At 43.9% G+C, this 111,328-nt stretch overlaps 1 protein-coding gene across 2 annotated transcripts; it reads left to right on the forward strand.

Annotated features, from left to right (window-relative positions):
• Positions 1-53,280: 53,280 nt before the first annotated feature.
• Positions 53,281-95,635, forward strand: HDC (histidine decarboxylase). 2 transcript variants are annotated; one of them, XM_088472986.1, is made up of 12 exons: positions 53,281-53,320; positions 56,101-56,273; positions 57,219-57,332; positions 59,607-59,729; positions 61,803-61,937; positions 70,725-70,868; positions 74,059-74,125; positions 74,246-74,408; positions 80,414-80,504; positions 82,038-82,136; positions 88,934-89,035; positions 94,176-95,635. In XM_088472986.1, exons 1-12 carry the CDS (start codon positions 53,281-53,283, stop codon positions 94,872-94,874), a joined length of 1,950 nt encoding a protein of 649 aa, XP_088329112.1. In that variant the 3' UTR covers positions 94,875-95,635. The 2 variants fall into 2 exon arrangements, with proteins under 2 accessions (XP_088329112.1, XP_088329113.1); XM_088472987.1 differs by lacking the exon at positions 82,038-82,136 and having other exon boundaries at positions 53,293-53,320.
• Positions 95,636-111,328: the final 15,693 nt, after the last annotated feature.

Below are 111,328 nucleotides of genomic sequence, written 5' to 3' on the forward strand. Positions count from 1 at the left end.
TTTTGTTTGTATTTTGTATGCCCATTTCTGCACATGTATCAGGCTTTGGTATCTTCAGGAACATACAGTTACCTATATATAGGTACCTAAATTGCCTGTATATGGATAATTGGCAGCGGTAATGTTTGCTATTTATGGCACACTCTTCCAGGCTCAAATGTGTGAGATTTGGGTGTCATTCATCTAAAAAACAGAGCATTTGAAATTCAAACTTCTGCTGTGCTTCTGTATATGTAAGACGCATAACATACTTTAGCCATTTTTTTTTAGTCACTTAGTAAGTTTAGTTTATAGTCCTGGCGCATCTATCTATGCACACATTGCAAACAAGATTTTATTTTATCAAGGATGCATATTTTCAGACTTCATTCCAAGAAATTGGAGTGTGAAAGATGATGAGTGATGTATTAACTATTATTACACAGAGAATTGTAATTTGTAAAATATAATTGTTACCTTTCTGTTAAACTTCAGTATGCAATCACTGTTTTTCTTTTCTTTCCCAAACTTCTAATTTGTCCATTTTATTTTTTTTCTCCATGAAAATATTGTGATGAAGTACAAAAGAATCACGATGTAGAAGGATTTTAATTATACACACAATTATTTCTTTCTGCAGTTATATATTACTCAGAAGGAATGAAGAGCCTGCAACCATGTTTTCATATTTGCAGGATATAGCACCCATGCCTATCGAGAAATTGTTAAAGTTTGTGCCTCAGTGTTGTTACAGGTTCCTAATGAATGGATAGGTTGAATATTGTCCCACAAAGTGACAGCCTCCACTGTGTGTTACACAACAGACACACTTAGGGGTATATTTACTAAAGGTCGATTTTAATCAATTTCAAATCATTTAACATTAATGTTGTGTTTCTGTGGCTAAATCACACATTTACTAACAGACAATTTTTTTTTTTTTTTTTTTTTTTTAGTACTAGTAAATGTGTGATTTAGCCCTCAAAACACAACATCAATGTTGATCAATTTAGTTTGATTTGATTAAAATTGACCCTTAGTAAATATACCCTGTAGTGCAGTGAATATTCAAATATGTGCACAGTGTGGTGTCTCTGTTGTGTAAAATTTGCATTTCTCTTCATAGGCATAATCAGACCAAATATATTAAAGAAATGTAATTTCCCTCAGGAAATCCAGAGATGTGCCACTATTTTTACTAAATAATAGTAACAATCTGTTTTTTTTTCTTTATATATACAAATTGTTTTCTGAAATAAGCTGTTCAATTGTTAATAGATCAGTTGTCATTATGTCTAAGAAAATTATTAAAGATCTTAAGTACAAGGGATTCTTCAGTCTTGGAAGCAGTGTGCTTGTGACTGTTTTTTGGTTTTGTTTTGTTTATATATATGGTAAAGGAATGGATGGCACTCCGGTATAACACCAATAAATCACACCACTCCGCGGTGGGTAGCCAACGTTTCAGAGGCTTAACCTCTTTTATCAAGACATCACAAATACATACACTGAACAAATTAAATATATAGTCACTCACCAACGTGCATCGCTGCGCCTCTCTCCCCGTCCATGCGCCAATGATGTCATCAAGCGTGTCACGGCAACCTGTGGGGGGCGTGGCTAGACCTACGTGCCCATCACCTAGACAACAAGAAACACAAACAGGACAAGAGGCCGGTATATAGGTATAGAGACATGCGCATGCATGTCATATGAAAACATGTATACTGATACATTTATTGCTTTATCAGGTTACTCTAATATAATTGATGCGACGTCAAGTCTAGCCGCACTGTGTAAACAAATGGATTCATGGACATCACTGAAGGAAAAGACTAATGAGCTATACAGGGGTCATGGGGCAAAACCGTGCCCTTCATTGAATGACCAAAAGTACTTACACATTAATAAAGGCTGTGGCCACTACAGGAAACATGATAATGAGAGCACCTCATTGAGGCCGGATGGATGCACCGTATTCAGAACGTGAATCCATTTTGCCTCTTTCTGCAAAATAATGCGACCCCTATCCCCACCCCTCAGGCTGGGGGGGACCCAATCTATCATTTTGTACCTTAAGGTACTCAAACCATGTTTGGCATCACGAAAGTGCTTAGCCACAGGTTGCTCAGAAGGTTTGCCGTCTATAGCTGCTCTAATACTAGATCTCGTGGTTTTACCTACATATAGGAGCCCACAAGGGCACCTAATGTAATAAACCACAAATTTACTTGAACATGTGAGAGGGAACCTTATCTGGAACTTTTTGCCTGATCTGGGGTGCACAAAGGTATCTCTAACTTCTAAATAGCTGTATGTAATGCAACCAATACAACGATTATTCCCCGCTTTGCGAGTAAGGAAATGACTGCTTTTGGGGGATTTGAAGGAGGAGATGTCGTTATGCACTACCAGATCTTTAATATTACTGCCACGTCTAAATGCTGGCATGATGGAAGTATTCTTCAGAACTTGTAAGGAGTCATCACCAGTCCCAATAGGCCAGAGTTCTTTGGCGGATTTCATCAACTTGCCACTTAGAGCCGTATAATCTTGTGCCCACACAATGCGCTGGTTCCTATTCTTCGTTTTGGTGGCAGGTTTCAATGCATCTATTCTGCCAACTGTCAAGGCTTTATTCATCGCTGATTTTAGGATTTTGGGGTGATAACCTCTAGCAAGGAATTTATTGGTCATCAGGTCCATCTGTGTGATAGCATCATCCCTGTTGCTGCAAATTCTTATAATCCGCAAAAATTGAAAAAATGGGAGGCCTTTTTTTGGACGCTAAAGGATGATAACTTGAAACATGTAGATATTTGTTCCTGTCAGTGCTCTTAGAATAGATTGAGGTTTCAATTTGAAAGTCATTATTAAGCCTGACCGCTACATCCAGGTAATGTACTTCCTTGAAACTGTAGTCAAATGTGAATTTAACTGCAGGATCTTTCTCATTGATGTTACTCATCATCTTGATGATTCTTCTCCATTAGACCACAGGATGAATATGTCGTCGATATAGCGACAAAAAAACTTAATGCACTGTCCAATTTGAGGGTCTGAAAAAAAGATATCCCTTTCCACTTGCACCATAAAGAGATTGGCGAAAGATGGAGCCACGCAAGATCCCATTGCGCATCCCGACCGTTGATTGTAGAATTTATTATCAAAAATAAAATAATTCCTAGCAAGAGTCAACTCCAAAAGAGTAATAAAAAAATCAATATCAGGACCTGTATAGGCTGTATTGTTACTCAAAATGCACTTGATGGATTCCAATCCTCTATTGTGTGGTATGCAGGTATATAGGACCTCATTCAGAGTCGGTCGAAGCGGCCGCACGGTCGTACGGAAAAAGGGGCCAGATATGCAAATGATTCCCTCGCAAGTTGCGTCCTTAAGTTCGGATCGGTAGTTGGCCGACCAAGGGGAGGAAGCGGTTGGATGACAAAAAAATACGCCCCCTTCTCGTACGCATTGCACATCAACTCCGGGCATATAAGGATTAATCGAGACCATCGGGAACCATCGGAACTGGTCGTAGAGTTTATGGTTGACTATACCCTCTCTTAAGCTCTACGATCATGTCAGTGTAAAAACCTCCCAGGTCACATGTGCAATGACGCTACTTTGTTAATTATGCACTCCCATAATCCGTATGCACTCCCATAAAACGCCATTCGCATAATTAGGCACGCCTGCGTTCGGATCTCCACTCCCCTGTTTTCAAGCACCTTCCCCTCTTACCACCCACAAACGCCTCCATCTGTCACTCAAACTACCGACCTGGCTGTGCTCAAGGAGAGAGAAATTTCTGATCGTAGCGGCTAGTTTGCGCACGCGCATTGCGAACTTTACGCATGCGCAGTATAGCGAACATCGGTGGCGTACGACCATGCGGCCGCAACGACCGACTCTGAATGAGGTCCATAAACCTACCACATCAATGGTGCACATCAGATGTTGTGCTGGCAAAGGGGACAAAGATTGTAATTTTAGGAAAAATGTGGTAGTGTCTTTCAGACAGGTGGATTCCTGCTGTACTACAGACTGAAGAAAAAAATCCAAAAATTGTGAAATAATATAGTATAATGAGTCCCTTGCCGCAATGATCGGCCTTCCAGGAGGATTAGAAGGATTTTTATGTCATTTCGGGATACAATACAATACCGGTGTTTTTGGAAAATCGATGACAAGGGAATCCTTAGTCTTCTGGGAGATGATACCATCCATGACAGCTTTATGCAAAATAGCGTCCAGCTCCACTTTGTATCTCATAGTAGGATCTGAGGAAAGTTCTTCGTATACATTGATGTCTGATAATTGTCCATAGATCTCATTTTTATAGGTATCCAGATACTGGATAACCACGCCACCACCTTTGTCGGCGGAGTGTATCACAATGTCTTGATAACTGGCTAGGTCTTTCAATGCTTTACGTTCAGATAGGGACAAATTCGAGATGCTGGGATTAAACTCTGCATGTAATTTGTCAATATTTTTGTCCATGCGAGTTTTGAAAAATGTAATGGCTTGATTTGTGGACGTCGGTTCGAAGGTGGAACGTTTAAAACAAGGTGAATCTTTGACACAAGGGCCATAGTTATTGCCAAAATGCTCTTTAAGTGTAATCCTACGATGAAATTTGTGTAGGTCCACTTTGGCAGTAAAAGCATCAGGACTATTAGTGGGGACAAAGGAAAGCCCCCTGTTTAGAACCCTTAGCTCATCTGATGTTAAATTGCGGGAAGAAAGATTGAACACTATATCCTCCCTTTGCGCCCTTTTCTTCCACGTCCTCGTCCATTGTCCACCCCTCCGGGTGCGTTTGTTTTTGGGGTCCCAACCTGGGCCCTGGTGGTTACTCCTAAAGGGGGCTTCTGTACAGCCATTTTTGGAATACCACCAGCACATTCTATGTCACTCGAAGATGCACCCCCACTGGAGGTTTCTGTTTCAAAGCGATATCTGTGATTAGATCTCAGACGTGGTTTTCTGCTGGGTTGCTGACCTCTGTTATTCACCCAGCTATAGACCTTACCCTCCGTGTAGTCCCTCTTGACCATATCCAGTTTAGATTTTTTGAATTTTATCAGATCGGCTCTGTATTTGTCTAATTGAGTTGATAGCTTATTCAGCCAATCGTTACTAGTATTCGCTTTGAACTGATCAATATATGTCCCTTCAAATAATGTGATCTTTTCCTTAACCACAGCAATCTCCCTAGAGGATTCAGAAATAACTAACAGCATTAGATCAAATGAGCATTTATTAAGTATTGCTGCCCATTTCTGGCAAAAATCTGGATTGTAACGGCCTATGGTAGGCACGTTTCTAATTCTGAATCCCCGAGGAATCTTTTTGTCCCTGAAGTAATCAGACAATGTGATCCCATGCAAATGAAAGTCAATATCACGTTTTTTAAAACGTAACCACTGTGCAAACAGCTGTTCCAATGTCTCTATGCCTGCAGTGCTTTGAAGATTCTCTTTAAATAGGATTTCTTCTGCATCAGATTCTGAATATGTGAATTGATCACCAATAGGTAAAGTGATATTTCTAAAGCCAGCAACTTCATCCTTGTCTAATGCAGTTGTCATAACAAAACAGGACTACTAAAATCCTGGAGCAAAAGTGTTCCCCAAGAATGACAAACTGGACATTGTGATACGCCCCGCCGACAAAGGTGGTGGCGTGGTTATCCAGGATCTGGATACCTATAAAAATGAGATCTATGGACAATTATCAGACATCAATGTATACGAAGAACTTTCCTCAGATCCTACCATGAGATACAAAGTGGAGCTGGACGCTATTTTGCATAAAGCTGTCATGGATGGTATCATCTCCCAGAAGACTAAGGATTCCCTTGTCATCGATTTTCCAAAAACACCGGTGTTGTATTGTATCCCGAAATGACATAAAAATCCTTCTAATCCTCCTGGAAGGCCGATCATTGCGGCAAGGGACTCATTATACTATATTATTTCACAATTTTTGGATTTTTTTCTTCAGTCTGTAGTACAGCAGGAATCCACCTGTCTGAAAGATACTACCACATTTTCCCTAAAATTACAATCTTTGTCCCCTTTGCCAGCACAACATCTGATGTGCACCATTGATGTGGTAGGTTTATATACCTGCATACCACACAATAGAGGATTGGAATCCATCAGACGCATTTTGAGTAACAATACAGCCTACACGGGTCCTGATATTGATTTTTTTATTACTCTTTTGGAGTTGACCCTTGCTAGGAATTATTTTATTTTTGATAATAAATTCTATAATCAACGGTCGGGATGCGCAATGGGATCTTGCGTGGCTCCATCTTTCGCCAATCTCTTTATGGTGCAAGTGGAAAGTTATATCTTTTTTTCAGACCCTCAAATTGGACGGTGCATTAAGTTTTTTTGTCGCTATATCGACGACATATTCATCCTGTGGTCTAATGGAGAAGAATCATCAAGATGATGAGTAACATCAATGAGAAAGATCCTGCAGTTAAATTCACATTTGACTACAGTTTCAAGGAAGTACATTACCTGGATGTAGCGGTCAGGCTTAATAATGACTTTGAAATTAAAACCTCAATCTATTCTAAGAGCACTGACAGGAACAAATATCCACATGCTTCAAGTTATCATCCTTTAGCATCCAAAAAAGGCCTCCCATTTTTTCAATTTTTGCGGATTATAAGAATTTGCAGCAACAGGGATGATGCTATCACACAGATGGACCTGATGACCAATTAATTCCTTGCTAGAGGTTATCACCCTAAAATCAGCGATGAATAAAGCCTTGACAGTTGGCAGAATAGATGCATTGAAACCTGCCACCAAAACGAAGAATAGGAACCAGCGCATTGTGTGGGCACAAGATTATACGGCTCTAAGTGGCAAGTTGATGAAATCCGCCAAAGAACTCTGGCCTATTGGGACTGGTGATGACTCCTTACAAGTTCTGAAGAGTACTTCCACCATGCCAGCATTTAGACGTGGCAGTAATATTAAAGATCTGGTAGTGCATAACGACATCTCCTCCTTCAAATCCCCCAAAAGCAGTCATTTCCTTACTCGCAAAGCGGGGAATAATCGTTGTATTGGTTGCATTACATGCAGCTATTTAGAAGTTGGAGATACCTTTGTGCACCCCAGATCAGGCAAAAAGTTCCAGATAAGGTTCCCTCTCACATGTTCAAGTAAATTTGTGGTTTATTACATTAGGTGCCCTTGTGGGCTCCTATATGTAGGTAAAACCACGAGACAATTAAAAGAACGCATGGCGCTCCACAGGTCTAGTATTAGAGCAGCTATAGATGGCAAACCTTCTGAGCAACCTGTGGCTATGCACTTTCGTGATGCCAAACATGGTTTGAGTACCTTAAGGTACAAAATGATAGATTGGGTCCCCCCCAGCCTGAGGGGTGGGGATAGGGGTCACATTCTTTTGCAGAAAGAGGCAAGATGGATTCACGTTCTGAATACGGTGCATCCATCCGGCCTCAATGAGGTGCTCTCATTATCATGTTTCTTGTAGTGGCCACAGCCTTTATTAATGTGTAAGTACTTTTGGTCGTTCAATGAAGGGCACGGTTTTGCCCCATGACCCCTGTATAGCTCATTAGTCTTTTCCTTCAGTGATGTCCATGAGTCCATTTGTTTACACAGTGCGGCTAGACTTGATGTTGCATCACTTATATTAGAGTAACCTGATAAAGCAATAAATGTATCAGTACACATGTTTTCATATGACATGCATGCGCATGTCTCTATACCTATATACCGGCCTCTTGTCCTGTTTGTGTTTCTTGTTGTCTGGGTGATGGGCACGTAGGTCTAGCCACGCCCCCCATAGGTTGCCGTGACGTCATTGGCACCTGGACGGGGAGTGAGGCGCAGCGATGCACGTTGGTGAGTGACTATATATTTCATTTGTTCAGTGTATGCATTTGTGATGTCTTGATAAAAGAGGTTAAGCCTCTGAAACGTTGGCTACCCACCGCGGAGTGGTGTGATTTATTGGTGTTATACCGGAGTGCCATCCATTCCTTTACCTCTATACCATACCTGTATCATTTGGACTACAGCAGGAGGGGCACCCAGACAGTTGAGTATACCTTTTGAGTGCCGGACAATCCAAGTAATATATATATATATTATTTTTATTTTTTTTGAACATAGAACTTTGTACGTGGTTGTATAATATAGTAAACGTTTATTAGAATTATAATTATTAGTATCCTGAAATGATTCGAAGTGCTCAAACATCCTCCCAAAGGAAACTTAATCTGACAATACACCAAACAAAGATTAGAAAAAAATATATTGTGGTAGTAATAATATTTGGCAACAAATGTATTTTAAAGATAGTTGCTTTTGGCACAAACCACTATAATATTAAAATGTAAAACTGCGTGTTGAGTAAAAGTTTCAATTGTTAAACCAGTCCCCATTTGTTCCATAATCCTCCATTCCAAAGGTAGTTGGGTAATAAAATAATTGGCATAAGAACAAACCTTAAACTTTAAGTTCCACTCTAGAATTTCAGCTTCATTAAACAGGATGATTATGTTGCAACTTATGCACTATTGCTTATTTTGTGCTATGAAAGTTTAAAACTGATGCTAGGGGGTAAATTTACTAAGAATCGAACTCTGGTGAGATTTCTCTCTTTTTACTGAAAAACTTGGGTGAGATTATAACCATCGGCCAAACTCGGAAGTACTTTTCATGAAAAAAATACAACTCTGGAATTTACTAATAAACGAGATTACAATCTCAGGTGTAATCGTTGCAAACTCACAGCTAAATTGAAGTTTCAAATAGACCACCTCCTGATCTGTGAGTTTGGCAGAAACATACACAGATCAGTGTGATTTGTGTATGCTTCTGCATGGTAACCTTCTCTAAAGGGTTCATTTAAGAAAAAAAAATACATAGGGTCCCCACCAAAAAAAGCATAACCAGTCCCGGGCGCCTTGGTCAAACCTGGTTCCAAAAAATACTGGGAAAAAATCATGTAGGGTTCCCCCGTATTTTAGGAACCAGCACCTGGCTGCTGACCAGTCCTGGTTTTAAAAAGAGGGGGGGAAAAAATTGTGTAGGGGTCCCCCTATTTTTAAAACCAGCACCGGACTCAAATCCAGCCGGGGTGTAATGCCACAGCCAGGGGACCCTATCACCGGCTCTCCCCGGCCAAAGCTTTATAACCCCAAGCTGGGGATTTCAGGGGAGGTGGGGACCCCCAATAAAGGGGTCCACCCTCTCCCAAGCCCCCCTGGCTAAGTCTGATGCCCGGGGCTCTTCCACGCACCCCTGGGCTGTGGGTATAGGGGTAATAGTAGTGTAAATAGTAAGAGACTATTGTTTTTTTACTGTGAAACTACAGGTGCCGGAATGCCTGCCCTTTGGCACTTGTGGAACTACACGTGCCAGCACTCGTGCCCCCGCTGTAGAAAAAATTGTTAAAAAACCACAACACACACCGTAGAAAGTATAACTTTATTACATACACCTACCTACCCCACTCACACATACTTACCTGCTGTTCAACAATCGGTCCCCTTCTCCAAGTAGGAATCCAATGGGAGTACCTGTGAAAAAAGATCCTATACTCACCTCCATCCTTCGCCGGTCTCCGTAGCATGCCCGGGTCTTGGCAAAAAACAAAAGAAAACCCGGCACCTGAACTATACACTTACATTAGCGATGTATACGTGTGACCACGCATACATCGGGTGGGAGGGGGGACCCCACGTCATATTTGTTTTTTTTTAATCAACACTTTTTTTTCTTTAGTTACAACACACAAGCAGCCTTCACATATCTCGCTGATATGTGCAGGCTGCTTGTTTGGGAGAGTTTGGTAGATAGAATATACTGCAGTATCGGGTGAGGGGATGCAGTCAGGAAGCCGACAGTCACAATGCAGACCGTCAGCTTCCCGACTGGAAAATCCCGGCAAGGTACTAATGACAGGTGTCGAAAATCCAACGCCTGTCATTAGACCGATGCCCGGCATAGCGAAGGCTGCGGGGACGGGGGGTTAGGTTTAGGCACCCCTAAAGGAGGGTTAGGGGGAGAATAGGGTTAGTTATACTTACCTTTTTAGCTGTCGAGATCTTCACCCCTGCCGGGCTTCCATGTGGCCAGTGGTATTACATACTACACTCCGTGTGAGTAATCTCACTTGCTACTCGGGGGAGATATCTCGATCTGCTTCACCATCGGCCAACTCGGTCACAGCTAAACTCACTTCTTAGTAAATTTGTGAGTTTCAGAAGCAACAAATCACCTGAGTTTCGGCGATGCAAATCAAGTTGGAGAAAAAAAAATCTAGATCAGACTCGAGTCTTAGTAAATGTAACCCCATGTGTTTATAGACGCTCTAGAAAAATTTTCTTTGCATACTGTGTCAGGAATGATTTGTCTCACATGCCGCAATTTGTTTTACTACAAACATTTTGTTTGATGGTGGTGTGTTGAAGGCATCTAACCTTGTTTCAAGAACTTTTGACTCTCTCAGAAGTACAGTACAGTAGTAAAACAAATAACTATACCACTACAAGCTCTTATAACAAAGTTGATGTAACAATAAACGATAAAGACATGGCAGCACAAATGTCTGTCTTCAGTATCTATTTGAGGACACCGGAAACGTGGAGTATAGAGAGACATGTAGGGACATGGGCACATTAGCAAAATTTTACTGAAATCTGAGCATGTTTTTTATGCTATTTTATTAATTTATTTTACCTTATCTGCAGCAACTGCTTGGAAAGATAAGCAAATGCTAAAGAGCACATTTGTAGTGCTGCCCATTCTTCCTACTATCGGACCTCCAGTAGGAAAGCCATTCACTGCCACCACAGGTAGTGACTGCAGACCACGGACCACACTTTTGAGGCATGGCAGTAAAGATTTGATCTGTTCTATCCCCACACTTGAGGAAAAGAGCATTATTGGACGGTGGAGCTGATTCAGACCTGCTCGCTAGGATGCGTTTGCTTGTAGCTGGCCGATTTTCGCAATCTGCGTATGCATTGCAGTGCGCGAACCAGTGCGAGATATCTGGAAGCAATCGCTCATCGCGAATAGACAGCTCAGCAGAGTGAGTGACCGCAGAGACCGTTTGCAGGTGGTGACGGGCAGACAGTGTCCTCCAGACAGTATCAATCCCACAGTCGTGTGTGCGCAGTCTTCTCTGCATGCAAACAGTGTCAGTATACTTGGCATTGCAGGTGCTGGGCTCCATGGTATCCACATTCGACATGGTGGCCTATGCCTAGTTCCACTCCAGGTCCCTGCAACAATGGATCCTGACTCATTGGGATGGTCAGTATCATCGGATAAACTCCCAGATGATTCGCATCTTGCCAGAGGCTCGGCTCTCCCTCGCCTGGTTGCTAGAGGCGACTCATTTAAACAAGGGTCGTCCGTTATGGGTACCAGAATGGGTACTTCTCACCACGGATGCAAGTCTGTGAGGATGGGGAGCAATGACCAGTCACCACACCTTTCATGGAAGGTGGCTGGTCCAGGAAAGTCACCTACCAATAAATATCTTAGAGATTCATGTAGTTCACAGAGTGCTCATACTGCTGCAGGAGCTCCTACAGGACAGTCCTGTCCAGGTTCAGTCTGACAAAGTGACAACAGTGGCCTACATCAATCATTAGGGAGGCACACAAAGTCTGGCTGCCATGAAGGAAGTGACGGAAATTCTGCTGTGGGCAGAATGCCATCTTCCAGCAATCTCTGCAATATTAATCTCAGGAGTTCTCAACTGAGAAGCAGACTTCCTAAGTCACCAGGACATACACGCCGGAGAATGGGCTCTTCATCCGGATGTCTTTCAACTCCTGGTGGGGAAAGTGGGGATTACCGGAGGTAGACCTCGTAGCATCATGTCACAACCACAAAGTCCCCAGGTACGGGTCCAGAACGAGGGACCCATCAGCCGCCTTCGTGGACACACTGGCAGTGAGACGGGACTTCAGGTTGGTATACCTGTTTCCTCCAATCTCCCTCCTCCCAAGAGTCATCAGAAAGTTCAAGCAGGAAGGATAATACTAATAGCCCCTGCCTGGCCTAGTAGGCATTGGTTCTTCGATCTGACATGTCTATCCATAGACAGTCCACTGCCTCTACGGCTGGATATGCTAGTACAGAGATCCTGCCTATATCTGGATTTTCCTCGGCTGGATTTGATGGCATGGTTCTTGAGTCTTCCGTCTTAAAGGCCAAGGGTTTTTCTGCCTCTGTGATCCAGACGATGCTGAAGGCAAGGAAGCCGGCTTCCACCCGCATCTATCACAGAATTTGGCATTCATATTGTCTTTGGTGCTCTCTCAGAAAACATGATCCGAAGGTTTTTAAGGTCTCAAGAGTACTTGCTTTTCTTCGGGCTGGATTAGACTTAGGTCTTCGCCTTGCAACCTTGAGAGTCCAGGTTTCTGCATTGTCAGTTTGGTTCCAGTGCAGAATTGCCCCTCTGCCGGATATTATAACATTCTTACAAGGGGTTCTTCATGGCAACCTCCATTTCTCCCTCCGGTGGCACAGTGGGATTTATCCTTGGTTCTTAGACCACTGCAAGCTCCTCCCTTTGAACCATTTGGATATGGTGGACTCGCGATGGCTGACAGCAAAGACACTTTTTCTCCTCACTATTTCTTCAGCTTGTAGAGTTTCTGACTTGGCAGCACTATCATGTCACTCTCCATATTTGATTTTTCATCAAAATAGAGCTGTCCTCCGTACTAAGGTGGGTTACCTCCCAGAGGTGTTTTCCTGTTTTCATATAAATTAGGAAATTGTAGTCCCGGCCTTTGTCTCAGATCTGTCTACAGGTGAAGCTTCCCTGGATGTGGTCCGAGCCCTTCGTATTTACGTGGATCGTACAACTCCATCAGGAAATCAGATTCGCTCTTTGTGTTATATGAGTGTCACAAACGAGGCTGACCAGAAAATAAACAGACTTTGGCTCGCTGGCTGCATATGACTATTTCTCAGGTCTCCTTGTCCCAAACAAGGTGACAGCACATTCCACTCGTTCTGTGGGACCATCGTGGGTGGTTAGACATGGTGCCTCGGCTGAACAGCTGTGCAAGGCAGCCACTTGGTCTTCCATCAATACTTTTATCAAATTCTATGCATTTGATACTTTTGCCTCCCAGGATGCGTCCTTTGGGCGGTGGATTCTTCTCTCTGCGCAGGAGCGTCCCCACCCTTAAGGAACTGCTTTAGGATGCCCCCAAGGTAGTTCCTGTGGACCCTGTGAAGAAGAAAATAAGAGTTATGGTATAACATACCTTTAACTGTTTTTCTTCGAGGCCCATAGGGTCCACAGGGCACCCAACCTGACGCACCTGGCCTAGTTGGGATTGGTTCTTTGGCCTTTTTGTTTAACTGATTCCCTCTTTGTATGTTGAGAGTGTTTCCTGTGTACATTGTACTTTCTTCTCCACTATCCATCTCTTGCCGTTCGGTGAGGGCGGGCTATATAGGGAGGAAGACCAGTGCATGCTGGGTGCTCCAAAGCTGTAGCTGTTTGGTGCATTGGATAGCTCCAACTACATACCCCAAGGTAGTTCCTGTGGACCCTATGGACCTCGAAGAAAAAGAGTTAACAAAGGTATGTTATACCATAATTCTTATTTGTCCATGCATGCTTCTTTTAACTTTTTTAGCTCTGAATCGGGCTCTAGGTCCATAGTCTCTGGAACCCGGTAAGGGTTCAAGTGAGGGTCTGTAGGAAAATGGATCCCTCACTGGACACTGTTGCGGCAAGACAGGGAGTCATTTATTGAATGACTGCAACCTAATCAGTGCTGGACCCAAGGAGGCTACTCCTGTCCCTAGACCATTCTGTTCCTTGAACCCATGGCTCATTTATATCCCCTAGCACAGGAAGGTAAGAGAGTATATTGCTGTCTTGCTTATAACCTATTTTACTTTGGGGTCTTGTCGTGTTGTAGATTCATTATCTTACTGATTGTGTACTGCATTATTATACCTTTCTTGCCCTTTCCTATTATGTCTAACAAAAGGAATAATTCCCAGTTTGTATCTGGTAGGATGACTTCTGTGGCACGTTTTTTTACATGTTCACTATTACATGGCAAATGACTTTGCGCAGAGTCCGGCAGACCTGTTTTGTGTGCCATGTTACACTTAGACCAAGACTTTATACAGCAGTAGGTTCTGCTGTTAACTCGGGTGTTCAACTCTAGTATAAGTCATTAGTTAATTCTATTGTATAGCTCATTTATCTTTTAAATCGATCTAAGGTACTCAGTGAGGAGAAAATTCCATCAGTAACTCCACCCTCTATTTTTCAGGTATAGAGCTGGGCCTGTTAGCTCATTTAGTCAGGCTTCCCATCCTATACACAGACTTTGGGCTGTGGGCCCAAAGTCTGGCCAGATCTTTTTTATTTTTTATTGGAGAGGTTATAAGAATCCTCTTCAGCTACACCAGGCAAATGCCATAGCTCCACTATGGTAGTCATGTGAAGATTCTGACTCTCAGGAGGAAGCTGAGGTAGTGGAGCAATCAAATCTAACAAGATTTTTGTATTTTCACAAGGATTTCTCTAAAAGTCGAGGGATTGATGATTTATTGTGTCTCACCCCCAATTTTCTGGACACCGACAAGTCTGTCTCTCCTGTCGTTTCTTTTGTTCAAGAGAAAAAAAATAAACCATTTCTTTTCGATCCTCTTCTCAACTTAATTTGTTGCTTGGTTTTAAGTCTCGCAGACACCTTGACTCAAGGCGTGGCTGGACCCAGAATCCAAGAAAACTATACTTATATCCCTTCCCAGGAGATGATAGGGAAACATTTTAGTATTTGCCAAAAGTGGATGCCCCTAAAGAGCAGTTATCAAAGACCACAAGCATTCCATTCGAAGGTGGGTCAGCTAGAACCTGAAGCCATTTCAATTTCATTTATATCGATACTGGTGCCTCCCTGAGCCCCCTTCTGGCTGCAGCCTATATTAACAAAGCAATTGTAGACTTTCAGATGTTTTTCTGACCTCATACCAGTTGGTCAAACCAAGCTCAGAATTAACTACTTCAGTTGAACATATATGAAAAGTAATGGCGTGTCTCATTGATGTGTCCTTGGATGCTGAGTTTATTGTAGCCAGAATTTCTGCCTCCATTGTGGGAGCATGACACAGTGGCTCATCAAATGGGAGGCTGACATAGAATCTAAAAGAGCTCTGGATCCTGTCTATTTCCAAGTAATGTTCTCTTTGATCCTGAGCTGGATAAAATCAGGATACAGAAGGAAGGAGCCATTTCCTCCCTGTTAATACTTCCAAATCGAAGGGTCCAAGGTTTTAGTAATTCAACATTCGGGAAGAGCAAAAGAGACTTATTATAGGGGGCAATACTCCACTCCCCATGCAGGGCAGCCCCAAACCTACAGATAAACAATCTGCGTAACGAGCACTGTACTCACCCAGGATTTCCCAAGCAGCCCATTGTCTTCTCTACGGAGATGAGTGGTTCACTTTCACATCTGATACTAGGCTGAGGAATAATAGACTGGGGCTACATCTTGATCTAATCTGCTGAAACCTCATAGCAGATGCTTTTTCGATACAGGTCCTACTAGTGACCATTCAACTTTTAGTATTCTCACAGGTGACAAAAATCCAGCCTAGTTCCTGCCAACCAGATGGATTTTCTAGGACTTCTGTCCTACACAATACAGCAGAGAGTATTTTAACCAAACATTTACATTCATTATTGGGACTAATAAGATCTCTATTAATGTTCAGACAGATATCTGTTTTTCTTCTTCAGGGTCCATAGGGATCCACAGGGATACCATGGGGTTCGAGAGATCCAGGCACCAAACAGTTAAAGCTTTCAGCTCCCAGGATGCCTCTGGTCCTCCATATATACCCCGCCCCCAGCCACAGGCCTTCAGTTGTTCGTTTGGTGCGGCATGATTCAGATGCACCTTTGTAACGAAACTGCTCAGGCAGTCCTAAGCTTTTATTTTAAGCTTTATTTTATTTTCTATGTTTTTGGGTTGACAGTACATGCTTCTGAATTAAGACGCATGTACTGCGACTCCGTCCTTTGCCGGGCCGCAACACCAGTAACAGGGCTGGTGATTTCTGTGGGTCTCGGCTGAGCTTGCTTGCAGCGATGCTGGTACCTGGACAGCAACCGGACGCATGGACAAGGTGATTCCTCACTTATGGGGAATTGCGCGCAGCAATCCTTGCTTCCAGTGCAGGAGACGCGTCGGAAGCCGCTGCAGTCAGGGCCCGGAGTGTCCGCGTCCTCCCTAGACCACTGGGGCCTTATCATCTGACGCAGGGGATCGGTAGCAGATGCTTCTTCTGCCACAAGGCCAGCGTACCTGGCCGGTTGATGCAGCTTAGGGGAGGTAGGCGCTCCCCCGCCAGCTCCACCCATGACCCAAACGCAATCCCTTCAAAGGTTTTCGCGCATTTGGGACGCTCCTATCTGCCTCGTGTATATGAGATGCTCACAGTCCACTATTTGTGCACTGCTGTAGCTGTTGGTCTCAGGAGGTTTTGGGTTAGTCTCCCTGTATACCTGTCCCATGGGCGAGGTATATAGTGCTCTATATCCTACCAAGCATTGTGTTCTGAGTAGTTGATTCAGAGCCCAGTGCAACAAAATATGCATGTGCATTATATGTGACTGTTTGCTAGCTGCTGTGATAATACTGCATTTTTTTCTGACTGTCAGTTATAACTATGACTGTTTTTCTCCTCATCCCTCTGTTGCAGGTTTGTGGGGTTTCTTTTATACAGTATTTCACATTTCCTTCCATCCTGGCTCTCGCAACTGTAAGACAGATGCCTTATCTCGTTCCATGAACCCCAAGGACGAAGCAGAAGCTCCTGAACAATATGCAATGTTAAACCCTACTGTCTGTGCTGCTACTGATGTGGTTACACCTCCTCTAGGGAAAACTTTTGTGTCAACTGAACCTCGTAAACAACTACTACTATGGGCTCATGCTGCCAAGTTCTCCGGCCATACAGGTGTCAAAAAGACTCTGGAACTGATCAAAATATCCTATGGTGCCTTCTATGGGATCTGATGTACAAGAGTTTGTATCCTCATGCTCTCAGTGTGCCCAGCATAGATTTCTCGCCAGCTGCCTGTTGGACCATTACAGCCTCTGCCCATCCCACTACAACCATGGACCCATATATCCATGGATTTTATTACCGATCTTCCGGTCTCCAAGGGATTTACCACCATTTGAGTTGTGGTCAACAGGTTTTCGAAGATGGCACACTTCATACCTCTATCAGGATTACCATCTGCTCCATGTCTCTCTCAGCTCTTCATTGCCGAACTATTTTGTCTCCATGGTCTACCTAAAAGAAATAGTTTCGGACAGGGGGTTACAGTTCATTGTTAGTTTCTGGCGAGCTCTCTGTTCTTCCTCACAGATTCAACTAAAGTTTTCCACAGCGTACCACTCGCAGTCCAATGGGCAAACTGAGAGGGTCAACCAGGATCTCGAGCCCTTCCTCCGTATGTATATTACTTCCACTCAGGATGATTGGATTGATTTTCTGCCATGGGCTGAATTCGCCCATAACAACTCATACCACACTTCATCTGGAACCGCGCCATTCCTAACAGTCTATGGGCAACATCCTCATATCCCTGAGTTTGTCTCTTCTGACATTTGATGTACCAGTGGCCAAAGCATCTCTACAATATTTTTCAAACATCTGGAAGGAAGTTCATGCCACTTTGAAAAAATCTTCAGCTTGTTACAAAATCTTTGCTGACATAAAAAGGAGGGCCATTCCATATCTTAAAGTGGGCGATTGTGTCTGGCTATCCACACATAACCTCAGACTTTGAGTTCCATCTATGAAGTTCGCTCCTCCTTTTATCGGTCCATTCCCTATTATCAAGATCAGCAATCCAGTGGCGTACCATTTACAGCTTCCTCCATCACTCAAGATCCCCAATTCCTTTCATGTGTCTCTCCTCAAACCTCTTATTCTTAACAGGTTCCAATCTTCTCCACCAAAACCTCTACCAGTCAAGATCCAGCGAGGGGTTGAATATGAGATTGAGAACATTGTCGACGCTTGATGTCATTATGGGAAACTCTAATATCTGGTCCATTGGAAAGGATATGGTCCTGAGGAGAGATCCTGGGTGAGTTCTGAAGATGTTAATGCTCCTCGTCTTGTTTCCAGCTTTCACGCTAAGTTTCCTGGGAAGCCAAAGAGATGTCCTAAGGCCACTCCTCAAGGAGGGGGTACTGTCACAACCCGGGTCTGTTTCCCCTGCCGCCAGGTCACTTATCGATTCTGCCAGCATTCTCTCACATCCCACATGCACAGGCTTCAGTGTTTCTTGGCCTGCTAGGCCTCAAGCAAGATCTAAGCCTGCTACAGAGTATTGCAGTGACAAGTCCCGATCACCTGTCTGCAACAGCCAATCAAGTGATAGCCTGAGCCTCACTGTACCACCTTTCTCTGCTCAGCCTATCCCAGGTAACCCAGGGGTATATATCCCAGCTGCTGACTCTACCTAATTGCCAGTACAATGTCTAATCTCAGTTCCTACTGAGTGAGCTATACTGAGCTCCTGTTGCTTACTTGGATCCTGTTTGTGCAGTTTTGCTTCCTTCTGCTACACGGGCTCCTGCAAGTGATCTACACCTGGGGCAGCTATTCCACTGGCTGCACAGAGATTCTCAGCCTGTTCCTGATATCCAAACCTGCCATTCGCCTGTGTATACCATTCTCATTGTACGGTAAGCGTATCCGGTTCCTGCACCACTGATTCAGTCCCTGGTATCGTCATCCACTATCCATTCCAGTGTCTGATCTGAATCCGGTTCTGTCTATGCCTGAGGCAGCTATCCCACTAGTTGCACAGTGAATACCTACCTGATCCTATACTCAATGCTTAGTGAGTGTTCCTAGTTCCTGCTCCATTTGATGCCGTTCCTGGTATCATTACCTACTACTCATTCCGGTGTTTTGTCAGCATCCAGTCCTGCTACCATCTGAGTGCTCCTGGATCCTGGACTGCAGCGACAACCCAGTTTCAGCCTGGTCAATACGTTGCCAAGATCTACCACTCCAGCATTCTGGTTACAGTAAGAAGAGGTTTTTTTATTATTTATTTACAGTACTAATCCAGTATCAGCCTGGTCAATTTACTGCCTCACTCTCCTCTGATTGCACATAACAACTTGTCTTCAACCCCGACGTCCCTGGTGGTCTAGTGGGTACAATCCAGCTTCTTTCCGCCGAGACCCGGTATCGATTCCCGGTCAGGGAAGGGTTTTTCACTACATGCCAGGAGGTCTCCTTAGGCCTGCCAGCTTTCTGTAAATGCTTCCAAACACGAACACAGACAAATATCAGACACCGGATTCACAAACAAAATACTAGTCTGACACACAGTCTGCAGGTCTGCCATCTACGGGTACAATAAAATCTAGGCAGTTTTCTTTCTGGTCCTTTCATCCACAGGGATGAGCAAAGGAGCAATCTTCCTCCAAGCTGTCTAGTTTTTGCAGGACATCCAGGCAACAAACTAAGAGGCCTGGGCTGGCCAGATGTCTAGCTTCTAAGTTGGACGACAAATCCTCGGCCTGATGGGTCGGGCCTCCTCCTGGGTGATCCCAGGGTGGGAGGTCAACTTCTTCAATTTGCGGATTACTGGCATCAAACAACAACAGATGCCTGGGTCCGAGAAGTGGTCTCTTGGGTATGCCATCACTTTCCAGAGTCATCCTTCCCAGAAGTTTTTTTGCACAGATCCTCCATCAGGTGTGATCAAAGCCTTGGCCCGTCAGGAGGCAATTCACTCCCTGCTGCAGCCAGGGGTAATAATCCTTGTTCCTGTGTTGCAACAAGGAAGGGGTTATTATTCCAATCTATTTTTGGTTCAGAAACCAAATGGGTCTCATCACCCTGTTCTAAATCTAAAAACCCTCAACAGGTTTATCCATGTATCCAAGTCTCTGGTCAATTATTTTGACAATGTAGCCTGGGCATTTTATGGTTTCTCTGGACATTCAGGATGCATATCTGCATGTTCCTGTTAAGCCATCAAAACAACAACTTCTATGGTTTGCTGTCCTACAACAACATTACCAATTTCAGGCACTGCCCTTTGGCCTATCTACGGCCCCTGGGTATTTTCCAAGATAATGGCAGTCATGACAGCCTATGTCAGGCGTTAGGGAATCAGAATACTACCATATCTGGATGACCTACTGATATTTGCACAAACTCCAGTTGTTTTACAACACCATCTTCAACTGACCATAGCCTGCTTACAAAAGCACGGCTGGATCATCAATTGGAAGAAATTCTCTCTTTCTCCAACACAGCAGATGATGCATTTGGGAGCACTTTTGGATTCTCAGGTACAAAGTGTGTTTCTACCAAAGGACAAGATTGCGGCCCTATCATTGCAAGTATGCAAACTGCTACACAAGTGAAGTGTATCCATTCTATCAGCGAAGCAGATCCTGGGATCAATGGTATCCACCTTCTACATGGTGGGGTATGCTTCCAGGCCTCTGCAAAGATTGATTCTCTCCAGGTGGAACGGATAGTATCAGCTAATAAGGTCCAAGAGGATCCTTCTCACTCAAGAGATTTGTTACTCCCTCCTGTGGTGGCTTAAAAAGGATCATCTGGGCAAAGGGTGCCCATTCTAGATTCCAAATTGGGTGCTTCTCACCACGGATGTCAGTCTCCGCGGATGGGGGACAGTGACAGGTTATCACACCTTTCAGGGAAGATGGACAAATCAGGAAAGTCATCTGCCAATAAACATTCTGGAACTTCGAGCAGTATACAAAGCACTTATTATGGCACAGGACCTGCTCCAAGGCAAGCCGGTCCAAATCCAGTCTGACAACGCGACTACAGTGGCCTATCTCAATCATAAGGGAGGCACGCGAAGTCATGCAGCCATGAAGGAAGTGACAAAGGTTCTGATTTGGGCAGAATGTCATCTTCTGGCCATTTCAGCAATATTCATACTGAGAGTCCTCAATTGGGAAGCAGACTTCCTAAGTCATCAGGACATAAACGCCGGACATATCTCTCCACCTGGGAATGTTTCAGCTCTTGATGAACAAATGGGGTCTACCAGACATAGACCTCATGACATCACGTCACAACCACAAGGTCCCCAGGTACAGGTCCAGATCTGTTAATGCAGGGTCCCTTCCTGCATCCGGATTTACCTAGTCTGGCTTTGATGGCGTGGCTCTTGAATCTTCCATCTTAAGAGCCAAAGTGTTAGGTTCTGAATTTGTTGTGGACCCGGGGTGGTGATAGAAGCAGACACAGGAGCAGACTTAAATGAAAAAGTGGGGTTTTTAATAAGAAACTGAGAAGACATGGGAGTGGCAAACAAAAGTCCAGGTATAGCACTAAAGTGCACTTGATAACTGTTGTGAGGGTTAATGAACAAATGTCCAGGTAGTGACAGGCAGAACAGTCCAGTATAGGTATGGTGAGCTAAAACAGAATGCAGGCTTGATGAGCTGTAAGTGAATGCAGGTTTGGTGAGCTGTAGCTGATGCAGACAGAGGTAGTGAAGTCCAGCTGGGAATGAAATGAAACAAGGTGCAGGGAAACAGCAGGTTCAGGTACTCAGGCAGGCAGAAAGGTATATGGAGGAGGTAGGGGAATCCAGCAGGGTTTGGAGCAGGTTAGGAAAAGCAGGCTTAGGCAATGAATCCAATAGACAGGTTTAAGCACAGGAACACTCTCAGCTCTCGCAGAGAAACACGTTGCACTGGCAATGCAAGGGAGCTCTGAACTCCCTTAAATCCTCAGTGCTCAGCCGTGAATGGTCAGAGAGGAGCATGTGACACAGCAGGATAGGGCAACTAGGTCACCTGACCAGAGACAAGATGGCGGCACCCATGCCAGAACGGAATGGAAGCACCCCCAGGCCTAACCAGACCAGAGTGACAGTATGCCCCCACAGAACCACGCACAGCCAATGCTCTTCGCCAGGCACCACCGCCAGACGCCCCTCGCCATAGCGTCCTCACAGGATGGGAGACCCTGGTCGTGACAGTACCCCCCCCTTTATGGGTGGCCTCAGGACACCTAGGCTTTTCAGGATGAGCCAAGTGGACTTTGTTGACAGGACTGGAAACGTGGATATCCTCAGCTTTGACCCGCCAGAAACAGGAACTAGAAACTGAAAACCCCTCCTGGGGTACGAGACTTGAGGCCCCTTTCTGGGGTGCTAGATCTGAAATCCCCTCCTGGGGAACAAAACTTGAAACATCCTCTTGAGGTATGGGGCTGAAAACCCCATCCTGGGGCTGGACACTCAGAAATCCCTTAAGGGGCTGAGGCTCTGGAGACCTCCTTTGATGTTGAGACCTTAGAGACATCCTCTGGGGTTGAGGCTTTGGAGGCACCCCTCCTGGGGCTACAAAGGACTTCCCAACAGGTGGTTGTAGTTGTATAGCTGTCAAAACTTTTGCCCCAAGCATGGGTGTATTCCGTAGTGTTTCTAGACCACTATCAGGGGATGATGTGTTTCTAGACCACTATCAGGGGATGATGACCGTGACAAGGCGTCGGTCTTCGGAAGGCAAGACACTTGACATTCCACACTCCATGACTGAACCTGCATAGTGTTCCAATCAATTCTGGGGTTGTGCTTACACAGCCACGGGTATCCGAGTATAACTTCATGGGAAGTCTTGGGTATAATGAAAAAACTGATATGTTCAACATGGAGGGTTCCAACACGAACTAAAACAGGTTGAGTTCTCTTAGACACAGTTCCATTACGCAGAGATTTACCATCAATAGAGGTCCATGAGACAGAATGATCCAAGGTGCTGCAGGGAATTTGTAATTTATCTACCAACCGAGACGACATGAAATTCCCCTCTGCCCCGGAGTCCAAAAGGGCAGACACAAACACAGGGCTAGAATTAATGTCTAAGGCTATGGACAACACAGAGTCAATATGTTTAGAGGATGGAAGAATTGCTCCTAGCTGACTGCACCCAGAATTAGCTAGAAACGGGACACTCCCCGGCTTGCGGGTACAGGAAGCCACCAGGTGACCCGAGTCTCCACAGTATAGACAAAGGTTCTCTTTAAAGCGTCTCTGTCGTTCTTCGTTAGAGAGACGGGTATGATTTACCTGCATGGGTTCTTCCTCGGAAAGGGAGGGAGTGGGACGGGTAGGGGAAGGGAAACGCTTAGCTCTGTGTTTTTCATCTTGGCGCTCTCTAAAGCGTATATCAACTTTATTACAAAGGGAAATGAGATCACTAAGACTAGAGGGTAATTCGCGAGTCACTAGATCATCCTTTAAACGATCTGATAGACCTTGCCAAAAGGCCAATGTCAAGGCTTCTTCATTCCACTTGAGTTCAGATGACAAAGTCTGAAACTGAATGACGTACTGGCTGACAGGACGGGTCCCTTGTTTTAACTTCATAATACTGGAGGAAGCAGAGGAAGTTCTTCCAGGCTCATCGAAAATCCTCCTGAATGTTGCTAGGAACTCTGGGTAATTGTCCAGAAGCGGATCTGAACGCTCCCAGAGCGGAGAAACCCATTCTAGGGCAGAGCCGGATAACAAGAACACAATGTAAGCCACTTTGGTTCTAGGAGCAGGAAAGTTAGAGGGTTGCAAAGTAAAGTGCACATCGCACTGATTGAGAAATCCACGACACAGTTTTGGAGTACCATCAAACTTATCAGGTGTGGGAAGATGCAAACGAGGAGTAGATACAGATGAAGAAATCACAGGAGTGGGGACAGGAGTAGCTGCAAGCACACTAGGAGCCGTTGAAGTAGCTTGTACAGTATCCAGACGGCGTGCAATGTCTTGCACAAACTGTGCCATCTGTCGCTGTATAGTCTCCACACTCTCCAAGCGAGTTGCTATGCTCTGAATTAAATCCTGTTGTTTAGTTATTTCTTGCAGGAACTGAGCCACTTGGTGCTGCATAGCTTGTAGGTTTTCCAAACGGCCAGCAATACTACGGAAAAAATCCGCTCCAGACTCCTGTTCCGTGGCCGGATCCATGGGGCCAGTGCAAACTGTTAGGTTCTGAATTTGTTGTGGACCTGGGGTGGTGATAGAAGCAGACACAGGAGCAGACTTAAATGAAAAAGTGGGGTTTTTAATAAGGGACTGAGAAGACATGGGAGTGGCAAACAAAAGTCCAGGTATAGCACTAAAGTGCACTTGATAACTGTTGTGAGGGTTAATGAACAAATGTCCAGGTAGTGACAGGCAGAACAGTCCAGTATAGGTATGGTGAGCTAAAACAGAATGCAGGCTTGATGAGCTGTAAGTGAATGCAGGTTTGGTGAGCTGTAGCTGATGCAGACAGAGGTAGTGAAGTCCAGCTGGGAATGAAATGAAACAAGGTGCAGGGAAACAGCAGGTTCAGGTACTCAGGCAGGCAGAAAGGTATATGGAGGAGGTAGGGGAATCCAGCAAGGTTTGGAGCAGGTTAGGAAAAGCAGGCTTAGGCAATGAATCCAATAGACAGGTTTAAGCACAGGAACACTCTCTCTCAGCTCTCGCAGAGAAACACGTTGCACTGGCAATGCAAGGGAGCTCTGAACTCCCTTAAATCCCCAGTGCTCAGCCGTGAATGGTCAGAGAGCAGCATGTGACACAACAGGATAGGGCAACTAGGTCACCTGACCAGAGACAAGATGGCGGCGCCCATGCCAGAACGGAATGTAAGCACCCCCAGGCCTAACCAGACCAGAGTGACAGTATGCCCCCACAGAACCACGCACAGCCAATGCTCTTCACCAGGCGCCACCGCCAGACGCCCCTCGCCATAGCGTCCTCACAGGTATTAACCGTCGACTACCATGCCGAGAGACCCTGGTCGTGACTCAAAGTTTTCTCCAGCTCTGTGATTCAAATGATGCTTAGAGCACGGAAGCCTGCCTCTGCCTGCATCTACCACAGGGTTTGGTATTCTTTTCATCAATGGTGTTCCCACAGAAAGTATGACCCTAAGGTGTTTAGGGTTTCCAGGGTACTGGCTTTTCTCTAGGCTGGGTTAGACCTTGGTCTCTGCCTGGCCAATTTGAGAGTGCAGGTTTCTGCATTGTCAGTCTGATTCCAGAAAAAGATTGCTTCATTACCAGATGTTAGATTTTTTTTTTTCAGGGAATTTTGCAAGTTCAGCCTACTTATGTCCCACCTGTAGCACCGTGGGATCTGTCTTTGGTTCTTAAGGGGTTACAAGCTCCCCCATTTCAACCTCTGGACTCTGTACACTTGAAATGGTTGACAGCGAAGACACTTTTCTTCCTCTCTATCTCTTCTGCACGCAGAGTCTCTGATTTGGCAGCGCTTTCTTGTCGCTCCCCATTTTTTATTTTTCACCAGGATAGAGCCCTCTGTACAAGGGAGGGTTACCTTCCTAAGGCAGTGTCCCATTTTCATGTGAATGAATAAATTGTAGTTCCAGCTTTTCAGGCTCCAGACCTCTCAGTAAGTGAAGCCTACCTGGATGTAGTTCGTGCTCTCCGTATCTATGTGGAGCGTACAAACTCTGGGCCTGATTCAGAGGCGCTCTCAAAAAGCGAGCGCTCGCTCTGAATCAGGGCGGGCGCTGGTTTTTTTTAGGAGCGGCCTCCTGGCCGCCCGCATAGCTGTGGGTCACCACCTACAGCTATAGCGAGCAGCCATGATGATGGTCGCGATGGTCAAGACCATCGCGACCATCGGGCTTGCGACGAGACCCTTGTGGTAGGGTCTCATGGCCGCAAGCCCCAGAGAGCTTCTGGCTCAAATAGAGCCGGAAGCTCTCCTACTGACATCACTGGTGATGTCAGTGGGGCCTCCCACATATGGCAGGCATTAGCCTCCGTTTGTGAAGCCACTCCCTTACCACGCCAACAAAATGGGGCGAGCTGTCAATCAACATCACCAGCCGCCCCTTTTGTAGAGAGTCCCGGAGCGAGTGCTTTTTGCGCTCGCTCTGGGGGTCGTGCGTGCTCACTGGGCCACCATCGGCCCACTTGTGAGCGGGTCTGAATCAGGCCCTCTGTTAGAAAATCAGATGCTCTTTTTGTACTATATGGTTTTCACAAGCGAAGATGGCCAGCTAACAAGCAGACCTTGGCTCGATGGATACATATGACTATCAAACATGGTGACAGCACATTCTACTCTGTCTATAGGACCATCGTGGGCATTTAGTCGTGGTGCCTCTGCTGAACAATTGTGCAAGGCAGCCACGTGGTCTTCTGTCCACACTTTTCTTAGGTTCTACGCCTTTGATACTTTTGACTCTCAGGATGTTTCCTTTGGGCGATGAGTTCTCCTTTCTGCACAGGAGCGGGTGTAGTATGTATTACCACGTGGCTGGCGGTTCAAATCCCGACAGCAGAAGCCCAGCAGAGGTGAAGATCCCGATCGCTAATAAGGTAAGTATAACTGACCCTATTTTCCCCAATAACCCTAAACCTCCCTTAGGGGTGCCTAACCCTAACCTCCCACCAAGTGCCTAAATCTAACCCCTCCCTTCCCCACAGCCTAACCCTAAGTCTCCCGGGGGGGTTCCTAACCCTAACCTCTCCCCGGGGGAGCCTAACCCCCTCCCCTTCCCCTAGCCTCAATCTAACCCTCCCGGGGGGGTGCCTATCCCTAAGTCCCCCCGGGAGCCCTAAAACCTAACCCTCCCCCCACGGCTGCACGCGCCCGGCACCCAGCTTACCTTCGTTCAGTATGCCGGGCATGGGGCTCCCGGCGTAGGTCTAATGACCCGCTTGTCATTAGTACCTTGCCAGGATTAGACAGTCGGGAAGCCGGTGGTCGGTATTTAGACTGTCGGCTTCATGACTACATCCCACAGGAGCGATCCCCCACCCTTAGGGGAACTGCTTTAGGACATCTCCATGGTATCCCCGTGGATCCCTTTGGACCCTGAAGAAGAAAAAAGAGTTATGGTAGACTTACCACTGATCACTCTTTTTCTTTTAGGTCCATAGGGCCCACAGGGCACCCAACGTGACGCACCTGGCTGCATTGGGTATTTTTTCTTTCGTTCACTGATTCCTCATCTTGTGTGAGAGTGTCTCTGGTGTACGATTGTTCTTCCTTCTCCTCTTTCCTTCTCCTGTCTGGAGGCTTGTTTAAATAACTGAAGGCCTGTGGCTGGGGATGGGGTATATATGGAGGAGGACCCGAGGCATCCTGGGAGCTGAAAGCTTTAACTGTTTTATGCCTGGAACTCTCAAACCACATTACCCCATGGTATCCCTGTGGACCTTATGGACCTCGAAGAAAAAGAGTTATCAATGGTAAGGCTACCATAACTCTTATTATTTAGCCATGAAAAACCTAGGGAAGATGGCCTCAACCAAGTCAAATTCCACTGAACAGATTTTTTGGAAATAGAACAAACCATCACTCTTCATGTTGTTTTCAAAGACGGACAACCTTCAGGACTGAGAGGTGGTGACTACTAATTGCTTCATAAAGATGTGTTCACATAGATCTATCCTCTATGCAGTACAAGTAGCGTTACACATAACGCATGAACACCAAGGGCCAAATGTAATAGAGTGCGAATTTGTAAAAAATGCAAGTTTAGCGCTAAACTCATATTTTTTTTTTACTTACTTGCAAATGTAATACTATATTAAAACCATACTTGCCTACTCTCTCGGAACTGTCAGGAGCCTCCCAAAAATCGGGTGCCACTCCCGACAACCGGCAAGACTAGGCAAGTCCCCCGGAATAGCCGCCGGCACCCTGCAAACCCCCATGCCCACCGCAAAAATGGGCGGTCTGGGGGTGCGATGATGTGATTCGTGCTGAATCGCGTCATCATAGCCCCGCCCCCCTGCCTTATAATGCCAGTAATATAGGCATTATAAAGTGGGGAGTGGGGCCACTATGACATGATTACGGTGGCATGCCCCCGCTCCGCCTACTTGAACACGCCCCCGCCCTCTCTGCTGGACTGACCTGCCAGCCCCCTCCCAGATCCCCCTGCACAAATGTTGGCAAGTATGAGTAAAACTCACATTTTTCGGGCTTTACAAAAAATATTTTGCATTTCACATCCACATGTTTTCCCATTCTTAAGATAGAATTTGGGCAATGTAATACAGTGCGAGTGCTTCACCTGCACATAGTACTGCCTGAGAAATCGCAAAAACAATAGACCATCTTCAGGATAGCAAGTTTATCCTGAGCAGGTCAGAGTAACACAGAAACATGCACATATCCATGAGATATGTGCATGTTTCTGTGTGTACAAGCATAACCAGCACTGGGCTATGTAAAGCCTGTCCTGGTACTAAAGATACAGGGGGATAAAACTCATAGGGGTCCCCCGTATTTTATAAGTACAAACACAGGGCTTTTCTGAGCTGGTCCTGGTTGTAGATATACAGGGGACAAAATGTTCCCTGTATTTTCCTTAACCAGCACTGGGCTATTTCTAGCGGGGGTATAAAGTCTTTCACCGGGTCCCCCGGCCACAGCATTAAACCTGACCACTAGTCAGTCCAGGTCAGGTTTCCCAGAGGAGGTGGGGACCCCCCAAATAAAGGGACCCCACTCTCTAGGCAGTGGCAGATCCAGGGGGGAGGCGATCAGGGCGATCACTCCCTGTACACACAGCCCCGATTCCCAGAAGCTCCACCCACTTATTTACAATGAGCCTCACAGGCTCAGCCGGGCAGTGCAGCTGCTGCATGCAGGTCAATGACTAGGGTAGGGCGGCCGGCCCACCAGCGATCACCCCCTCTCATCTGCCTTCTGCTGCAATGTATAATAGTAGTGGTGTGCCTGGCTCCTTCTCTGCCGGGTGCACCGCTACCAATACAAATGACAGCGGGCAGTGCTGCAGCAGCTGCTTGCCCGTGTGGTCCGCCCCCTCCACTCCTCTGTTGTGTTTTCGCAAGTACCAGCATGCGGGGGAGGCTTGTTGGGACCCATAGTTCTACTGCAAAAGACAATATTTTTACTTCTATTTTTCACTTCACCTTTACACAATGAACCCAACACCCACCGCCCAGGGGTGTCGGGGATAGCCATGGGCTATCAGCCCAGGTCTGGGGTGCCCTGGAGAGAGGGACCCCTTTATTTACCCACCTCCCCCTGGGGTGACTAGTGGTCAGGTTTAAAGCTTTTGCCGGGGTGACCCGGTGAAAGGGTTCCCCTGGCTGTGGCATTATACCCCCACTAGGACCCCTACTCATTTTGTCCCCTGTATTTCTACAACCAGGACGGCTCAGAAAATCCCTGCGCTGGTACTTATAAAATACAGGGGACCCCCTATGCATTTTGTCCCGTATGTTTAGAACCAGGACAGGCTTTACGGTGCTGGTTATGCTTCTGGTGGAGGGGGCACGTAATTATTTTCTTTAATGTTAAGGTGCATACACACATAACGTTTTTTTGAACGATTTGTCGTTAACAACGTCGCTATCCTTCAATCGTTCCAAAAATTGTCCAGTTTCTGAGTTATAAAGATTAACGATAATCGTTCAAGCATGCTCCCGTTTGTAGTTTGTAGTTCATCGTCCACTTCAGACTGTCCAACATAACGATTTTCATTAAAGGAAGGAACATTTTTTGTTCAGCGTTGTAAAAATCGTTCATTACACTTCAAAAAATCGTTCACTCTTTCAAGGGAAAATCTCACAGAAAATCTGACAGATAATCTGACAGATATGCCCGAATTCAATTTGAAGCAAAATGTCGGTGACGTCATTTTCGCAGATTTGAAATATCCCCGTATTTAATTACATTGACTTTTCACCGGGCGAAAAGTCAATGCAAAAAAACGGGGATGGTTTTTCGCCAGCCTTTGGCAAGCGAAAAAAAAAGCAAAATTTGGGTTTAGTGGTGCAGGCTTTATAAAAATAGCCTGCACCCTTTGGAATGCCCCCTTAACATAAGCAAAAAAAAGTAAAAGCAAAAAAATTCTTTAAAATTTTGGGTAGAAAAAAAAATAGGGGAACATTGTTTAAAAATAGTGAGATGGGTTCAGGGGTAGTCTGTAAGTATGCGGCAGGTGTTTTCTAGAATAGGCTATTAGCGGCAGGTGCATTTTTGCAGAATTTTAAAAAAAATTAGTTTAGGGACTTAAAAATATGCTAGTACCCATTTTCATGTACCCCAAATTTGATGGGACCACTTTTAAAAATGAAAAAAAAAAGCTAAGTGCTCTTCTGCATCACTTCTTCAATGTCGGAAAAAAACACCTGCGGTGGCTATTTAAAAACCTGACTTTCTTCTGCAAGCAAAAGCGGGGGTACTCATAGTGATCCCCCAGGTCTGGATATCTTTTGGGGGGTCCTACAAGTATTTCCCGAAATCTCCGGATTTTTTCGCCGATCAACGCTTCGCTGGTTCCCGATTTCACCTACTTTGGATTTGAATACGGGGAAAAGCAGGCACGCGCCCGATACTTTACCACCTGGAAAACAGACGAAAAGTCTGGACTTTTCGCCTCAAATTGAATAGGGCCTTAATCTGAGAGAAAATTGTTGGTTACAAAATCGTTACGTGTGCATGCACCTTTAGTGTCACTTCTTATTTTTAACACATAGAAGCCTTCACGGATCTCACTGATCTGTGAAGGCTTCTGTATAACTCGTACGAGTGTGAGTTTACATAGGAAATACTCGCACACATTCGCATAGTGTAGTAGCCTCAAGCTCAAAAGTTCGCAGGCTATTACATTTGCGAGTCCCTGCACCAACGTGCACCTTCAAAAAAGGCAAGCAGGTGCGAGTTGAATTTTTAACTAAAATTCGCACTGTATTACATATGGCCCCAAGCATCTTCTCGTGCAACTTTTTCCTTAAATTGCATCTTATTCACAAAGCAATGTGAATAGGACGCACAAGCAGCTTCTGATTAAAATGAAATACGGCATGCCTTTATTCTGTGTGCGATTCCTGTTATATCGTCATGCGAACGTTACAGTGTCAGTGCCTGTGACTGTAAAGTAGCATTTCGCATGCAGCTACAGCCGCAGTTACACACAAAATATAGACATGCCGCATATCATATTCACTTTCCGAATAAGACACATTTTAAGGGAAAAATTTGCACGAAAATACGCTCATCACTACCAAGTCGCGCCACGGCATGGCACGACTAGAAGGGCTATTTAACACACAAGGAGGCTAAATGTATGTGTACACATCTGTACAAGGAGTATGGTCTAGAAAATAATTCTGATTACTAATCAATGATCTGAAATTAAGAACTGTCCTTAAACACTCTTGTAAGAGCACATCCTCTCCTATCAGAAAAGCCAGTAAAAATTCAGTCATAAAAGGCCACCTCTGTGGCATACATCAACCATCAGTGAAGAACGAAGAGCTCCTGGGGATGAAGCAAATCAATGTGCTCATACGCTGGCAGAAACTAATCGTTCCAGCAATCTTTGGTGGAGAATTAGTAAGCAGACTTTCTTAGCAGGGATATTCTACCTTCTAGATCATAGTACTTTCATGCAAAGGTTTCTCTTGAGACAGTTGAGAAGTGGGGTCAACCTGGTGTTTACTCAGTGGCATCTTGGTTGAACTACTCAGTAGACCACTATTGTCTAAAGTAGTTTCTAGTAGTCATTATATCACTGGAATTTCTTACCTGTTTACATATTCCTTCCAATACCTATGATACTGAGAATTCACAAAAAGTTGAAATAGGAAGTAGGTGAAGTGATTCTTGTGCTGTATTGGCCAAGAAGATCGTGGAAGACAGTTTTCCTCTTGGTCCCCTGTGATGAACACAAAAGAAGTTGGCATACAACTAGGCAGATAATGTGGATTACCTTTGTAATTCAGCAGGTGTATAGTAGAGCAAGGTAAACTGGTTTCTTAGAATGTGAGAGCACATTCCATCAGGTCGGTAAATGCATCTTGGGTGGCAGGGCATGGGGCCCCGGTGAAACAGCCGTTTCATGTGGTCACCTGACTTTCTGTCCATACAATCATATTTCTACAATTGTATCATTGTCATGTCCAAAGATGCTAATTTTATACAGAAGGTTTTGCACAGGAACTTCAAAGCATTCCCTCTCTCAAATGTCACTGTGGTTCAAGTGTCACCCAATGGATGCATGTGATGAAGGGATTTTTGTACTTGTTAATTATTTTCTCTAAGTCTGTTGACGAAAACAGGACAACCACCCATGTTATGCTATAGTCCAGGCCTGATAAACATGTGACTCACCAGCTGTTGTGAAACTAAGTCCCAGCTGATTTGTGGGAGGGTGTGCTGGTATTTGTAGTTTTACAACAGCTGGAGAATTTCTGGTTGTCAAGGCATTCTTTAGTCTGTCTTTTGTTTGATTCAGCTGTCTGTTGTAGGTCAGTGTCCTATTTGTATTTTTTCTTCCTCTTTATTTCCTTTTCATTCTTTCTCCTGACTTAGGGCCTGATTCAGCAAGGAATGCACGCTAGCAGATGCATGCACCCGTCCGATGCGAGAATATGCTATTCCATGCATACGCACGGAGATCGCAGCACAAGATGCAGACGTCCAGCCTTATATTAAGCCGCCCATCTCCCTTTGCTCACAGCCTGATCAGTATGCAAGATAGTGTAAACATCGGTAACATCGAGAACCATCGGACCCATACACACAATAGTGGTTGACCTGACCTGCCGCAGGATTTTGGCCGCTTCCTGTGTACAGCTTACGGTATGGCTGTGTATGTCATCGCACTGCCTTAATTATGCACGCCCCTATAACGGTGTTATAACACCTGTGTTCACCTGATTACCCCCCGTCACCACCCACAAACGGCACTTCCTGTCAATCAATATCGGAGGGGTCTACGTACACACTGCGTGTAGTCTGTGTACCATAACCCGATCGCACTGACTAGTTCACGCACGTGCAATGCGATGCATGCGCAGTGCAAAAACATCATCCGAGTGCGTGCGTTCTCTCCTTTGCGTTCCTTGCTGAATCAGGTCCTTAATCCCAGCTAGGGGATGTAAACAGTGGGCTTTATTTACGAAGCAGCGAACGATAGAGAGGAGAGAAGGGGAAAGGTCAGGGGAGGAGAGGTAGATCTGAGTGCATCAGCATAGAAATTAAATTGGAGGTCAAAAGAGCTCATGAGTGTGGTGTATATAGTTCTCATTGCTTTGTATGTATTCTGGTGGAAGTTTACAACGGATCTTATTATTTGTTTGTATTAGTTGGCGTATGAATCTCTAGTCTGTGTCTTGTAATCTGGTTAATACTCTTTCCAAATTACTTAAATGGTCCACGTCATCTTTGCCTGTTACAATTATGTCATCCAGGTAACATTGCGTACCTGGTATTCCTTGTAGGACTTGGTCCATTGCTCTCTGCCAAAGTGCTGGGGCGGAAGTTAGTCCAAACACAAGATGATTATATTGCAATAAGCCTTTGTGTGTATTGATGGTTAGTTATTTATTGGTTGCGTCCTCTATTTCCATCTGTAAGTACGCTTGAGCTAGATCAATTTTGGAAAAGCGTTCGCCCCCTGAAATAGCTGCAAAGATATCCTCTATTTTAGGCAAAGGATACTGTACAGTACGTAGTACTAGATTTATTGTCATTTTGAAATCTCCGCAAATTCGGATACTTCCCGCTTTGTCCTTCTTTACTACCGGAACTATAGGCTTAGCCCATTCACTCCATTCTACAGGGGAGAGTATACCAGAGTCTTCTAGTTTCCGTAATTCCTCCTCAACCCCTGGTCGGATAGCATATGGTACTGTACGAGCTTTATGAAACTTTGGAACGGCATGTGGATCCAACTCTATACTGGCCTTAATGCCCTTTAGTGTGCCTATCCCTTGTTGGAAAATGGGTTGTGCAGCAGATAACAATTTTGAAACTCCTTTAGTAGCTGCGTCACTTTTGGATACATTAGATGCGGTAGGCTGAATCATGTGAATGGACTACCAATCAATTTGAATTTTCCTTATACATTCTTGGGCCAGTAGTGGTGGTCCACCCTGTGGAAGTACGTATAAATACAGCTTATGGGTATTGCCTTTGTATTTCACAAATACTTTTATTTTTCCCAATGGAGACACAGGTTCACCTGTATATGTGTGGAGTGCAGGCACAGAAACAGACAAATCTCAGGTGCACAACTCCAAATTATTAATATATATAAATGCAATTAAATTTTGCAATCAATAGAGGTTTTTAGCATAATCATGGCCAAGGTTATGGGCCTACCCACCATATCCAGGTAACCTCTTTCGGGTAGGTCCCTAACATACTAGGGTTCAAATCCAGAGCGCAGGACCCCCCAAAACTGTCCCAGCCAAGCTGCCCCAGGGCACCACCATAGTAAGAAAAGTGCAGTGTAAAGAGATAGTTAGGAGCAGCCACAGCTGCATATAAAGAATGAAAATAAAAAAGTGAAGTACATATATATTAAACACACAGTGAAGGGTTAAAATGTGTTATAAAGGAAAATGTGTTATAATGCGGTGCCCTGAGACAGATCAACCAATGCAATTTAGGGGGACCCACGCCCCAAAAATGAACCAAAGTTGCACTACAGTATATAACTTGTAGGACTTACCTAAAATTGTGCCTAATACAGTGTGCATATACATTACCATACTCCATGCTTTTAAACCACTTGTCATCCCACAAGCTAAACAGTCTCTTAGGGCATCTAGTAACCCTACTCGAAACTCACAGTTTTCAGATAACTTTCTCAGTTCAGCAATGAACTCAGATATACTTTCACTTTTAGTTTGATCCCTTCTATGAAACCTGAATCTTTCAGCAATCACTAATGGTTTAGGATTTAAATGCTTTTTTAAAATATTTATCTGGGTGTCATGATCACTAATGTAGCAAAATGTATTATCCATGTCCTGGTCCTGTATTGTATTGTTCTGTAAGTCGCTTGTCTACAACTTGTTTATGTGCTTTGTAAGGCGCTGCGGAACATTTGTGGCGCCATATAAATAAATGATAATAATAATAATAAAATAACTATGTCAGTGAATGACTTGCTAGCTGGCTTTTCAGGTGTTATTAAACTCCTTAGCAAACTGTGGACCTCATTCAGAGCCGCTCGCAAAGAGCGAGCGCTCACTCTGAATGAGGGTGGGCGCTTTTTTTTTTGTAAGCCGGCCTCCTCTCCGCTCGCTAAGCTGTGGGTGACCACCCACAGCTTTTGCGAGCGGCCAGGTGATGGTCGCAACCATCAGGCTTGCGACGAGACCCTTTTGGTAGGGTCTCGTCTGCCGCAAGCCCCAGTGAGCTTCCGGCTCTAATAGAGCAGGAAGTTCACTACTGACATCACTGGTGATGTCAATAGGGCCGCCCACAAACGGCAGGCGTTCCTTCTCACTCGCTCTGCGGCTTGCGCACGCACATTGTGCACGCCACACGTGTGCAATGCCCCACCATCGACCCGCTTGCGAGCGGGTCTGAATCAGGCCCTGTATGTTTTGGTACCCATTACACTGAGTAGGACTGCTACTATCTTGTCTTCCTGCACAGAATTAGCATGACAGTATAATTCCACTCTCAATCTATGTAGCCCAGTCCTCTATAGTACTATCAAAAGCGGCTATTGTGCCGATAAATCCTGACATTTTGCTTTATGTCCTTTTTCCTCCATTCCTTAGAGAAAGACTTGTATAACACACGTGCCCCTTTATTCAGGCTAGGTGATGCTGGCAGTCTGCATGTGCTGCTCCTCTTGCACCTCCAATTGTGCTGTGTCAGTCCACTGGTGCTCCACTGATCACTGGAGCAATACTGAAGAAGATTTGAATCCTCATCGCCAGTGTAGTCTGTGACTTATACTTCAATAAGGGTTTCTTAATAACTTGGACACAGTGAGTGTTGCATGCTTCTTTACTGTAAACAGCAGAAAAATCAAAGACACAGACTAGAGATTCATACGCCAACTAATACAAACAAATAATAAGATCCTTTGTAACCTTCCACCAGAATTGTGAGAAAGCATTTTCAGAAACAAACAAAAATTATTACATCTGATAAAGTCATTACTCATTTTGATCCAAATTTGCACATCAGACTGGCATGTGATGCCTCACCATATGGCATTGGAGCAGTGTTGTCACATCAACTGAGATATGGAAGCGAGAAACCAATAGCATTTGCTTCACGGTCCTTGACAGTGGCAGAGAAAAATTATGCTCAAATTGATCGAGAGGCCTTAAGTCTAGTATGGGGAGTAAAGAAATGTCATCAATATTTGTATGGACAAAGGTTTACATTAATAACTGATCATCAACCATTGGTATCGATTTTTAACCCCCAAGAGGGAGTCCCAGCCATGACTTCTGCTTGTCTTCAACGTTTTCATTATTCCTGGGTACACACACATATGACATTGAGTTTAAAGGAACAAAACTGCATGGCAATGCTGATGGTCTATCGCGTTCCCCTCTGTCCCAAAGTGAGGAGGACAATGGTAGAGACCCACTGGAACTGTATCACAATATGTTAATAGAACAGCTACCTATTACCAATGACATGATCAATCGTAAACAAGGAAAGACCTGGTGTTATCTAAAGTAATGGACTTAACTATCAAAGGTTGGCCTAACATGGCAATGCTCAATATTATGGATTTTCGGCCAGGAGAAATCAACTTTGTGTCTATCAAGGAACTCTAATGTGTGGGTCCAGAGTGGTAATACCACCTAAACTACGAAATAGAGATTTGGAAATCTCTATTTCCAAATCTCACCTGGGGTCAGTGAAAATGAAGAGTCTTGCTAGAAGCTACGTGTGGTGGCCAGGAATCGATGGTCAAATTGAAACATTGACAAAAAGATGTGAAAGAGTTAAAAATTCACCGCCCTTAGTCCCGTTACACCCCTGGGAATGGCCATCATCTCCATGGCAGCGGGTACATATTGACTTTGCTGGTCCATTCATGGATTGTATGTTTTGTGATAGAAGCACTGGAGAAGTCTGGAATGGCATATATGTGTGTCCCAGATTCCTATCATATGTGTTTTAAAAACCCCAGGAAAAGTCTGTTATGCCAAACAGACCAGAAGTGTCAGCTTTTGGTAAAAGCCGGATAATGAGTCCTAGGGGTGTGGATGTGAGAAAAGAAGGGAGGGCTCCATCCACAGGCCATTCCAGGTGTTGGGCCTTTCAGTCTGAGAGCAGGCTGATTAGTAGTTGCACCTGGAAGTGGCTCAGATAAATGTTAGGTTTTGGTTGGATGTCTCACATACCCTGGGGAGAACAGACACTGAGGTTTGTTCAGAGGCACTGTGATATTTGAAAGTGCTGTGTTTGTGTTTGTGGTAAGGTAGTAGGCCTTGCCACTTGTAGAGAGGGAATTACCTGTCTAGTTAGTGCCCAGACGGGCTAGGATTTATTGTTATGTTTTGTTATTTTGTTGTTTATATTGCACAATAAAACTGGTTTCCGACCAGCTTGCACAAAATCCCTGGACTGGTGTGCTGTTTCCTGGCTGCTGTGTGTAAGGAGGTGTCCATCTACCCCAGGAGAGGGACCCCCTACCCTGACTATATCACAGTTTCTTATTGCAGTGGATGCTCATTCAAAATGGCCAGAGGTAATAAAGATGAAATCCACTACATCTGAGAAAACAATGGCTGTTCTGCGAACCATCTTTGCCAGAAATGGTCTACCAGAGCAAGTATGCAGTGACAATGGGCCACAATTTGTGTCCACGGAATTCAAAAAGTTCATGCGAGACAATGGCATTAAACATTTTACATCAGCTCCACACCATCCAGCTACTAACGGTTTGGCTGAGAGATTTGTACAAACATTCAAAAGAGCTATCACGTCCATGTACAATGAACATCTGCCTTTGCAACACAAGATTGACAACTTCCTGTTCATATATCGTAGAACTGAGCACTCCACTACCGTTCAGCCACCTGCTGTGCTCGTTATGTAACGGAACTTGAGGTCTCAGTGGGACAAAACCTACTCGGTCCTTTGACATTGGCCAGCAGGTGCTTGTCCATGATTACAGAGGAGACAAATGACAACCAGGAATAGTTTCTTCCAAATGCAGACCTCTGATGTACGTGATTGAAGTGGGAGGAGAATTGTGGTGACGCCACATTGATCAAATAATTGAGGCCAAGGGGCAAACAGACTGTACATCAACACCTGGACATAGCCAAGCAAGTGATTTGGAAGTTTATGTATACCCTTCTGGGTGTGTTACAAAGACTGTTCCTGGCACTGTAGAGAATGTATACCCCTCTGGGTCTGCTACAGAGACTGTTCTCAAGCCTGTTACGGAGTGACCTGAGCATGAGGTTCCCTTAGTGACAACAACTGATCCTGAACCTTCTAGTGTGATTTTGGTGGAGCAGCCTGTCATTCTGGAACCTAAACATCATTATCCAGACAGAGTTCGTAAGGCACCCCAAAGGCTTGATTTGTAGCATTCTGGGGTAACATATACATTGTGTAATGCTAACCACTTTCTATGTCTGAATTTATCTAAGTTGGGAGGAGTGTGGTGTATATAGTTCTCATTGCTTTGTATGTATTCTGGTGGAAGGTTACAACGGAACTTATTATTTGTTTGTATTAGTTGGCGTATGAATCTCTAGTCTGTGTCTTTGTTTTTCCTGCTGTTTTACAGTAAAGAAGCATGCTCACTCACTGTGTCCAAGTTATTAAGAAACCCTTATTGAAGTATAAGTCACAGACTTAACAATTAGTTATCCAAAAGAGGATGTACAGTATAAAGGGAGAATAGAAGAGGTTCAAGAACAGAACCTTAGGGGACATCTACTGGTAGATGAAATGAGGTACAAGTGACAACATGAAAAGAGACAAAGAAATAATGGTCAAAGGTAGGAAGACAGCAATAGATGAGAGTGGTCCACAGTGTCAAAAGCATCAAAGAGATTGAGCAGAGAGTAGTGGCCTTGAATTTGTCAGCAAGGAGGTCATTGGTGACTTTAGTGAAAGCAGTTTCTGTGGAATGGAGAGGCCAAAAAGCCAGTCTGAAATAGGTGAAGCCGGGAGTGGGAGGAAAGAAAGGCAGTAAGGCGGCTGTAGACAATCCGCTCAAGAAGTTGGAGGCAAAGGGGAGGAGAGAGATGTGGGGGATCAGCATCAATTAGAGTATCAGCATCAAAGGTGAGTTTTTTGTGAATGGGGAGACATGCTTGAATGCAAAGGAGACAGTGCCTGATTAGACGTAGAGATGGGCAAGGGAGAAACAGGCAACAGAAGAGAGGGAGCAGATGAGGCAGGAGGGGGTAGAGTCAAGGGGAAGGACTGAATTAGTGCCTTAATCTCCAGTTACTAGGGAGAATGATGTCACAATTGGTAAAATGGATGGTGTGACACAGTTAGGTTAGGGGGTCCCTCTCCTGGGTAGAGGACTCCTTCCTTACACACACACACAGCAGCAGGGAAGCAGCACACCAGTCTGGATGCAAGTACAAGCTGGTCGGCGCCAGTCTTTATTGTACAATGTCAGAAACATAAAGAAAACATAAATATAAATCCTAGCCCTGTCGGGGCACTAACTTCACAGGTAGTTCCCTCACTACCAGAACCTGGCAGGGCCTAATGCCCTCGCCAGCAACAAAAGCACAGCACAACACTCAAAGTTAGGTATCCAAGTGTCTCTGAGCAAACTCTCTGTCTGCTCTCCCAGGTGAGACAATCAGCCCTAAACACACTAGGCTTATATTGGCCACTCTCAGGTGAAAAACTAACAAGCCTGTACCAGGCTGCAAGAACCAAAACCTGGAGTGGCCGTGGGTGGAGCCCTCCCTCTCCTCTCACCCACAACCCCCAGGTCCCAAACCGGCTTTTCAAAAAGCCGAAACTCAAGCCTGCTACACTGCAGACTTTCTCCTGGGGGTTTAAAACACAAAAGACAGGAATCTGGGACAAATGTACCTGCCACAGACCACTTTACCAGTGATCCTATCACATATCCCCCCTTTGTTTCGACCTGTGGGGCGGAACAACTGAAGCCCCCAAACAATGAACGCGTGACAACGCGTCAGCATTGGCCAGCTGGCTTCCTGGCCTGTGTTCCACTGAAAATTTAAAAGTTTGTAACGCCAAGAACCATCTTGTAATTCTCGCATTACTGTCCTTATTTTCAGACATCCACTTCAGAGGGGCATGGTCAGTGATCAATTTGAACTTTCTTCCGACCAAGTAGTACCTGAGAGCCTCTAACGCCCACTTTATGGCCAACGCCTCCTTCTCCACTGTGGCATAGTTTCTCTCATGTACATTCAACTTTCTGCTAAGATAGAAAATAGGGTGTTCCTCACCCTCCTTGTTCTGGGACAGGACCGCTCCTATACCAACTTCTGATGCATCGGTTTGTACTATGAATTCCCTTTCAAAATTAGGAGTCATCAGGACTGGTTGGGAACACAACGCTACTTTCAACTCCTGAAAAGCTTTCTCTGCCTCAGGACTCCATTCTACCATGACTTTTTGTTTGCCTTTGGTCAGGTCAGTCAGTGGGACTGCCATGGTGGCAAAGTTGGGTATAAACCTCCTGTAGTACCCCGTAATTCCCAAGAAGGCTCTCACCTGCTTCTTATTCAGAGGCCGTGGCCAGTTTTGTATGGCATCAACTTTATTGAGCTGAGGCTTTATCAGGCCTCTGCCAATGGTGTATCCCAGATATTTTACTTCCTCCATGCCTAGACAACACTTTCTTGGGTTGGCTGTCAAACCTGCCTTATAGATGGAGTCCAACACTGCTTGTACCCTGGGTAAGTGAGACTGCCAATTAGGACTATGAACGACCACGTCATCCAGATAAGCAGCCGCATACCGTCTATGGGGCCTTAGAATCCTGTCCATCATTCTTTGGAAGGTAGCAGGTGCCCCATGTAGCCCGAAGGGCAACATCTTGTACTGAAACAAGCCCTCTGGCGCTGAAAAAGCTGTCTTTTGTTTGGCGCTCTCGGTTAACGGTACTTGCCAATACCCTTTGGTTAGGTCAAGAGTGCTTAAATACCTTGCCGTCCCTAGTCTCTCAATCAGTTCATCCACTCTTGGCATCGGGTAGGCATCGAATTTTGAAACACTGTTCAACTTTCGGAAGTCATTGCAGAAACGCACACTCCCGTCGGGCTTTGGAATCAACACAATGGGACTTGACCATTCACTATGTGATTCTTCAATAACCCCTAACTCTAGCATATTTTTAATTTCTTTCGACACCGATTCTCTTTGTGCTTCTGGTAACCTATAAGGCTTTAGATTAACTTTAACCCCTGGGTCAGTGATGATGTCATGTTTAATGACCGAGGTTTTCCCAGGTACGTCAGAGAACAGCACCCTATTTCTAATCAGAAACTCCTTGACCTCTTGTTGTTGAATTGCCGACAGGGTTTTTGCCACTGTCACTTCGGGAACTAAGGGCCCTGGACTTACTGGAGGGTCTCGGACGGCCGACAGTACCGTTCTATCTTTCCAGGGCTTTAACAGATTTATATGGTATATCTGTTCCGGCTTTCTTTTCCCCGGCTGGTAAACTTTGTAATTGACCTGCCCCACTCTTTCTAAGATTTCAAAGGGCCCTTGCCATTTAGCCAAAAGTTTATTTTCCACAGTGGGAACCAATACTAACACTCTGTCCCCAGGAGCAAAGCTGCGTAACCGAGCATTGCGGTTGTATACCCTCTGCTGTGCCTGTTGTGCCTGTTCCAGGTGCTCTCTCACTATCGGCACTACCGCAGCAATTCTCTTCTGCATTTGAGAAACATACTCAATCACCGTTTTGTAAGGACTAGACTGCCCTTCCCATGTCTCTTTGGCAATGTCTAGTAACCCCCTTGGGTGTCTCCCATACAACAAGTCGAAGGGTGAAAACCCGGTGGAGGACTGGGGAACTTCTCTTATGGCCAACAATAAATACGGCAATAAGTAGTCCCAATCCCTACCATCCTTGTCGACCACTTTCCTAAGCATGTGTTTTAACGTCTTGTTAAACCTCTCGACCAGCCCATCGGTTTGGGGGTGATAAACCGAAGTTCTTAACTGTTCGATTTTGAACAGGCGGCATAACTCTTTCATGACTTTGGACATAAACGGTGTACCCTGGTCAGTTAGTATCTCCTTAGGTATACCCAGCCTGCTAAAGACATGAACTAGCTCTCTGGCAATGGTCTTGGTTGACGTATTGCGCAACGGGATCGCTTCCGGGTACCTGGTAGCGTAATCCATTATGACCAGAATATACTGGTGTCCCCTGGCAGACTTCATTAAGGGTCCAACCAAATCCATCGCTATTCTTTCAAACGGCACCTCTATGATAGGCAATGGAACTAGTGGACCCTTAAAATGTGGCCTGGGAGCATGATACTGACACTCAGGGCAGGATGCGCAAAAGTCAGATACCTCTTTATGAAGCCCGGGCCAGAAAAACCTCTGCATTATTCGCTCAGTGGTTTTCTCTACCCCTAGATGGCCTGCCGTTATATGACCATGGGCCAGATCCAACACTGTTCTTCTGTAGGCTTTGGGAACTATTAGTTGTTCCACAACATCTTCCCCCTTCTTAGTCACCTGATATAACAAATCCTGCCACATTGCCATGTGGGGATAGGACAAAGAACTATCAGGGTCTACGGGTTTACCATCAACTACTTTTACATTCTCCCTGGGTTTTACCAAAGTAGGGTCATTCAACTGCTCCACGGCAAAGACCTCTCTTCTGACCTCTAAATCAGGCAGACAATCACCTGGCCCAACAACACTTCCCACCTCAATGGGAGGCACATCAGTTGGCGGGCCACTGTCACGCTCCGCATTCTCTAGTTCGCCAATCATAGTAGAAAAAGTGAATAACTCTGACTCAGAAGAAACTCCCTCCTCCACTACATCGACAACCTTCTCAAATGGATTGGGGTTGTTCACCTCTGGAACAAAACGGCTTTCCCACAACTTCCAGAAGTGAGCAAAGTCTCTCCCCAATATTGCATCGTACATCAGGCCATGTACCAAACCTACAGAAACTATAGCAGAACCACATGGTGTCTCGATGTTCACCTCGGCAGTAACATAATATCGAGTATCCCCATGTATGCAGGTCACACCAACAGTTTTCCACTCACGCCGCAAGGGGTTCACCAGCTCAGCTTTTATAAGTGTCACCAAGCTACCAGAGTCTAACAGTGCCTCTACTCAGTTGCCATCTACAGTGAGTACACACATGTGCTTATTAGTCTCAGCCTGCCGGTCAGCCGTACAGGCTGTCTGTGCAAAGGAAGACCCCCTGCGGTAGACATGAGCAGTATCACATTGCATAGGTTCAGTTGTAAGTGCACAATTAGCGGCAATATGGCCGAAGCCACCACATCGGAAACACTGAGTCATATTAATGTCTAGTCGTTTACGGGGCAAGAACCTTCCCGGCCTGGCAGGCCTGTCTCCAGGTTCTACACCCTCAGTCTTAGGTACATTCCACCGCCCAGCACCCTTCTCCCCTGGAACAGTCTTACCAGTGTCTGTGGGAGTTTGCCGGTGCGCCATCGGGGCTCGGTGGGGCATACTCATCAGCTCCTCAGCCGCCACGTACCTCTCCACCAGCTCGACCAACTGGTCCGCGGACTTAGGGTCTGCATGGCTCACCCACTTGTGCAGAGTCGCAGGTAATGATCGCAGGTACCGGTCCATCACGACCCTTTCCACGATCTGTGGTCCCGTCAGCGTCTCGGGCTGTAGCCATTTTGAGGACAGATGGACGAAGTCATGCATCTGTGAACGTGGAGGCTTGTCCATATGGAACTCCCAGCGGTGGACCCGTTGGGCACGAACAAAGGTGGTGACTCCCAAGCGAGTTAGGATCTCCTGTTTTAGTTTTTTATAGTCCTTGGCATCAGCCAGGCATAAGTCAAAATAGGCCTTTTGTGGCTCCCCAGACAAAAAAAGTGCCACCAGACTTGCCCACTGCTCCTTGGGCCAACTCTCTCTTTCGGACGTTCTTTCAAATGCGGCGAGATAGGCCTCCACATCATCGCCCGAAGTCATCTTCTGGAGGAAGTGACTGGCTCGTACGGAGTGAGTGGTGGTGGGAGGACCAGTACCAACATCTCTGGGCCGGGCGATCAGGTGCTGTACCACCTCTTTTATGGCCTGGCTGTTTTCCGCTAAGGCCCGGCGGGTTTCCTCGATGGCAACCTGTTGTTGCCCCTGGGCTGTCTCCAAGGCCGACAGTTGCACCCTGGTGGATTCCTGCAGAGCCCTGGTAGATTCCTGCTGAGCTCTGGTAGATTCCTGCTGAGCTGCTGTAGCTTGGAGCAGGGCTTTAATAATGTCCTCCATTTTGTCCTGGGGTGTAGGTTGGAAGCTGAACCTTGCCTCTCTGAGCATGGGCTGACGCCTCCTCTATGGGACTCCAAGGACACAGCGTTATTTCCACACTCACAAATTGGGTGTCTGTCCCTTTAATTTTTAAACGGAAAGTTTTCCTCTTGCTGCAACTTCAGTGTGTGTGGGTGCCCGCATTCTCCACCATATTGTGACACAGTTAGGTTAGGGGGTCCCTCTCCTGGGTAGAGGACTCCTTCCTTACACACACACACAGCAGCAGGGAAGCAGCACACCAGTCTGGATGCAAGTACAAGCTGGTCGGCGCCAGTCTTTATTGTACAATGTCAGAAACATAAAGAAAACATAAATATAAATCCTAGCCCTGTCGGGGCACTAACTTCACAGGTAGTTCCCTCACTACCAGAACCTGGCAGGGCCTAATGCCCTCGCCAGCAACAAGAGCACAGCACAACACTCACAGTTAGGTATCCAAGTGTCTCTGAGCAAACTCCCTGTCTGCTCTCCCAGGTGAGACAATCAGCCCTAAACACACTAGGCTTATATTGGCCACTCTCAGGTGAAAAACTAACAAGCCTGTACCAGGCTGCGAGAACCAAAACCTGGAGTGGCCGTGGGTGGAGCCCTCCCTCTCCTCTCACCCACAACCCCCAGGTCCCAAACCGGCTTTTCAAAAAGCCGAAACTCAAGCCTGCTATACTGCAGACTTTCTCCTGGGGGTTTAAAACACAAAAGACAGGAATCTGGGACAAATGTACCTGCCACAGACCACTTTACCAGTGATCCTATCACAATGGGGAGAGGTGGGCTGGAAAACAAGGGGATGGAGTGACAAGGACTGGAATTGGATGTCCTGATGTATGGATTCAATTTTAAATGTGAAGTGCGTGGCGAAGTCAAGGGCAGAGAGTGAGAAGAAGGGGGCAGGGGAGTGAGTTGAAAGTGGTGAAGAGACGATGGGGTAGGAGGACTGCGAGACAAGTCTTTAGAGAGAGAAAGGGCATCACTGTAGGTTTGAGAGCATACATTTGCTTTGGAGGTATTTCGCATTGAAGCGTGATTTCCTCCACTGTCGCTTGGTGGTTCGTGAACACTTTGCAGGTACCTGGTGCATTTGGAACGCCAAGTTTGAAGTTAAGATCTGCGTAGGTGAGCAGTGTCCACAGTGTTGGAGAAGGAGCAAGGGATAAGTATAAAGAAAAATGATGATGGTCAGAGAGAGGGAATGGTGAATTGATTAAATCAAAAATATCACAACGGTGAGTGAAGGCCAGATAAATTGAGTATCCACTTGTATGGGAGGATGAGGAGGTCCTTTGAGAGAGACCAAATGATGATGATATATCAGTTTTGCTCTCGTCCTTAAGTCAGATAATACAGAGAGTTTTTACAGAAATCATGACAGTGATGATGATCAGAAGCGTCACTGACTTGAACAACTGTTTAATCAAGGCAGAGTCCTTGATTCTACTCCAGGCCCAAATGTAAATTATGGCCCAGACCTTTAGAGTCTCACAGGTGACTCATCAACTACCAAAAATCCAGACTAGTGGATTTGACAGCATACAACAGAAAGTGACCTTAGCAGAGGATTTGATTCTTTCATTGAAAAGATTAATGAAGTCTATTGGATCTGTTTGATTAAGCATGAGCGACCTTGGAAAGCTTGTCTTAAGCCGCATACATACTACACAATGTGTTTATGTGGCGATATCATCATCAGTGGGTCCGTCGGGGGTGCCGGCATTGGCAAGTATACACACTTTACTGCGCATGTGTCACAGCCGCAATGCGCATGCACAGTGATTGAATTGCGAATACGCTAGTCCAAAGGCTTTAATTGCAAGTAATTGATAGGCAACAGCCATTTTGTTGGAAGTAACTGGGAGTATGGAGAAAAGGCGACTGTTTTTGGGGAGTGTACCAGCCGCCTGCTGCGATCCTGTACGCAGGAAACATGACTCTGGCGTCTCAGGGCCTGATTCACAGATAGGCGCAATGGTGATTTTTAAGCAGAATGAGCGATTGCATGCCATTGCGAAAGTGTATAAGCCACACTGCACCCACGCAGCAATCATACTGCCATTTCAGATGCACAGAGGAATCCACTGCAAAGTGGGTGACAGGCTGTCAGCGTTTGGGGGTGGTAACGGGGGAGGTCAGAATAATGCAGGTGTGTCTGAGCGATTAAATGCCTTTTCATGGGCGTGCATAAATTAGCCTCTGCGACTGCATACGCAGCATGAGAGTCCTCTGTGTGTCAGGAGAGCTGCCGAGTCTGCGGCTGATCACACCTTTCGCAATGTTTAAGATGGCTGCTCGATGTACGTTGATGTTACCGATCATTATGCAGGTAAGTGACGTCGTACGCAGATTAGAAGGCAGCAGTGGGCGTCCCAGTGCTCTGGTGATCTTTGGAACCATTAGCACATTTTCGGAGCTGTGCTCCGTATGAAATTGCAGCTGCAATCACATTAGCGTCCATCTCTGAATCAGCCCCTCAGTTACAGAGGCCATTCTGTATTACTATAGACTCACTCAGGAAGTCGATGTTTGCATGGTCTGTGCCCGATGCTGTGCATGTGTACGCGGACAGCTGCGATGGCTCAGGTGGGTGTCTCAGCACAAGTCTCGGCCACTGTTGCACTGGCATATATTCGCACATCCACAACTGCAAAGATCGCAGCAGCGTCAGCACTCTGAATAAGGCTCTTAAGCTTTTGGGATGAAATGAGGATTCCATTGAACGTAAAGTGAAATTACCAAACTCCTTCCCTGCCACACTCACCTCCTGGACTCCCGAGAGAGCAGGCAGTTCTTCTATAAGAGGTGACTTGCTGTGTTATAGCAAATTGCATTATAAGCCTGTCATGCTCTGCCTTGCCGCACCCACTTACCGGTAATGGCAGTAAGTTGCACCTACCTCGTTTCATAAATCGCCTCCGTATCTCTTGATGAGTAGGAGAGAAAATGATGCAAGCATGTTTACATTATGTAGAACGTGTATGCACTAACAGACACATTTTACATAAACGTTTCTAGCAGGCCACAACATTAGATTTCTTTTCATGTGTTTGATTTGATTATCTGTTCATGATATTGAAACTCATCTGCACTTTTTCCCACGGCCAATGCAAGTGCCAGGCAAATAGAGGAAAGAAGAACACGGCTTTGGGTAAACACTCAGCTTGAACAATACTAGGATTTGTAAATGTCACTGTACCTGGCCTATCCTAGACCATATTTCACACATGCTTTCGTTTCATATGATGAGTACTTTCTAAAGCAAATGTGCTTAGGGTTTTATTCATTTCAACAAATAGCAATAAACATACAATATGAATGTGATATTAGAAATTTTAAATCAATGATAAACTTGAATCCCTGCCTATTCGGCCAAGGTCCAGTCTCTCAGTTGGTAGCACACATGCACACTTAAGGGCTTATTAATTAACATTATTTTTACTAAAATAATGTGAAACTTGGTGATTTCAGGCAGTGGTCAGAGAAGCCGGCAGTGGGCGTCTTTTCGCGTAAGATGCCTCCTGCGGCATTAGCATATTTTCGCACAGCCACTGCACACAAAGACACTGCGGTGGCAACATCAAGCACCAAGCTGTCAGAGGTCCAGTAGGAGTACAGGTCTGGTCCAGAGGGAGTAGAATTCCAGGCGAGATGGAGTCTTGAACCATTCTTATTGATTGCAGAATTCCTTGATCTGTTTCAGTTGTTCCAGGTGCCTGCTGTTACCGCTACTTCTGCATTAGGGCCAATTGATTTTAGGCATTGGAGATGCATCCAGGCCTTTGACCTGTACTTCAAAAGCCAACCAGGCTTCGGACACTGGCTAGTGTCCATGTCCGAGGCTAGTGTGACTAACTTGCAATATACTGTACTGTACCTCACCCTACTGCCACACACACTGCCAGGAAATACTCCTCAACGTATATTTTGCTGATATCTGTGTTTATTGTTGTTCAAGGCTTTACAACCTACATCACTGTCTTCATCCTTATAGTTGTTAGTAATATTAGGACTACAACCCAACCACCACTTCACTCCTCAAAGTGAGAGACTTATTCTCCTTTGTCTTTACTACAAATGAGCTCATTTATTCTTCATTATTGCTTTCCCAATATACATCCCAATATAGCTATTATAAAGCCTTTCAACACTATGGGGTCTATTTACTAAGCTCTGTTAGGAGATAAAGTGAACGGTGATAAGGTACCAGCCAATCAGCTCCTAACTGCCATTTTTGAAACACAGCCTGTGACATGGCAGTTAGGAGCCGATTGGCTGGTACCTTATCACCGTTCATTTTATCTCCTAACACAGTTTAGTAAATAGACCCCTGAATGTTGCTACCTCATCATTTATAGTGAGCCAGGCTGGGGTTTCCCAGTTAGTACCTGGTAGAACTTTCCTAGATCCGCAAACCCCCCCACCTCAGAAAGAGGAGAAACCTTGGCTTGAGGCATTGCATTTGAGAAAAGCTGATATCAACCTGCTGTGAAAATGAATACCACTAGCCTCCAAGTATGCTGGTATACCCAATGAATATCAAATACATGATATAGATGGAGCAAATTAATTGAAACAAATAGACCAATACGGTACATGATGGTTTGTATAAAAATGTGCTTTATTGATACTGCCCATGGAATAGCGTGCATGTGGGTGTGGCAGGCCTCAGAGGACTTGGCAATAAGCTATTTGTCTGAAATAAGTTAGCTTCATCTGTATATTAATAGACTCTTGTAGGGGCAGTTTAAGGGAGGAGGAGGCCAGTGTGCAGTCTCCGTGCAGGTCTCCCCCCCCACACACACTCTCCGTGACGCAGTTGCAGGTAGACTCTGGCACAATACATGCATGGGTCTGTGGGAACTTTCCTCCTTATATAAACAGGCTGCTGACACTTTACCACCTCATAGGGACTGGGACTGTCCCATCGATATTATTCCAGGGAAAACTCCACCTCAAGGAAGAGTTTATCCTCTCTCTGTACCTGAAACACAATCTGTGTCCGAATATATTATGGAGAACCTGGACAGAGGCTTCATCCACCGATCTTCTTCACCTGCTCTTGCAGTGTTCTTTTTTGTGAAAAAAAAAGGTAGAATTGCGCTCCTGTATCAACTATCGGGTCTCAATGACATCACAGTCAAAAATAGATATCTAAACTATTTGACAGGGTAAAAGGAGCTACCATACTCACCAAGTTAGATCTCAGAGGGACCTACAGTCTGATTAGAATTAAGAAAGGTGATGAGAGGATAACAGCTTTCAATACCCAGGACGGGCATTATAAATATTTAGTGATGGCAGTCTGAGCAATGTCTCAGCTGTATTCCAGAACTTTGTTAACGAGATTTTCTGAGACCTGCTTTACATCAATGTTGTAGTCTATTTAGATGACATCCAGATTCACAGCTGTCATGTCAAAGTGGTTCTCCGATGGCTCAGAAACAACAAGTTTTATTGTAACTGGAAAAGCGTGTCTTTGAGGTGGATACCATTCCTTTCCTTGGATACATCATCTCTGGATCAGGGTTGCAAATGGATCTGGATAAAGTTCAAGCCATTCTCAACTGACCTCATCCCTCCACCTTAAAGGAAGCCCAATGATTCTTATGTCTCTCCAATTATTATTGTAAATGTATTCAGGGGTACTCCACAGTGGTTGCAGCAATCACTGCCCTTACAAAGAAAGGGGACATTCCAGCTAAATGGTCTACTTAAGCAAAAGCCCAAACTGCCTTACAGCAACTGAAAGAGGCTTACATTTCAGCTCCTATGCTCAATCAGCCACATATTGCCACTCCATTCTTTTTGGAGGTATACGCCTCCTCAGTGGGGGTAGTTGCTGTACTCTCTCAAAGAGCACCAGACAAGCAGGTGTATGCCTGTATTCCTCAGAAATTTCTGCCTGCAGAGAAAAATGTTCCCATCAGAGACAAAGAATTGCTTACTATGAAATTGGCACTCAAAGATTTGGAGGCATTTGCAGGAAAGCGCACGTTATCCAGTGAACATTTACACAGAACCTGTCAATTTACTCTATCTGAATCTGTGTCAGGTCCGATGGTCATTATTCTTGTCACAATTTAACATCCAAATTAAATTCCATCCAGGTTTCAAGAATCGAAAAGCTGATGTCTATCATGTTCTGTGTTGGAGGATGACAATTCTGCAGCATTCAAGCAACATCTCATCATCAATACTTTATCTATTGCTGCTACTTCCTCGGTCATCATCCTTCCTCAGGGGAAAACATTAATTCCTGAGATTATGTGCAAAAAGTTATTTCAGTAGGCTCATTGTTCTAGATTTGCTGGGCACGCAGGAGTTTGGAAAAGGCAAATATTTATTATCTGAAATTACTGGTGGCCCATACGTCTTCAAGATGTAAAACAATTTGTTAACGTATGCTCTAATTGTGCTCACCACAAAAACTCCAGAGAAGCTCCAGCATGTCAACTTCTGTCACTGCCAGTTCCAAGTACCTTCCGGTATCATATCTTGATGGATTTTGAGATTGACTTATCTGCCTCTAGTAAATTTACCACCACATAATGGGTCAATTTTCAAAGATGGCCCACTTTGTTCCTCTTCATAGTCTTCTGTCAGCTCCAGTATTAACCCAACTCTTTATTAAATCAACTCTTTGCAAAGGAAATATTCCACCTTAATGGGTGTCCAAAAGAAATTGTATATGTTTGAGGTGTCCAGTTTGTAGCCATATTTTGATGATCATTATGTAAAGCTCTGCAGATTAAACTAAACTTCTTTTTGGCCTATCGCCCACAGTCCAATGCCCAGACAGAATGAGTTAATCAAGTTTTTGAGACCTTCCTCCAATCTTCCACCGGTTGTATGTCTCTTCATCTCAGGATGACTGGTCAGAGTTTACCAACCATTATCACTGTCTCTGCTTCAACTTCATTTCACATTGTGTAAGGTCTACATCCCAAGGTACCAGATATCACTCCATTGCCGGCAACATTGGTTCCAGCTTCCAATTCAGCTCTCAAAGACTTTGCAAAAAAATGGCAACAAGTACGAACTTCACTTGTGAAAGCATTACACCAGGAGTCTGGCAGTCTACTCATAGTCTACGAATCAGAGAACTAACCAAAAAGTTTGCATCCTGCTTCATTGGGCTACTCAGTATCATTGAAGCCATCAACCCAGTATCTTATAAGTTACAGCTGCCTCCATATGTCCAGGCACTTAATTTATCTCACATTTCTCTTATAAAACCCTTGGTTCTGAACTGTTTCTGTTCTCCAAATTACGATTCTGCAAAGGTGCAGACCCAACACGGAGAAGAATATTAAGTCAAGGATATTTTAGACACGGTCATCTCCAGTATTTCGTTGAATGGAAGGGCTACTGTCCAGATGAGTGGTCCTGGATCAATGCCTCTGATGTTCATCCCCCAAGGTTGATTCAAATATTTCTTCAGATGTTTTCAGCTAAACCTCTCCCTAGGTTTTCGATGGCCACATATAAGAGGGGAAGTAATGTCACACATATGGGTTTTAGCCAGCTACCGGGTCTGGCAGTGTCAAGTCACTGCCCTCAGTGCCCTCTTCGGTTGCTTTTGGCATTCCTGAGACCTGAGCTGGCACTACTGCTGCGTGCCTGGCATTTAGCCTCCTGTCAGTTCCCTGGGTGATAGAGCATGGGCACAGCCATCTTGGATTTATCCATATGACTACAATCTGCAACTGGATTCCAGCAGCTGCACTTAAATTACCTGCTGGGCCAATAAGCACTGAGCGTGTCCTATTTAATCTGTCTAATATGTCCAGTTTATTACCAGAACAGCTCTCTTCGTCCTGAGAACAGTCTCATGACTCCTGGCTGCAGTGGCTTTGAGCACTGTTCCAGTATCTGCATTAGACTCAGCTTCCAGTGTCCTGACTTAAAAAGTGCATCTGCAGTTGAAGCAGCTTCCAGTATCCTGCATTTACATAGCGCATCTGTATTTAACTCAACTTCCAGTGTCCTGATTTACAAAGTGCATCTGCATCTGACTCAGCTTCCAGCATTTGTCCTGCATTCTAGTGCATACTGACTCTAGCACCAGCTATCTGCATATAAGTGCTTTCTGCATCCATTCAGTCCACATACATCCCAAGCATCTACCATATGGGCCTTCTGTGCTTCACACCCATTCCAGGAAGTATTCCACTACACGCTAGTGCAAAAGAGGCTCATAATGAACTCAGAGCCCCATGTACAGCCCTTTTCCTCAATACAGGAACTCATCCATTCACCTGAATCGTAGAGCTATCTATTTGCTAAATATGAAGGTGCCAGCCCTTTATAGACATGAATATCAATCATAACTTAAGCTTGTTCAAATCTTGCAAATTGTAAACTAAGGGGTGGATTTAGAATCTGTCGGCTTTGACTGATAGTTTTAAAACAGCAATACGAGTTAATGCTAAATCAGGCTTATTCAGCATTAATTCCTATTGTCATTTTTATCAGCCAAAGCCACCGATGATTGAATGCTTTTAAAATCTGCTCATTAGTAAATCTACCTCGAAGTGCCCTGCTTAGCCCCCTCTATTAAGACCCATGAATTTGTCTCTTGTACAGTGTCTTCAATGGTGGTAAACTTATTAGGTAGAAAGTAGAAACATACATAATAACAGCTGGTTATATGTGTTTTCCAGCAGAGAATATTGCTCCTTGAGCATCCAGTGCTCTGAATGGAACTGGCTGTGTAGATACAGCTGAAGACATCAAAGATAACAGAGAGAGCAAACAGTGCTTGAGAGTTTATTTTATTCCATATAAACACAATGGAGTGGCATCTGAAATAAATGGAATAAGATAAACTGTTTGTGTAGACAGGAATAAATGTAAGTGACGTATGACTGAGAGATAACAGGGGTATAAAATATTAGGCATGAGAGGGAGGATCATACAGACAACTCTTACCAAAGCCGGGTCTCACATCCTGATATGCAATCTGCCATGGAATCAGAAGAATACAGAAGGAGAGGTATGTTACATCATGGAATCTATGGATGTCAGATATACATCACTTTGCGAAGACTAGGGTAGTCAAACACTCTCTTTGGTACTTAAACTATATGTTTTACATATTATATGTAGTTTTATTAAATAAACTATAATGTACAGTAAGTACACTGAAATAGGTTTTACATGAATCTATAGAATGTGGTTATGTGCAGTAAAGGTGACATCCAGTTTCAGGGGACACTTTGCTGAATGACAAAATACAAGTCGTTAATCTATGTGCTATCGGGAAGTGTCTCCTCAAACTAGCAGCAAAGCACCTAGGTGTGCTGGGAGGCAGTAACATCGGGAAAGGTGCACTCTGCAAAATGTACATGTGACATTAAAGTGCAACTTCCCTCTCAAATGTCAGCTTTTTTGCTAACATAGTGCTTGGTTTAATCTCATAAGTCTCCCATATCCAAAATGCTTGGGACCAGGGTTATTTTGGATATCGGAATATTCCGTATTTTGGAATATTTACATAAAATAATGAAATATCTTGGGAATGGGACCCAAATCTAAACACAGAATGCATTTATGTTTTATATACTCCTTATACACACAGCCTGCAGGTAATTTTATACTATATTTTTCATAATTTTGTGCATCAAAAAAAGTTTGTGTACATACATGAAATTCATTTATGTTTCATATGCAACTTATACACACAGCCTGAATGTTATTTTATACTATATTTTAAATAATTTGTGCTTTAAACAAAGTTTGTGTACATTGAACCATTAGAAAGCAAAGGTTTCACTAAGTCAGTCATGCTGAAAATATTCTGTAGTTCGGAATATTTTGTATTTCGGAATATTTGGCTATGGGAGACTCAACCTGTAATAATGAAAGTGAGGAAATATCAGGACTGCCTTTTGTGTGTGTGTGAAGCTTTGTTTGCACTTGGCAAAGTGCATATATAAATACACTTCTCCCACAAAGCACTTCTCATTAACAATATAGGATGGTACCTAATCTCTGGCAACACAGCAAAGGATGTATAGAAATAGCGCCCTCACCTCCACTTCCCCTCACTTCCCCCACCATCTCCTCCACTTCCCCTCACTTCCCCCACCATCTCCTCCACTTCCCCTCACTTCTTTCCCTACTTCACTCCCCCTCCATACACATACACTTCCCATCACTCATCCCCCTTCATCTCTAGTCTTCTACCAAACTTCCCTCCCCTTCTCCTCCACTTCAGACACTTTCTCCCTAAATTCCTCTAATTTCTCCCACACCTACCCCTCCCTCTCCCCCACTCCCTTTCCTCTTTATCTCTTCTTGCATAGTTTCCTCCCCTTCTTCTCCACTTCTGTCTCCCTCCTCCACACTGATCACTTATCCCGCACTTCCCCTCACTTCATCTCATTGCAATAATCTTGTTCAGCAAGGTGTGATATTATTTTTCACAGCTCCCCAAAATGAAGTGCACTGGCCTCATTGCTCTGTAATGTATTTGTTGTGTCAGAAACTGGGCAACAGAGGCACATCTGGGCCTTTGTTCTTTGTAAAAGATCTTCTATGTTTTTATCACAAATGTCTTTAATATAACATTTTAACCTGAGCAATGTTCATTATCATAGAATGAAGTAGAAAAGCTGTGGATGATAGTGATGGGTAGAACAAGTGTTGTTTTAAATTGTGGAGTTTATACAAATGCAGAATGTACTGTACATACAATAGAACATGTGGTTGGATAAAACTTGAAGCAAATTCTAACTAGCATTTAAAAGAGTATGGAGTAGCAAAAATATATTCACATTATCCTTATATATATATATATATAAATAAATAACACAAAAAAAAGCTTAGTCTGAAAAGAAAATAATTGTCTTGTCTGATACCCTAACTAATAACCGTTATTATCAGTTTAAGTTGAATTGTAAGTGTTAAATTATGTTCTCTAATGTATAAATTACTCCTGGTTATAAAATGGTTTTAGACATTTAGATAAGTGGTTCGTGGACATCATTTTTTATGGAGCACCTTCAGAGCAAATCTAATTTTTCCTAAAATCATTATTTTTAGGAAAAATTGTCAGGACTTGATTCAGTACCCCTCCTAGTGACCAATTAAGCAATTAGAAGTTTCCAATTCGCTTAATTAGTGTAATAATTACATGTCAATATTGGTTGTTAAAACCAATAATGACTTCAAATTCCCCCCCCCAAAAAATCAACATTTTCCTTAATTTATGCACCCATAATTTAAATAAAGCAATTATTTTTAATTCTTAAAATTATCCCAAATTTTTTTATTCACTTTTCATTTTTTTGTTTGAAACTAAATGCAAAAAAAAAATTTTTTTTATCATTTCTTTACATTTAATTTTTTTTTTGTTTTCTGTTGACCTAAAATTATCCCCAAATTAATTTTTTACTAATTTGTTTTTTTTCTTTTTTTGCATTTATTCATACAAAATTATACTAGAAATGTTTGTTTATTTTTTATCATATTTTATGTTTATGGGGGTATGCTGATTTCCCCATTTGTTTTCTTATTTTTGCGCTGGTATTTAGTTATTTTCAATTTGCACCCGATTTGTTTCTATTGGATACTGCAGTAATCTGGAGCACACATACCCATGGTAAGAGAAAATAGGTCACGATGCCTGCAGGTAAAACCTCACAACCAATTGTATATGCCCCATAGACAGTCTATTTTATATTTGTATGTAGCTCAGGTGTATTTCCCCTGTATTCAGATTCTAGTCAAAGCTACAGTCTCTGATAGTATAAACCTTATCTGCTCACCCAGGTAAAGAGTTGGTGGATTATATCTGTCAGTACCTCAGCACAGTGAGAGACAGGCGGGTAATTCCAGAAGTGCAGCCGGGGTATATGAGAGCTCTACTGCCTGACAGTGCCCCCGTGGAATCGGAGAGTTGGGACAACATCTTCAGGGACATTGAGGACATCATCATGCCTGGGGTAAATGGATATATACCTATGTATAAGAAACCTATAAAATGGTAAATATCACCTACCTAAAATGTAGATTTAGGACTTACATTTGGCACCTGTCACTAATTAGAAAAACAGTAACATAAAAAAAAATGAAACATTTCCATCAGTGCTGAAACAATAGCTGATGTAGCATTGGCTGCCAGGTTCAGGGGTCCTATGGGACCAGCTGCTCCCCCTACATGCTATGCAGGCTCACAGAAGGCATGACGGGTCAGGTAAGAAATAAAGGGTTACAAGCATTAAAAGGGGCAACCCATAGAACCTCAGGAAGTGATGTCTGATTTGTGTGTGTGTGCATCTGTGTGTGGGTGCGATTAATGGTGGGGGTTGTGAATAGGTGCCCAGAATCTTACTCACAGGCTTCAAAGGCTGTCACATTTTATGGGAATCCAGTATTCTGCAACTTCTTGTGGGTAGCTGGACAGTAGCTGGATTAATTTAAAACACGTGTTTTGTTGAAGTTCAAGTATAAGAGGAACCTTTTTTTTCACACGCAAAGACAAACTGCATAGCAACATGATAACAGGAAGCACACACACCAAAGACCATTAACACCACACCCTTTTGTCAGGCTTCTAACAGAACAAGAACGTCTTTCTCTCCATATCCATCAACCTTCCTGAGTTGTAAATGCACAACAAATTAGTCCATGCTAATGTTTGCACCCAGTACTGCCATTTTGCTCTGCCTCTTCTGGCCATGAAAGGTTTGGACTGTGGCAAGCTATGTCTATTTATGTGTTGTCTGTCTGTCTATCTATCTATCTATCTATCTATCTATCTATCTATCTATCTATCTATCTATCACATCTGAAAATATAGGAATTCCCAGCATTTTGCAATGTGCCAATCCTATATGTAATTCCGTGTATAGCACAAAATGTACCACCATTGTTATTTGTTATTGCAGGTTGTCCACTGGCAGAGTCCTCATATGCATGCATACTTCCCAGCACTAACCTCCTGGCCTTCCTTACTTGGGGACATGCTCGCAGATGCTATAAACTGCCTTGGATTTACATGGGTATGTTGAACCTGTCCAATGCTACATTAGCTGAATGCCTGATTTTTTTTCTTGATTGTTACACTTATGTGAGAAAAGCATTGTCATTGCTGTCTAATATTTTGGTAATAGAGCACTTTAACATTTTTGTTCTAAATGCTTATGGCTGCTCTGCCACCTATGTAAAACATTTTAGTAGGGTGCCACTACCTCTAGCCAGAGCCTGGGGCTGCCACCTGCAGTCATTTTTCCCGGGCCTCTGTCTGGCTAGGCACAGGGGCACTTAAGTAAAATCTTTCACTAGCTGGTAGTACAGTTATAAGAAATACTGGAAGACACTTATGAAGATTGTACAAGAAACTCAACAAAACATGGTGTTGCCCTCAGCAAGCAATTATTTGTTATAATGTTTTAATATGTACTAGACAATTGGTTTTTAATTGACTGCTCTGGGAAAGATTTTTTTCTCTGTGAAGCAGTTTAGTTAATGTCCCCTACATACCATAGACTTACTGTATGTTATTCACAACATAATATTACAAATATAGCATATGAAGTATGAACAATAAATATAGGTAAATAATGAGATGACATCACTGACATTTCTTAAATACAGTACAAATTAATTGCAATAGAAATAAATTTGAAATGTATTCCCTGCTGTAATCTCTAAGATTATTATAAAATATAAGTCACAGAGGTGTTCTTTGACATGTGAGGACACCAGATCACAAGCTTAGAGCCTCCACACCACATCTGTAATGGGTAGCCCCTTTCAAAGACCAATATATGTACCTGTCCCTCCTTCCTTCCTCTGTATCTGGTGCATAGATCCAGGGCCGTAACTAGGGTAGTGTGACCGCCGGACAGGGGGCCCTGTTTGGACCTATCAATTTTCCTGTTTACTATCATTCTCACTTGTAGCTTCCTCTTCTTTTATCCCCAGCATCTCCTGGCCTCTCCTATCTCTTCCATGGCCCTTCCCCATGAAGCCATGGCCCTATTTCAGGTCCACTATCTTATGTCCCTATTTAAAAAAAAGGGGGGGGGGGCGCCAATGCTCTTTCTGGCACAGGGCACCAAAAAGTCTAGTGACGGCTCTGCATAAATAAACTATTCAAAGTGTCTTTTTAATTGCATATACTACACACCCTACTTTCTGTAGTATGAGCTCTGTAACCTTTACATTATCATGAGATCAATAGTTAGTGTTGTTTATTGACTCTGTATAGTAATGTTTTAAAGAAATGATAATTTGTGTCTCAGGGGCAGGCACAGAGTTCAACGCAAATTGACCAGAATTTCTCCCACATTGTGTGAAGATCAACTAAATGAGTACATTTGCCCTTATGCAGAGTTACATATACGGTTATATGGCTGGACAGTCCCTATCCATGTGCTTGGTTTTATAACTGTCATCATTATTAACGCACACTGGCACCAGCCCTATCTAGGACACGCCTTCTCTGACCATTCGCCTACATGCGAAAACCTCCTTACAACCAGTCATTGGTGAATATATTATATATTAAACAAAATAAAATAAAACCACCATTTAAACAACTTTATCTGGTACAGTTATAAAAAAGTGGGTGGCACAGGCAGCCGCTGATGCAGTTGCAGCACCGTGATTCCGCTCCCCCCTCCCTCATTTTACATTTTATTTTTCAATGGCGGTAATTGCGGCATTGTATAGTTGGGGCATGGCTGCGATGACACCATGACACCACGCCTCAGATTCTGCCAATCTTCGCCGCACCCTCCCACAGTGCTGACCCAACCAAAAGGTTGACAAATATGCTGGGAGGTGACAGGGAGGCGGCTAAGCAGACACACAGAGATAATCCTTCTTATGGGTGTGCTATGGGAGGGTCATGGGCGTGTCCCTGTAGTGCTGCGAAGTCAGACGCAGATATAAATGGTGCTGCATGCGATTCAGAATCAGGTGCAAACTGTTTAGGTAAAGCTACAAATGCTGAAATACCTATCTTGTGTCCTCTGGGACCTGCAGTACCTCATAGCTGTAAAATCTTTTATTCTAAATAAATACTCTCACAATTCCCCATTCCTCCTTTTATTAGGTACCTAATTCCAAAGGGGTCATCTTCATTCTTATTTTCCTTGTAATTCAAAGAATGAAGAAAAAAAAAAATCACTGAGGGCTCATCCATAAATACCTAATCCGGAACCTTGGTGAGAGAATGAGAAAGCCTCCCTGATAGGTTATTTGCATCTAGACCCCATGTGGAAATACATATTCTAGTAATGACTCCAGTTTATTTCTTTCTTCTCTAGGCTTCCAGTCCGGCATGCACTGAATTAGAAATGAATGTGATGGATTGGTTAGCTAAAATGTTGGGACTTCCGTGTCACTTTCTTCATCATTACCCAGAAAGCAAAGGAGGAGGGGTGCTACAAGTAAGTTATTTTAACTTGTTATGAAATATATTTAATGCACAATTACAAAGTGCAGAGTACAAATGATACATTGGGCAAGCTATATAACTTGCTGATTTATTAACTAACTATACAAAGTAAACATTGCAATGAAAAATAAACTTAGGAAATCTGAGAAAGAAATATTGCTCAACTTCCCTGCTGGAGAATAACAAACAGTTAATGGTACTCCTTTATCATGGCTACATATATAGCAGAGCCGTAACAAGGGGTGTGCGACCAATGTGGCCGCAAAGAGCCCAGGCATCGATGCGGCCGCAAAGAATAGAAGTCTATGGGCTTCTTATCGGGACGATCCCTCCCATCACTCCCCCTACCCGTGGCCCGCGGCCTTCTGCGTATGCGCAGAAGGACGCCAGAGGGACTTCTGAGTGTTAAACCCAGAAGTCCCTCTGTCCGAAGCCATCGAAAAGGACAGCTCTTATTGGGAGAGCTGTCCTTTGCGATATTCTTGGTACATAACGCGTTAATGATCTGCGGCATGTACCCAAAGAAAGGCGGAATGTACCGCATTGCTAATGCCATGCTTAGTACATCCCGCCCTTAGACTTACAGTAGCTGTGATCAAATCGTTGGCCCCCTTAGTCAGTGCAGTGTCTGTGTAGTGTTAGGGATGGAAGCCAGGCTTAAGTGGGTCCAATAATGTATAAATATATAACACGCTATGAGATGTTGATACACAGACTATATTTTATACCAGATAGACACCATAACATATGCTCCTCTATTTCCACTTTATGTTGGAGGAAATACGGTCATGTGGGAAACATATACCACTTTGGAGGGACACCACCACTTGAATTTAATATGCCATTGGCACGGCAATAACTTAGCAACCAGAAATTGCGTTATAGCAATTCTAACCTGTCTCTCATAAAGATAGATATGATAAAAGATATACTGTATATTAATTGCCACTAAAGCAGCTATTGCCCAATGTTGGCATTCACCCATGCCACCTAGTATCGCTGATGTTAAGGCAAAAACTAATAGACATTATGAGATGGAAGCATCTGGTTTAGAACGCTCTACCTTCATATATTCATATTGGATGAAATGGTCTGAGAGGCATAGACAGCACCCTGATATTAGGACTGTTAGCCTGGGGATGCCTTTTGTGTTTTTAGCTCTCCCTTCCTCCTACTTCCCGATATATGTTCTTTCTTAAATGGAAACTAATTATATATGTGCTTTTAAATTGATTATAAATAGTTGTCTAACCATATGTACATTCCATTACCCTTTGTAATTTTTTGCTGTACTCCAATTATATTTGAAAATAAATAAAGTAGTAATTGTTAAAAAAAAAAATAATAAAGCCAAATAAAAAGATCTAGGGAAACAAGGTAATTGGGGTGAGAAGATAGATTAGAAGTAAGTTTGTCAGTGTTCAGAACCTTTGGATAGGAGTAGTAGATAGCTTTATATTTGAGGAAGTCATTAGGAATACGAGAATTATCAAATGGTGTGCTACTTTATGAGAACATTTTTGTAAATGTTGTATTACTTTAGATTGCCATGGCTGATGTCCAGGAGAACTGAGTGTACATATTGGTGAGAGACATTGCGACAGATAGGTGGAGAGTTGTCAATATTTCTGCAGGTTGCAAGAGGCTTTGCAGAGTCCAATAACAAATAGCTCGAAGTCATTGATAAGAGAGCTTGCAGGCGGTAAGGTTGTGATCTGAGAGAGGTAAAGGACTGTTACGGAAATCAGATAGCAAGCTTAATCTAGTGAATACAAGATCAAGGCAGTGGCCATCCCGAAGAGCCAGCCCATTGGGAGAGTCCAATAGAGGAGGTTAGAGAGAGTAGTTTGGAGGCACAAGAACAATGTGGACTATATCGATAGGGATGTTGAGGTCACCCATGATGATTGTGGGGATGTCAGAGGATAAGAAATGAGGGAGTGAAGCCAATAAATATTCAAGCAATTGTTGGTGTGGTCCAGGGGGATGATAGATGACTGCGACATGTATGGACAATCCTGATAACATGTACTTAATATAATAGAATATTTTTCTTTATTTGCAGAGTACTGTGAGTGAGTCAACACTGATAGCTTTACTGGCTGCCAGGAAGGACAAAATACTGAAAATGAAACTCTCTGAACCTGATTCAGATGATTCAAACTTGAATTCCCGACTCATTGCTTATGCATCTAATCAGGTACAGCCAATAACGATCATACATTTCATCTCTACAGACAATATAAAACAATGTGGAGATATAATTCAGTCCTGGTTTGTCACTGCATTACAACTGCCACATGTTACTTTAGTGCTTCACATGTTTACATAAAAGGAAAAGAGGAATCTGAAAACTGTCAGACTTTGCTCCAATATATATTATTTTATTACTGGGTCACAGCATGCCTTGAAAATATAGATGACATTATTTCCCACCCAATATTGCTATGTACAGCAGGACCTCAGAGATAAATATCTGCTTTATTGATATTCACAAGAACAGGCAAGTACAATTGGGCCAAACAGAAATTATAATGCCAAGAAACAGTGCAAAGTTCTAGGCACAAGAGCTGGCACTCAAAGATCATTTTACTGATCAGTCATATTGCTTATGCAAAACATACATTTTTTGCCCTCTCTTTCTCCTACATTGTGTGACTTCTGAGAAACCACAAACTGAAATCCTTGTTGATAAGCTAATTGCTCCACAGATTCATTGATTCTAGTTACCTAAACAATTCTCCATACAATGGAATTCTACTTCACACTGTTTATAACAAATCATCAGTCTAACATGGCTCATCCATTTTTTTCTCTTCTCTACTCCAAGCTTCTATTATGCTGTATATATACTTTAATGTATAATAATTATGTGTGGGTGAGTGTATCTTCATTATGTCTGTGGCTTACATAATAAAATTAGCATCCATGCATAACTACAATGTGAGTATGCATGTGCCACAATGATCTAAAACAGGTTTTATTTTTGTATTTGGGAACATATAGTATAAAATGTATTACACACTGTAACGGCTTCTTAATATTCCAAATTCAAAAAAATTCCCCTTATGTCCCTGCAACTACTACCTATGTTTTCCTTAACTAAATAGGCATGTACAAATGTTAATGGTGCTATGTTGGGTTTAGTTGGGGATAGTAGATGCTGGATTGGGAAGGGATGGGGTGGGTAACGTGACATGTGTTGCTGTATTTTATAATATTTTTTGTGGCTTTTATGTATTTATTATGTATTCTTGCAAGTCTTTTTATATAAAACAAAGCCTATGCTGGACTGCAATCCTGTGAATGGTCCTACACAGCGCCTGCACATGAAGGTGTGTCACTGTGTACCACACTGTGGACCTCATTCAGAGCCGCTTGCAAAATGCGAGCGCTCGCTCTGAATGAGGGCGGCCGCTTCTCTGTAAAGCGCCGGCCTCCTGGCCGCTTGCTAAGCTGTGGGTGACCACCCACAGCTTTAGCAAGCGGCCAGGATGATGGTCGCGATGGTCTTGACCATCAGGGCTTGCGACGAGACCGTTGCTTGTAGTGAGCCCCAGAGCGAGAGAATTTCTCTCTCGCTCCAGGGCTTGTGCACGTGCAGTGCGGCCGCTGCACGTCGCAGGCCCTCAACATCGACCCGCTTGCGAGCGCTCTGCTTAATATGCATAATAATTAGGGGTGAGCGGGTTCGGATTTCTGAAATCCGAACCCCCCCGAGCCCCCCCGATCCGAGTCCGATCCGAATCAGGCTCGACTTTTCCCGCCTGACTCGGATCTGAAATCGAGGCAAAACGTCATCATCCCGCCTTCCGAGTCTCGCGGGTTTTGGATCCTATATAAGGTACCCACGTCGGCGCCATTTTCTCACTTGGCTGTGGACAGTGAAGAGGGAGGGTGGGAGTTAGGGCTGTGTAGTGTAGTGTAGTGTAGTGCTGCTGTTGTCCACTACTTCAAAGTCCATAGGGGCTGGCTGTGTTGTGCTGTGCTGCTGTTGTTAATAGGGGCTGTGTCCACTACTTCAAAGTCCATAGGGGCTGGCTGGACTGTGTTGTGCAGTCAGTTCTCCATAGGGGCTGTGTCCACTCCAAAGTCCTGTGCAGTGTCCCAGTCCTAAAGAGGTGCTGTAGTGTTGTCCAGGGGGTGCTCTGTCCATCAGGGGTGCTCCCCCCAAGTGCTAAAAAAATAATATATTTTCTGTGTTTGTGAATTGTGTGTGCAGTAGCCGCACGTGCATCAACAAAGTAGTGCCAAGCGTGCGCCTGTGTCATAAGTAAAGGGCCGGCTGGCTTGACCGTTAAAGGGTGCTGTAACCCCCGAAAGTACACTCCAGTCCAAACCAAAAAAAAATTATTTTCTGTGTTTGTGAATTGTGTGCGCAGTAGCCGCACGTGCATCAACAAAGTAGTGCCAAGCGTGCGCCTGTATCATAAGTAAAGGGCCGGCTGGCTTGACCGTTAAGGGTGCTGTAACCCCCGAAAGTACACTCCAGTCCAAACCAAAAAAAAATTTATTTTCTGTGTTTGTGAATTGTGTGCGCAGTAGCCGCACGTGCATCAACAAAGTAGTGCCAAGCGTGCGCCTGTGTCATAAGTAAAGGGCCGGCTGGCTTGACCGTTAAGGGTGCTGTAACCCCCGAAAGTACACTCCAGTCCAAACCAAAAAAAAAATTATTTTCTGTGTTTGTGAATTGTGTGCGCAGTAGCCGCACGTGCATCAACAAAGTAGTGCCAAGCGTGTGCCTGTGTCATAAGTAAAGGGCCGGCTGGCTTGACCATTAAGGGTGCTGTAACCCCCGAAAGTACACTCCAGTCCAAACCAAAAAAAAAATTATTTTCTGTGTTTGTGAATTGTGTGCGCAGTAGCCGCACGTGCATCAACAAAGTAGTGCCAAGCGTGCGCCTGTGTCATAAGTAAAGGGCCGGCTGGCTTGACCGTTAAAGGGTGCTGTAACCCCCAAAGTACACTCCAGTCCAAACCAAAAAAAATTTTATTTTCTGTGTTTGTGAATTGTGTGCGCAGTAGCCGCACGTGCATCAACAAAGTAGTGCCAAGCGTGCGCCTGTGTCATAAGTAAAGGGCCGGCTGGCTTGACCGTTAAAGGGTGCTGTAACCCCCAAAGTACACTCCAGTCCAAACCAAAAAAAATTTTATTTTCTGTGTTTGTGAATTGTGTGCGCAGTAGCCGCACGTGCATCAACAAAGTAGTGCCAAGCGTGCGCCTGTGTCATAAGTAAAGGGCCGGCTGGCTTGACCGTTAAAGGGTGCTGTAACCCCCAAAGTACACTCCAGTCCAAACCAAAAAAAAATTATTTTCTGTGTTTGTGAATTGTGTGCGCAGTAGCCGCACGTGCATCAACAAAGTAGTGCCAAGCGTGCGCCTGTGTCATAAGTAAAGGGCCGGCTGGCTTGACCGTTAAAGGGTGCTGTAACCCCCGAAAGTACACTCCAGTCCAAACCAAAAAAAAATTTATTTTCTGTGTTTGTGAATTGTGTGCGCAGTAGCCGCACGTGCATCAACAAAGTAGTGCCAAGCGTGCGCCTGTGTCATAAGTAAAGGGCCGGCTGGCTTGACCGTTAAAGGGTGCTGTAACCCCCAAAGTACACTCCAGTCCAAACCGAAAAAAAATTATTTTCTGTGTTTGTGAATTGTGTGCGCAGTAGCCGCACGTGCATCAACAAAGTAGTGCCAAGTGTGCGCCTGTGTCATAAGTAAAGGGCCGGCTGGCTTGACCGTTAAAGGGTGCTGTAACCCCCGAAAGTACACTCCAGTCCAAACCAAAAAAAAAATTATTTTCTGTGTTTGTGAATTGTGTGCGCAGTAGCCGCACGTGCATCAACAAAGTAGTGCCAAGCGTGCGCCTGTGTCATAAGTAAAGGGCCGGCTGGCTTGACCGTTAAAGGGTGCTGTAACCCCCAAAGTACACTCCAGTCCAAACCCAAAAATTTTTTATTTTCTGTGTTTGTGAATTGTGTGCGCAGTAGCCGCACGTGCATCAACAAAGTAGTGCCAAGCGTGCGCCTGTGTCATAAGTAAAGGGCCGGCTGGCTTGACCGTTAAAGGGTGCTGTAACCCCCAAAGTACACTCCAGTCCAAACCAAAAAAAAATTTATTTTCTGTGTTTGTGAATTGTGTGCGCAGTAGCCGCACGTGCATCAACAAAGTAGTGCCAAGCGTGCGCCTGTGTCATAAGTAAAGGGCCGGCTGGCTTGACCGTTAAAGGGTGCTGTAACCCCCGAAAGTACACTCCAGTCCAAACCAAAAAAAAAATTATTTTCTGTGTTTGTGAATTGTGTGCGCAGTAGCCGCACGTGCATCAACAAAGTAGTGCCAAGCGTGCGCCTGTGTCATAAGTAAAGGGCCGGCTGGCTTGACCGTTAAAGGGTTCTGTAACCCCCAAAGTACACTCCAAACCAAAAAAATATATATTTTCTGTGTTTGTGACTTGTGTGCACTGTGGCTGCACGTGCATCAACAAAGGAGCAGCGCCAAGCATGCGCCTGTGTCCCATAAGTAAAGAGCCGGCTGGCTCATTTCTTAAAGGGTGGTGTAACCCACAAAGTGCACTACTCTCCAGCAAAAATAAAAAAATATTTTCTGTGTTTGTGTGCGCTTTAGCCGCACGTATATATATCAATATAACATAAATGGAGGACCAAACTTTCTCCGATAAAAATAAAATAGGGAAAGATCAAGAACCACTTCCTCCTAGTGCTGTTGCTGCTGCTGGGAGTTGTTCATCATCCCAGAGAGGAAGTAGGAACATCACTACTTTTACTAAACAATTGACCCTCCAACAGTCCCTAGCGATGAGGATGAAGTACGACAGCAGTCATCCTGAAGCAAAACGTATAACTGAGGCCTTGACTGCTATGTTGGTGTTAGACGTGCGTCCGGTATCCGACATTAGTGCAGTGGGATTTAGACAATTGATGGAGGTAGTGTGTCCTCAGTTCCAAATCCCGTCTAGATTCCACCTGCATCCTCAAAGCAGCAGCGACAAGCGTGCGTCTGTCTGTTAAAGGGTGGTGACACCCTCAAAGTGTGCTACACAAACAATTAAAATATTCTTCTTCTTTTTTCTGTCTTTGTGAATTGTGTGGGCTGTAGCCGCACCTGCATCCTTAAAGCAGCAGCGACAAGCGTGCGTCTGTCTGTTAAAGGGTGGTGACACCTCAAAGTGTTCTACACAAACAATTAAAATATTGTTCTTTTTTTTTCGGTCTTTGTGAAATGTGTGGGCTGTAGCCGCACCTGCATCCTTAAAGCAGCAGCGACAAGCGTGCGTCTGTCTGTTAAAGGGTGGTGTAACTCTCAAAGTGCTCCAAAAAATAAAAAACTATTTTTTTAATGTGTTTGTGACTTGTGTGCGATGTAGCCGCACTTGCATCCTCAAAGCAGCAGCGACAAGCGTGCGTCTGTCTGTTAAAGGGTGGTGACACCCTCAAAGTGTGCTACACAAACAATAAAAATATTCTTCTTTTTTCTGTCTTTGTGAATTGTGTGGGCTGTAGCCGCACCTGCATCCTTAAAGCAGCAGCGACAAGCGTGCGTCTGTCTGTTAAAGGGTGGTGACACCCTCAAAGTGTGCTACACAAACAATTAAAATATTGTTCTTTTTTTTTCGGTCTTTGTGAAATGTGTGGGCTGTAGCCGCACCTGCATCCTTAAAGCAGCAGCGACAAGCGTGCGTCTGTCTGTTAAAGGGTGGTGACACCCTCAAAGTGTGCTACACAAACAATAAAAATATTCTTCTTCTTTTTTCTGTCTTTGTGAATTGTGTGGGCTGTAGCCGCACCTGCATCCTTAAAGCAGCAGCGACAAGCGTGCGTCTGTCTGTTAAAGGGTGGTGACACCCTCAAAGTGTGCTACACAAACAATTAAAATATTCTTCTTTTTTCTGTCTTTGTGAATTGTGTGGGCTGTAGCCGCACCTGCATCCTTAAAGCAGCAGCGACAAGCGTGCATCTGTCTGTTAAAGGGTGGTGACACCCTCAAAGTGTGCTACACAAACAATTAAAATATTCTTCTTTTTTTTTCGGTCTTTGTGAAATGTGTGGGCTGTAGCCGCACCTGCATCCTTAAAGCAGCAGCGACAAGCGTGCGTCTGTCTGTTAAAGGGTGGTGACACCCTCAAAGTGTGCTACACAAATAATTAAAATATTGTTCTTTTTTTTTCGGTCTTTGTGAAATGTGTGGGCTGTAGCCGCACCTGCATCCTTAAAGCAGCAGCGACAAGCGTGCGTCTGTCTGTTAAAGGGTGGTGACACCCTCAAAGTGTGCTACACAAACAATAAAAATATTCTTCTTCTTTTTTCTGTCTTTGTGAATTGTGTGGGCTGTAGCCGCACCTGCATCCTTAAAGCAGCAGCGACAAGCGTGCGTCTGTCTGTTAAAGGGTGGTGACACCCTCAAAGTGTGCTACACAAACAATAAAAATATTCTTCTTTTTTCTGTCTTTGTGAATTGTGTGGGCTGTAGCCGCACCTGCATCCTTAAAGCAGCAGCGACAAGCGTGCGTCTGTCTGTTAAAGGGTGGTGACACCCTCAAAGTGTGCTACACAAACAATTAAAATATTCTTCTTTTTTTTTCGGTCTTTGTGAAATGTGTGGGCTGTAGCCGCACCTGCATCCTTAAAGCAGCAGCGACAAGCGTGCGTCTGTCTGTTAAAGGGTGGTGACACCCTCAAAGTGTGCTACACAAACAATAAAAATATTCTTCTTCTTTTTTCTGTCTTTGTGAATTGTGTGGGCTGTAGCCGCACTTGCATCCTCAAAGCAGCAGCGACAAGCGTGCGTCTGTCTGTTAAAGGGTGGTGTAACCCTCAAAGTGTGCTCCACAAACAATAAAAATATTCTTTTTTTTTTTCTGTCTTTGTGAATTGTGTGGGCTGTAGCCGCACTTGAATCCTCAAAGCAGCAGCGACAAGCGTGCGTCTGTCTGTTAAAGGATTACATCGGTGACAGCATCCAAGTAGGCATGTCAGACAGTCCGTACCTGTACTGGCAGGAAAAAGAAGCAATTTGGAGGTCCCTGTACAAACTGGCTCTATTTTACCTGAGTTGCCCCCCCTCCAGTGTGTACTCCGAAAGAGTGTTTAGTGCAGCCGGGAACCTTGTCAGCGAAAGGCGTAGGAGGTTGCTTCCACAAAATGTGGAGAAGATGATGTTCATAAAATGAATTATCAACTCTTCCAGGGAGACCAGCCTCCAGAACGTACAGAGGGACCTGTGGTTCCAGCAGGGACGAATTAATACTCTGTGAGGATGAGGATGTACACACTGAAGAGGGTGAGGAATCGGTGGATGAGGAGGATGAGGATGACATCTTGCCTCCGTAGAGCCAGTTTGTGCAGGGACAGATAAATTGCCAGCTTGTTTTGTGGGGGCCCAAACGAACCAATCATTTCAGCCACAGTTGTGTGGCAGACCCTGGCGCTGAAATGATTGGTTTGTTAAAGTGTGCATGTCCTGTTTATACAACATAAGGGTGGGTGGGAGGGCCCAAGGACAATTCCATCTTGCACCTCTTTTTTTCCTTTGCATTATGTACAGTTTGGGGCCTAGTTTTTCAATGCCATCCTGTCTGCCACTGCAGTTTCACGCCTAGATGGGTCACGTGTTTGTGCCGCCCACTCGTGTCGCTTAGCATAGTCATCCAGCTACCTCGGTGCAACCTTTTGGACATAAAAACACTATTGTGAGGTGTGAGGTATTCAGAATAGACTGGAAATGAGTGGAAATTAAGGTTATTGAGGTTAATAATAGCATAGGAGCAGAAAAACCTACAAATTCTGTGATTTTAGCTGTTTTTGTGCTTTTTTTCAAAAAAATACAGATCCAAAACACAAAACCCAGAACCCAAAACACGGAAGGGTGGTTTTGGCAAAACCAATCCAGATCCAAAACACGAAGAAAGATCCAGATCCAAAACCAAAACACAAAACACGAAAGTGGCCGGTGCACACCCCTAATAATAATGCATAATAATGTGTAAACAAAATATATAGCTTCATACTTCTAGGCTGAGAGCAGCCATATACATGTAACTAGCAGCCTGGTCAACTTTCAGTTACGTTTTCTTTGACCCATATTAAAGTGAAAACTCTTGTGTGACTTTAATCAATGTGTCTATAGGGGGTCAATGATCTTTATTGTCACCTTTAGTTGACTGATACTGGAAAACGTAGGTGCGCACTGCTGGCAACCTATCATGTGTGAAGTAGACCATTATGTACTCACATTACATCTTTTGATGGACAGCAGTGTATTAAGAGGATTCAGTTTGTAAAGACTCAGGGCCTGATTCAGAGCCGCTCGTAAGCGGCCGCTCGTTCGCTCCGAGCGATGTTTGCCCAACTGCGCATGCGTACGGATTTTAATACGCATGCGCGAACCAGTCAGTGCGGCCGAAAATCGTTTGTTCTCTAAATAGCGAATGCCTGCTATTTTGAGTGACAGAATGAGGCGTATGTGGGTGGTAACAGGGGAAGGTGCTTGAAAACGGGGAGTGGAGATCCGAACGCAGGCGTGCTTAAAGGTCAAAACGGGCGTTTTAAGGGTGTGCATAATTAATACAGCAGCGTCATTGACCACGTGACTGGGTTATTTTATAGCCAGAACTGCTCGTAAGATTGTGGTAGCAAAAACCAACCACAAGAATAGCGAGCAGTTCATACGCTGGTCGATGTACTCGATTAATCTAATAAATAGCGGACATGACGTAGGATACGAGCGGCCAGGGGGCGTATTTTTCCAAAAAACGACCGCAAGTTTTGTTCGCTCGTTCAGACATAGAGGCCGTGAACAGACCGCAAAGAGCGAACGGTTCATTTGAATAGCCACCCCTATTTTCTGGACGAACGACCGCAAATAGCGTCCGGCTCTGAATCAGGCCCTCAGGCTGAATTCTCACTTGAAACATGTTTGCTTAGTTACTAAGCCATAGCAGCATCTAATACATAGCTGATGCTCTTATTTGCACAGGCTCATTCTTCAGTGGAAAAGGCCGGTCTAATTTCTCTGGTAAAAGTCCGGTTTTTGCCAGTGGATGAAAATTTCTCTCTTCGAGGAGAGACACTAAGAGCTGCCGTGGAAGAAGATACAAAACGTGGGCTTGTTCCTGTCTTTGTGAGTGGTACAATTTATGTGTTGTAAACAATTTTCTAATTATTGGATAGAACAGAGGTTCCCAAACACTGTCCTCAAGACACCCTAACAGTCCAGGTTTTAAGGATGGCCATGCTTGGGCACAGGTGACTTGATTAGTACCTCAGTCTTTTGATTTAACCATTTGTGCTCAAACATGTATATCCTTAAAACCTGGAGGTAGCCGATTTGACGTTATGATTCGGATCAAAATGACTAATCGTCCAATATATTGTCTAGTGTGTACCCAGCTTAAGAGTCACCACCACACATGATCGCTTATACAACCGGTGTGCAAGCTCTACACCCACATGTGTAGCTAAATTGTACTGTTATGTTATATGGTGCTGAATAACAAGGTAATGTTGCAGGCATGAGCTATAACACTTCCATGTTGAATAATAATAGCTCCCATGATCTATAATATTGATTTTTCTTTGAAGATTATAAGACTACCATGGTTACAACAGATGGTCAATTTGGTCTATATGGCCAACTTAAACAAGACTTAAACCTACTTAAACAAGACTTAAACCTAGATTTAGACCAATCTGCAACAAACTGTTGGGTGCAAAGACAAATTGCAATACTGACCAACATCTGGTCATATATCAAGTGACATAGGGGCCTATTCATCAACACTAAAATAAAGTTTTTAAGGACATTTTCCTTAATTACCATTATTTTAGTATTCATGAAGGCACTTAATACAGGAGATATCATTGATATCTCCTGGTTAAGTCCCCCTGCATTAATTTCTACACTCCCCATACATTAGTATGGGGACATGGAAATTATGCTATTCATCAAATTCCGAAAATTATGTGGATGGAGTTAAAACTGTACTGTGGTCTGCTGGGAGAACACGTGTCAGAGCAGACACCGGAGCCGGAGGAGCTGCAGTGGGCAGGTAAGTGCGGGACAGGGGGGGAGGTATGCGGAGGGCGCAGGGGGGAGGGAGGGCTGTGGCACACACAAAAAATTACTAGCTGTAGGAAGTGATGCGCATGCGCTGGTTTTACTAATGCAACAGCGCATGCGCAGCACAGATTACAGCTGCGGTAAGGTAGTGTAGAGAGGGATAACTATCTATTTCCAGAAAAGCTGTAATCACAAAAATGACAGCTTTTTGAAATAGATAGTTATGGGGAACAGGAATGATGAATTCCTTCGGTAATTAGGTAGAATTCCAATCGAGCTCTAAACCTAATTACCTCCATCGAATTTTAAGTTATGATGAATAGGCCCCATAATCAGAAAATCTAGTTATCTAATTGCTAATATACAGTATGCCAGCATATGTGATCATCAGAAGGTCATTACCATATACAGCCACACATAGGCCCTCATTCAGACCCGCTCGTAAGCGCTATGCGCTTGCAAGCGGGTCAAAGGTGAGGACCTGCGAACGCGCAGCGCTCGCAGTGCGCATGCGCAAGCCTCGGAGCGAGTGACAAATTCACTCGTTCCGAGGCTTACTACAACAGGGCAGCTGTCGATGTTGATCGACAGCTCGCCCCGTTTTGTAGGCAGGGTGGGGGGGATGGCCGGACAAATGGAGGAGTTCCTGAAGGAACGCCTGCCGTTTGTAGGCAGCCCTACTGACGTCACCAGTGATGTCAGTAGGGAGCTTCCTGCTCTGTTAGAGCAGGAAGCTACCTGGGGGCTTGCGGTAGACGAGACCCTACCGCAAGGGTCTCGTCGCAAGCCCTGATGGTGACCATCGCGACCATCACCTGGTCACTCGCTAAAGCTGTGGGTGGTCACCCACAGCTTAGCGAGCGGCCAGGAGGCCGACTTTTAAAACAAAAGCGGCCGCCCTCATTCAGAGAGAGCGAGCGGCTCTGAATGAGGGCCATAGTGTTGAAGACAGAAGCTTACGCATCTGTTTTTATTTTACAGCCTAGAAATCTAGGGATAGAGGGCCTAATTCAGACCCACTCGTGAGCGCTGAGCGCTCGCAAGCAGGTCGATGTTAGCCAAGTGCGCATGCGCACGATGGAGGCGGCTCCGTCATGGGCATGCGCGAGACCCGAATAACGACGGCCAAGCCGTCGTTATGGGTCTCGCACCAAAGGGGGCGTGCTGTCGATGGTGAGTGACAGCACGCCCCCTTTGGTGGGCGGGCCCGGGGGCGTGGCTGTCCAGGCGGAGGCATTCCCATGGGAACGCCTACCATCTGGGGCCGGCCCCACTGACATCACATGTGATGTCACATGTGATGTCAGTGGGAGTGCTTTTGGCTCTGATAGAGCCAAAAGCACTCCAGGGCTTGCGGCAACGAGACCCTACCGCAAGGGTCTCGTCGCAAGCCCGATGGTCATCATTTTGGCTGCTCGCTATAGCTGTGGGTGGTCACCCACAGCTATGCGAGCGGCCAGGAGGCCGCTGTTAAATACAGAGGGACGGCCCTGATTCAGAGCGATCGCTCTGTCAGAGCGTCCAGCTCTGAATCAGGGCCGAGAACACAGGCTAAAAGCCAAATAATGGAAATGGAAATTCATAATTCTGGGATATTTGAGATTTATTTATACACTGCTAAATCAAAAGTGATGGTAACTGGTTGATTTTATGGAAAAGATGGGCAAACGGTATCCTCTCAATAACTATGCAATCTTATGATCAGATCTTTGTTCTATATATGGTACAAAGCGTTATGGAGAAACTAACTGCATTTTTGTCTCAATAGTTATTCTTTGATTTTGGCACATACACACTTATGCTTGCATCAGAAGTACAAAAAAATATACAGTAAGAAGCCTTTTCTAAATCCTACACCTCATAGTGAAACAATTCCGTATGTGTTAAGCTGCATACACACACAACGATTTAGTAAATGAACGATTTTAGTAAACGATTTTCTTTCATTTTTTCAAAAGAAAAATTAACGAAAATCGTTTACTAAAATCGTTTATTTACTAAATGTAATGAACGATTTTTTTGAACTACAAATGATTTTTGCATATTCCCTTAATGAAAATCGTTGAGTTGACAAGTCTGACTGAACTACAAACTACAAACGTGAACGCGCATGAACGATTATCGTTCATCGTTTGACTCAGAAAGTGAACGATTTTTTCAAACGATTATCGTTAAACGATATCGTTTAACGATGATTGTTCAAAAAATCATTGTGTGTGTATGCAGCTTAAGTATTACTTTCTTGTTACAGGTTTGTGCGACTCTGGGTACAACAGGAGTGTGTGCCTTTGATAACCTTGCAGAGTTGGGGCCAATATGTAAGTAGGATCATCAATGCTAATTATTCAGTAATGATTATTTATGTGACTCTGCATGTTTTTATTGCTAATCTTCATTAATTTCTAAACCTACTTTGTGACTGTGACCCTAATGTCTAGGTGCCAAAGAAGGACTGTGGCTCCACATTGATGCAGCGTATGCTGGCACTGCCTTTCTGTGTCCTGAGTTCAGATCATTGCTCAGTGGAGTGGAGTTTGCTGATTCTTTCACATTTAACCCATCAAAGTGGATGATGGTTCATTTTGACTGCACTGCTTTCTGGTGAGCCCCGACATTGTGTTAAGTCTGTCATTAGGTAGAAGCAGATGCCTTCACTCATCATTCCCAGCATATCTCTAGGCAGCAAGGTCTGAAGAATGAAAATGAAGGGGAAAGGCTTGCAATTCAGGGGTATCATTTTATATTGCTTGCTCCCTCCATCAAATAGCAAAGTTGAAAAAAAACTAATTCTCTAAAGGGGAGATGTATCTAGCCTTGGAGAGAGATAAAGGCCCGTATTCAATTTGAGGCGAAAGTCCAGACTTTTCGCATGCTGGACTTTTTACCTCCTTTGACTGTTTTCCAGGCGGAAAAGTATCGCGCGCGTGCCTGCTATTCCCCGTATTCAATTCCAAAGTAGGCAAAAAACGTGAACAGGCGAAAAAATACGGGAATTTTCAGGAAATAATTGTAGGACCCCCCTAAAGATGTCCAGACCTGGGAGATCATTACGGGTACCCCCGTTTTTGCCTGAAAAAGAAAGTTGGGTTTTTAAATAGCCGCGGCTGTTTTTTTTCCCCCCGACTTTGAAGAAGTGATGCAGAAGAGCACTTAGCGTTTTTAAAAGTGTTCCCATCAAATTTGGGGTCCATGAAAATGGGTACTAGCATATTTTTAAGTCCCTAAACTAATTTTTTTAAAATTCTGCAAAACTGTACCTGCCGCTTGTCCCCGCTATGAAGAAAACACCCGCCGCATACATGGAGACCCGACCTGAATTAATTTAGATAGTTTGGCACTTTGTTCCCCTATTTATTTATTTTTAACCCCCAAAATTAAACTTAATTTTTTTGGGGTGTCCCGATTATTTTTAAACTTTTTTTGATGCAGTTTTTTTTTAATAACACTCCCAGGGGTGCAGGCTATTTTTTGTAAGCCTGCACCCCTAAACCCCAATTCTGCACCTTTTTTCGCCAGCAAAAAGCTGGTGAAAACTTATCCCCGTTTTTTTATCATTGACTTTTCGCATCGGCGAAAAGTCAATGTAATTGAATACAGGGTTAATTCAAATAGGCGAAAATTATGTCATCGGCGATAAATTATCGCCGATTCCGACATTTCGCCTCAAATTGAATACGGCCAAAAGTGTAGATGTTCAACTTGCCCAAAGCAACCAATCAGCTTCTATAATTTATTCATTTATCTAGCACAATCTATGAAATGACAGTTAGGAGCTGATTGGTTGCTTTGGGCAACTTCTCCGCTTTATCTCTATCCAAAGCTTGATAAACATAAATATGTAATATGTGGGATGACTAAAAAGGAAGTAATGTGAACTTAAATGTTTAACTTAGTGGAAATGTAAAGGTCACACTGACACTTAGGGGTATATTTACTAAAGTGCCGGTTTTTAGAAGTGGAGATGTTGCCCATAGTAACCAATCATATTCTACTTATCATTTATCTAGCACCTTCTAGAAGATAATAGTACATATTTCTATTTTGGGACCTGCGTGTCATAGGAAGCACCCTGAAGATGTCTTCACTTTGTTGAGAGTGCAGGACTTTTGGCGACACACACATATATATATAATATATATATATATATATATATATATATAGAGAGAGAGAGAGAGAGAGAGAGAGAGAGAGAGAGATATCCCTTAGCGGCAAATTAAAGATACAACGGTGAATTTGTCCATAACAACCAACCAGCTTCTGTCATTTATAGACTGTGGGGCAGATGTATCAAATCTCGAGGATAGATAAATGCAGAGAGATAAAGAACCAACCAATCAGCTCCTAGCTGTCAATTTTCAAACACAGTCTGTAAAGTGACAGTTAGCAGCTGATTGGTTGGTACTTTATCTCCATCCACTTAATCTCTCTCCAAGGCTTAGTACATAGGCCCTTAATCTCTCTCCACTTTATCTTTCTCCAAGGTTTGATACATTTTTCCCTGCCTGGGAGAGATTTATCAAATCTTGGAGAGAGATAAAGTACCAGCCAGTCAGCATCTAACTGTCAGTTTCCTGGCTGTGTATGAAAAATGACAGTTAGGAGCTGATTGGTTGGTACTTTACCTCTCTCCACTATATCTCTCTTCAAGCTTTGCAAAATATTCTCCCTTGTTCCTGTCACCCAAGCACTGGACAGTTCTACAGACACTGCCCAAGGACGGGATGTGTCAGTAATTCTATGGGGCTTCAACGTGTACATATGCAGGAAGCTCTATAGATGCCTTTGCCTATAGAATCCTATGAGCTTCTTTTTGTGACTCTTCCCCGCTGTTTGGGCATGCGCAGGCCAATGAAAATAGATAGGTGGAGCGCTTATTTGAAATAGTGATAAAAGATGATAATATAATGTAAGTTTTAATAAATTATTGCAACAATAATACAGAATAAAATAATGTTAAAGGCATAAAAAATAAAATCATATGTATATTCAATGGCAAACACTCATGACACTGCAATGATAATAAATAATCCTTATAGGTGAACGTACTGATGCATTAGGAGAAAGGGCCTGATTCAGAGATATACGAAATGGCGATATTTACACAGATTGAGCGATTGTTAGCCATTGCGCATGCATGTAAGCCGCACTGCACACGCGCAGTGATAAAATTGTGAATACGCTCACACAGAGGATTCACTCCCAAAGTGAGTGGCAGGTAGTCAGTGTTTGGGGTAGGTAACTGGAGGTAGCTAGAGAAATGCAGGCGTATAGTAATATTTAAACACTGTTTTCTGGGTGTCCATAAATTAGCCATTGTGTTCTTGCTCGCAGCAGTAGAGTGCTCTTTGTGTCTTGAGACCCACTATGTCTGTGACAGCTTAAACTTAATCAGAAGGCTGATGGCCGCTTGATTTTTCCAGTTTTGTGTGTGACAGGCAGATATGAGACGTTTTCAGCGGGCGTCTCAAAGGGGTTGGGTATGAGATCCCGGCTGTCGGGATACCGCTGCTCAGAATACCGACAGCGGCATCCCGACAGTCAGAATCCTGACACCCATAAGGAAATAAGGTAATACTAACCCTTAACCCTAACCCTCCTTTCCTGTGCCTATCCCTAACCTCCTCTCCTAGTGCCTAAACCTAACCTCCCCTCTCTACACCCTAAACCTAACCTTCCCTCCCTGGTGCCTAAAACTAACCTCCCCCCCTAGTGCCTAAACCTAACTACCCCCTCCCCGAGGAATCGGTATGTAATACCGAAAGATGGGAACCAGGCGGTCAGAATACCGACGTCTGGATCCTGACAGGGTTAACATACCGACTCATGGTGGTCGGTATGCTAACCATCCCCCTCTCCCTACCCTAGCCTTCCCTCCCTGGTGCCTGACCTAAACTCCCCCCCTAGTGCCAAAACCTAACTTCCCCCCTCCCCGCACCCTAAACCTAACCTCCCCCCTTAGCAGGGCTGTGACTAGGGTAGTGCGACCAGTGCCGTGGCACAGGGCACCGCAGGGCAGGTGGCGCTGTTTGGGCCTGTCAATTTTCAGTTTATTATCATTCTCACTTGTAGCTTCCTCTTCTTTTATTCCCATCTCCTGGCCTCCCCTATCATTTCCCTGGCCCTTCCCCATGAGGCTATGGCCCTTTTTCAGGTGCACTATCTATTGTCCCTAATTGAAAAATGTGGGGGGGGCACCAATGCTTCACTCTGGCACAGGCACCAAAAAGTCTAGTTACGGCTCTGCCCCTTAGTGCCTAACCCTCCCCCTAGTGCCTAACCCCTAAACCTAGCCCTCCCCCCACCACGCTACTTACCTTTGACATCCCGGTGGTCGGGAGTCTGACCAGTGTCAGTATTCTGGCGCCGGTAAGGTAAGCGTCGGCATCCAGACCACCGTGATACCGAATGCATACCCTCCCCGCACCCTAAGTCTAACCCTTTCCCCTAATGCCTAACCCTAACCCTCCCCTTAATGCTTAACCCTAACTCCACAACCTAACCTTAATCCTCCCCCTAATGCCCGATATCTACCTTCGGGATGCCGGCGGTCGGGATTCTGGTGCTGGGATTTCGCCACCAGCATATCGTCTGAAAGCACTGTACAGTACACACCGTATCTATAGAATATAGTGCAATTGTTAACGGTACTGAAACTTGCAGGTACTTAGTTGTGTTTCTCCGGGTATATACACTCATCAGAAGGCTGCACATGCAAATAGGACTCTCGGGTAATAAACCCAGAAGTCCTCTCATTGCAAGGGACAGATTTTATCGGAAGAGCTATCCTGGGTGGTAAGTATTCATGCATACAGACATTATTAATCCCTGTATGTATACAACAGGGGGCGGGATGTATAGCATAGTATTTGCGATACATAGGGGTCTATTTACTAAGCCTTGGATGGTTATAAAGTGGACGAAGATAAAGTACCAGCCAACCAGCTCCTAACTGTGATTTTTCAAACACAGCCTGTGACATGGCAGTTAGGAGCTGATTGGCTGGTACTTTATTTCCATTCACTTTATCTCCATCCACGGCTTGGTAAATAGATCCCAAAGTGTTGATTTTGTCTTTAAAGTAAGGTCAAAGTAATGAGCGATGAGGGAAAAGGGGGCAGCTAGTGGGCAAGAAGAGAGAAGTTCTTCTCCACACTTTGGTGGCTTTGACTGATGGTTTTAAAACAGCTACAGGAATCCATGCTAAATCAGGTATGTTTAGTATTGATTCCTGTTGCCGTTTTAAAAGTCACTGATGATTGGCGGCTTAGACAAACCACCAGTGTGTAAATACACCAGGATGTGAGGAAGACTTGTTCGGCGTGAGAGAGCAGGTTGTATAGTAGGAGGAAAGGATCAGTCTGAGATGGCTGATTCAGAGTTGTACATAAACCCAGTGGTTCGCATACAAATGTTTGAAGATCTGGAATGATGTGTACAGCAAATGTGCAAATCTTCTTCTGCTTGTTCACTTACAGTGCCTGGACTCCGGCTGTTTGGGAACAGAATGGGGGCGGCATCAGGCAGCGTCACAGAAAATGGGGGCGCATTGGCCCTGTGTTCTGGGCGTGCTAAAGCCAGTGGTTGCGTCCTTGTACATGGCTTCACTGGCTTCAGCTGAGTGAAAACATCGGTCATTCTGAGCAAGCTGTACATTACTCAGATGACCGATGGTCACACAGAGTGATCCGATGCTGCGGCCTTGGTCAGAGAAGCCGGCAGGAGGGGTCTATTTACACAAGAAGCCTACTGCGGCATTAGCATATTTTAGCATTGCTGCTGTGTCCAAAGACACCGCAGCAATGCTAGAAGCATACAACTCTGAATCAGGCCCATAGTCATGACTATGGGCCTATGCTCAGTAGACAGTAGTCTGTTTTGAGTGCCAGGATTGGGTTTGGGATGTTGGAGATGATGGGGAAGGGCGGGGGGCTCAGGAGCAACTTCGCTGTGGGCAGTGGAAGTTATGAAATTGTAGAGCGAGGCAGCAGCATTAGTGCATGAGAGGGAAGAACATGGGGGGAGGCTGAATCGAGAGAGGATGAGAAGAAGATAGGTTCACAGTCATTAAGGTGCCCCTAGCTTAGGCAGTGAGTAGGTAAGTAGGATATACTGTATGTAAAGGTAGAAAGAAAGAGATTATGGTCAGAGAGATGAAATGCTGACTGAAGTTAGCCATTTCGCAAAGATGGCTGAACATGAGGTCCAAGGAGTGACCATTAATGGGTGGGAGATGGAGTTCACTGGAAGATGTCACAGGAGGAGGTGAGCATGAAGTGTTCGGAGGCAGCTCCAATAAGGATGTCAGTTGTCATGATAAATTCCCTGAGAATAAGAGTGAGTAGATCAGTGGAAAAGAAGTGGGAAAGTCAGCATGTTTACCGATCCTCCTTACCTCTATTGGTAATACAGCCATTTACCAGTACTACTACTGCAGGCTTGGTCCAAGGCAGCATTGCCACTTGCTACACCTTGGCATGGGTGCCTCTTATTTCTGTTTCAAAATGATGGGAGCTCTGTGATTCAGACCAAAGCAGGATAAAACCGTGCATTTACAAAATAAAAACAAAACAAAAAAAATGACCCTGAAATCTGCTTTATTTCCATAGGGTGAAAGATAAATACAAGCTGCAGCAAACATTCACTGTCAACCCTATCTACCTCCGGCATGCCAACAGTGGAGCTGCAACTGACTTCATGGTAAGCTTTTATGCAATGCATGAAAGGACAACTGCACATCGAGGACACACATTATAATGGCTAAATAGAACTTAAGCTAAAACTGAGCAAAATCATTCAAGTGGATTTAGCATGTCCTATTTATTTAAAAAACAAAACAAAAAACCTTACCCTTATATAGTAGTTGGTGCTCTAGGGGCGATAGCTTATTAACAAGGACAGCTGTCATATAGCAGTAAAGGAAAAAAATAGTTATTACTAAAATAAAATATTCTTTTACTTTGATAAATAAAGAAATAGATTTTTTAATAATGTATAAAGACTTCCAGGGCAGTGCGCATAAGCCCAGGTTATGTGTGTGCAGAGGGGACCTGGACGGGACGTCAAAGCAGCAAAAGTACTCTTACCTCTGCCAGCCAGTAACGCAAATTTTAGGGCTAAATTGGGTGGGAAAATATTTGCTATCACTGTAAGCATCAATAGAAATTGATAAATAGAACCCTATGGCTTTATAGCAGAACAGCAACAACACAGGGATGGAGGGAGGCTTTATAGCTAATTAATGCCCCTTTCACATTGCCAGCAATAACCCCGGTTATTGCATATGAATGCGCAGCAACCCGGGTTACTGTGCAGTGTGAAAGGACCCAGTTGAAGTAACCCGGGTTGAGCGACCCGGCATTTCAACCTGGGTAACGAGCAGTGGTGTCCCTACCTCTCTTTGCACGCAATGCGGGCAGTGGCGGGAAGCTTGTACTGCGCGCGATGGTGCCACGCCTGCAAATAAGGGAACGTGGCCTCGTGGGTGGGGGCATGGCCTCGCGGCCCGAACCCCCGTTTTTTGTCACCGGGGACCAGCCTGTGTGAACTGCCGGCTCCCTCACTGTGCTAGGAGCAGAGTGCTGCACGTAATGCAGCACCTGGCTCCTGTCACTGAGGGGGAGCCAGCACTTTGGTGTCAACCCTCAGCTGATGACACCCGGGAGTGGCCCACACCCCCCGCACTCTCCTTGTGACGCCAATGGTAACGAGCAGGATTCAACCCGACTCGCGGTGCAGTGTGAACGAGTAACCCTGGTCAATGGGACCTGGGTTCCGTTCACAGCATAGGAAGTGCTGGTGCTTGGAGATTATCTCATCTCCAAGTGCCGGCTCGGCATGTGAAGGCGGTGACATCATCGACTTGGCAATAAACCGTGTCGGGCCGCCAATCTGAAAGGAGTCTCAGCTGGGTCGCATCCAGGATGGACACGTGTACAAAATCCTGGGTGCGACCCGGGATTGCGATGTAAAAGGGGTATAAATAAGAAACGTGTGTGTTAATAACTGAACAAAACAATTAGTCTTTTCCTCAAAGTGTGCAATTATTATTAGATATTTAATTGCTGTACAACATGACAAGAATACTGTACAGGTTCGTACTGTGTAATCTTGGCTAATCCATCACATCTAAAGTGATAGTCAATATTCTTATTTGTGTTGGGCTTGTTTTGATTGAAGTTTGAATGCCTCTTAAAGACATGACACCTCAGAAATAAGTATTTTTAATTGTAGCACTGGCAAATTCCTTTGAGTCGCCGATTCCGCTCCCTCAAACTCTGGTTTGTTATTCGATCCTTTGGAATTAAAAATCTTCAGGCACACATCAGACACGTGAGTATTTATCAGCATATCTGTGCTGTGGTACATACAGTAATGAGTCATTTACAGTAGAACATAAAAGATGTCTGTTTATGTGCAAGTACTGTACACTTATTTTCCTCATCTGTGTCTTGAGTTATACATTAAGGGACCTATGTATCAGGAAATGTCGCAGACATCTCAGCAAAGTGCTAATTAGCACTGCAGATCGCAGTCCCCATTATTGTTATTAATGGGGACTACAATCTGACCCCTATGTACCAAACTTCAAAAAGCAAAGATTTTCAGAGTTTGGCCCCTGTCATTTACTCCATCTTCAGCTGGTGTAAACTGCTTTAAGCCTATGAAGGCTATTGAGCAGGAGAGAGATCTTGCGATATCCCTCGCAGCCTCCGGTCGGCAGCCCCTGACCCTCTGTACATACTATAGCGGGGATATTTTCATTAAAAATGAAAATATCTTCTGCGATATGGATACATAATAATCATGTCAGTTCCGCGATTATTAGTACATAGACCCCTAAATCCAGTGCCGTTTCTAGACAGGAGGGGGCCCGTGTGCAGTCTCCGACACGGGCCCCCTCCTCTCTGCCCGGCGGCTGGCAGCACACTTAGCTGTGCGCGGCCAGCGCCGGAGTTATAGACACTGGGCACTAGAGTATGCCCAGTGTCCAAAATGTATGCACAGGTCACAGGGAAAATGGCCACGGCGGCCATTATCCCTGTACTGCGCATGCGCAAACGACGGGAAAATGGCAGCTGTGACCATTTTCCAGTCGTTTTATCGTGCCGGACCCCGCGCCGACGTGGGACTCGGGAGAGGTAAGTAATATTATGGGTGCAGGGTGTCTGGTGCGGGGCCCCCCTGGACCTAGGGGCCCATGTTCCCCGCACACCCTGCACCCATTATAGATACGTCCCTGCCTAAATCTATAATATATTTGTATCCAGAGAAAATATAAGGCAATCATCTTCCTCAGGTCACTGGGTGTATGCAGCCAACTTTCATGGTATTCAATTCAAATCACTGATTTCCTCACAGCGGAGTTGGCCATAGACAGAAGCCTAAGCACTAGATAAAGTTTATAAATGATTATGGGGCATATGCACTAAACACTGGCCATTCAAAGCTGCAGAATTATAAAAGACAATAATATTAAATACAAAACAAGCCTATTAAATATCAAATGCAAAACCTTTACTACCTGTGAATTCTCACTGGGAGTTAGTTACCAAGAAGCACAGATTCAGATGCACAGTCTCTGGAATGTATTGCGCGTTCCTGGGCGGTGACTGGGGCGGTTAGTCAGACGCGTGGAGATGCTGCAACCTATGGGAGTGTCACGGGTGTACCAGTGAAAGTGGTTGCGTACACAGGCGCTTATTCACTCACATTGGAGGCCATACTCGGCTAGAGAATCTAAATCTAATATGAGACCAGTGCAATTTTCGATGGTGAGACCAAAGGTGGCATCTAAAGGCACACCAAGCATTATTTCCACATTGGGATGCTTGTCTATATATCAGGGTAGGGCATTGTAGTGGCATTAGATGCGACAGCAGCAGAACACTCACACATGGATGCAGCTGCGTCAGGCCCCTAGTGTGTGCTGCACTGTGAGAATTTCATGTAATTTGTACACCTTGTTATCACCAACAGTCATACATACACAATAGCACTTTTTTATTGTGTTATAATTCATTAATTCATGAATCGAGCAGCTATCTCATACACACATTAGTATCCTGCAGTATTTACTGTCCCATTCCCGCCACATGTTATTATTCCCAAACTTAATTCTGTTTCTCAGGTATGCCAATCAGGACTATGCATAGGGGGCAGTAGCGGCCTGTGACAGGGCTCCGTGGTTGTTACTACAATCTTTTTGCACTGCCAATGTCACAGACTGTGGTAATTGCAACAGCTTCAATTTAAACATAGTGTCTGGCAGTCAGAGCCAGATTAAATATGGGGCAGATGGATCTACTGTACAGTTCCAGGCCTCACATGAAAATAGGCCTATCACCATGACAGCATGACGATGACCAGCCACCAGTTGGCCAAACAGTCGGCCATAAATCAGAAGCATTTATTGTATTTCTATTGTCCCCACAAAATTATGCAATTTTTATAGTTTTACATATTTAGGGACACATTGGAGCCCACACGGCACTGGTCACACCCACACAGTACTGGCCACACCCACACAGCACTGGTCACACCCACACAGCACTGGTCACAGATCCTCCTCTTCTCACAATAGTCCCTTCAAGGATTTTAGCCCCAGACCCATGTGGCCCTTAGGGGTCTATTCACTAAGCCTTGGAGAGAGATAAACTGGAGAAATATAAGTCCCAGCCAATCAGCTGCTGTCATTTTTCAAACACAGCCTGTAAACTGATAGTTAGCAGCTGATTGGCTGGGAATTATCTTTCTCCATTTTATCTCTCTCCAAAGCTTAGTGAATAGATCTGTTAATCTGGCCCTGCTGACAGTATCCACTACACACTGCTGAACATCATAAATAATGCGTGAGACTGATCTATATAGCTATTAATCCACTGCCCATATCCACTGTCCATAGACTAAAGACAGCGCTGGAACCATTTCCCCATCTCTATGGCGCTATTAGCCAGTCAGGAATGGGAATTGCAGCCTGGTTGCTATGGCTGTAACTCATACTTGCCAACATTTTAATTATCCTCTCCAGGAGATACCCAGAGAGAAGTAGCTGATCATTTAGGGGGCGGGGCCAGACTCTTTACGTCATTAGGCCCGTTCGCATCATTTTAGCCCTGCCCCTCCATGTGTGATTCCCGGTAATTATCTCCCCATCTTGCAACTTTCACTAGGCAGTCGGTGGGTGAGAGATCCACCCATTCTCCCAGTGGTTCAGAAACTACGAAAATCGTGAGTATCCCGCAACTTCCGGAAGAGTAGGTAAGTATGCTTTAACTGGGATGTGGCCAGTTCATGGTAACTCCATGGTAAATATGGGAGAGATTTATCAAAGCATCGAGAGAGATAGAGTACCAACTAATCAGCTTCTGCTACTTTACAGGCTGTATTTGAAAAATGACAGTTAGGAGCTGATTGGTTATTATTACTTTATCTCTCTCCACTTTATCTCCATTTAAGGCTTAGCAAGTAGACCCCTTTACCTCTCTCAACTTCATCTCTCTCCAAACTTTGATAAACTCCCCCCCCTCCCCTTCTCTGTCACCAACTGCAGTGTTGTGGCTATCTCTCCAGGTAGAGAAGAGCCCAGGTGGAGGACTGTCCCCCTAAACCCCTTACTAGCTCCAAGTAACATTTGTCAAAATAATTGTCAATCAGAAATACAGTTCCCCCTATTGATTCCATTCCCGGAACATACTTTCCACCTGGTATATTTTAACTAGTTACATTACAGGGCCGGTTCAGTGAGCCACAAGGTGAAAACCTATATTGTGGGATTTTAGGGTACAAAACCTTGCTTAGGTGCAAGCACAAGGTTTTATTCTACATAATAAGCGGAATTGCACAAGGTTCTGATGGAACCTAGTGGCTCACTGAATCTGCCCCTATATGTTAGCTGCCCTAGCTATAACACCAGTTTTAGCCTATTTATTTTCATTTGTAATTATGTCAGTATCCACTAGATGGTGGCAGAACAATTTTGTTAGCAAGACAACCTTTAGATAACTAAATTAACCAGTACAAATGTAACAATTTAACGTATCTGGATGAACATACAGTACTTGCATACTTGCCAACATTTGTACTTTGTTGCAGGGGAAATACATCAAGAAATAACATATGCAGGGCCCCATTAAATAAGGAGAGATAGGCTTGTTATCACACCTTACTGATATTAAATGGTGCTCCAACCAATCAGCTCCTAAATGTAATTTTACAGGCTGTGTTTGAAGAATGACAGTTAGGAGCTGATTGGTTGGAGCAGCATTTAATATTAGTAACGAGTGATAACAAACATATAACTCGTAATAAAATGGGGCCCACAGTGTGGTGCACTGACTGCACTCACACTGGCATTTCTGAAAAGATAAAACAAGTTTACAAAATAGGGAGATTGTCAGAAACAAACATTTCATTATCATCACAATTTGCCAAGAGGAACAGAACGTGCTGCCCTCAACTCCCGCCTGCTATGATGAAGTAGAAAGTTCCCCTGAGGACAGCTGAAAGCTAAAACACAATAATCATAATTGCCTCCTTTTTATTACTGCCCTTTGAGATCTCCCACTCTCTCTTCATGTCATTTTGGCTTTGCCCCTGCTACAAATGCAGTAATGCATGGCATTGCACAGCATAGGGAGGGACCACACAGCGAATCATATTATTATGGTCTCACCCACTTCACTGGGGAAATAGACGGGATCCGGAAGGGTGATGTATACTTGGAAATCCATGATATTCTGGTAGAGCAAGCAAATAGGCATATACATATAAGGCTATTCTTATGTTGCCTCATAGGCAGTAAGAAAAGCACCTGCCAATCATATTTATTAATATAAAGTGAAACTGTAAAGGTATACACAAAATCTACATTACAGAGAGTATCACCATTACCATTGGTTACATGCAGAGGTGTCACAAGGTCTAGTGACACCCGGTATGCACTCTGGATACCCCCCATGCGTCGGAGGCGCGCCAGACAAGAAGGGGGCATAGCCTAAATAAAGGGGCATGGCCTCACAGGGGATCCACGATAACATCACTCTGGGGCCAGACCAGCATCACTGGGCTGTCCCCGGAGACTGGGCTGTCAATACTGTTGGCTCCTCTTCTATGACAGGAGCTGGGTGCTGCAGGAGTATGTCACACTGCAGCACCCAGCTCCTGTCACTGCAGAGGAGCCAGCATTTTGGTGCCGATTTTTATGTCACCCCCTCCGAAGGTGACACCCGGGTGCGGCCCGCACCCCCGTCATGACGCCACTGGTTAGATGTAAGGTGCCACCAAATTTTGCAGCACCAGTTACTGTTACAAGTCGTAGAATATATAAATCACACATAAAGGTCCTGACGCAGAGGCGCATGTACTGTCAATGCCGGACGCTAGCGATGATGTATTCAGTGTACACATGCATCTCAGCTGCACTGCGCATGCATCCCAATGGTTGCTGCCTAAAGCCACTGAACAAAATTGTACGCACTGAGAGACAAATCCAGTGGGCGTTTCCTGGGTGGTAGCAGGGGTGTGGCTAGCGTCTTTTACTGCAGTCGCACTGATTCCGGTGGCCATATTCAGACAGACGGTGATTCTGCTGATCCATATGACTAGTGCCGTGTTCGATGGTGTGACTGCTGAGCAGCCAGTGGTGCGTCTTAATGTGCACAGCGGCGGATTAGCGCCGCAGTGGGTGGAATCTCTATATGTATCCCATCGGCTGTGGTATTAGCATAAAGACGCAGTCGCAGCAGAATTAGCGGGCACCTCTGAATGAGGCCCAAAGGCAGGACTGTCACAGCCTGCAACAGCCCTGGTACAATCTCCTGACAAATGTGAAGTTTGCCATCAAGGCCTATCACTATTATAATCATCTTGGACCAGATCAGGGTTGGATGTATGTCTCATGTGTATGTTGCTCCAAAACTGCGTGCACAGAAAATAAAGGTGTAAGGTTTGTGTAGAGTGGTATGCGTCTCGTGTAAGTCTGATTTGCTGCTGTTCATCATCATCAGTGCACAGTACTTACCCTATATTAGGTGGAAAGGGTGCACATGGAAACAGGTTCAATGCTGTGTAGCTCTCACTGAATTAAGCCTCACTGAATTAAGCCTCGTAGCAACACACTACATAAGTGGAGATGCTATTGAAAAGCATCAGACTCCACATCACCGGTACTTGTGTGCGCTCAATTCCAAAGTTCCTGTTACTTCCCTGACTACCTGGTTTGCCAGATCGTGATTACAGCCTGCTCCCAATCATTCATTATTTATACCACTTTGAGCACCATACCATACATTTTACTGATAGGAGTTATCATGATTTTTGGTGCCAGTTACCAAACACCAACTTCATTATGGACAAATACAATTTACAGCAACCGAGCTGGGAGGCCTTTCTGTGTGGGTGCATTACACAGTGTTTACCTTCATCCTCTGTATTGGAAACAGCCACTAGGGTCCACTGCCCAGAGCATTACCTGCACAGCATCTGCAAACTACTATACAATGGACTAGCATGTATGATGTAGACAAGGAGATGGAGATGTTAGACAGAGGGTAGAGAGGGCCCTGCCCGTGGGGAGTCTGGAGGAAGAGGGCAATGATGAGATAAAACTAATGGGATTCCGAGAGGAGATGAGACTGTAGCTGGTAGAACATGCTGAGGAAGTAGTATAAGATGGAGTTGGACAGACTATAATGAAGAGGTGGGTTTTGAGAGAAAGCTCTTGAAAGAGCCATAAGTAGGTGGCAAGGTGGCAGCACCAGCACAGGAGGTGCGAGTGAGATGAGCATTTAGGATGGATTGTAGTGGAGAAAGATGGGTTGGATGAAGGCCAGATAGCTGGAGTTTGCTGTAATCAAGGCAGGAGATAGTAAAAAAAATGGATAAGGGTTTGGAAACATCCCGTGTGAGAAAGTGACCTGATTCTGAGAGAGGGAGAGGGTTATGAGGCACCATAAGGAACAGGATGTGTTGAGTGACAATGATGGGAGAGTTAAGGATGACATCATGGCAGTGCGGTTAGGAAACGAGGAAGAGTGTGATGTTGTCAACCATGAGGGAAACTAGAGGGGAAGTAGTAAAGGAGTGGAAAATGGTATTTATTAATTATTCCTATGTCTTCAAAATTTCAGGGCACAGAACTGGCTCAGTATTTTGAGTCTTTGGTTAAAGCGGACCAGCTCTTTGAAGTTCCTGCCAAGCGACACCTGGGACTGGTTGTGTTCCGTCTACAGGTAAAGTGGGGGATTTTGTGTTTTCAAGTATCATCTCTGCTTTTGCCACTAAATTTTTCTTTTATTTTGGAGTTTTAGTTCTCCCAGAATTAAGATATGTCTGATAGACTCAGTACATGAGTGATAATGGGAGCAAATTAATATAGTAAATTATTACATTTAATAACTTATTAGAATAATGTGCTATAATTCAACCAATGTCCCTGTAATTGGATAACCAGACCAATGATGGTGCTTTAAAAGGGCCTTTTCCCTACTTTGCAGCAGGAATTGTCATAGAATCTGTCATGACACCAAGCCACTAGTGATTACTGAGCCATAACTAGTTGGCTGGAGGGGGGCGACATCCTGGCCATATGCAAAACTATAGCAGTCCTGCCTGACAATCAATGGGACTCCTCTCAAAGTAGTCACAATGCTATCCCATCCAGGATTATAAATGATGAAGGTCATGGTCCCGTCTGTTGGCCCACCTCTCCCTCCTCCTTCACTGGTCTGCATGGCGATAACAAGATGTCACAGAAAAAGTGACAAGCAAGGAGTCAGGACGTCAGCTGCTGCAGTGTTCATAGAAGCTTAGTGGGGATCAGAAAGTTAGAATAAAACATTATATGGGGGGCAGTGCGGCATATAATTTAAATGAAATACACAATGCGGTGAGGTCAAGGGCTGGGGAGGCACACATGGGGGTGGGTGTGAGTGCTGGGAGCCTCTCTAACCCCTACTCACTGTAATCCTCAGCTCATTACACTAAGCTTCAGTGTCTATTGATTTTCCGACCTGCATCACAACTGGGTCTCGTCTCTTCCTCCCCCTGCTGCTGTTGCTGACTGAGCTCTGATGGGAATCTGAGCAGTGCACCTCCTGGTCACATGGCACATCCAAGGTGTCCGTCAGTGCTCAAGGCATTCCCCCCACAGAGAGGCACGCCATAAGTTTCACCACCCAAAGGCAGGAGAAAAGATGTGCAAAATCCCTAATTTTGACAAAAAGCCCTGGGTCTGGTATTTTGGGGTGCTGTATGGATGGGTCAGATATTTTTAGGATTGCCGGAGGCTGCAACAGGTGTTTTTTTTTAAAGTTTTTAAAAGGCACTTTAGAGACCCAAAAAAATACTATTAGTCCTTACACCATACACCCGATGATTGCCTGTTCACTGCATTCCAGCACACGGGCAGGAAAAGGGTTCAATTTGGTGATTTACGGACTGCAACCCTGCTAATCTTTTCTATGGGACAGTGACACACAGTAGTGAGCACAGAGACGTCTGTCTCATTAGTATCCAGGAATCTGGGACAAAATTGTTTGTTGTGCTGTAAATTTTACACTGCTAGATAAATAATTTGTTTGTCTCAATTAGCAGTTGTATGGAATGTGATTGGTTTTTCCTTCAGATAACATAAATATTATCGAGTAACATAGCACAAGACTACAGTGTGCATGATTTGCTCAGCTGGAAAAGAGTGAGAAACACATGTTGTCTGTCCATCTTGATAGTACGTTTATATATTATTAAAATGTCTTTTGGGACACGGATGTTTTGACTTCAGGAGACTTATAAATTGCTGACAAACATTGTTGTTAGATTACATGCATTTAATAGAAATCAAGTGATTCAGCATTGTGATTTCATTTCTTGCAATTAGGAGTCAAGTTAATATCATCCATTTTCAGCATAACAGGATAACTCTCCCCAGACATTGTGAATATCTCATTAACATTGAGAGTCAGCCACTCTTATTAAGAAAATGTATTCTATTATAATAAACATTGTGCTATTTTCCTTTATATATTATCCTTTTTTTTCTAAGTAAAATGTATTTATTAAAAGTTATGTTTTAGAACACAGGTTCTCAAACTCGGTCCTCAGGACCCCACACAGTGCATGTTTTTCAGGTATCTTCACAGAATCAAAAGTGAAATAATTATAAACGGTATGCAGTCGGGAAGCCGGCGGACGTAATCTCGACGTCTGGTTTCCCAAGTGCTTTATCCCGACGAGGGTTAAATGACAGGCGTCTAAGTCTAGACGCCTGTCATTTTACAAACGCCGGGAGACCGGTGCCCGGCATCCCGATCGAAGTAATGCCGGGCGCCGCTGCGGACAGCCACGGGGGGGAGGGTTAGGTTTAGGGCTCCCGGGGGGGACTTAGGGTTAGGCACCCCCCCAGGAGGGTAGGGATAGGCTAGGGGAAGGGAGGGTTAGGGTTAAGCACCCCCGGGGGGGACTTAGGGTTAGGCACCCCCCCCGACTTAGGTTTAGGCAGTGGGGAAGGGGGGGGTTAGATTTAGGCACTTAGAGGGGGAATTAGGGTTAGGCACTGGGGGGAAGGTTAGGGTTAGGCACCCCTAAGGAAGGTTATGGTTAGGATTAGGGAGCGGAGGTTAGGTTAGTAAATACTTACCTGGGGACAATCAGGATTTTCATCCATGTCGGGCAGCCGCTGTCGGGATTTGAACCACGTTCGGCAGTAATTCATACCGATTTCATTATAACCACCTGTGGATCTTTTAAAATGTGTCAGTGAGTAATGAATACACCTGTGCACCTGCTGGGTGACCTGGAAAACGTGACCTGTGTGGGGTCCTGAGGACCGAGTTTGAGAACCACTGTTTTAGAGTATACCATTTCTTATATCTAACTAGCTATTAAGCTTTAACAAGTAGTGCCCCCACAAAGGGATCTTCCTACTACTGTTGTAGATTATCTTTTTCTACAACAAAGTGTTTGAAAATATTTTAAGTGCAGAGCCTCTAGTACAGGATGCAGTTAAGGTGCCAGCGGCCAAAATCCCAGCGCCAGAATCCCAACCCGTGGGCAGAATACCGGCACCGGAATTCCAACATTAGTTGAGATGCTGCCGACGGAATCCCGATAGCCGGCATCATGAACGTAAGTATAGAGGGGCGGGTTAGGTTCAGGGCGCGAGGGGAGTGTTAGGTTTAGGCACCACCAGGGGGGGTTAGGGTTAGGCATTAAGGGGCTAGGGTTACGTTTAGGCACCAAGGGGGTGGGGGTTAGGTTTAGGCACTAAAGGCTGTGGGGTGGACGGTTGGGATGCAAGAAGGGAGGGTTAGGGGGTGAAGGGGGGGAGGGTTAGGATACCTACCGAGCCCCTGCCGGGATTCTGAGCATCGGGACTGGCGGTCTCCCGTATGTATTCCTCTAGTACAGCGAATGATCATACAATTGGAGGCATAATCATTGCATTATTTGCACAGTAAAAACTTGGATTTTTCATGTGATTTTCTGTAAAAAGCTCAAAAATGGGTTACTTATATAGGACATATATTTTGGGGTGTTGTATAGATTGTAAATGGGTTTTGAACTTGCAGATTCAGTTACAAGTGTTTTATGAACATGTATTTAGAAGACATAAGCAGAGACTTTGCCTTAATTAAATCTATACAAGTATTTTTTTTTTCCTCTGGGATGGGGGAGTAGGTAAAACATTCACCAGGGGCGCCCAGAATTCTTCTTACAGCACTGGCTAAAACCAATGCTTGGAATCTAATGGCACCTATTGTCTTCACTAATGACCCTTAAACAGAGTGCTGGACTTTGCCTGCTACTTTGTTCCATTATGGACACTCTTTATTACAATTCATGGAGCCCAACTTACCACTATTGACTGATCTAATGGTCTTGTTGGCAGAACTAGAAGCAGTGTGATGCTTTGTATGGCACTCAGCAGAGGAGTGGGGGCAGTTTGCAAGATTGAACTATTGTTTTTTTTTAATATTACTGCTAGCGGGAGGGACAAATAGAAAACCTATGGAGAGACTCACAATGTGGAATAAAATATCTGGCAATGTTAAGCATGCTGATTCAACTCTTACACATTGACCTGAAATGTTACAACATCCCTTTTAAGTGACTTAAGTTTTTATCATGTAATCAATCACTATCTCACCAATGTACTCGACACTTGGTTTAAAGTCTCCAGCATGGGACAGTGGGGCCATTATAACAGTATTGCACTGGCCAAAGCTATGCACTGGGGCCCCTCCCCACCTATTCATAGGAATAAAAATGCAAATGGTCAATAAATTTGATTTATTGGCACTTTCAACAAAATCAATGTGTAAACATAAAAAAACATGATGTAAAGAGAGGAATATTAACTAGACCTCCCTCTTCTCCAGTTTGCAGTGCAGTTCCTGCTCTGCACTGCAGCTGTGATTAAAGTATGGGGGACCCCCGCTCTACTTAATCCTAGTTTCTATTCATTTTCCAAGTTGTAGGTGGATACAATATTTTAGCTTTAATAAATGTGCATATATTATTTGTTTCTAAGCATTGTCTAGCAGTTGCAGCACTGTATTTTATTTCTATACTCATGAAGGTGATGTAATGTAATAGAGGAGGATTACATTACATCACCTTCATTAGAAGGTATGAGAATACAACTAAAATACAGTGCTGCAACTGATAGACAATCCCTCCATAGAAACAAATAATATACAGTATGCACATGGAATACGAATAGAGACTGTGTAATAGGATTCAGCACAAAGTAGAGGTGTGAATCAGACAGTAATACTACTAATACAGAGTTTCTGACAATTAATCAAACAGATATGGTGAATATTCACCTATAATTGTCATATTAATTGATTTATTTAGGATAGGTCACATTGTATATATTTAATTGAGAACAAACCAACTTAGTTCCTCACATTGTATATATAACCCAGAGCTTGATAATTAATAAGTATACCCTTATATTGGATTAATAAAGAAAGAGGAGACACAGCGGGGATTTTTCTTAAAAAATTTTTTATTACACATTTTTCATTTTCATACACTATTACTTTCTTTATATGTTTTTTTTAACCTCTATTTCGCTGAAACTAGTCCAAAAAGGGCATTTTAATGCATATCTAATAAAGATGAATCTTTTTATTCATATAGAAATTATTAATGTGCGCCACATAATAGACAAAATCTTTTTCTTTGTATCATATTATGGTTCTGGATAATTGTTACCTCTTTGTCAGTTGCAGTACCCCCAGAAAAAATACAAATTAAAAATAAATAAAAAATACGGGGTCATTATTTAATACTGATTGCTGTGTGCAGATGTAACCATTCCTTTGTTTTCTCCTGACTTAATGTTCTCTCTGTTGTTAAAACCAGGGCCCAAACGTTCTGACAGAACAGGTGCTGGCAGAACTGACCAGGTCGGGGAACATGTTTCTTGTCCCAGCCACTATCAATGACAAGTATATCATTCGTTTTACTGTCACCTCTCAGTTCACCACTAGGGAAGACATTCTGCATGACTGGAACCTGATCAGAGAAGCCGCAATCAATGTCACCATTTGGCATCACAGCACAATAGCCAGTGATAAGCTGCTGAATCCTCCAACCATGGAAAGTGAGAAGGAGGAGGACACTTTCCAGGGGATCACTGTTCAACCCAAACATGGGAATTTCAGTCCTAAAGACTGGGTTGAGCAGATACCTGAAGATGACTTGGATCCCTTTGATGACTGCTTCCCAGAGACTGTACCTGTGGCCAGCAAACATAAACCAATGTCTTTCATGTATCGATATTGGTCTATACAAGACAAGAAAAAGAGTGCTCGTTCCCTTAGCTGTAATAGTGTGCCAGGACATAATAATCAAAGGGAGGCAATAGTTGAAAAGATTGTGCCACAATTTGAACTTCAAAAAGATGGTAGCATACTTTCCAAGCTCCCAGGTAAGGTCATGATTCTAGAAAAAAATGCTTTCAGGAAATTAATTAAGTTTTACAGTGTGCCCAGCTTCCCAGAAATAAATATCCAGTGTGGTCTTAAATTGCCCTGCTGCCCACTCCAAGCACTAGTGTAAACTGCTCTGAAGTCTCACAAAGTCTTACTATTAAAATCTGTCACATACACACAGTGGGCACAGCCATTTTGGGTGAAACCAATATTGTAGCTGTCAATTCACTATGATCTAATGATATCACAGTCTGCATCATTTCAAAAGTTCCTGCATAGACTACATTCTCATAAATATTGGTGGAGCATACAAAATGGCTGCCCCCACTGTTAGTAGATGATAGGTACACTCTAATATACCAAACAGCTGTATACCAAGGGTACATTTTAGCTTGTAACATTATAGTATATATGACAGAGGAGTCAACTGCACATTTAATAAGTACCGATAAATAAAACCTTCATATGCAATTTATTATTGTGTAATGCAATACACAATTTCTCTTTGTTTGTTTGTTTGTTTGTTTCTTTCTTTCAAAATTATTACCATTTCTTTCAATTCCAAAGCCCACAATAGGTTATCATATGCCTAAGCGTAGCAGACAAGGCTTTGTGTGGAACAGCTGAGATACTTGATGTAGGTACATGTATTAAAGTACCCACCAATTTGCTCAGTTTAAATTGACTCTGGAAAGTAATGTTTTATCCTTTTCCAGAAAAATGTTATTTAGCCATTTGCCAGCTAATTCCACCCTACCTGTCGTATTCTTCACATGCCATTACCAACACTGCAAGTAAATATGGAACCACAAGATGCAACAATCTATATACTGTATTTTAGATGAATACTCTTTAAGGCATATGTGTTATATTTTCTGTTCATGTTTAAAGAACCATATTTGTGACTAATATCAGGAAGACACTGGAATAAACATCAAATACTTTCTAGTATCCTAAAACAACCTTTGTTTTTTTGTCTTGTTATTGAGATTGTCCAAAATGGGACATACTATTTGGCGGTGCTCTTCAAGTGTATTTCTCACGACCTGGAAATGGAGCAATTTCCTTGTACAATAGACTGTTGTGTTAGACAGCTGGACAGTGGTGCACTTTAAGGGGCCTATGTATCAAAGCTCGATGAAAGATAAAATTGTGAGAGATAAAGTACTAACCAATCAGCTTCTAACTAAGATTTTACAAGCTGTGTTTGAAAAAATGACAATTAGTAGCTGATTGGTTAATATTTTTTCTCTCACAATTTTATCTCTCATCAAGCTTTAGTACATAGACCCTTTAGTTTACAAAGGTGTTTCATGAAAGCGGAGTACAACAAATTTGCTCGGCAGACTGTCTGGGTACACGGAGCAAGACCAAGGAAATTTACAGTGTGCATTATTCCGCTCACACTCTCCTTATGAAACGTCTGCTACTCCGCAAGCACTGCCATCTTTGGGGCTCATTTATCAATGTTTTATCATATGCATCAAGTTATAAAACTCATTGCATATGATAATTTGTGCTCCAGCCAATCAGCTCCCAACTGTCATTTTTCAAACAGATGACAGTTAGGAGCTGATTGGCTGGAGCACCATTATCATACTCAACAAGTTTTATCAGTCATTGTGTATTATAAAACTTGTTGATAAATGAGGCCCTAAATCTGTAGACTTATACACTTGTACAAATCAATGCACATTACCAACATCAGCTTGTTCATAGGATATATTATCACATTTATTTAATATATCTCATATGGTGAATATGGACTAAACTGTGTTGGTTGTGAAAAGATATGAGATATGGAAATAGTTTGACCATTACATACTGTATATTTAAAATCTGGTAAGAGACACTAACTAATGTTCCTCATGAATCACTACCACTTGTTACTGCATTCTACGGTAAGTATAAACCACCCCAAAATAAATAAGAAGTACAAAACTTCAAATAAACAGTAAGCTACCAATATTGATATAAATAATTAAACGAATATACCCCATTATGTTGATAATTATTACTACAAGCAACTAATGAATACAATTACTGAAAATAAATCTCAATATTTGTAAAGCAAAATAAATTACATCTCCTCAAGCTGATTTCGTGCAGTACATAGATAGTATAGATCATAGATCATTATACTCTCTATGTGAAATTGCAAATTCCTAGATGCTTTGCTGGGTCATATTCCTGTCCACTATTCAAATGCCTATATCAGTGGTTCCCAAACGTTTTTGAAACACAGCACCCTAGAGTAACAGCATTGTTTTCATGGCACCCCTAAGTCAAAGTTTCTTATTGAGAAATTCAGATTTTTTTTTTAGTAGAGTAGTAAAGTGAAGTAAATTGTGCTTACCTGTTAACCTTAGGTTCAGTTATGTGGTGGTGGACAGGTCTGCGTTTCTGTTTGTGCACATATTACATTACATTGACCATAAATAATTAGAATTGGTGCTTTACCATCAACCTGAGGCACCCCTGCAAGTGTCCCGAGGCACCCCAGGGTGCCACGGCGCAAAGTTTGGGAACCACTGGCCTATATACAAAGCAGTAACCTGAATGGCAGTGCTATCCATTTATTCTATGTCATATAAGGAGTGGGATATTTATCTGCTTGTCACACACATACTGTACATGAATAACGCCCATTATTTTAGCTCCTGATATGATATATCACATGTAGGGCGGGATGTACTATGACTAAAATGAGGTAGAAACTCTGAAAACATATAAATCAAGCTCTGGAAAGCAGAACCTTCCAGAGCTTGTACCCGATAAGCAATGCCATCTGTAGATTTCCACATATTTCTCCTGTCAGGGATCCGTAGAGGCAGTAAGTATCGCATGCAATATGCGATGCATGATGACTCTCACAGAGTTGCAAACATAATTTTCAGGGACACATCCTGCTGAGTAGGTCGGTGTATGTAAGCACATCACATGCAGCATTGTCTAGATTAATGGTGGACAACAGATGGACCATGGGCCGCCAGTAGCCTCATGTGACTTTGCCTGCGGCCTTCAGTTTTGTGTCCCACTGTGACATATTTTCTGCTTTCTCGTAAAGCAGAGGATAAGGCCCATATTTATTTATATGTGGCAATAGCAATCCCTTTCTATAACCGCTTATCACAGTGACAGAAACTTATTGTCATAGTTTATCATTAAAAAAAAGCCATGGACCTAACTGAGTGTTTGCTGCAGACCTTGTTAAATAGATGTCCCTATTCTTTGCATTGGGAAGCAGTCCCATGAAAAACCTGGCTAAGCCTTTCACAGAGAGAAGTCCATTTTCTCCAAGAGATCCCTAAGACTGAACAGGACCAGGCGGCTTTAACGTGAAATAACCTCCCTGGTACAGTACACTGCAGGGAGATCACACAGCTCATCCAATTAGGGAGGAGGAGGGAGTGCGGTATATGCTGAACTCCCTCGTTCCTTTGTAGACTCTGAACTAAAGGTAAGTGTTTTTACTAAAGGTTATTTGATTACCAAGTGAGTGGGGACTTGTGGAAAGTTTGGCTTGTGGGGAGATATGGGGACGTCTGGGGAGCATGTGGGGTAGCATGAGTGGTATGGCACGTAGGGAGGTCAGTAAGGCATGTGATAAGGTCTGAGAGGTGTGGGGGGGACATGTGGGGAAGTCTGGGGAGCATGTGGGATAGCCTGAGAGGTATGTGGGTGGCACATAGGGAGGTCAGTAAGGCATGTGATAAGGTCTGAGAGGTGTGGGGAGGATATGTGGGGAAGTCTGGGGAGCATGTGGGATAGCCTGACACGTATGTGTGTGGTACGTAGGGAGGTCATTATGACATATGAGAAGGTCTGAGAGGTGTGGGGGGGACATTTGGGGAGGTCTGGGGAGTATGTGAGATAGCCTGAGAGGTATATGGGTGGCGTGTGGGGTGGTCAGTATGACATATGATAAGGTCTGGGAGGTGTGGGGGGGGACATTTGGGGAGGTCTGGGGAGCATGTGAGGTAGCCTGAGAGGTAAGTGGGTGGCACGTGGGGTGGTCAGTATGACATATGATAAGGTCTGAGAGGTGTGGGGGGGACATGTGGGGAGGTCTGGGGAGCATGTGGGGTAGCATAAGAGGTATGTGGGTGGCACGTAGGGAGTTTAGTATGGCATGTGATAAGGTCTGAGAGGTGTGTGGGGGGCATGTGGCGAGGTCTTAGTGTATATGACATTTTGGAGCAAGAGAGTGGCATGTGAGGGCACTTTGGGATGAAGATTTGGGAGGGCCAGAGAGGGGTTTTCTTTGGTCTATTTTTTATTTTTTTAATTAAGGGTAATGTGCGTCCTTTTGCAGTTGTGAGGCTTGAAGCGTGTCAGGTAGCCCATTACTGATTTAGATGGCACTACAATTTTATAGTTGGCAACATTTCTAAATAATCCCTGGGCTGGGACACTTTGCATCTACAGTACATGCATGACATGCTTAGATATACTGTCATGAGAGATCTTGTCATGACTACAATGTAATTTTTGCATCTCTTTCAAAATAAATATTAACTGATAAATGATAATAATAAATCCAGGGGAAGAAAAATACATGGTAACATCTGAATTTATTAAGCAGAAAAGAGGGACTTTGACCGTGCAGTTGATCAATACTGAAAAACAGGTACAAGAATTTACAGGGACAAATTTGTGAAATCTGGAACGTTTTACAGCTAATATATTTCATCTAGAGATGAGCAGTTTGGTTTTACTTGGTTATTTACGGATCTCAAAACTGCATATTGGCTATCCGGCTCTCACGTGTTTTGAATAGCCAATAAAATAAATCCAAACTAATCTGGAGTTGTGCTAATTTGCCGAAAAGAACCGAGTAAAAACCGAACCGCTCATCTCTAATTTCATCCAATATATAAAATGAGAATATGAAGTAATTTGTCAGTCCTGAATAACTGGATATATGCAGTTGCAGATATCACCACAGACAAATCTTTAGATCTGGGACTGCCCTGTAAATTATGAACAGACGGCAACAATGTCTTTCATATATAGTGGTATGGACTTTGCCACCACTTCCATATAACCATATAAAATAAACTTGCACCAAATATATATTAGAATTATGCTTATGATGTGCATCTGGACCTTTAGGAAGTATCTGTCAACTTCTGAATCCGTCCCTCTTATCCAAATGGAATAATATATAACAGATAAAAGCAGACCAATAGGGTAATATGTAAAACACAGGTTTAGTTAGCACGAGAAAAACAAAAGATTAAAGTCATACATCAAATATATATTAAAACAGCTTGTCTAGTATTGTACCAAGAAATGGATGAAAGCTAGATTCCAAGGAAGGAAGGAAAATGTACTGTGCCCAAAGTGCTCCGTCCTGTCCAGACTTCATCAGGGGATGAGAAGTGGACAGATTCTTACTGACGTTCCAGATATACAAAGAAGCATCATTTTAATATATCTTTGGTACATGTTTCACTTGCACTCAGAATCAACATGATCTAAAATGCTACACCTAGTTTGTGCCTTGTCTTGGCATTATTATTACCAGGGGTACAACTGGCAACTAAAGGTTGGCTGCCACCTGTGATAGAAAAGATGTGTGGAATGGATCCCTGGGAAACTGATTCCTGGACCTTGGAAAATACCTTTTTTATTTTATTTTTTCTTTATTGGAGCAGTAAAGAGCAAACAATTAAACATATCCTTGCAAGCATGCATCAATGCTATGGAAAATAGAACAAAATATTATCCAATAAACATATGTAGCAGAATATGCAGATAAAATAAGGAGGAAGTAGAAAAGCACAGTAATCTCTCCCCAGCTGTTCCAGCCCGGACGTGGCCGACACAGTCACAGGTGATATGAAAAAAACAAAAGATGTGTAAAGTAATATTAAGTTGTCGCTGGCAACACAACCAGTGAATCCCCCAGCAACAGCCTAGTTTCAGTCCACAAAGTCATAGCAAAACAACTATAAATATGAAGTGTATTGTCCAGTGGAAAAGAACCATTATAACCCTCTCCAAGGCTTAGTACATCTGCCCTATAAGTAGCCCTGATCCTTATTTTCTACAAAAGTAGGTGAACATTTTAATTTTCATCTGCTTTTGTAGAAATAAAATGATGATGAATAGACCCTTCTAAGCATTTAATCTGGAGTCATTGGCATTGAAAATGGTTACGTTGTTGCATTTCATGATTAAATTCCCTAAACATAAAATCTAGTACCTCGGTTTTCTGCGTATTCATCTTATATCTTGAGTGACTGCAATATTCTTCAGTTTCAGCTCCCAGGGGAAGGGAGGTAGCAGGGTCTGTCACAGTCATAAGAATGTAATCTGCATACAACACAACAGAGCAGATCCTAGCCATTTTGGTGCCCTAGGCAAAATTTTGAGTGGTGCCCCCTAGCAGATAATCCCACCAACAATCTAAGGCCCCATTTATCAACGAAGCATAACCCCTTTAGCGATCGTTAAAGGAATTATGCCTTCTTTTCTGGATTTAACAAACAGCGGTAATCAAAGATTACCGCTGTTTGTCAAGCATCGCTCTTGCTATCTTTTAGATGGCGAGTGTAATGCGGTCCCCATTGCCTGCAATGAGACTCAGTGGTGCCTTTACAGCTTCAGTGAAGCCTTTCGGGCACTGCCGGATCCCCGTGTTATGCACATGCGCAGACGGACCGTTGCGCATGTGCATAACACCAGAGCCCTGACACTGGCAGCATTAGGCAACCAGCAGCCCAGTGGAGGAGGACTTCACGAGACCTCGCTGGAGGGTTAAGTATTGGTAAATACCAGTAAATTTTTAGTTTGTACCACAGCGATACTAAACGAAAAAATTGCGCTGGTGCTTACCATCGTTGATAAATGGGGGCCTAAATGTTTATATGTGGACGCCAAAAATATCACAGTGGCATATATATATATATATATATATATATATATACACACCAAAATCTAACCTGTGCTATAATTATACACAGCTGCTCCCTTCAGTAAGTCCTCTGTTAGTAGGACCACTCAAATAGATACCAAACAGTTACTTTCGGGGTGCTTCAATCATATTATAAAGATACACAGTCCTTATATTCTTTATGCTGTATATTACAGTCTCTTCAAGGCTTAAAGGTTCCAATTGTTTTTCTTTTGGAGACTAAAATAACCGATATTCGTGCTTGTTTTTCAGAACTGGTCAATAAGTTCATATGATAGAGCTTGTTTATCGTCCTCCTTGAAGTTCTATAAAAATACCCTCATACCAGAAAACACTCGAAATAGGTCCAAAGGCCAATATTAATAATTCATAAACATTAAAATAGATTTTTATTAAAATTTCACAATTTCAGATGGACAAATGATCTTACATGAATTTGATGATATGTCAACATCCACTATATAGATAAAATAGATATCTCTACACCTTCCAAATGAGGGGAATATTTACAGTGCAATGTCCACCATTCACATAAACCCTACGCATTTTGTCTTTTACCAAGACTTCTTCAGGGGTAGATCTCAAAATAAATGTGCTTACATAAGGTCATAGTATGACAGTGTTCTAGGCGATTCTCCGAATCAATTGATATATACCTCACAATTGATGTATATATTGTGATATATCTGATCTCTTAATCGTCAAATTCAGACTATACAAAACTTATTATGTCCTTATGCCTCTCTGTCCCACTGCCACAATCAGTGGGACAGAGAGGCATAAGGACATAATAAGTCAGAGAACTCTGAGGAGTGCCGCCCATGTCGTATATGTAAATATATATATATATATATATATATACAGTCAGGTCCATAAATATTGGGACATTGACAGAATTTTCATATTTTGGCCTCTATTCACCACCACAATGGCTTTGAAATGAAACAAACAAGATGTGATTTAACTGCAGACTTTCAGATTTAATTTGAGGGTAATTACATCCAAATCAGGTGAACAGTGTAGGAATTACAACGGTTTCTATATGTGCCTCCCACTTTTTAAGGGGCCAAAAGTAATGGGACAAACTAAACAATCCTAAATCTAACTTTCACTTTTTAATACTTTGTTGCAAATCCTTTGCAGGCAATTACAGCCTGAAGTCTGGAATGCATAGACATCATCAGACGCTGGGTTTCATCCCTGGTGATGCTCTGCCAGGCCTCTACTGCAAATGTCTTCAGTTCCTACTTGTTCTTGGGGCATTTTCCCTTCAATTTTGTCTTTATCAAGTGAAATGCATGCTCAATTGGATTCAGGTCAGGGGATTGACTTGGCCATTGCATAACATTTCAATTTTTAGCCTTAAAAAACTCTTTGGTTGCTTTTGCAGTATGCTTCGGGTCATTGTCCATCTGCACTGTGAAGCACCGTCCAATGAGTTCTGAAGCATTTGACTGAATATGAGCATATAATATTGCCCAAAACACTTCAGAATTCATTCTGCTGCTTTTGTCAGCAGTCACATCATCAATAAATACAAGGAAACCAGTTCCATTGGCAGCCATACATGCCCACGCCATGACACTACCACCACCATGCTTCACTGATGAGGTGGTATGTTTTGGATCATGAGCAGTTCCTTTCCTTCTCTTCTCTTCCCATCACTCTAGTACAAGTTGATTTTTGTCTCACCTGTCCATAGGATGTTGTTCCATAACTGTAATGGCTTTTTTAGATGTTGTTTGGCAAACTCTAATCTGGTCTTCCTGTTTTTGTGGCTCACCAATGGTTTGCATCTTGTGGTGAACCCTCAATATTCACTCTTGTGAAGTCTTCTCTGTATTGTTGACTTTGACACATATACACCTACCTCCTGGAGAGTGTTCTTGATTTGGCCAACTGTTGTAAAGGGGTTTTTCTTCACCAGGGAAATAATTATTTTGTCATCCACCACAGTTGTTTTCCGTGGTCTTCTGGGTCTTTTGGTGTTGCTGAGTTCTCCGGTGCGTTCTTTCTTTTTAAGAATGTTCCAAACTGTTGATTTAGCCACACCTAATGTTTTTGCTATCTCTCTGATGCGTTTGTTTTGATTTTTCAGCCTAATGATGGCTTGCTTCACTGATAGTGACAGCTCTTTGGATCTCGTATTGAGAGTCGACAGCAACGGATTCCAAATGCAAATGTCACACCTAGAATCAACTCCAGACCTTTTACCTGCTTAATTGATAATGAAATAACGAGGGAATAGCCCACACCTATCCATGAAATAGCATTTGAGTTGATAGTCCCATTACTTTTGGCCCCTTAAAAAGTGGGAGGCACATATTGAAACTGTTGTAATTCCTACACCGTTCACCCGATTTGGATGTAATTACCCTCAAATTAAATCTGAAAGTGTGCGGTTAAAGCACTTCTTGTTTGTTTCATTTCAAAACCATTGTGGTGGTGAATAGAGGCCAAAATCAGAAAATTCTGTCAATGTCCCAATATTTATGGACCTGACTGTATATATATATATATATATATATATATATATATATTTAAGGGAGTCATTGGTTCTAAACACCTGTGGTACCTGACACACACACATATATATGCACACACATAAATATATATGTGTATATATATATATATATATATATATACATACATACATATATAGTATATATACACAGTCATATTATATACACATATACATATATATATATATATATATATATATACACACATCCAGAGACCAGAGCTGACCCCTTTTCATAAGCGCAGCACTCCATGGACTTCAAGGAGATGACCACACCACAATGCATAATATTACCAACATTTAGCCTTGTGTTGTGATTAGTTCCTTGAAGTCCACAAACTGCTGCCACTCTTCTGCATTTGAGTTATATATATATTATAGATATGTATACATATCTATAAAATATTTATAGATATATATACACATGACACAGCGGCGCAACCCCCCTCTCTGCCCACAGTGCCTACCTGCCGGAGCAGGTTACACCTACCTTTCGCTGCAACTAATGCTGCTGCTCTTAATTTCTGGTCCAAGGGCTGGGCACTGCAGTGGCGGGCTGGCGGGCTGGCGGCTTATCTGGAAGCAGAGCCGTGAGGTCACTCACAGCTCTGCTCCGCAAAGGCCCATGGGAGGAGTGGCCGCGGCTGGGCATGCGCAGCATGCCCTCCCGCAGCCATCTTGTCTCCTGCTGTACTGCCCAATCGGAGCTGAGCTGAGCTCCAATCGTGGCAGCAACGGGAGGGGAGGTGGAGACATTGGCGTGAAAGAGGGCATCATTGCAGAGAGGGCGGGGTCAATGTCAGAGCCCTGGAATGCCCCAAGGCATAGGCATTCTAAGGCATTTGAGAGCCCTGGAATGCCCCGGCCCTAGGCATAGGCATTCTAAGGCATTTGCTTAGAATGCCTATGCCTAGGGCCGGCTCTGCAACACAATCTTATGTTCCTCCTCACTAACTTTAATTCCTTTGATGTTCAGATTGGCTCGGATCCTTGTCGCCAATCTTGCTAAAGCACAGGTTAAAGGTATACTGGGCACCCCTGACGAGTGCCGTTTGTGATAGAGGCTACTACGTTGGCCAGCACAGAAGCTCTTGAATTGTTAAATAGAGCTGTGACGCCATTATAATTTTTTCTATGAAATCCTACCAACAACAAAACCCTGAACATGAATGGCCAAGTTATTCAGTCAGAACCAGAGCATGTGAGTTTTGGCCATTAATAGAGAGATTGAGGTTGATGGTCCTCCGTGTTATCTAAAGCTCGGTGGCCAGGGACAAAACAGACCTGATCAGGATGAATTAACTGTGGGAGTAAAGGCCCCAGTCTATTCGACAAAATCTTATCTGCATTCAATAGGGAATGGGTCTATAATTAGTACACAACTCTGGGTCACCTTCTGGTTTCAGTATCACTACAATATTATCCAATGTGGTCACTGGGTCAAAGGACCATCATCAAGGAATTTATTAAAGTAATCTGTCATAAAGGGAGCCAAGTATACAGCTAATTTTTTATTATATTGCGGAGTAAGTGCATCAGAGCTCGGAGAAGCTGCAGATTTAAGACCTTTAGTGGCAATCAGGATCTCTCTGTACATGATAAATCTGCCCCACCTGTAGTACAACATTTTTTTGCCAAGGTGCAAAGTTACTTGCTTATTTTTGCTTTGTTCCCAACTCAGAATTAGTTCTGCACATTGATTAACTATTTGTTTTGTATGTGCATATTTGCACTATATATGCACTATATTTGCACTATATTACCATTACTATACCATCATCCAGCACACTTTTATTGGCACTTATTGGCTGGACCCGGCAAAGACACCATAGGTGGGCACTAGGCCCAGTGGGCCTATATAGTGATTATGTCCCAGGCCCTTACTAAGCAGACATTAAGGTCATTAGGCCCCATAGGAAGTATTGTGCATTGAGGCCGGAACACATTAGGCATTAGGCCCTGTAGGCGCTACATAATTGGTCACTATGCCCTGTAGGATTACTGCTATTGGCCACTGGTTAGCCATGCACTAGGTCTGAGGTGTGGAAGGGCCAAAGGCCCTGTAGTGGATTTAATACAACCTATTTAGGCAGTAAATAGCCCCATGGTGCAGATGGGCACTAGGTTTCAGTTCAGAGTGTCGGCCCCATTAATAGGAAAGGTCTTGTGATATCTACCTCTGTCACTTCCTCACTGCATCTCCCATAATCAGGTAGGTTGTTTGTGTTGATGCTATTTTATAGTAAATGTATTGTTGGGGAGTTTAGAAGTAGCGTGTGGATAGGTGAGTGCACGACACCCAGCCTGTGACTGTTGTGGTTGTTCACTTGATCAGCTAGAGTTAGAGCCCTGATATGTGAATGTATAGCCAGGCTGTTGTGGGTAGTACACAGGTAGGAAAAAGGTCAGTGTAGTATAGCACTACAGCCATGTGGGCGGGCTGCTTTGTTGTGCTTATTTGTATATATTAAGATCATGAGCATTTGTCCATCCAGGTAACAAGAGTACACTCAGTGAGTGCAATCTGTTTTTTGTGTGTTATCCCAACCCCCTTCCCCTTGGGCGATTTGAACTGTACACTGTGATGCTTGGTACCATAGTGTCACTAAGTTTGAGGTCAAGTGTGCCAATGATGACCTTCCACCTAATGATGACCTTCCACTGAACCCAGTGGAGGCAATCCTGATTTAGAATGTCTACCTTCCTTACAGGGCCTGGGATCGAGATCTTCCACCTTCACGGTTCACATCCAACTTGAGTTCCAAAACCACCGACTGGTATGACTCCTGTAGGTGGTATGAGTGGCATGAGGTAAGTGCCCAACTACACCTGCATGGCAACAGACTTTACTCCTACAGATCCTCACACAACTCACAGTTTAAACACAGTACTTACACATAGCATTAGCAGTGTCTCTCAACAGGACTGGCAGCCTGCTCCCCAGGTAGTGAGAGACTAACCAACTGACACAACTTATATTATGTGGGGTACACACTATGCCAAAGGCCCCACCAACCAATTGGCTAATTTTAGTAAGCATCCACACTTACCCATCGGCCGCACAATATGTCTGGCCATACATAACAACTGGACCCAGTTGTGATGCCATTGTCACTGGTTCTTGTGGCTAAGATATGGATCATGTGGTTGTGTGTACTATGTCTTTCAGATATATCACATCTGCCATGCAGCATGGTAGATGTGATATATCTGAGAAAGATGCAGGGTTGGCTGGTTTAAACCAACTTTAAAAAAAAAAAAACACACTGGTGTTTTTTTATGCTGTGAATACAGGCATGGTGCCGTGACTTCTTAAAAAAAGCCTATTAGGGAATCTCCCTGATATTATTCCACATTCTTGTTGCTTGTGGTCTTCATTTCAGTGCCCTGAACCAATACAGTAATTTCACACACACAACAAAGAAATATGGATGGTGGGAGGGTGAACCAAATCAGAGAGGTTCAAAATCTGCCAAGCATTAGCTAAGACTCCACAAACCCCTCCCCTAACAATCCTATAGGACAGGAGAAAACTACAACTATCATTCTCATTCTTAAAAGGTAAACAACTCAGACACATTATAGAGGCAATATACAGAGAAACACTGTGTATTGGGAGAGCAGAAAATGACTGCTGAAAGCCATATTGTGTGCAGTGCTTTTATGAATGTGTCAGGCATTAGATAATGGTCAGTCATTAGGTGGTGGTCAGGCATTGCATTAGGTGGAACAAAGGAATGTGAAAACTAGACACGCCATAAATCCTCAAGGTGTTGTCTTTAGGTCTATACACATGCGCAGTATTCTTTTCTTATCAGTATTTAACCAAGAGAGTAGTTGCAAACAGATTTATACCCATATTTGTAAGTGGTGAATGCAGACTGGTATAAAAAGTTCAGGACAAAGGAGATTCAGTAGCCTTTGACTTTCTCTCGATGTGCGAGATTCCAGCTCCAAGATGTTGGAGGGGGCTCCTGGAAATTAAACCATTTCTGTGTTAAGTAGATGAGCTGACGAGCAAATGAAGTGTTATATTTTCTTTTACTTTGTAATAAATGTCTTTATAGCTGATATTTGTTTGTGTGGCTTGATTAACGTCTATGTATCCAAAAATCTTATCTTGTTCCACCAAGAACACACCTCATGGTTTAATCTCCTTCATGTTTATTTAAATTCAAAACCTTCAGTCATACTGTGATGAGTGGAAGGAAGAAAGTCTTTGAGCCCCATTTATTAATGATCCTTAACACCAGTGACATATTTTGTTTACTATCGCTTTAATAAAAGCAAAAATGTCTCTGGTACTCATCATTACTTACCCTTTTGGCGATGTTAGCGATGTTCTCCTCATCGGCGAGCTCCTCTGCTCAGCTGTTGGCAGCCTAACACTGCCAGCGACAGGCCTCTGTGTAATGTGCATGCACGATAGGCAGTCTGCGCATGTGCATGGCACTTTAATCCTGCATGGACCCAGCAATGCCTGGAGGCTTTTCTGAAGCTGGAAAGGCAGTACTGAGTCCTTTTTGCCGGCAATGGGGGCCGCATCTCTCTTGCCATCTAAAGATGGCGAGAACGATGTAAAGACAATCAACGGTAATCTTAGATTACTGCTGTTTGCTGAATAAAGAAAGGATGACATAACCCCTTTAGTGAGTGCTAAAGGGCTTATGCATCGTTGATAGGTCCCTTAAGGGGCCTATCCATTTAACGACATGAAAGTCTGAACGTCCAGAGTTCAGACTTTCATGTCGCTGAGGTGCGGGCACTGCACTGAAAGACGTTCACTGAACGTCTTCAGTGCAGGAGTCCAACCTCCCTATCTATTAACATGTGGAACCTGACGATCATCGTCAGGTTGACCAGAATGTTCGATAGATAGTCGGGGTCGTCAAGGACCCAGCGTGCACGCGCATCGCTGGTCCTTGCCGGCTATCCACTTGCAGACTTTCTGCATGTTCCGACCAAAACCTCTTGGTTTTGGTCGCATCGTGCAGAAAGTCGGCAAATGGATAGGCCCCTTAAGTCTGGCTCTCTTTTGATAAGATAAAAAATCCTAATAACTTTGGATTGTTAATGTTAGAAAGCATTATAACATGGTTGATCAATTTTTCTAAAGCTGGGTACACGGTAGACGATATGTTGGATGGTTTGTCGTTTTGAGGCGAAACGGAATGAAAAATCACCCACATCGATGGGCGTGCTCCTGTACGTCATATCTTCTGATCTGATGTGTATGCGAGGCTGATCAGACTATCCCGCGGCTGACAACATGCTTCTGGATGCGGCATGGGAAAGATATATGGGATGGTCGTACACCAGATCATGCAGTGTATATGGACCACCCAATATATTGTGCCGTTGCATCTGCCATCGCTGGGTAATCACATTATCTAGTGTGTACCCCGCTTTATGCATAGCAATGTTTCACAGTATTAATATAAGAAGGATTTCATTTATTTTTCATTAAAACATTAATTAAAAAAAAAAAAATAGTTAAAAAAAAACAGTTTAAACCAAAAAAAAAAGGTTGTTTTTTTTTCCAACCCTGGAAAGACGTCCTTCGGGTGTCTCGGGGCGCTTCTTCTTGTCCGGCCAGGGAGAGCGCAGCCTCAGTTTTCTATGAGCTCTCCCCGGCCGCGACACCCAGCCCCCTTCCGCACGGTCCATCTGCTCGCTCAGCTCCTGCCGCTGATGCTGAAGCGGTCAGACGGGGCAGACGTTTGTGTGCTCTGGCCTCTTCACCGAGCTTTGGTGGGCCTCCACTGCTAGTACGGATACTCAGCGGTCCGCAGGTGCGCGACCGCGGGTGCCTGAGGCGAGCAAACTGATTAAGTATAAGGCACCCGGGAGCCGCAGGGCCTCCGACGCCATTTTAGCCACTAGAGCGGCAACATTTTGCGGCCTCCCTACAGCAAGTTCTTCCACCCAGGCTAATTCCTCGATGCTGTCTCCTCCACATTTGCTTTCCATAACCCCTGGGGACTGTCCTGAGGCGGCCGCCTCTGGTGGTGCCGCTAGTTGTATGAATGTCGGTGTTCCTCGCTTGTCTTCTCCGGCCTCTTCCTCCTCTTTTACAGATTCAAGTGGATCCGTGTTGGGTGCGGATGCTGAGGCGAAGGTCTTGTGGGTCTCTGCTGGCTGCTGTTTCTGGCGCATCTGGTGAGTCTGATAGTGACTGGGTTTTGGAAATGGAGGTTAGTTCCTCTTCCTCGTCCGATAGTAGTCATTTGCGCTCACAAGGTGGTAAAGCTAAGAAGTCATGCAGTGGGTGTTCGTTGCGTCGAACAACAGCACGTGTGGGGCGGGAGCCCGTTGTCGTTTTCGACACCCACACCCGACCAAAGAATTCCCCAAGTAGCCTGCCCCTACCACTGGCCAAAGGCCTACCAGCACCAGTACTGCTCAGTAAGGCCCCGTTGTCGGTCTGTGTGGGTGCCATGGGGAAGTGGTTGGATTGGTATCCACTACGCAAGGTTGCTAGCTTTTTGCGCAACAGTTTCACTGAAGGGTTTCGGCTCCCAGTTGGCAGTTCAGTCGGCATATCTTTTGTCGGATGTCCTGAAAGAAAAAGTGGATAAGGAAATGCAGCTGGATCGCAAGGCGGGCCCTTTAGCTGTTCCTCCTTTGCACGATCTGGTTCTCTCTCCAGTAGGGGTGGTGCCCAAGAAGACTCCTGGGAAGTATCGTCTTATACAGCACTTATCCTTCCCGGTCGGGGGGGTCAGTGACTGATGCCATTCCTGACTCCGCGACTCAGGTTTGTAATCAGTCAGTCGAAGAAGCCCTTCGATTAGTGAAACTGGCAGGACTTGGAGCTTTGTTGGGTAAGGTCGATGTGGAATCCTCCTTCCGCCTTTGGCTCTGCACCTGAATTTGTTCCCGGGGAATCCGGGTTAGCGCATTACTTAGCTGATTTCCTGTGTGTAGGGCTGGCTGGTTCCTCCTGCTGCGCGGAGATTGTTTTTTTTCTGCAGGCCTTGTTTCGAGAATTTGGAGTGCCAATTGCGGCAGATAAAACCGAGGACCCTTGCACTAGGTTGACCCACCTCGGCATCGAAATCGATACAGTCGCCTGTTGTTGCCAACTCCCGGCAGAGAAAATTAATAGGCTGCGCTTGACTTGGCGTCGGGTGAAGTT

The sequence above is a fragment of the Taudactylus pleione genome, unplaced genomic scaffold, assembly GCF_031769625.1.
Source record: "Taudactylus pleione unplaced genomic scaffold, aTauple2 ptg000129l, whole genome shotgun sequence".
In the NCBI taxonomy this organism is placed as follows: domain Eukaryota; kingdom Metazoa; phylum Chordata; class Amphibia; order Anura; family Myobatrachidae; genus Taudactylus; species Taudactylus pleione.

Excerpts from the sequence above, each read along its gene's own strand:
- HDC (XM_088472986.1), top strand. The coding sequence starts at position 53,281 with ATGCAATCTGCCATGGAATCAGAAGAATACAGAAGGAGAG. Across the intron at positions 53,321-56,100 it reads AGAAGAATACAGAAGGAGAG|GTAAAGAGTTGGTGGATTAT; the intron begins GTATGTTACATC and ends CTGCTCACCCAG. Across the intron at positions 80,505-82,037 it reads GAGCTGCAACTGACTTCATG|CACTGGCAAATTCCTTTGAG; the intron begins GTAAGCTTTTAT and ends TTTTAATTGTAG.